At 43.6% G+C, this 127,851-nt stretch overlaps 5 protein-coding genes across 10 annotated transcripts; 2 read left to right on the top strand and 3 right to left on the bottom strand.

The window, feature by feature from the left end:
* Positions 1-6,410: 6,410 nt before the first annotated feature.
* Positions 6,411-11,744, bottom strand: LOC108921132 (protein artemis-like). 2 transcript variants are annotated; one of them, XM_018730445.2, is made up of 14 exons: positions 11,577-11,744; positions 11,351-11,402; positions 10,575-10,659; positions 10,419-10,478; positions 10,263-10,318; positions 10,050-10,151; positions 9,880-9,952; positions 9,662-9,802; positions 9,367-9,468; positions 9,109-9,245; positions 8,859-8,913; positions 8,500-8,588; positions 8,269-8,366; positions 6,411-8,152 (listed from the first exon to the last, which is right to left on the bottom strand). In XM_018730445.2, exons 1-14 carry the CDS (start codon positions 11,683-11,685, stop codon positions 7,560-7,562), a joined length of 1,752 nt encoding a protein of 583 aa, XP_018585961.1. In that variant the 5' UTR covers positions 11,686-11,744; the 3' UTR covers positions 6,411-7,559. The 2 variants fall into 2 exon arrangements, with proteins under 2 accessions (XP_018585961.1, XP_018585962.1); XM_018730446.2 differs by lacking the exon at positions 11,577-11,744 and having other exon boundaries at positions 10,575-10,622; positions 11,351-11,387.
* Positions 11,745-13,459: 1,715 nt separating this feature from the next.
* tmem243b (transmembrane protein 243, mitochondrial b) lies at positions 13,460-17,441 on the top strand. The gene is made up of 6 exons (XM_018730435.2): positions 13,460-13,770; positions 14,553-14,750; positions 15,622-15,895; positions 16,186-16,236; positions 16,386-16,490; positions 16,580-17,441. Exons 3-6 carry the CDS (start codon positions 15,818-15,820, stop codon positions 16,703-16,705), a joined length of 360 nt encoding a protein of 119 aa, XP_018585951.1. The 5' UTR covers positions 13,460-13,770; positions 14,553-14,750; positions 15,622-15,817; the 3' UTR covers positions 16,706-17,441.
* Positions 17,442-17,992: 551 nt separating this feature from the next.
* dmtf1 (cyclin D binding myb-like transcription factor 1) lies at positions 17,993-25,381 on the bottom strand. Of its 4 annotated transcripts, none has more exons than XM_018730436.2 (17): positions 25,326-25,381; positions 24,276-24,391; positions 23,785-23,907; positions 23,475-23,569; positions 23,169-23,277; positions 22,999-23,075; positions 22,707-22,864; positions 22,315-22,347; positions 21,798-21,907; positions 21,477-21,705; positions 21,217-21,368; positions 20,735-20,953; positions 20,456-20,565; positions 20,086-20,244; positions 19,559-19,900; positions 18,876-19,023; positions 17,993-18,505 (listed from the first exon to the last, which is right to left on the bottom strand). In XM_018730436.2, the coding sequence occupies exons 2-17, from the start codon at positions 24,382-24,384 to the stop codon at positions 18,468-18,470; spliced, it is 2,211 nt and encodes a 736-aa protein (XP_018585952.1). In that variant the 5' UTR covers positions 24,385-24,391; positions 25,326-25,381; the 3' UTR covers positions 17,993-18,467. The 4 variants fall into 4 exon arrangements, with proteins under 4 accessions (XP_018585952.1, XP_018585955.1, XP_018585954.1 ...); XM_018730439.2 differs by having other exon boundaries at positions 19,559-19,858; XM_018730438.2 differs by having other exon boundaries at positions 20,480-20,565.
* A 1,854-nt stretch (positions 25,382-27,235) lies between these two features.
* LOC108921152 (UPF0577 protein KIAA1324-like) lies at positions 27,236-58,645 on the top strand. Its single transcript, XM_018730483.2, has 22 exons — positions 27,236-27,600; positions 33,417-33,537; positions 36,835-37,024; positions 38,595-38,742; positions 38,855-38,944; positions 40,019-40,124; positions 40,244-40,396; positions 44,166-44,254; positions 45,464-45,644; positions 46,275-46,403; positions 47,983-48,073; positions 48,691-48,793; positions 49,210-49,347; positions 49,479-49,742; positions 50,824-50,997; positions 51,284-51,473; positions 52,146-52,242; positions 52,959-53,060; positions 54,008-54,134; positions 54,719-54,897; positions 55,254-55,416; positions 55,588-58,645. Exons 1-22 carry the CDS (start codon positions 27,406-27,408, stop codon positions 55,654-55,656), a joined length of 3,099 nt encoding a protein of 1,032 aa, XP_018585999.1. The 5' UTR covers positions 27,236-27,405; the 3' UTR covers positions 55,657-58,645.
* Positions 58,644-87,542, bottom strand: LOC108921125 (metabotropic glutamate receptor 3-like). Of its 2 annotated transcripts, XM_018730428.2 has the most exons (9): positions 86,536-86,605; positions 85,648-85,776; positions 78,784-78,847; positions 75,299-75,910; positions 72,105-72,957; positions 61,538-62,601; positions 60,705-60,879; positions 60,538-60,570; positions 58,644-60,130 (listed from the first exon to the last, which is right to left on the bottom strand). In XM_018730428.2, the coding sequence occupies exons 4-9, from the start codon at positions 75,797-75,799 to the stop codon at positions 60,054-60,056; spliced, it is 2,703 nt and encodes a 900-aa protein (XP_018585944.2). In that variant the 5' UTR covers positions 75,800-75,910; positions 78,784-78,847; positions 85,648-85,776; positions 86,536-86,605; the 3' UTR covers positions 58,644-60,053. The 2 variants fall into 2 exon arrangements, with proteins under 2 accessions (XP_018585944.2, XP_018585945.2); XM_018730429.2 differs by lacking the exons at positions 85,648-85,776; positions 86,536-86,605 and adding an exon at positions 87,346-87,542.
* Positions 87,543-127,851: the final 40,309 nt, after the last annotated feature.

The raw sequence follows: 127,851 nt of genomic DNA, 5'->3' as shown, positions 1-127,851 counted from the left end.
TTATTTATATTTCTGTCCTCTGTGTTCCTCTTTAATGTTAACATGGGGCTGGGCTACAAGGCTCAGTCCTGCAAGAATCCTGATGGTGGTGGTTTAACAGTTTAACTCATAATATTCTTATTCATTCAGCTGATGCCTTTGTGGAAAAGTGGCTGTAAATGTCAGCAGTGTTAAGATGCCTTAACCACACTCTCTCCTTGCACTTCTTCCTCCTGGACAACAGGGTCCCTTTCCCACACGCTGCACTGTCTGCTTCTGCTTTGGCTGCCACTAAGAATATGACTACTATTAATACATATTATTAATATGTAATGTATATCCTTGTCTCCATTGCACACAAAATCCAATAAACTTCCATAACGACTTGGAATTGATAAAAGAGTCATAAATCTATTATGGAAATCTGACATAACAGTGCATTAGTCATGCAAGCCTTAATGAGAAGCAGGCTGTGAAAGGCACCCGCTGCGATGGACAGGCTGGGAGGGAGGACACTCCACTGGTCATCCTTATCGATTTTATTTTACCGGGGTGTTTTACTTGTTCGGGAGGAGTAGAGGCGCTCAGTCTGGATGAATAAACTTGCATAAACAGAGTCAGTTAGGGAAGTGTATGGGAATGTTTAACTGTGTTCAACCACCCCTGCAGCTGAAGGTCTCCCCTTCCCTGGAGAAAAGGAGGGTCTTTAACTGCTGGAGTTTGAGAAACACAAACACACAGGCGCTGCTGCTGAGATGTTGCATCAATGCTTATCGATATCTGGTACCTGGGCTCCGCTTGGTTGTGCAACCGCTTGCTGCAGCTCTTTCATGCTGTATTTGACATTATTAATAGGTTAGCGCGCTATTTCTCAGAACGTAGCTGTCGGCCTCGGCTAGAGCTCCCTCTGACATCTGTAGTGAGGTGGCAAGATGCTCTTGTGATGAAATGCCTCAGCAGAGACCATCAAGGGCTGTTAAAAAAGTACCTGGCGCTGAGGGCCACTTGTGCGCTTGCACTGATTGCGCACGGCCTCTGTACAAGTGCTCGAACGTATGTCCCTTGTAGATAAACCATGCCTTTGCCTTTAAAGGATTAAAAACTGACATGAACACTCTGCCGAGTGAGACCTCGCCCGGCCAGATGTGGTTTGAAACTGAAGTAAATTATTATGGATTGTTCTGGTTATTATTATAGGTTATGGATTATTGTGTATGGTGTATAAAGTAATACTAGACACACCGCCAGGTCTCACACATACATACACACAAGGCTGCTGGAACTCCTTCCTGTCGCTGATGACACATAAAGATCTCATCAGGTCTCCTGCCAAGAAATGGATCAGATGTGGCCATAAACGTACACAACGGCTTTAGTTGTGGAATCTGAGCTTCAGACAATTTAGGGTGAAACTTCAACGCACAAAGCACCTAGGACTGTGCCCTCACTGGATTCTACGCACGCCTACTATGATATACAAGGGTAATCTGGTCAAGATCACCCAGGACAAGACCAGGGCTTGGTATATATATCATGTACTACTAACTTGACTTTTTAAATAATATATGGGATTTGTAATGCAAAAGCAGAACGTGCACCCACTTCCTTGGATGTAGCCTTTAAATGTAAGTAATTATTATCTTTTTTTCTACTCAATGCAGATAACATTTCAACTGATGGTTATATATTTCATAAGTGCATAGTTGCACAGGGGTCTGAAGTGGTATTGTAATATATTGATGCCTGTTTTTTTCATTTAGCTGATGATTTTCTCCAGAGAATCTTATAATCCTGAACTACCTACAGTGACAGTCACACAACTGGGCAGTTTTGTTACAGTGTCACTTCATGATAAGTACCGTGCTGAAGGGTACTACAGCAGGAGGTGGGATTCAAACCTAAAACCTGAGTCCAAAGGCAGCAGCTCTACTCAGTGTTCTAGCAGCTGCTAAAGGTGTTGCATCACAATCACTTTGGCAGTGTGATATATTGCCTATCTAGTATATAAACAGAAACTGGTTCTGCTTGTATAAACAGGCATTTGCTTGTGAAGAGTCAGATTTTGTTCGTTTTATCGTTTTTCCCACCAGACACTTCAAATGCGTAATTAATCCAAAAGGGGGAAAAAACAAAGGAAAAAACATCACTAAGCTTCAAACAATACGGGAGGGTTCAGCAAATTCAGGGCTTTGGTTGCGTGCAGCAGGACTCTGTATGTTTGCGTTGCTGCTTTCTAAGAGGCTTTCAGGATGTAATTGAGTAAACGTGACAAAAATCACAATATTTTTATGTTACATTAGTTCATTTTTCTTACAATTATTTACCCATTTATGCAGCTGGGTAATGTTGCTGGAGCAATTTAGGGTAAATACCTTGCTCAAGGGTACTAGAGCTGGAGGTGGGGTGCAAAAGTGCAACCTTTGGGGCCAAAGGCAGCAGCTCTAACCACTAGGGTACCAGCTCCTACTTATTATGGCTTATGAGCTGTGCAGTCCTCTGCTCGAGTTGCTTCCCATAGTCCTTCTGGATCAATGACTATACAGACCAATAGTTCATCCATAGAGTCATTGTACCTGTATCACCTATATTTTACTTAGATTGTGCAGCTTTTCCTCCTTTGGCCTCATGTTGTCCCAAAATCACTCATTCTCTAGCACACCAAAGCCCATGCTGATAACCCACATGCAGCCTCATAAGAAAAATGCTTTCATAAAGTTACCTTTTGCTGTCTGATGATAGAGGGCCGAGGTATGTGAGAATAGCTCCTCCTCAGATCTGGGCCGTCCGACTGTGGAACACTGTCCTGGATCCCAGAAACACTTTGACCGCCGCAGGAGTCCTCTGGGGTGGGTCCTCTGTTAGCGTGTGTGTCGTCATGGCAACCGGGACTCCAGCGGGTGCCGTTTGGATACTCGGCATGTTCCAGGTTGCAGGTGGTCACGCTCTGATGTGGGGATCCTAAGGCTTCTCCGGGTCCCGGCTGCACCGTGACGGCAGCCTCCACGCCCATCCTGGACTCTAAGGCTGCGCACGGGGTTGTCGAGTCGGCCGAAACGTCCGTGGCACTCCCGAAGCAGTGCTGTAGAAGGCCGCAGGGCAGCCCGTGCATTGCAGCAGACAGAACCCCAGGCACCCTGGTACAACTGAACAAAACCTGAGCCAATTTCAGAACATGCTGAGAGCCAACAGTGTCCAGTTTACATCAACTCTACATTAACACCACTTCCACACGAGGACTAAAGGAGGTGTAAAAATTACACCCCTCAGTGTGCCGATTCTGAGCGATCGTCCAGTTCAGATGCAACGTAACCGCATTCCTGGGTTCTTTGCCTTTGGTAGCCGCAGTGTGCAGAACGATTATGTTCAGGAACACATCCCAGAGCTGCTCCTTCCACCGTCGGCTGAACAAACTGGCAGGGATGGTCCTGCCGTGAACCTCAGTGGGGTGTCCAATTACTTCCACAGGTGTCCCCCTGCCAAGGTGTGGACATAATGCTCGGACGCTACTGGCGCATCAGTATGAACGCCGCTAAGCTTCAGGTTACCTGTACCGGTGTAAGGGATAGGGCCCAGGTGAAGCCCGATCGTACTGTCAATGAGGGAGTCGATGGCCATACAATTAGCACCCCGTCTCAGGGATGAAAAGAAAATAATAAATAAAATGGAAAATTGTTCTTCGGTTACTGATGTTGAAATATTCATATCCCAAAATAAAAGCATCCTTGAGCTGAGATCCATTCAACAGGTCGTGACACCTCTGTCCGAATTGGGGTTTCTCATGAATATTTAATTAAGGCTCAGACAAAAAGCAATTGTGGGTAAGTGGGTGGGCGGCCTTATTTCGGGATGTTGTGCTCAGAGTTGTTTTTTCGGTCAATCTGAAGCCATCCCAGATGGAGCTGCTACCCCGTCAAGGGCCAGTCCACACAAACATTAGTATAAACATAAGGTTTAATTGTCCACTAAGCAGAACATGGTGTGAAAGTCACTGTGATAAAAATATCAGTATGTTGTTATTTCACACACACACACACACACACAGTAGCGCACCCTGCTCAGCAAACTGATTGTGACCCAGACCTGCGTTCATAACAAAATACGTATGCCGAACAAGGCACAATTGATGAAACATTGATAGAGTCTTTTGTTCGAGAAAGTAAACAATCGTATAGAATTTCCACACCTATCGCAACGTGCTTTAAACGCCATATGCTGCTCACGCTGCTCTCCGTTGAATGGTGTAGAAAGACAAGCAAAGTGTGTGTGTCTGTACTTCGCGTAAACCTGACGACGACCCGGCAGCTACAGAAACACTTCAATAAATGTTAATAGAAACATACGGGCTCCGAAAAAGATTTAATATGTATTATTTTACTGAAGGGGGTGCAGTGGCGCAGTGGGTTGGACCGCAGTTCTGCTTTCCGGTGGGTCTGGGGTTCGAGTCCCACTTGGGGTGCCTTGCGATGGACTGGCGTCCCGTCCTGGGTGTGTCCCCTTCCCCTCCGGCCTTACGCCCTGTGTCACCGGGTAGGCTCCGGTTCCCCGTGACCCCGTATGGGACAAGCGGTTCTGAAAATGTGTGTGTGTGTGTGTGTGTGTGTGTATTTTACTGAAATTAGAACTATCATTCAAGAGATGTTATTATTACTGTTAAACAGGCAGACGGATTCATGGTAATTCCAAAACAACACTTCTTAGGCTTTTGATTTACCTGGCTCTAAAACATGCACATTTCATCACATAATAATGATAAATAAGAACAGGACACAGAAAAATGCATGTTATGGAACTACAACCCCATTTCCATTTTTCTTCAAACATGACAAATGTCATTTCTTCAGATCAGATTTCAAAACATAGATACAAACATACGCCCTTGAAGGTCGCTCAGTGATTCGTGGAACGGATCAAAACTTTCAAAGCAGCTCGAGCCCATTAGCAGGTGTAACGCTAAAACCGTGCAGGGGTTTCTCGCACAACCAGCAGTTTGAGGTTTCTTAACGAACATTTTGCCACCTCGCCCCATGAGGCTTTTGCTCCTGTGCTCACGAACTGATACATGTCAAAAACCGGTTGGAATACACCTCCGTCATTTTCCCCACATAACTTGTATGAAATTTACACTTCTGATCTCACTTTTTCTTTCTATTCAGCTCAGAGGAGTTCAGAAGGGTGAGACAGAGAAACACACACTCTATATAGCGCTGTGTGTGTGAAGGTGCTTATTTAATGAGAATCAGTGTTTCTCATGTGACGCAGTAGGTGTGTAATGGGCAATTCCATATGTTACTTTAGAAGGAATCATGTGTAGTAGAAACACGCAAGTAGTGCAGGTGTAAAAATAAGTGAAACTCAAGTTGCTCTGGTTACACAAAGCAGGAAAGTAGAATCAGGGGTGTAATTATGGACTCTAAACAAGATGAGATTTATTTCAGTAAAATTAGAACAGTCATTGAAATTATGTCCTACTGCTATATATATATATATATATTTATGTACAGTATATATACAGATAAAATGTTGATTGATTTCATGATGAAAGGTACAAACCAGTGTAACAGTAATATTCTAGTATTCCTGCAGGGGGCCTTTCTCTTCTTCCAGTCGAGCTGTAGTTCCCTTTAAAAATCAAATGCAACACACCATTTCGTAAAGCTTTTAAGAGTAGCCAAACCTTTAAACGGAGTTTTTTTGTCTGAGGTTCGTTCATTGCTTCTCATCGGAGGCAGCCGCGTACAAGGTAGAGCGCCCTGCCTCCTGTTCCCATGGCAACAAGCTGTGGGGGGGGGGGGGGGGGGGGTCCTGTGTGGTGGGGGGTTTGTCCTCTATCAGAGCTGCAGCTGCCCCTAGGGTAGGGGGGCCCCCTCTGGGTTTGTCTTATGGGTACCTCAGCACTGATTCTCACACACATCCCTCAGCGCTGCGTCTCACACACATCCCTCATGTTTGACTACGATTCTCGCTGCTAAGGTCACACTTTCCTGGTTGCTATTGCTCTGTCACTGGAAAAAAAAAAACAGATTTTATTGAACTATAAATAAGGGCCAGGGGGTGTGGTGGCGCAGTGGTGCGGTGGGTTGGACTGGGTCCTGCTATCTGGTGGGTCTGGGGTTCGAGTCCTGCTTTGGGGTACCTTGTGATGGACTGGTGTCCTGTCCTGGGCATGTCCCCTCCAGCCTTACGCCCTGTGCTGCTGGGTTAGGCTCTGCCCCCTGTGATCTCATATGGGGCAAGTGGTTCAGACTATGTATGTGTATAAATAATGCAAAGCAGCTAATAAAAGAAGAAATGCAAATGTTTTGTCCTGGGGAAATAAGTGACTTGTTCATTTGTTTTTATCATCTCTTCCTCTTGTACCATTTAAAACAGGCACCTGACTCAAATTTTTCATCCCAAACAGAAAGCAAAGAGTGTTAATAGAAGCACTGGATTTATTTTGTCTAGTTTAGAGTATCACATTGTTCATCAGTAAAGGTTCCAATAAAAGCCCTTCATTATTTTTCAAAACAACAATTAGTCACAAATATTTATCTTTTTTAATGTATTTGCACAAAAGAAGAACAGTGAGAAATACAATGAGAGAAGTACAGAGAGAATGTGCCGGGGAGGTCAGTAACCAGCAGGTTTGCAGTAGGAGCTCCCCTGAATACAAAAGAACGGTTGAAAGAGATAATGGAGGTGACACCAGAAATAACAGCAGCAATTCACAAAACCACAAAGCGACAGATAACAGTAGAGTGATCAAAAATATGTGCTGGAGAATAACCCAAAACATATGTCCATGGTAATGAATTATGCTGTAAGTTACAATAGTGGATTTTAAAATTATTTGTAACACAAGCAAAAAATTACACAAGACAACTGATGAAAATGTTAAAGTGAATATAGTGTATAAAGGCTTTGGATTTTTATAACCTATATAAAATGAAAAAAAATGCTGATGCAAAGCCGATGACATCCAATGGCATTAATAATACTCAATGCAGCCATAGAATGATTTGAACAAACAAGTATACACAGAAGGTTTAAAAATGCATACAGTTCCTGAGTGATTTTATGTGAGCAGTTGTCAAAAAGGAAATGGAACATTAAAGTGAGTGTCCAGGTTGAAATGACCTGGTTTTTTTCCCGCAGCTCCTGAGTTCACAAACACATGATCATCCGCCAGTTTTTGCAGACATTTCATTTCCTTCACCTGAGGTATATTCTTATCATTATTGGGTGCTTACATGATGCTTTTACCTTAAGCTACTTCCAATGATTTACCCTGTTATACAGCAGGGTATTATTGCAGTGTATAAGTTAAGTACCCTGATCAAGAGTACTACAGCAGCCACAGGTATGGTTGGTACCTACAACTTTTAAGTCCTTGTCCTGAAGCCCTATGCTACATGCTGAACCCGAAAAAAGGTTTATGAAAACCAGTAATCTGAATTATTACAATCAAAGCACAACGGAAAAATGAGGTTTCCACCATATACTGCAGTAACTGAAGCCAAACCACGTCCCCCATGTCCCAGTCTTTCATGATTCAATGCTCTCCTCTGCTGAGGACACACACCAGATCTACTCCCCGTTCCCTACTGGGACAGTGACAAGAGCAGGCCCTGGCTCCCACTTTCAGCACTCGGGTCCGAGATGTGGGTTGACTGGGAGGAGATGTGGGTGGAGTCGTCGTCCGAGTCCTCGGACAGACTGGGTGTGTGCGACTGCGCCCCCCCCGACGCTGCCGCCGACTGCACCACGCTGTTCTGGCTGTTCTCCACCTCTGAGCTCTCATCTGTCAGCACAGGTTCGGCTTTGAAGAAGGCGTCCCACCTTGGAGGTCCATGTGTGGCACTGGCATCGCTTGCTTCACCCTGGTCCACGCGGCAGCTGGCAGCGTTTCCCTCAGAGACGGACACTCGTTTGACCTCCAGAAAAGCCGAATACTCTTCCTCTTCCTCCTTCTCCTCCTCCTCCTCGTCATCATCATTGGATTCTGTGCAGTCCACATAGTTCATCATATGGTCAGGCTGCAGCTCCAGTTGAGTCTCCTGCTGGGAGCAGTTTGAGACAAGCCCCCTTTCTGGACTTGGGGCCTTCGGAGTTTTAAACTGCCTCCTCTCAGGACGCTTCCTTCTCTGAGGAGTGAGATCTTCATCGTCAAAGAGCTCACTGTCACTGGCAGAGTCTTTGCAGTGAAAATGACAAATTTTTTCATTACATATAGTTAACACTTGGACTCCAGGCACTATAAATGAACCTCATAAGGGCATATTTAAAGGGTGACTCTCTTCCTATACATACCACTCTCTGCATATTCAACTTTTGCTCTCTTAAGAGTCCCAAGGGGTTTATAGACGATGCCAGGTCTTCCGCAATATTCACGGCACATAGGTGTTAATCTACAAAAAAGCAACACAAAATACAATACAAATTCTCATTTACCTTAAGTACCTAAGCAAGTTACAAGTGTGACACTAACATTATATCAGGTACAATAACAGCCATTCATTTACCCAGATGGGACTTACTTACATTTCTCTGACTTCCTCTGCAGTTTTACCAACTGGAATAACATTAGGATATATGTTGATAGGACATATATACGAAAGGAAATCTTTGATCTGAAACAAAAAGAAAATTAAAACTGCTTATTACTGAAATAACTATTAATTTCATCAGCAACTTCACGTTAGTGAAATGTACTTTTGTTTACTCTAAGCTGAATGTCGCTTTGGAGAAAAGTGTCTGTTAAACGAATACATGTAAATAAAAAGCAAATTAATCAAACGCTCGACGATCTGATGTACCGATTGAAATGCAGCAAATCACTTTGTGGTGAAAAGTGACAACAATGTTTGGCCTGATTGGCTGATGAATGAAAGTCTAGTCACCTCGGAGTAAGATGAATGGAAGGAGAAACATGCTCTGTAAGAACTCGAACCTGTCCTGAAGAGAGAGCCCAGATCAGTAATGACAGCTGTCACATGCAGATTGAAACCACAGGGATTACATTGTGCACATGCGTGTCCTTACACACCACATCCAGCGAAACACTGACCCAGAAGAAACACAGAGACCTACAAACCCAAAGCTGCCACATGTCACTGAAGCTATTTACAACACACTTTGTTGCGTCCATACTTCACAACAACATTTGTTCTTCTGGACCTCTCCCCAAACCATATAGTGGATGGTTTGATGCTTATGATTTGAAGAGGTGTGCCATCAGGTGCTTTGGGTCCACATGGCAGCCTGCTGGCTCTGAAGAACTCCTCGTCCTTCGGACAATCCAAAACGAGAGGTTTCAAGGAGCAGTTATTTTTCACTGCAATTAAACAGCCCAAAGCTGATGGTTGATTCCAAAACCTTCACTTCTGAGCAAGGTAAACTGCACATTACCTTGGGATGCTTGCACGCATGGATCTGTGTTGCTTTGTTGGTGGTCACATGACAAAGGATATCGGGCATATTCTTGAACATGTCCAAGTTGTTCACGTGGATCTGAACATCGTTAGAAAATCATCAGGAAACCAATCAGTAAAAAATGTGTGGAATGGATGTTCAGCTTTCAAGGGTGGGGGGGTGTTCCATGCAAGAATAGGCTTTGAATGTGATTTGATGAAGAAGAACACATCGAGTCTGCGGAAACCATGACGTGGGTAACATGAAGGACGCTGGCGTGCGGCAGACTCACCTGAGAATTAAACTCTTCGCTGAGATTGGTGAAGAGATATTCATAGCCATACGCAGCCTTACAGTTCAGCCAAACTACATGGTAAGGGCTTTGGGTGATCCAGCTCCTCGCCAGCTCCCGAATCCCATTCAAACACGCTTCCTACGACAGGGTGCAGAATTACAACACTTGAAATCTACAACTACTCTACAGCGGTAATAACTGAGGAGGGTACCCACCCTGCTTGGTATCTGGTAGTACTTGGGAGCATAAAAAGTCGTATCCAGGTAAACACTCCGAATGTCCTTCACCCTAGAAACATGATGTTGGAAGATGTTAGGGGAGATCGCCGCTCTTGTTCACCGACAGAAGAGCATGGTGTCTATTTCCAGTAGGAATCTTTCTTCACCTGCCACCTGAGTGTAAGAACTCCATGCGAGAAGCCTCCCCTTTTGCGAGTCTGAAATCTCCCGTGTACAACACGGTTCCCTGGTTGCCCTCTATCAGGAACCTAGGGCATGCAATCGGACCCGTTACAGCGCAACAAACCATGTTCCCATTTCTTGCAGAACCATAAAAAGCACATTTTTCAAAGGAACATGGATATTTGTGCAGCACTTACATGACTGACCCTGGACAATGGCCAGCTGGCAGCAGTGTCACTACAATATCTTCTTTCTACAGATTCAAAGCATATATACAGGTTACAGCTGGTGGGAAATACACATGCGGTATACAGTATAATAACTGCAATAATGTCCATTCCCAAGATAATTACCTCTCCAGATGTTTCGTCAACTAATGAAATCTGAGTCGGACTTTCCAGTTCGAGGGCAACCTGGAATAAAGAGAAACAAGGACAGATAAATTTTCTTCTCCCACAGTGCAATACAAAATTACAACTGACACAAGTTAGAGACATAATCATACTTACAATATGTTTTTCCCAGAACCCATACTTGGGATTGCTCAGCAAAAGCTCCTTGGACACAGGTGAACAGTATAACTTTACTGTTAAACTAGAACATACTCAGGTCAGTTAGTTATATATACTGTAAATGTTATGAAGACATTGTCATGTGTATTGTTTGATACCACTACAAAAGGGACTTGCATGATTCATGTTTTCTAACATTTCAAAACTGAAATATTTCAGCTTTCCAAAACCGGTAAGCTGGGACTTTACAGGGTTCCAGCATTTAATAATTTTAACATTATTGTATTGCTTTGTGACACAGTAACATTTCAATGGTCCACCCCTGTAACACTGGAACATGTAAACACCGGAACACCCTGAAATTACAACAGTGTAAAACTGTAACATCTCAGCATTCCAACACAGTAATATCGCAACACTGTTAGAAACCCGTGTTCCATTATTTTAACATTGTATCATTTTAGTATCGCAGCACTGTAACGCTAGAGTATCTCCATGGACAGCAGGCAGCTCAGTAGTATAAGGCGTTCGCATGCAGTGGAAGGAGCCAGGTTTGAATCCCACCTCCTGCAGCAGTACCCTTGAGCAAGGTACTTACCCAGTAAAAATGACCCTGCTGTATAAGTTGGTAAATAACTGTAAACAGTGCATGGTCCAAACCTAACATTATTAGTCGCCTTGGAGAATAATGAATAAAATACTGCTTACAACATTACAAGTTGGCAACATTTTAACATCCCAACTTTCTGATGCAAGAGAGGAACACCACTTACCTGACCTTTAATTTCCTCTTGAGCAGAGGTCCCTTGAGACCCTTCATATGATCTGCAGGAAAAAAAACTATATTGTAATTTAAACGTCTCCATCTCAGACCACTAAGGCACATGATTCCGGAAGAAGAAGAATAATGGAGAAATACGATCAAAGATGATTTCAGATCACACTAAGCCAAGCTGCTCAGATGTCACCGTCCGTGGGGGGCGGAGTCAGTTCTCCTACCTTTATGACAATGGGACAGAAAGTAGGCTTTGGCGTGCAGGTTGTCCCGGTCGAAGCGGTCCACAGATATGGTGGGGTACTCCTTCATTCGCCCCCCGAACGAGCTCATGACGGACACCGAGACACACCTACCTGGAAGACGGAGCGGCGCGCGCCGCCACCTGTAAGTGAAACCGAAAGCCCCGCCCACGTGCGACAGGACACGCCCCCTGGCCGCGAGCCGAAAAGAAACAAACAAAAAAAAAACATCGCTTTTACGTCGCCTGGTGCTGAAAGCGGTGTGACATCTTGTGGTTGCAGCGTGAAAAACACAATTCATGCGGGCTGAGAGATATTTTGAAGGGACACAAGAGCAGCATTTGTGCAAAATTCTACGTGTAGAAAATAATAAGAAACGCGTCAGAATCGAACACACCGCTAATAAGTGAGCTGCTCACACCAGTCCATTTAATTCGTATATTTGAGGAACTGTACTCAGGATAAGAATGCCTTCAAACTTCGTAAAATCATGTAGGATTGGTCTCAAAGGAAAGGAGAAAGAAGGAAATGTAAACCGTTTATGCTGCAAAGTAAACGTGAATGAGACTGATGTGAAAATCCTGCGTCGTAACGCGTTAGAGGAGAAACACAGACACACGGTGAGGTGAAAAAAACCCCAAGCACTATTTATGGGAACAATGTAAACACAGTGAAATGTTATACACTGTACACTGATTGCTAAGATCATGTTGTAACAGGCCACAGGGTGTTATAAAATGAAAGGGAGCAGAGGACAAAACACACACAGTATTATTAAAGGCTTGTCACACATCTGTCATGTGATGCAGAAGGAGTTTCCCACAGCATGAGGTCGGGATTACAGTGAAACTTTGACCCATCCAGTGTAAATGAACACACACACACACACACACACACACACATACACGCACACACACACACACACACACACTGCTCATGTGGCTCTCCTTCTCACAGGCCTGTGTTTTGGTCCAAAGAAATCCCTTCCCTCAGCAGGTAAGTCATGTTTGTAAAGATCAACACTTTGTCCAAATATAGATTCTCATCATACAGTATTACTATTATAAATATCTTTATAAATATTATAATTTTAGGGGGTGCGGTGGCGCAGTGGGTTGGACTGCAGTCCTGCTGTCCAGTGGGTCTGGGGTTCAAGTCCCGCTTGGGGTACCTTGCGACGGACTGGCGTCCCGTCCTGGGTGTGTCCCCTTCCCCCTCCGGCCTTACGCCCTGTGTTGCCGGGTAGGCTCCGGTTCCCCGTGACCCTGTAAGGGACAAGCGGTTCTGATAATGTGTGTGTGTGTGTGTATTATAATTTTCTGTGCTGGGGTGACAATGTGGGGACCGGCATTGAGGTTAAAGGCCAGCAAAGGTCCCTAATTTAAAAATAACTGATTTTTACATTCGCCAGACAACTTGGAAATGCTTAATGAATTTTAAACGTTTGTTTTGATCGTGAAGATATTTGACAGTAAAAGAGATACTACTTTTGGGACAAACATGATTTGTTGTCTGCATGTTTTAACAAACGGTCTGAGAAATCAACATAAACTGTTACTTAGGCAGATACTGAAACGTGAAATATAAATATGATTATTGCTGGATAGTAAAGTTAAATAACACCCCGATGACTAGCGAGTATACAGCTAGTGCAGCATGATTCATTGTCCGTTTGAGTACAATTTCATGGGCTGCCTGATGTCGCCCTTGAAAATTAATTTGTAGCTTTACTTCTGTTAAAAATATAATAACTCAGCATCGATTTGTGATGTTGCTGCTCTTTTATTTTCAGTTAACAATTGCAGTTCTCCAGTCGTTTGGGTAATTCTTCAAATGACATATTTTTGTCGCCTAAAATAAAAACCCGGTGCCCGTTACCTTTAAGACGCCTTACCTTTAAGGCAAAGCCCGACCTCATTCTAAACGGAATCACCATTAGTTGTAATCATTTACTGTTAGTTCTCTTAATTTCTTCAGCGGTGGGCTTGTTTTTGTCGCCAAACCTAAAATCATGTACGCGGACACCTGCCCCTTTAAGAGGCGTCACCTTTAACACCCCGCTCGAGCTCGTTCGGCTGAGAGCAGGAAAAAAAAAAAAAAAAAAAAAAAAAGAGAGAAAGATCTCAACTTCATCTCAGTGTATTTCTAAATATTCGTTTCGTCTTCGTCTCGATAGGTGAGTTGCTGGTGGTTTATTCAAAAATATTCGGATCCCACACACGTGCGTGTTATTCTCTGAGAACTGGACGCAAACTGGCCCGTTTTTTTTCGAGTTTCCAGACTGGTTTATCATCATGAGATGAACGGGTAGTTACGATGGAGACCAGTAACATTTTATGCGTCCCACGAGCGCCTTATTGGAAGAAAAAAATATGTATAAACCTTCTTTACTTATATAATTCAGAGTATTTTACGCTCAATTTGAAGTGATAGGAATCGGACTAGTAGCTAGTCAGAAACCTGGTCGGGCCTAATCTAGACTAATGTTCACTAACAGTTAGTCTAACTAGTACTAGTTATCTACTACTAGTTCCACCTACTCAACACCACTTGTACACGTTGCTCTTGTGAAGACATAAAAAAATAAATATATGTATTATTTTTTAAGGCATGACTGAGTGAAGTACATATTTATTATTTGAGTGCAGAGTGTGTCCTGGAGGACTCGACCTCGTTCAGTCAGTGAGGTCTCGTTTTGGTCAAAATAACCTTATATTTCCTTCAGATGTTTTTCTTTTAATAAAAGTAGCTGGTTAAAGTTTGGAAATGAAGGAATTTAGGCTCGCCAGGTCAGGAGTGAGAGGAGAAATTCCGACTTGGATATTCATTGCCTGGACACGAGTCAGCCCATGTTTATTTTGCATAAATCCCCTTGATTTATCACTATTTTATTTTTCTTACATGTGCTTAGTGAATAAATGAAATGAAATGACACTAACGAGGGCATTTCACTTCCAGATTTAAAACAAGGCCCTGGTTTTAGTGGAGGGATGTTCTCCGGCATGGGATGGGAAGGTAAGACCGTGCTGTGTGCTGTATGTGATATTACATCCCCCTTTGGTGTCTCATCTATTCTGTTGTCATTGTCTTTTTCTTCCAACAACCAAGACATCCCTTAACTACCCACACAATTTGTGGTCAGTGCAGTCAAGCTTGGTAAGTAGCCTGCTCAGTATTATAAATATCTGACCGGGACGCTATACACTGGACTCAGCTGCCACTTATCCTCTTGTGGTCCTGGTGACATTGCTAATCCTGGCAGGAGTTGGAAATGTTCAGTGTTTGGCTTGCTTGGGTTTCGAGGGGGCGAAAAATGTCTCTTCTGCCTGCGTGCAACATTTTGTTTGGAACAAGCAGCATCCTCATGTTGCAGCTGCGTTCCTGGAGTTGCGGTCCCACTTCCCGTTATCTCTTGCTCTGCTGTGTCATCTCTCTTTTCAGGAATCGATCGCCTGCTTCAGCTCTGCTGAATCTTCTCCTCATCGCCGACATGCCAGACACTGATCCCAGCACAATTTAGTTTTTGTTGCAAAGTTGTTCATATGACTGATCACACTTATTTTTGTGTGTTAAACATTCTTTTGTGCTGTCACAAGGCCTTGCTGCTTGTTTTGCCTGTGGCTGTTTTATTAAAGTGGGTCTTGTTTTGCTGTGAAACGTAGGTTCTGGTTGTTGAAACGGGAATTCAACTGTAGAGTTGTCGAAATGCATAACAGAAGCCCAGGTGTCTTCTGCACCCCAAGAGGAAGTGGAAAGCTCCTGCAACAGAGGACTTTCGATACTGCACTTGACTCATGTTTTTGAACACGCTCTGACCTCTTGCACAAGTTTTCGAAACACCTCTTATCGTACTCCATCTATAATTGTAAAGTGGTGAAACCTTGTTTAACCTGTCAGGTTAAATTCTTTGTCTTGCTTCAATAGTGATGTAATGTTAATCTGCACTCGCCTAGAATGTTTATAGTTCTCAGATTTCTGGTTGTCATAAGTTATCTTTCTCTTTGTTACTATTAATGACTATTTTCAGGAAACCCACCTTGGAGGACACTGCACAGAAGCTGAGTTCACCGCTTTGCTTTATGAATGCCCTTGGCTTTTGGAGGAAAGGCCTTCACTGGGAGAGAAGAGAATGCACTGCGGACGTCTGCGTGAGAGAGCACTGCTGCTTACAGTTTGAAGGGGCCTTTTTCGCAGAACACTGTCTCGGATAAAATCTTTCAGCTATGGATGATTTTTCAACCCGGACATACGGCACCAGCGGACTGGATAACAGACCTCTGTTTGGGGAGACCTCTGCCAGGGTATGAATGCACGCCTGTGGGTGAAACCTTTCTGGTGTGGAGATTGTGGGGTGTCTTTCCACACAGAGGAAGTCGACACATGCTTGTCTTCCTCTTGAAGCATTTTCAGGACATTTTAAGAGGGATGGTACACCATGTGTTGTGAGCTACATTTAGTTCTGCAGGCAGTCAGCAATTTCCATGAGCCAGCTAGTTCTGTTGGAAACTGCCTTCCCCTGCTTGCTATGCATTAAAAATAGTGAATTCTAGGAGAAGTAACTTCCTGTTAATCTTGCTTTTTTCCTCTTTAGGATCGAATCATCAATTTAATAGTTGGTGGACTTACATCTCTACTAGTTTTAGTGAGTATGAAAGTGTGCATTTTTCTGACAACTGTTTGTAGTTCAGTAAAAAAGAATGGGGAAAGTCCTGCTTGTTGAGATGCGTATCAAAGCACTGAAAGTTGCCTTTACATGTTAATGCAATGATGTAATTTCTTATCTTTCCCCAGGTAACTGTCATTAGTTCATTTGTCATTCCTTCAGTACCACCAAAACCTCTGAATATCTTCTTTGCGGTCTGTATTATCATGATCTGCGCCTCAGCCATGGTACTTGTAAGTATCAAAAGTACATTTGGCACAAATACCGGAGTAAATTTACATTGCTCTCTTGACCATGTTCACAGCTTCACTTTCTCTCACAGATATTCTGGTACCGACAAGGAGACCTGGAACCTAAATTTCGAAACCTGATATATTACATGCTCTGTTCAATTGTGATGCTATGCATCTGTGCCAACTTGTACTTCCATGGTGTAGGAAGTAAGTGACAGCAAGTATGCCTTATTAAAAATGTACTGGACAACAAGAAGATGCTTCCACGGCAGCCTGTTGTACCTTATTCAAGCACATGGAATGTTATGGAAAAGATGCAACCAGATGTAATTTTCCCAAGTGATCTCTTAAATCTCAGTCCAAGTGATATTTTTCAAGCTTGAAGCCTATGGAAATCACAGGTTTTGTAAAGAGTGACAAGTATTTTACCTTATTCCAAGATTTGTATTTAGTGGGGTGTTTAAAAAAGAAAAAAAAAAAAAAAAAGCCACATTGGACATGGACAGGCTAGTCACCCCAGCTGTCAAGATGGAGTTGCCCGTGTTTTTCAGCTCTTATGGCTATGCAATGTCAGCCGGCACATCAGTGTTGCGTGGTGCAACTGTGGCCGTCACCTGCTGAGGGATATGCCTGCACACTTGTATACAAATGGTAACAGGTTAGTGGAATGGTGTGTGCTACTATTAAACTGTTGGTAAAAACTGAAAGAGTAACAGACGTGAGGTAAAGCTGTGTACATTCCCAAGTTCCACATTAATTTTTCAGTGGCATTTTAAATTTGTTTACATTTTTAAACATATCACTTGTATGATAAAAACTGACTTCTATAATCTGTATTTTTCCTTAATTATTGCACTTTTCATGTAAATAAAGCTTGGGAGTTGTTGGAGGCACAAATAAAACTGAGCAGCTGTTTCTCTGTGAGGAAATACCAATAAACAATCATACCTTGTCTTAGCTTTTGCATGATTTCTGTATTTACATACACATCAGTTCTGGTCAACCATTACTGTAGGTTAGCTTGATATTGGACACAGCTGTTGAACTGCTCTTTAAATGTCCACCCCAAACAACAGAGCTTATAGAACTACATCTTCTTGTGCCAATAAAAGACATTTCTCACTCCCCGTCTGTTTTCTATGACCAGTCAACAGTGCTCCTCCCATCAAATAATCACAGTGGTACAGGTGTATGTGTGAGAGACTGTTAACCTCTTTGTTAAATTCATGCCAAAACTTTGTTCTCTACAGCTGGTATAGGATCAGTTAGGGGTTGGAGGTGTTACTTTGCAGTAAAAATTTACACAGCTGTATAAATGTATAAATCATAAGTAGCTTAGTGTATAAACCCCACATTGTAAGTCACCTTCTCAGCTATAATTAATATACACATTGGTGTGTCAGTGTTAAAACGGCAAATGGTTCAACTGTATTTAAAATATTTTCCATGAAGCCAAAGATAGTGTTTGTCTCATTTCATTTAGAAAAGTTTGAGTATGCAAGGTGATGAGATAAATGTGTGTTAAAGTTTTATTTAATAAATTAAACAAAACATTGATAAATTAATGAGCTAGTCTAGTTGTACATTTGGAAGTAGCTGACAACATCCTGCAACTAAATAAAATACAGGACCAGTGCAAGATCTGAAACCCTGAAAAGTAATTTGAGGGACGACACTGAAAAAATGCTTTACAATACATGTTCTAAGCAGTCGATGACAATGAAGATATACCTGTAACAGGCCAGCACGTCACCACAAGGTCTTTACCAACAGCAGGAGAAAGAGGACCTTGTGAAGTATCCATTTTTGAAGAAAAACCAACATATGAAACTTTCATATCTTCTGGGTCATCCATGCCAAGCAACCCCCGTGAGTCACCTGTACACAATACTCCTGCATTGTTGTTGTTCCTTCTGATTTGATCGGCCTTTTGCGCTGTCCACGATCTCCGGGTCCGAGGTGGGGGTTGTCAACGTGTCAGTCAGAGCTTTCGCCCTGGTTTTCAAGTATAGGACCTGAGGGGGAGCAGAACACGTAGCTTTCCTCAACTTTAGATCAAAATCAGCTCTATGTGACAGCTGGTAGTGTAGTGGTTAGAGTTACTGCCTCTGGTCACAGGTTTGATTCCCACCTCTGGCTGTAGTACCCTTGAGCAAGGTGCTTACCCTAAATTGCTCCAGTAAAAGTACCCAACTGTGTAAATGGGTAAATTGTTAAGTAGCTTAACACTGTATGTCACTTTGGAAAAAAAACATCAGCTAAATGAATAAATGCAAACACAGAATGCAGATACAGGGAGCATAAAAAACACAAAAACCAACAAAGACTTTTTGAAACGTCATCTGAAGGATGTCGGGTAAAGTCCAAACCTGGCATTAAACCTACCTGTCAGAGTGGTTAAGGGGAGAACAGAGTCCCCAACAATGTCTCCTGTAGTTTGAATGAAGCTGTTGGGGGAGGGGACAATAAGGACAGTGCCACTTCCTATTGACCCCTCTACCACCTGTGGCTCCATACTGGAGGAGTCCAGAGCCTATGGGGGAGGAAACACAGCACAAGGCAGCCCTGCTCAGACATCTCACAACACAACATATTCTATAACTTACTCTAATAACTTGCATGTAGCCTTGCATTCGGCACCTACACCCATTTACAGCACTATTATGTTGTGGAAGATGGGACTATCAACATACCCACGTACATAAAGCAAAGACAAAGAAGCGCAATATAGCAAAAACACGACCAAGTACCACTGTCCAACAAGTCCTCTGCCAAAAAGATGTCTAGAGTTCATATGAATTTTCATAAAGATTAAATATTACTTTTTTCGTGGAGGAGAAAAATAATCACTGGCATCATCCAGGCACTGTTTTCACACAGGGAAAGTCATGTATGGAAAATACGAAGGGTTCGCAAACATTAAAGAGCGACCAAGAGAAGTTGTGGTCATTGTACTTTCGAAGCCCACAGAACATAAACCTTTCACTACTGACACCAACATTCCTACTAGGTTAGGAGTGTAAGAACCTGCTATGCAAAACAGCAGAGGACGGTGGCCCGGCACCTACCTCAGCACTGAAGCTCTCCGCCAGCTGCTCCTGCGCTCCTGTCTCTGCCAGGGGGGCTGTCTCGCTTACCACGGTAGCCTGGAGGTATTTCACGCCCTCAGAGACCTGGAGCTCCTCCGTCTTCGTAGCTTGAGTCGAGGGGCTCTCTGTGGCCCTGGCCTCTTTGTCCAGGCCTGTGTTCGGGCCCTCGGAACCCACCAGAGCTGGAGGTCCTGCTGCCAACTCTGACTGACCCAGAGGTGTGGAGGAGACCAGGTCTTCTGAAGACACTGTTTGGATGATGACGCCAGGATGGGACATCTGCATGGTGACGTTCTCCGTGGACGACAGCAAATTATCAGGCTGGGAGTTTTGGAAAACACATGCAAATAACTGACATAACTGGTAAAATGTATGATACAAGGTCAAAACTGCGGCTGCTGCTCTACTGCAACCTTACCTTGTTTCTTAGGGTTTTATCAGCTGCAACCTGAAAGGCCTAAATGTGAGAGGAAGTGCCTGACTCTGGATTTGAGGGCTGTACTCACAGAGAGCCCATGTACAATGATCTGCTCTGGAGATGATGGAGAGGCAGAGGCAGTGAGGGTGACTGTGGGACTGGCGGACACTGTGAGAGGCAGTCCCTGGTTTGAGCCCGTTTGAATGTAGTATGTTCCTGGGGTCCCAGTTGGCTGCAGGTGGAAGGACTACATGGAAGGAAAGATATCATGGTAAGACTCCAAATAACACAAGTATATAACCAGTTTTATATCAACTACAATAAAAAGCACAGCTTCCAAAAGAAAGAAAAAAAAAAAAAAAAGTTTAGACATGTTTCCAAAACACATTAAAGTAGAGAGTAAAACTGGTAGTTTTAAATCTGTGCCGGAGTTTTGTAGTGAAGAATTTATCACTGACCCAACTCTTTTCCGGTGAACTTACAGGTAGGATTTCAAATGTCTGCATGGCTCCTGTGTTTAGTGTTATGGTTTCTGAGTCATTAGCAGAGAACGAGGTATCTGTGGTAGCTTTAGTGAAAAAGGGAGAGAGAAAGAGAAAAATTAATGCGACATGAAAATGGCTGATCGCAAAAGCAAAGCAAAAAAAAAAATTATAATAATTACTGTAACACCTTAAAACGCAACAGCAAAAGTTTTTTGGTCTACGAGCACTGCATTCATATGGCCCAATACTCACAGACATGAGTGATCTGCACTGGGATCTGCACAGGAATCTGCAGGGCCCCCATGGGGTTGGAGGTTGCACTGCTGCCCTCCTCCAGGCGCGCCACCCTGATCTGGACTTGCTGGACCGGACCCGACGAGGGCGAGGCGCTGCTGGTCCGCGGTGACCCCACAACCACCTTGCTGTAGGGCATTTGGTTCTCGGCCAGTTCCTGCAAACCCTTCAAAAGCACTGGAGAGGGACAGGATGAACTGTGGCAATGTTGATGGATATTTAAAAACATCAAAATGTTTCTCTAGTCCTGAGCTAGAACTGGGTCCATAATGGAGAACCAGAGCTACAAAAGTCCATTTAACATCAAATTTTCAATGCTTAATTTGTCCCGGTATATTTACTCACCCTCACATGAACAATGCAAAACAAAACGTTTGACCAAACGGACCCATTTTAGCTGGAAAGAATGACGACCTCACATCTTTTTGCAGTTTCCTCACCTATAAAGGGCAGCTCCTTGTGGTTGGACACTTGTCTTTTAATTGTCCACCATTTGCTGCGTAGCCACTGTGGGGAGCGCACGCTGCTCCAGCCCCCAGCTAGGATGTCCCAGTTGATCTCATTCTCGTCGTTCGCTTCCAGCTCTGCAATCCTGGGGGGCGGAAATCATCACACCCTCTTCATACAGCCCAACAAACATCTACGACTTTGGCTCTACCTGCACACATGCTGGAGAGCAGTTTCTTGGCTGGAACGCTACCTGTTGATGAGGTTGATGTCGTCCTCCTTGGTCCACTCTGTCCCGCCACTCTGCTTCCAGTTGAGGTAGTTGAGCCACTTGGATCGGCACTGTTTTTCAGAGCGCGTGCCCACCAGCTCAGCCACAGAGGCCCACGAGACGCCCTGGGTGACGGCGTGACCCGGCTCTGTGCCCGTCAGCTCATGGACCACCTCGGCCAGGCGCCGTTCCTCCTCCTCTGTCCATTTCCCTGTAACAGACGGGCAGGTCCCCAAGTGAGCCCCTGCCAGAACCTTGTTGCTGCTGGGGGACAACGCAGCTGCAGGAGGGTCCAGCGGTCACCTGTATTGCAGGTGTCTTTCATCAGCCTGCATCTGTCCTTCACTGAGGACGCGCTTCTCCCCAGAGCCGCTCCGATGGTGGCCCAGTCGTTGCCGTGCTTCTCTCTCAGCCTGAGAAGTGTGTGGCGAGAGAAATGTGAGAAAGGAGAAACGGACTGCAAACAAAGGCTACGAGAACTACAAAACAATGCATGCTGGAATCACTTGACACTAAAGATGAAGACGCACATTTACACTTATTTATTTAGCACACACTTTTCTCCAAAGTGACTTCCAAGGAAATTTATGTAGTATTTTCAGCCCACACACCTTATTCACCAAGGTGACTTACACTGCTAAATACACTACTTACAACGGGTCACTCATCCGTACATCTGCGGAACACACTCTCTCTATCACTCACACACTATGGGTGAACCTGAACAGCACGTCTTTGGACTGGCACTGAACATCTGGCACTGGATCTACGCATACACACAAAGAGGAAAGCCAGACAAATGACCCGACGAGGAACTTACTCCTTCAGCTTGTCTATTTCCTCTGGAGTGTATCTGTGGGGGCAAGAAAACATATTTTGTGCCAGCGCATCTACATAGCTGGACACTGTCCTCAGTGGACAGACTAAACATTGATTTGAGGAAAGCAGCAAAGAAAAACCAAAGTTTTTGTACATTATTTAACATGGCAATTACAAACACTTAGTGGTTATTTACGAGGAACACATTACTGCCTGGAAAGAATGATGAAATTACAGCAAGTATGAAATAAATTATCAGATAACAGCATCTGAAGTCAGAACAATGGCCCTCTTTGTTTGTTTGGACCCAGGAGGAGCAGAGTTCTGAGGGTTCCTCCTCCCTGTAGCTTCGACTGCCCCTGCAGGCCGACTCGAGGAAGTGCGCGCACTCACTTGCCAACATGGTTCCTGTTGTCGTACATGCGCAGGACCCGCCTGTAGACAGCAAAGAGAGGCCGGTTCAAGCCCCACGCGATGCTCCTGTAAAAGTCCTTTCGTTCATCTTTGGACATTTCAAAGATGATCTCTGTGGGGTCTTGGATGCCTCGGCTCTGAGGAAATAGGAAAGAGAGGATGGACGAAACAGACGCGAGGAGATCTGCTGGCGCTGCGCTTCAAACACGTTATCGACATTCCACATTATGTAAACATGTCCCTCCACTTGAACTTAAACAATTATACTCACCTTTATATACTGATCAATATTGCTCATGAGAATGTCAATCTCTTCCTTTGACCACATACCCTGCTTCCACTTATGACCTACACAATAGAGAAAAAATAAAACAAGATTAAGACCATCCAAGACCGAGGTATTAATTCAGCAGATCATTATGAATTGTGACAAAACGTAACCTTTCTTGACAAGAGTGACTTTATCTTCTTTAGTCGTGAACCATGCCTGACTGACAGGGGAAACCTCGTCCGTCTTCTGAGGGGTGTGCGACTCATCATTTTGCAGTATCTGAACACCACAATTAAAGTAATTAAAATCTTAATTAGCTCCAGCAGAAAACTAGTGTCAAGTCACCAGTATCCTGTTGAGTCATTTTTCAGCCTTTTCTAGGAGATTTTTCGCTTATGGTCAAAAATGGGTACGAAGGACCAGGCCTAGTGTGTGGGACTTGAACAGACAGCAGTGAGAAAGTTGTGAATGGGCACCTGAATCTGGGCCACGGCTCCCTCGCTCATTTCGTTCTCCGTCAGCTCCGTCGTGGCAGTCATGGTCACCTCAAAACTTTCATCATTCTCTGAAACTGAAGGAGAATCAGACCCAGTCAGGCTCCTTTTGGTGTGGAGGAAAAAAAAAAAAAAAAAAAAAACTATTAATGTCGAATGTGACTTAATGCAAAATCTATATTGCAGAAAAAAGTTTTAAAAAAAAAAAAAATTATCCCAAATACACCTGCAGAAAGGCAACGGTGCAACATGGGAGCAAAGCGTTCGGCATTTCCAGGGCAAAGAGACTCACTGGGGAGAGTGACCACCGAGATGCGAGGGGCGGAATTGGACACGTGCAGCTCGTCCTCGCTGGACAGGCAGAGTCGCTTGTGCACCGGCTCCAAGTTCTCGTCAGACCCCAGCTCCTCACCGTCTGCAAGAGGGTCGGTCAAATCCGGCGGAGCCGTTTCCTACCACGGTTCCCCCACATCAAACAACTCTAGGGTTGAACATTCATTTCATTTCACGTAGAATTGGAAAAAGAAAAAAACAAACGCGTAAGATTTCTGTGATATTAATTTTGGGAGAGAAGGAAGCACAGATTGAACCTAGGTAGGTTCTCAGTTTGAATCCCACTGCTGCCACAGTACACATGATCACCTACTTACCATGAACTACACCAGTAGAGGACCATGCTGTACAAACGGGTGAACCGCTGTTAAGTACTATTTGCGCCAGACATAGAGGCTCAGAGGAGATCAGCTTTGACCCGAACCCTCTAAGTGCTCACAGGGATCTCACCGTTGTGAGGACAGTGCAAAATGAGGTTGCCATCGGTGTCCTGGGTCAACGTCACAGAGTTCACTGCTTCCAGAGTCACTGTTCCCGGCTCATCCTCAATTGTGTTCATGCTCAACCTGGGGAGTCAGAGTCGCGTCACTCGGTGAGACGGAAGGCGAGGAGCACTCGGGTCCTCTCGATCAACGCCAACGATCACACTCACATCCCACCGCCAGCATTCGACAACAACCACGTTATTATTACTATTTAACCTGTGGGGGAGGGGCAGCAGGTAGCATAGTAGAGCTGCTGCTTTTGGACCCAAAGGTTGCAAGTTTTAATCCCAACTCCAGCTGGAGTACCCTTGAGCAAAGTACTTACCATAAAACTGCACCAGTAAAATTACCCTGCTGTATAAATGGGAAATAACTGTGAGGTGAGGTGATTTGGATAAAAGAGAGTCAGATAAAAAATAAATGGGGGTGAGAAATCAAACAAGAAATGACAGTACAACACCAAACACTGGATATATATACACAGCTGGGTAGGACAAGCAAAACTTTTCTTTTTATTACTAAAAAATGCACAGAAAACAAAACAATAGTACAGCTGTCAGGCAGGTGGGTTGTTTATTCATCACACACACTTAAAGACGTACACAGCACAGCTCAGAGGCTGGATTATTTATTTTTATTTATTTATTTTTTAAGGGCTGTACAGTAACAGTCCGTGAGGCGTGTGCACATTTGTTGCTTTAATTGAGAAGAAAAACAAACGTCCAAACCCCCCCGGTCGCTTCACGACCACGTCCCGCTTCTTTGCCCCGCGAGCGGCAGCTGAGCATTACAACAACTGACAAGCTAACTTGCTAAGAAGAAAAAGCTGTTAAGACGCCATTTTCGTGTGCAAGTTGATCTGCAGGCAGTGAAGAGGCTACGGAGTAGCGTCGCTGCCACTGCAGCCGGTCGGACACAATTTCGAGCCATTAACTTTCGCTTTGTGCCGCCTCACCATTTCACACACGACGTCCCCCGAGGAGACGCTCAATTTTAGGTTTGATTTGATACTTACTTCCTGTTTTGGGTCCGGGCACTTCGAAGAGACCAGGATGAAGACAAATACCAGGATGGAGGAACAAAAAAAAAAAAAAAAAAAAAAAAAGAAAAAGAAAAAAAAAAACCTCTGCACGGACCGGAAATGAACCAGCCTGCTTTTGCGTCACTTCCGCAGTTAAATGCCGCGGCTTCGGCGCTGTTATTTGGAATTTGTTGTTTTTTTCTTGGGAACTGTGTGCAATACATGATAAAAAACAAACAAACCTATCAGGAAAGGTTAGCATACAGGTGCCACAAAGTCGCGTTTTTAAAAGCAACAGTCTTTCGTTCGTTTTTACTTTAGATTCCTTCATTGTAATTCTGTGGCTTTTTGGAAAGGACCAGAAGAAAACATTCTGCCTCATTGAGTTGACTTCCGAAGACGTGAACTGACTTTGTTTTGTATTATTTTTCTTTTTTTATTAATACATTAAGAGCTATTAATATTTATTAATATATTAGTAAATTGAGAAACAGGCAACATTTCCCAAGGTTTTACATTTCCTTGTAAAGATCTTCGATGTTTGACAGGTGACTCTGCTAATACTTCCAGCTTGGAATACAGTATAAGACACAGTTTTCACAAACAAGCCATGCATCAAAAGAGTAAATAGTCTTTTTCTTACACTTTTTGTTTAAGGGCAAAGAGTGACACATTTAAAATAACAGCGAAAAGTCAAAATGAAAATGAAAATACCTATTAAATGTCATGTTTGATATCTGTGTGCAGAACAGAAGCAAAACACAGTGCTGATGTGAATCTTTTGGCTGTGGCACAGTAATCCGCTGAAAGTTCTTTCCAGCGTTCTCAGCAGTGCAGAAAATGTCCTTCTTAATGACCCCTTTCAGTATTTCTTCTTTTCTGTGTCTCTACCAAGTAACTGCTATGTTCAGCACTGTCCAGTGAATCGGCTCACAGTTCACTTGTACTGGTTAGTCACCGGATTCATTTCAAATTAACAAAGGTATTAATGTAAGTGGGTGACCACAACATTATGTAATTGTCTTTACATTACATGCGGTTGTCGCTGTAGCCAAATTGAAAGTGACAGCCAGGTATAAGAAAGAGAAAATGAAGCTCTTTGCACACCTTCTTGACAGATCACCCTAAGTAGTATTCACAGAAAGATGCAGGAAACTACTCTACTGATAACTGATAAAAATAACTGCAGTTATTGTGACCACTGGAAACACATCGGGGCCAAACTAAGGTCATAGTCACAAAAAAGGTGTGCAGTGATCTTAATGTCATTAATGTTGAACCACCATTCATATTCATTAGATGAAGAATAAAAGAGTTCCGCTATTCTTACTTTAACATGTTATATACATTCTCAGTTTACCATGAAGTTCTCCATGAAATTATCCTTTTCAAACCCCATGTCTTCCAGTATAAGAGCGGTTTTTTTCTTTCGAATGTGTTATGCAGATGTAGATAAATGTGTCTCGTGTTATTGTTATTATGATGATGAAAATTCTTCTTGTTGTTGCTGTTATTTACAGTATATGAACACGTATATTTAGCGCAAACATGTGTCCAAGTCTTAAAAAATTCTATTAGCAGTTTTATACCGAGAAAACTTTGAAGAAATGAAAGCTGGTATCATGCATTTTTGTGCTTAACAAGAAAAACAACAACAACAACAACAACAACAACAATAATAATAATCATAATAACAATAATAATAATAATAATAATAATAATAACATTAGCTCAGTAGTAATTGAACTTCTCTTCATTACTGAGTGCTTTATGAACTCATGCAAAATTGAAATGAAATCACGGGCACCGAAGAGGACATCTTTACGCAGCGTGTCCAGCCGCTGTCCACCGTGACCGTGCCTGTCCTCACTGGACCGTGGTGACGTCACGGCCGCGCTGTCACGAGCCGGCGGATGGCAGTTAAAGACATAGGGCTTATAGCCGTGTGGGCTGGAGGGAGCGAGGGAGACGCTCGTGGCGCCCGCGAAACGACGGAGAGCAAAAAAAAAAAGAAAGAAAAAGAAAGAAAGAAGGGGTGAAAAAAGTGTGTCAAGATTTTGAATAAATAAATGCGATGGGAGGGAAGGACGAGCGGAGGCGGCTCCGTTTCCTCAACCCGCTCTCTGTCATGTCCTCGCGCGCCTGGATCTGCGGAGCTCTGCTGCTCTTGAGCGCGCAGCCGTGGGGGGCCGCGGCCGGGGACAGCGACAGGCAGGACGGCGACAGGGACAGGGACAGGGACAGCAGGGACCTGCCGCCCTGCTCAGAGGTAACGCTAGTGCACACACACACACACACATGACATATGTGATGTGTGAGTGATTTAGAATATCAGTATATTACATGATGATGCTGACTACCTTCTCATAATTTCCACATCGTGCGTTTTATGACAGTGCAGCATTTTATTTGATTTGTAGCGCTGATCGGCACTGGGACACTTTAATCATCATGTACCATGTGTTTAGAGTATTTACAGTGTTTATACACACAGCACAGGCTATTTTTTAGTATTAGCGGTAGAGCCGCACCTCTGGATTTCGGTGTGAGTCAGAGCACCTATTGTGTGTACAGTACAGTACAGTACGTGTGTGTGTGTGTGTGTGACACTGTGTGTCTACAGCCATGTGCTGACAGTGATATACACACGTTCCGGGCGTTTTTATTATAGGCGCGCCGTTTCTCTTCAACACATGATGTGTGCGTTATAAAACACCTGGATACTCTTCTTCTTCTTCTTCTTCTTCTTCTTCTTCTTCTAACTCTGGATAGACACACACACATTATTAGTTTTGGAACACTCATGTTCTGCCCGCTCTCACATGTTGTTTTTGGGCAACACCCCCTCTTAGATAATTTGTAGTAGGGCCTCTACAAATCAATACTACTGTGCGCTCTCAAAATACGCCATTATCAATGATCTTTAAAAAGCTCTTCTTATTAGTACCTGATTCAGCTATCGTCTCTGTAGGCTGTAGTGCACTGATTAGATACAGTATTGATAATAATGATTATTACACTGATACTGCAGTGTATACTATGCCCCCATTATATGTACTGTTTATATCCTGATTAAAATACTGTATTTTCAGTGTACTCTTATCAATATACTTTGCTCTTTAGAAAGGTCTTCTTGTTAATGCCTGATTAAACATGTTCACGCTGTTTCTTTAGAGCAATAACATAATAACTTGTCAGGTTTTCTGGGAGACTAATATATACAGAGATCCAGACTCGAGGGAGTCGTGTACAAATACTGTATGGGGGTTATGTCCTGTTAATATGTCCAAAGTGTAAAGGTACCATAGAGACAGAGTAAATGGTGTGGCTGGAGACAGAGGAGCTCTTCCCTGACTGGCCACAGCTGTGCATAACCTGTTAATCCGTCAGAAAAAGCTTTTCCCCCCACACTGTGTGTGTGTGTGTGTGTGTTGGACAGAATAATTGCCATCGTGAACAAAATACTGTTATGAACATACATAGATTGTCGGATCCATAGTGCTGTGCACTCTTTGTGTCACATATATGTCGATTCTGAGGACTGCGTGAATGATTTTTGGCTAGGGCTCATGTTTCGCTCTGCTGAGTCGGTGTTGCCTTCCTGGGTTGTCTACAAAGGAAAGATAAGGTAGAGTCGGGGAAAAAAATCCACATTAAAGTTAATGTGCGCACCGTAGCTGAATCACTGTGTTTATCATGCTAATTGAGCGTGACAAATGGCGCACGCATATGGCTCACATTCTGCGCTCGTGTCAACATTTACACATCACCCCTGGACACATGCAATACACACGCCTCGCTTTCGCACAAAGGCCTCTCGCTGTGGGGGGGGGGGAGAGCGCCTCCTCGCGTCAGTTCAGCCCTGCACCAGGTGCAGTTGCTATGGCGCACAGTAACACATCAAACCCTGCTGCTTAGTTCTCATTCCGACTTGTCCTAAAATCCAAGTTCCACTTTAGAAGCGTATTCGCCGCGGCTTTGTGGCACTTCAGAAAAAAGTTTTGCATCAGCCGTTGTGTTTTTTTCTTTTTTTAACTCTCCTAATAGGCGTCTCTGTATAAATTGTAAAATGTTACCTTGGAAACAACCAATGTCAACAACCACTTCTCCCGAGCGGGGTCGTGGCAAGCCAGAGCCTTACCTGGCAACACAGGATGCAGAGGACCCACCCAGGATGGGATGCCAGTCCATCACAAGGCACCCCAAGCAGAGCTTGAACCCCAGGCCCACCACACAGCAGGCACTGGCCAAATCCACCATGCCACTATGCTCCCTCACCTTGGAAACAGCACAGTGAAAAAAGTGTGGTCAAAGTGCATCTTTTTCCTTTTGCTTATAGCATCTCATTTCCATTAGGTACAATGTGATTTTACCGTAATTGCCCAGATGGAAGTTTTAGAGAGGTACAATGAAGCCGTGATGCAATATAAAAGAAATAAAGATTCCTTTCTCATCCCCACCCTTCAGCCCCCCTCCAGCAGACAGGCTTGGGCTCCATCACACACTTTGTAGGCACACTGTTAAGAAAAGAATGTGGCAAACAATGGCTGTGTGGGACTCCAAGTCCCTATCTTGGATTAGATGGACAAACACTGGCTGTATGTTATGAGATCCCACCCTTTTTTATATCTGGATAACCCAGACTTGCAAACATTAGAGCTCTGGGAGCTGCACGGCTGCACCACCTTACCGGGAACAAACCCAATATCTATATGAGAAAAAAATGAAAGTGCTAAAGAAGGCTCTGCCAGCAGGTTTATTTCGAGATCTCCGAAAACATCTTTAAAGGCATGTATTCCTTACCTGCTGCCGTTTGGACTTGGACTGTAATTAACATGACACAAGCTGGCAGACAGTGTGGCCCACATCTCCTCTTCTCTCCACACTGCACACTGTTTTTGGGAGTGGTTTCCAGAGTGCACCTTGTCATTCAAAGAACTCCTTTCATTTTCATAACCTCTTTTATTCCTCTTCATTTTGAAGGCTCACGCTGCCATCCCTCAAATTGTCACGCTTTGTTTTGTCATGGTCCTCATGTATTTGGGGAAGAGCTGGTAGCATAGTGGTTAGCGCAACTGCCTTTGGATCCAAAGGTTGCAGGTTCAAGCCTCACCTCTAGTGGTAGTACCCTTGAGCAAGGTACTTACCCTGAGTTACTCCAGTAAAATTAGCTAGCTGTCTGAATGGGTAAATAATTGTAACCTTAACATTTTAAGTTGCTGTGGTGAAAAGTATCAGGTGAACATTTTGCTCACCATGCTGGTTTTTCCTGCTGCATTGATTTCTCATGCGCACCCCTGTTCTTTTTCACTTACTGATTGATGTAGGCCTGAAAAGATCTGCTTCCCGATGAAAATGCAAATCTGCTAGTTCAAAGCATAAGTAATGACGGGTGATTAATTTGTGCGTCTTATTCGTTTTAACTTGCACGTGCAGCTCATTTGCATGGTGGTGTCTTTCCAAGTGCACATGAGAGTTCCTTTTGCACCTCCCTTTGAATTAGTGGCGACGCTTGAGGGCCGTTGAAAAAAAATCATACATTTATTTTCATTCACAGAATCTGAACTCAGGATTTCCCTGACATTTTCCTTCCCATGGTGTTGGGTTCCTCTTAAAAAGGGTGGACGGAAAGGAGTCCAGCAGGTTATAGGAAAGGTTGGAAAAGGAGAAGCCACGCTTATGTGCAGGGCAATGGCTCCTCGTCGGTTTGAGTCTCCGGTTGAAATATACTTATGATGCACCACCACCTCTGTTTGTAACCCCCAGTACCCCTACGTGCCCTCCTCCAAATAAATCTACATTTTATACAAAATTAGTTTGCACCATTAACTTTCATTGTCCTTTTTACTTATAAATCCAGTCAGGTGGCTTTAAATTTCATATAACAGTGGCTGCTGATTTCCTTTCTCGGTGCTCACTTTAATTGGTCTGTACTAAAAGTGAGATGCTCTAAGCTGACCTCAGTAAATTCAATGGACTGATAAGATGGTACCTTTATAACTAATAAATAAATGGTGGTCGGTGTGTTTAAGAAGCGTGAAACTGATGTGCGGTGTACAGTGTACAGAAAGCTGGTCGACTGGTGATCTCAGCCATGTGAAAACTGATAGAGAGAAATTATGCCTAAATCTAATATGGTTATGAAAATGACATGAGCGGGATGGGCTGGAGCATCTGAAAATTTCGTCTCTGAAAGGGAAATGAATTAACTTTGCTATACTTGTAACTGTTTTGCACAGCATTGTCCTGCAGCCATTTTTTGCCGTTAAAGTTAATCCTTCAGGTCCACTCATGCTATGATTTTCATTGGCACAACTGTAGCATTATCAGTTTCCTGCACTCCGTAGCTTTTCCTTCCTTCTCTCCGAGGGCATTCTCAAATCAGCGCAGAGCGACAAACACGTCGTTCCCTTCTTCCTGACTCCATTAAAGGCAAGAATGGACCGAAATGACGAACCACAACGGCTTGAGACCACCTTACATACTGTATCTGGCTCCTGTGTTAATCTGTATTATTGTCTTTGTAATACACTTATTTCTCATTTCCCTGGTAGTTTGGCAAGCAGTAAGATACTGATGATGTGAGTGGTGTTTCAAATGAATTGGTTTAATTGCAGAATTAATTATATGAAGGTGATGGTGATTTATTTGTATAATTCTCAATAGTTTGGTCTCTGTACTGTATCATGTTTATTACACATCATGAAAATAATACACTGCTTTTGTAAATGCCACAATGGAAGGGTGCTCTTTTTTTGGACACAATGGCCAAAAAACGCTGATTGTAACCGCTGCTTTTCCAAAGCCAGAAAGCTTTGTTTAGTGCCTCCTCTCTCCATTAATGTGCATGACTTTTAAGCAGAGTCCAGTAGACAATCTAAAGAGGAAATGTACCGTTGTTTAATGGTCCATCTGTGACAGTCATCACTTTTATTCCCATGTGGTCGTTACATCCCCAACAAAGCCTTTATTCCATGAAATGTGTGATGTGATAGAGTGGAGGAACCATTTCTGTTTACATTTGCAGAGCTGCTTGTTTGCAGAAAAACTCCAATGTTAGTGCTTTTTACACAGCTCCCAGGCGGTGTCATAGTGTTGGTGGCATGTAGCGGAAATATTTCCCTGTACTTTTCCACCACTGTATTGATGGCGACCGCTGGCTGAGCTAATTCCCTTGGTTTCAACTGCTGTGAATCTGTCAAGTAAGGGGGGGATGACCCAGCTGTCGTGTGTAAAACCTGAAACTCTTCAGCTGAATGTGGCCTGCTGACAGATTGCGGCTGCTTTCTAGGCTTCCTTTGTGGATTATTGCTGCAGCAGGCATGGGCCCTGTTTATCCGTAGGGATTTTTAATTGATCCCCCAAGGCGTAGCAACACAATGGCTGCATCCTGGCACTAAGCCCTGCAGTTTGTCTTTGTGGGTAGCTCACGGTCTGCTTAGGAAGCTTCTCTTCTCCTACAGCAAAGTGCCATAGTGGCCTGGAGACGTGCAGCTTTCGCTCATTCTGTCTTGTCACCTTGGCGATCTGTCCTGTTACGCCGTTGGACATCTTTGACATGTGTAAAGCAGAATAAGACACACTGAATAGGAGCTTGTGGGCATGACAAATTTTTTAATTTCACTTATTTTAAAATAATGTTGCCTCCTTTTAATAAAAGCTAATTTAACTGAACTGGTCTCCCATCCACATTGGCATCCTGTCTCATGCTCCATTTTTCCAATACAGAGGGACACTGAGGCGTTGCCTTGTATGAGCTGCTCATAAAATAAAGTCTTACAGAGAACGTTTACATCACTGTTTTTGTCAGCTGTCTGCCTGCAAACAAGTCAAGGGATTAAGCTGTATTGTTCAGTTTTTTTTGATAGTGAAGCAGTCGGTGGACTTACAGACAATTCCGAGTTACGAACAGACTCCCAGCTGTGTTTGTAAGTTGAGGTACATAGTAGATGTTGCACATTGCTTTGGAGAAATTGATAAAGGTAAATGTACTAAGAATCCAGCCCAAGAAGAATAGGACAAGTAAAAGCACATGGGACAGTTTTCAATGCCCCCTCATGAGTCAAACATGCTTCTGTATTGCAGATCGAGTACTACTTTGAGTACACGGAGTGCGATAGCACGGGCTCTCGCTGGAGGGTGGCCATCCCGCACAACCAGGGCATGTGCAGCGGCCTTCCGGACCCGGTCCGTGGCACCGACTGCAGTGAGTACGCTGATCGTGTGTCTGTCTTCAGTCCGCAAGTTCTCCTTGTCTTGGGAAGCCTGCGGTTTACGTGTGTATGTTTGCGTATGTTTGCGTGTTACTGTGACTATGGCAACGTGACATTGTTTCAAGGAATAACCTTGCTATTTAGTATCTTTTCTGAGCTCCTTTTGCTGTTACATGTGGATGTGCCATTGCGCTGCCTACCTCACCAGCCTCCTTGGTTGATTCCAGTTCCTTACTTCCTGCTGACGTGATTCCGGAGCGTCAGTGACAGGCAATGATGCCAGAAGCATGTTTCCATCTTAAGGTTACGTCTGCCCTGTGTTAATCTTATTTTTCATCGAAAGAGTAGCATCAGATTCCCTCCTTGTCATCCTTTCGCCGAGCACAATGGATCCTAAAAATAGATTTCCGACAAGAGCACTCTCCCTGATGGTGTTAGTGCTCGGCAGAATGTCCAGCGCACTTCGGCAAGCGCACACCGGCGCTCCGTGATGGATAGCTGAATTACAACTGGCTGGGACAAGACAGCTGTGTTCGACGTCCTTTCCGCTTGCAGATGTTCTGAAAAACTGCTGTACTGGTGCATGGTGTCCAGCTGTGGACCGCAATGGAGAGGGACCATTAGAGAGATCAATAGCCAAGGTCTGCATGTTGCATTTTCAAGACAGTTTTAAAACGTTGTTGAGCATGGTGTGTTGGACAGAGTCAAAAATTACCAAATAGGAGGAGACCACCTTCAAACTCAGTCCAGGGTGCTGACCTGTTAACAGCTTATCTGATCCAGCCTCTCGATTTGTTATAGATGCAGCCTGCGTGGCGTATGATGGCTACCTCTCATGCATCTGCAGACTCACTGTCCTGTGGTTTTTATTCAAGCTGGAAAAATTAAAAATTAGGCCCTGCGGTTAAGCAGTGAGTTAGCGACAGTAACATGGATTCCTTTGCCAGTAGGTCTCAGTTGTTCAGGTCTGTAAGTAGGTCTCAGTGCTGGGGTTGCTTTTAGGGTAGGCCCATGTGCTCAGGAGCTGTGCACAGTGGCACAGCGGGTAACACCGCCGATTCAGGTGTCCTGGGCTGTGGTTTCACATCCCGGTTTGAATCCATACCTGTATGTACAGCGAGTGCATGGTTTTCTTACCACAGTCCAAAGACATATGCAGAAGAAGATCGTGGTAAACCACTTCCGTATCCTCCTCTATGATAAAAACCATCTAAGCTGTTGCCAGGAATGGACTTTGACTTGATGACACCAAACCTTACCTTACTCTGTATACTTATGCTTGCTTGATCTATCTATAAGTTCATTAATGCAGTTGCATTAATTCAGACACTTTTCTCCAAAGCGACATACAAATCAGAGTAAACAATGGTAGATCCCACAGCAGACATGGATAGAGACACATGATTATTGAAAGACAGCCACTGTCATAGTGCACGTACCACCTATAGAAGTTACATACAAATAGGAAAATAGGTACATAAAAATATTAGATGCTGAGGGACTATCTTGCAAAGGTTTTAGGAATTTCGGAGGGAAATAAGACCCTTTTGAGACCCTTCGTGAATCCTGAAAAGGATTCAGAAGTTCTGAGGGACAGAAGGAATTTATTCCACTGATTAGGCCCCAGTGCTTTGGATTTCAGTGTTAATAAGCCTCAGTGGGGTTGATTCCTTCATGAGTTACCTTCTTTGCTGCAGATCCCTTAGGGAGTAGGTCTCTGCGCTACAGATCTCTGTGTAAGTAGCCCTTCCAGGTCATCCCCATGGAATCTGGAGTTAGTCAACACGTGTCATTGTAAAGTTGTTTATCGCAGTAGTATTTATTTATCCACCGTGTTCAAAAAAACATTTGTTTTTCGCTCTTTATTAGGCATGTCATTAGTGCCATAGCATGAAAATTTAATGCATAAAATGTGAGACATCTGCAATGCAAAAAAACACAATGTGCAGCATGAAGTATATGCAAAATACAGTTTTTCATGAGGTGAAATACCTTTACAAGTTCAGTATTACTGATATTGATGCATGAAGAAGCTTATAAATAAATAATATAAAGAAATGCAAATAAATAAATTGTTCAGTTGTACATATTTGACCTTTAATGTCCTTAGAGGTCTGAAATAAATTTATTTTAGATTTTTTAATAATGATAGTGTGGCTCTTGCTGTGGTTGACTAGCCACAGGAATGGCCATGGGAAAAAGACGGACTGCCCTCCCTGCAGTGAGCCCAGTTTTCTACCGTTGTACACCACACGAGGACTATGGTACAAGGCAAGAGACAACACGTTGATCAGCTTGGCACTCTCACAACTTGTGCTGCCCACGCGCTTCGCTGCTTTAGGCCATCACTGACATTAAGTCAGTTCATCTGATACCTAGATCTTCGCTGCTCTTCTCGTTCCTCTGGCACAAAAACGTCCCCTAAATTATTCACAGGTAACAGCTGTTTCTTTGTCAAGACGAAGCTTCTACATGAGCGCTCACATTCGAGAAGCAAGGCTGTGTGTGATGGCTAGAACACTTAATTCGTACATAATGGTTAGTAACAGTTGCATTAGTTGATGGTGTAAAAAGTTCAATGCAAAAATGATTGTTGCCAGTTATGAATATCATTCTACATTCTTTCATTTAACTGATGCTTTTCGCCACGGCGACTTACAGTGTTAAGCTACCAATAATTATTTACCTGTTTTTACGGCTGGGTAATTTTTACTGAAGTAACTCAGGGTCGGTTCCTTGCTCAAGAGTACTACACCAATTGAAGATTGAAGCCTGCAACTTCCAACCTTAGCTCAAAGCTTTAACACCACACTACCTGCCACCCACGAATGTCATATTAGTGTTGTCGCATATAAATCCCATGGAGCTCAAATTCCTGACTTTAGATTGTTCTTCTGTTCAAAACTGGATGTTTACTTTCCTTCTGTAGGAGTCCAGACTCTCCCTCAAGCAGCAAAATGGGATTATAATGGGAAACAGATGACTTGAGTGGTTAGTTTGTGTGGCTACAGATTGAATACAAATCACTCCATCAAGTCTAAAGAGGGCATTTGCATCCCACTTCTATTCCAAGGGTCATTAAGAGGCGATGAAGGAACGTTAATGAGATCTTCTTACAATTTGGTTTTGCCAGTGGCTTTCATACGTCTTCTTTCTTACCAGCTGTGCCCCTATGGTTCGACGTGCTGAAACCCATGCCTTTGAATGAGGTGGTTGTGTGATTTTTTTGGGGTGTGATGCTGATGAAATGGGTCGTGACCTCTCTCACCCTCTCCCTGATCCCATGCCAGCGTTCTCCTGTGAGGCCGGCGAGTTCCTGGAGATGTCAGCCCAGCAGTGCACGCAGTGTGCCGCTGGCACTTACTCACTAGGCAGTGGCATCCGCTTCGATGAGTGGGACGACATCCCTGCCGGCTTCACCAGTCTGGCCACCTACATGGACAACGGCCCCGGGGGCGATGAAGCCCTGACCTGCAGCAAGTGAGCGATTGTTATGACTTCATCTTGCTTTACCAGGCTGGGTGTGACCGCGTGGTCATTGTGGGCGTTCCCACTGCGTCCAAGTCGTCAACGTTTGTAATTGTCAAACTCAACGTTGGAATCAATCTTCTCACATCGACAATTCCAGGTTATTTGGAATATTCAATGAGAAGGAACAAATAAGCTTCCAGACATTTTCATAGCAGACAATCCAAAAAAGTAAGGGAAGTCATACAAGTAGAAGTATAATAGAGTAAAAGTAGAAGACATGCATGAATACCATAGAGGGTATGCTAATTTTACTCAAAAAGTAAATCATAATGGTACAATGGTACATTTTTTTGATCCCACAATTCAGGACAGCAAATATAGAACTATAGAAAAACATTACAAAGAAACTTAATAACAGTGATTAAGAGCATCAGAAGTACAACGCTGTAGACACAAAAGGTTTTATTATGTTATGCAATATTATAGTAATCTAGCATTTGACACTAGTACTGGTTTCTTTTTCACATTCAAGGAGAATAAGGCAGGACTTAGAAATTAGGTACAAAGAGACACACCGAGTTCTGCATATTACTGCTTAGAGCTGCATGTCTATTTTTTTCTTGCGACACATTTCCGCTTTTAGCCTCACTTGGCTAAGAGAAGGTAAAGCAATGATTGATTAACTGTTAAAAAATCCCCAGATACCGTGATGGTACGAGCAGGCTAAACAGAATACATATTTTTCCACCCTGCCTCCTCTTTTATGTTTACATTTATTCATTTAGTACATGCTTTTCTGCAACGCGACATACCTCTCAGACAATACAGTGCAAAAAGTCCAAGGACAGATTTGGATGCCGACACGTGATTCTTGAATGCAGTCGGTTTGTCGCCATATGAATCAGTGTACAATTGCACCAGTAGCTGCATATAGGTTTTTCCATAATTACACTAAATTTTATTAAAAGTTATTTCGTTACTTCATGTAGCAGAAGCTTTTCTCCAAAGCGACTTCCAATGAACACTATTTACAATGGGTCACTCATCCATATGCCAGTGCAACACACTTTCTCCCTGTTACACACACTATGGGTGACAAGAGTCACCAATCCACCTGAACAGCATGTCTGTGGACTGTGTGAGGAAACCAGAGCACCTGGAGGAAATCCACACAGACTCCGTACAGACTGAGGCGGGCTCTAACCCATGCCTTCTCACATCTCCCAGGCACTGTGAGGCAGCTGTGCTGCTTGCTGTGCCACCATGCTGCCCGTGTATTAAAAATAAGTGCGTTGCTTTGGAGAGAAGTGTGCATAAAAACACACACACACACACACACACACACACACACAAACACACACACACACACACACACACACACACACACACACACACACACAGATAGATCTGTTTTGCAGGGATCCGTTCACAATCGTCTCCATTAGTGAGATTCCCGGTCAGTGTATCTTACTGGGGTTTCTAGTGCAAGTGGTGTCTGTTCACTTGGATGCTGCACCAAACATGGGGTCCAGGATGCTCTGTCCTCATCACAGTTGTTGTCCCTCCCTTGTCCACCCAGCTCCACTTGGACGCCCCAGGGAAACTACATGGAATCGAACCGAGACGAGTGTACCGTGTCCCTCATCTACGCTGTGCACTTGAAGAAACAGGGCTCCGTCTCCTTTGAGTACCAGTATGTGGACAACAACGTCTTCTTCGAATTCTTTGTGAGTCTCCGTCTAGCCGCCCGATTTGTTTCTCCAAAGAGTTTTAACCAGTAACTGTGAAACTGCTGACTGACGAGACATTTCCATAACGTGTTCATTTGTCACTGCTCAGATTCAGAATGACCAGTGCCAGGAAATGGACCAGTCGTCCGACCAGAAGTGGATCAAGCTGACCAGCAATGGAGAGTGGGGCACCCACACGGTAAATTTTTCCCGTGTTGCACCTGTGCCCTCAGAGATATAGCACCCTCCAGGGTCTCTTGACTGCCGTTCTTGGGTTTTGTGGCAGTGTGAGATGTTGCGAAGCGACACATGTAAAATGTCACATTTACCTGGGCACGTTTCTCTAAAGTGACTGACAATCTACAGCTGGGACAATTTTCAGGGAAGAATGTTCAAGTTTTGATCTTCTGTATTTTTGCTTCCTCAATATTTTTCATGTCCTTTTTGACTACTTTCAACTGTTCAGGTGTTTTCTTTTTTAATGATTTTCCCTTCCTTGCTGTTCCATTATTCTGACTATTGTGCCCAAAATCCTCATATTATTTGCGTTACCTTTTTGTTGCGAAAACTATTTTATTATGACTGAATGGACTCGATGAAGATGTGAACTTGCACAGTTTTTTTTGTACTCCAGTTCATAATCAATTGTTTTCTTAACCTGATTTTTATCTCATGGATTTTCTATATTTTTCAGTTCCTCATCAATATTTTTGATGCCCTTTTCGCCTGCTTTGTATTTTTCAATTATTGCCTTTTTTGTCATTGCCTCGCCTTGTTGTTCTATGACTTTAATCATTGTCAATACTTAACTTGCAGTCCTTACAGTACTTGTGTTGCGTTTGAATTACAGTCTCCATTTTATTCTTGCTCTCAGCTGTTGGTCCAAGAATGATGATGTCATAACCCGTCACATGCTCTCCGCATTCTGATACTGTATGTCACTCCTTACGAAATGTACACGCACACTGATGAAGGCATCTTGCTGAAACACATCTGTATTGTTTAAATCAAAGTACTAAACTCGCTAAGCTTGAGTGCACTATCCCACCTTTACTCTAGCGGTTGAGGGTTAGTACTTTACTTAAGGGCCCTACAGCAGTAGGTGGGATTCAGACCTGCAACCTTGAGATCTAAAGCTGACAGTGCCAAACACTACTCTGCCCACCGTCTTCCTCATTGTTGTTGCATGAAAAATGCATATTTTATGTTATGCGGGGACATGAGAGCCATGACTGTACATGACTGTACCTTTCGTTTCTTTGCTGGGCTGCAGGTGAGCTTGAAATCTGGCACAAACATTTTGTACTGGAGGACAACTGGAATTTTGGTCGGGGCTAAAATAGTGAAACCGGTGCTGCTACGAAACATTCAGATCGAAGGTAAAGAGAAAAACGACGGACCGATTGTCCCACACACGTGCGCATTGTGGATCTTTGGCCTCGAGTGGCGTGTTCCAGGGTTCAAGAGGCTGGTGTAATGACCTGCTGTCGCTTTCCAGGGGTGGCTTACACATCAGAGTGCTTCCAATGCAAGCCAGGCACGTTCAGCCGCACGCCGGGCTCCTCGACCTGCGAGCCTTGCCCCAGAAACACCTACTCCAGCAAGGGGGCCAGCTCCTGCACGCCCTGCGACAAGGACAAGGAGTACGCGCGTACGTCTGTGAAACGGACTGTCCGTCGCTCAACTGCACCGCTGGAGAAACCAAGCACACCAGCTGCAGCTTTCCAGTCACGTGTCTAGTAGTGCTTCACTATTCGCTCTTCAAATCCAATCTCCCATTTGCTTCAGTATCTTTAAACACACCTGATCTTTCGCAAACAAGCGGCTAGTTTAATACTGATTTTGAAACTCGCATAAACGTGAAATTTCTGGAAAAAGATGGTAGGTTTTGCCCTTCTATACACAAACCATTGCTATGGCCGGTGATATTACCAAGCATTTACATTTCCATTTCCATTTACGTCTATTCATTTATCAGACACTTTTCTCCAAAGTGACATACTGTCGCAAAGAGTGGACTGGAGACCCTGGTGTGGACCCAATTGCGGGATCGTCGGGGAAAAGCGTGGTTCAAACTGAGGTGCAAACGTGGTCCTGGAGAGGAGAATCTGAAGACGTGGTCGATGAAGCGAAGTGAGGGTTCATATCGTAAGAGACAGGAACAGGGACAAGGAGATAGGTGAGGGAACAAGGAGGGAGATACACGGAGAAGGACAAGCTGTGGAAGTGTCGTGAACGCAGATGGTATGGTTGTTTTAAAAAGATTCCGCAACCAGGGAACAGTGGTTATACCCGGCTGCGCTGATTGTGACCAGGTGCTTGTGGTTGCGCTGCATGCGTGGGCGTGACAGTACCCCCCTCCTCACGGGCGGCTCTTGTCGCCCTGCGACCCCTAGATGGGGGGCACTCCTGGGGATGTGGAGCTGGCGGGTCTGGATACTTCCTGTGAAAGTTATCAATCAGAAAAGGGTTGAAGGTGTCACGAGCAGGGACCCAGCACCTCTCCTCAGGCCCATACCCTTCCCAGTCTGCCAGGTAGTGTAGACCATTGCATCAGCGCTTGGAATCCAGGAGTACACACACTGTGTAAGCCGGGGCCCCATCGACCTGCAACAGGGGAGGCGGTGCAGCCTCTGTGAAACCTGCATAAGGGAGGTACAGTAGGGCTTGAGAAGAGACACATGACCCGTAGGGCAAATGTGCATGTTTGGGGGCAGCTGCAACCTGTAGGTTACTGGAGTGATATGCTGGAGGATCTTGAAGGGACCTCTAAACCGGGGCCTGAGTTTCTTGGAAGGGAGCTGGAGCTTTATGTCCTTGGTGGGCAACCATACCCACTGCCCAGGCTGGAACAGGGTGGTGCGACGGTGTCGGTCCGCTTGTTGTCTGTACTGAAGGGTGCTCTGGTGGAGATGGTCATGCACCGTCCACCACACCTCTTTGCTGTTCTGGAACCACTCGTCTAAAATCGGCTAAAATCCTGGATAAACCGGCTATAGAAATTGGAAAACCCCAAAAAGCATTGCAGAGCCTTCACCGTGATTGGCCGGGACCAATCCAAGATGGCCTGAATCTTTTTAGGGTCCATGGCAACCCCTTTTTGGCTCAGGATGAACCCGAGGAAGGATACCTGTGCCTGGTGAAAAAGACATTTCTCCCCTTTCATGAACATGTTGTTCATCAACAACCGCTGCAGCACCTGCTGGACCTGCTGAACGCGCTACACCCTTATGTTTGAATAGATCAGAATATCGTCAAGATAAACCAGAATGCATTTGTTTACCAAATCCCCCAATACGTGATTTACAAATGCCTGAAAAACTGAGGGTGCGTTAGCAAGACTGAAAGGCATGACCGTGTACTCATAGTGGCCCACAGAAGTACTAAATGCTGTCTTTCACTCGTCCCCTTCCCGTATTCGGATAAGATTGCAGGTCCAGTTTGGTGAATATCTGCATGCCATGGACATGCTCTAGTGTCGCCGTGATGAAAGGCAAGGGGTGTGGATATTTGATAGTGATATCATTGAGACCACGATAATCAATGCAAGGGTGCGAGCCTCCATTCTTTTTACCAATAAAAAGAACTCGGCCGAGGCCGGTGAGGTCGAGGGTCAGATAATGCCAGAGGCCAGGGCCTTTGCTACATAGTTTTCCATAGCCCTCTGTTCAGGAAGAGATAAAGGATAGACTTTGCCCTGGGGAGGAGAGATTCCAGGTAGGAGATCTCTCGCACAATCCCATGGCCGGTGTGGGAGCAGGGTGGATGCCCTACTTTTACTAAAAACTTCATCGAGGTCATGGCACTCGCCTGGTACCTCAGGGGGCTTGGCTGCTTCTGGGCTCTCTATGGAAGTGGCTCTACACGGAAGGGATAAACAGTTCATGGGGCATCGAAGTCCCCAAGCTACAAGCTCCCCGGTGCTCTATGAAAAGATTGGGTTGTGCCGGGCCAGCCAGGTGTATCCCAAAATAATAAGGTGGTCAGGAAAATCATACACACTTGCTGAAACCGCTTGTCTTAAGTGGCAATTCAGAGCAAGATGGGACACTCCCAGGACAGGACACGACACAAGTCCATTGCCAGGCACCCCAGGCAGGACTTGAATCCCAGAGCTGCCCGAGAGCAGGACGTGGCCAAACCTGCTGCACCACTGCACCACTTTGCCCCCACCCCCTCCCTGAGAGGTCAGTAAGGAAATAAGTGATGTCCTCCTGGTGACATACCCCTTACTTGTAACCAGTGCGGCTTTGTCTCTGATTTCACCACCCCCGACCCCAACGGTTGCTTGCCGAGTGCGCTGACACGTAACGTGATGTCACACCTCCAGCTGGGAATGCCATGAGCTTTAGCAAAGGCGAAATCCATAAAGCTATTAGCAGTCCCGGAATCCACAAAGGTTCATCCCCCAAGTCAAAGCTACTGGTAGAACAGCTGCGCGGCGGGCCAAGGGAGGTCACTCGTGTCATCCGGGGTGCAGGTCTTTAGGAGGCAGTCGAATGGGACAGGTGGCTTGGAGGTGACATTGTAGTATAAGTGCTGTTATAGCATGTTTTTGCTGTGATAATAAAAACGGAGAACACCGAAGACTGACCATTCATCTGTAAAATGACAATCTTGTAATATCATTGGCCAGTTATGTTTATCGAAATTCCTGTACGGCTGCCATCCTGTGCTTGTTCAGCCCATTCGTGGCTATTTAATACTGTATGCTTAACAAACACAAACAAAAAAACACCCAGTGCCCAAATTTTAATTCGATGTTTCGTACAAAAAACCCAAAACAGAACAGCTGGGGCTGCTGGTGCTGCAATGGTTAGAGCTGTTCTTGTATTTGGAGCCAAAGGTTGTAGGTTTGAGTCCCATCCCCAGCTGTCGTACGCTTCAACAAGGTACTTACCCTAAATTACTCCAGTAAAATTACCCAGCTGTGTAAATAGCTGTAAGTTGCTTTGGAGAAAAGTGTCAGATAAATGAAGTGATGTAAATGTAGAAGAGTAACGACAAAAAAGATCAATGAAAACAGTGCAATGAATTCACAGTAACCAGTCGAGCTGATGTGGTTCGGTCCAGCGTGGCCCATGATCCTAACAGGTTAAACAAGGGCTAACGGTGGCTGGGAAGTCCATGCAGCACAAGCCAAACATTAACTGGGAAGAAGATGGCATAGTGGTTCTGGTGTCACACCACCCAGCTTTTGGGAGGCATACAAAATCCAAACTCAATCACCGTAAACGCAAATACGCGAAAAACTCCGTGTAAAGTTGGAGTCTCCAAACAAAACTAGGGGCTTACTAGGGTATGGCAGTAAATATAAATATATGTGACAGGTACATTGCAGTAGGACTAAGCTGAAAAGTACAGTAGTAATGATTTGCAATCCATTATAATACTTGTTATATAATAATCTGAATTGGCAGCTGAGGGGTCGGCGATGTGCAGGGAGAAACCCGCGTGCAGCGAGAAGGACTACTTCCAGATCCATACGGCGTGCGACAGCGAAGGCAAGGTAAGCATCCGCCGGTTTGGCGCTCATTCAGCTGCAGTCAGGCACATTGGCCACATTGCTGTTTATGTGGAACGTGTGCTGGCGGACCTGCGGAAGGACACACACCTGGTGGGCATGGGTCAGTAAAGGCTGAGCCGCATGTCGGGCAGCACTGACACACAGGCCACCCCTCCAGCCAGTCAGGGAGCCACTTGGCAGAGTGTGTGCTGCAGTGTACAGCTCACTGACCGCATGACAATGACTAGAACCAAGGTGAGTGTTGGACTGAGCAAACAAAGTACCCTTCTTCTCACAGCAGAGACTGCACTAGTAATCAGTGGCACAGCGACAAGGTGGCACAGCAAGTTGCGGTGCTGTCTGATAGCGCTTGGGTGGTGTGAGAGGACGTAGGCTCGGTCCCAGCTCAGGCTGTGGGGAGTTTGCACGTTCTCCCCGTGTCTGGGTGGTTTCCTGTGGGTGCTCTGGTTTCCTCCCACAGTCCAAAGACATGCTGTTCAGGTTCACCCATAGTGTGTGAGTGTCACAGAGAGAGTGTGTTCACTGAAGTATGTATGGATGAGTGACCCAGTGTAAGTAGTGTATCTAGCAGTGTAAGTCACCACGGTGAATAAGGTGTGTGGGCTGGTAACACTACATAGAGTTCATTGGAAGTCGCTTTAGAGAAAAGTATGTCTGCTAAATAAATAAATGCAATCATTGGAACCAGTTTGGACTTTTCCTGGGGGGGTGCTTTTGGTTTTATTGTTATTTCATATTAGGCATCAGGAATATATACTACTACACTGTATTTAAAACCGAGCAACATCCATATTTATTAGCGAGCAGGGACATGCCTGGGGACAGCTGGTAGTGTCGTGGTTGGAACTTTTTGACCCAAAGGTAACAGGTTTGAATCCCACCTCCAGTTGCAGTACTCGTGAGCAAGGTACTTACCCTAAATGACCTCAGTAAAATTACCCAGCTATATAAATGGGTAAATAATTGTCAGTGTCTCAACATCATGTATCACTTTGGAGAAAAGTGTCAGCTAAGTGAGTAAATGTACTGTAAATGTACCCTTGTGGGCACAGGGCCTTGTTGCGTCAAATAGTTTCAGTTGGCTAAAAGTGGGCCCTTCGACAGGCCATTGGAAGAAAGACTTCCTAGTTTCGTTCAGGTCTTTCCAAATGTCTCAGGTGAGCATCCCCTGAGTCTTTCTGTCCCCTCCAGACCCAGATCATATACAAGTGGATCGAGCCGAAGATCTGCGTGGAGAATGTGACCGGCGCCATGACGCTACCCCCTTCTGGCGAGCGGAAGAAGTGCCCACCCTGCAATCCGGGTTTTTACAACAACGACACGGCCACCTGCTCCCCCTGTCCCCCCGGCACCTTCTCAGACGGCGTCAAAGGTGATGTGTATATGTACGACGTACACACACACATACAGATGGATGCCGAGCAACTCTTAACGTCAACTTCACGTTGCTCTTTTTGAGAGATGTGTACCTTTACCTGTTATATGGAAGAAAAAAAATTCTTTAACCATTTGTGTCATCCCTCCATTACTTGTAGGATGTAAAAAAGCTGTAACCTGATCACAATGCAGTCATAAACTATATGCCTCGCTATTTAAGAATGGTCAAACAATTCTCACATTATTGCCTGTTACTGGGCAGCAAGGTAAACAAGGCATTTGACCACTTGTGCCAGGAATTGTGGGAATTCAGTGAATCGTGCATCCAGTTACGGCGGAACACACACAGTCTTTTTGGAATTCAGTCTTCAGCTCTCCTTACTTGACCCCAAATGTGGTTTTGAGTACATTTGCTGTCAATTACGGTACAGTAAAGGACCTTTTCCTATATGCTTTATTTCAACTGTCTGTTACTGGTCTGAATCCCACTCCTGCTGCAGTACCTTTTTCAAGGTGCTTACATCAATTGATGCAGTAACAACACCCTGCTCTATAAATGGCTAAAACAATGTTAATGGGTAATCAGCATAAATAACAAATAATGATAATATTTCTTCAATGGAAGAATGCCAGAAATGTCCAGCAGGCACAGAACCGGCCCTGGGATACGAGTACAAATGGTGGAACGTGCTGCCCGCCAACATGAAGACGTCCTGTTTCAACGTGGGCAACTCCAAATGCGACGGCATGAATGGTGAGCGGAGTTCAGTGGCGCTTTGCAGGGGCTAGGTGGCGCTGTGGCATCATCACAGACGATGAAGAGCCGCAGTTAGAAATTCTGCCCTTTACTTACATCACATTAATGTGGCCTTTTAAAAAAGGGGTGTTTATGTTTTTTCGCAGCATTAAAAGCGGCTTGGTTTTGCTGTGCTGTCAGCTGTTGGGGGAGTAGTGGAAGGAGTGATTGGTTTAGCCAGATAAAGGGGGGGGTGAATCCCAACGAACGTATTGCATGCTGGGGATCGCGAGGCATCCTTTGTGACACCACGGCATGTAGCCAGTGCTGTCTCTTTACTTGGCTGGCGGAACTGCAGCCGCAGTGGGGGGGATCAATTTGAATGATTCACCTCTAGCACATGGATCGACTGTCCGAGTGTCAGCTGGAGCGGTCGACAGGTTCAATGTGCTGCGCTCTTACCACCACTGGGCTGGAAAAAAACGCACCGTGGATCTACAGTGGTGTGACAAAGCACCTGGGTTAGTCCCAGCACCGCATGACCACATTGTCTCCTATGGTAAGGAGGATCCTAGGCATTTTCACTCACAGTGGTAGCACCCGTGATGAACATCAATCATCTCAGGCCCTTTAATGCTTTACAATACAATTAATCGTTTTCACTTCAACGAGATCCTGTGACGGTCATCAGAACCCCCGGTGTGGTTGAGGTTACAGAGAAAACAGTGACTTTTTAAGGTATAAAAAACAAAAGGTCATGATGTCTTCTATTTTCATCTGAACTTCTGCATGAGACATCATGGAAGAATCAAATTTTGACTAACTCTTGTCATTAGCTACAGACAACCACTTGAATGAATGTAACAGGACCCATAAAATTTAGTTTCTCAAAACGGTGTTGAAGGCCAGTAGCTTTTGTTTAGACTTGTTTGTTTTGTTTATTCAAAATCGCCAAAATCACGACTGACATCTTCCGTCATTGGTTCATCAGATTGACTCTTTTGCCTCTTTCCACTTTTTTCCCCTGTATGAATCGAGCCCAAGAGAGGAAAACTTGTTTTAAGGTCATTTCCTTGGTCTGGCAGATAGTGTAATAGGTGTGAAAAAAGAACTGCCCCGAACCTTAATCAACCTAATTAGGGGGGGTATTTGGAAACAGAGGTTTGAATACAGTGAGGCTCGATTTGGACCATCCAGTACAATACAGCTTTCAGCTACTTGAAGCCTTAGAACAAAGGTCAAGGTGGTGAAACAGGTTTATAGAGGCATATGAATGAATGACTGATCCATGAATTCATTCATTTGTTTGTTCATTCATTATATGCCCTGTAGTAGACCTGCAAAAACATCTGGTCAATTTTGATGTCAAAAATGTGCAAATAAGTGGAAGTTAGAAAGAGGAACACAAATAGTGTTCCGTAGTACTGAAATTCTTCACGATGCCAAAAGCGCTACCACCACGGTAAGGCTGTACTCTTTTCAAAGGCACAAGGCCTACAGCTTTAAGGCTTTCTTTACTTTCCCTCATAATGACGGTGCATGGTTCGATTCTGAGTGATGTCAGAGACTCTGACTCAACACCCGTCTGTGTCCCCAGGTTGGGAAGTGGCTGGGGACCACATCCGGAGTGGAGCGGGCAGCTCAGACAACGATTACCTTATTCTAAATCTCCGCATCCCAGGCTTCAAGTGAGTTTACCCACACACATGGATAGAAACACAATTTTACATGCATACACAGAGGTGGTGCAGCGGGGTACTTCACCTCACATCACCTGGGTTGTGCAGTAGAATGTAGCTTCCCTCCAGTTTGTCTGCTGTTTGCATGTTCTCTTCATGTTTGTGTGGGTTTCTGTTGGGTGCTCTGGTTTCCTCCCACAGTCCAAACATGGTGTAGGTGGATAGGAGTCTCTAGATTGCCCACAGTCTTTGTGTGTGTGTGTGTGTGTGTGTGTGTGTGTGTGTGTGTGTGAGAGAGAGTGAGTGTGTTACAGTGGTGTGTTAAATAAATGGGTAAATGAAATCCATTCCAAGTCACCTTGAATAAGGTGTCAGCTGTATACTGGTGAATAATAATACACAAACGCTCAATCGCAGAGGCTCAAGTAAAGAATTTACTCCCAAAATAGCTGAAAGCGGTGTTGTATCCTGTTTGAGACTTGCTGAAAATGTAAATCGATGTTGAAATATTAGAATTGCTGCTAATTCACTGTTAAATTGCTTTTTCATTTGTGGATTTATCCTCAAAGTCAGTGATTCATCGCTCTTGATGAGCATCAGAATGAGCTGTGCGATTGCATTTCTAGGCTCCCGACGTCCGTCACGGGGACCACAGGCACGGAGTTTGGCCGCATTACCTTCATCTTTGAGACCATCTGCTCCGCGGACTGCGAACTCTACTTCATGATGGTACGTGACTCTGAGCCGCCCCCCCCGTCTCGGGAGTCAGCATTCATGCAATGAAATGCTGGCTGGGCTGTTGGTGCCACTTTTTAGGGTGGGGTGAGCTGCAGATGTGGTGGACTGTAATGGCACCCCAGCGGCTCACAGTCAGTTTTGACTCAGAAGCAGATTAGATACCTCCTGGAATGCCCTCGAATCTGCAGAGTGCCACCTCACCGTGTGTCCATCCCAATGACATGTGGCTTCAGAACAATTTTGAAAGTGTTGCAGTGTGTTATGCACACTTGAGAATAGCATGGCATGCTGGCTTCATGAAAATGTATAGGAACATGAGGGTATGGTGTGAAAATTACCAGGTGCTCTGGCGATGCTGAGGTGCGGCTATATCAAACATGAGGCAGACAAGATTTTGTACGTTGCAGGATGTGAACAGGAAGAGCACCAATGTGGTCGAGTCGTGGGAGGGCAGCAAGGAGAAGCAGTCTTACACCCACATCATGACCCAGAATGCATCTGTGTCTTATACATGGGCCTTCCAGAGAACCAACCAAGCTCTGGATGTAAGAGTGGAAGCCCTTGGTCTTCTTCTGCTGAATACTTTAATTTCTGATGTGCTAAAGGTTTTCCTTTAAAGTGGACCCCTCAGGGACACTGTATTAATCAGACTCCATTCTCCTCACCTCCTCCTCAGACCAGGCAGTTTGTCAATGACATTGTGAAGATCTACTCCATCACGGTGACCAATGCCCTGGGTGGGGTGGCCTCCACGTGCCATGCTTGTGCCCTGGTGTCACAGCAGTCGGGCTCCTCCTGCGTACCCTGCCCTGCTGGACACTACATCGACAAGGACACCAACCGGTGCAAGGAGTGCCCACCAAACACCTACCTTTCGGGACACCAGATCTATGGCAAGGAGTCTTGTCTTCCCTGTGGCCCAGGCAGCAAGAGCAACAAGGTAGTTGTAGTTTCACCTCACATACTTGTTCAGGTGCTCAAACATATTTGACCAAAGAGGCTGACCCACTGACAATATTCTGTTATTTTTAAGTGACAGCATTTTGTCATCATGTCTCCGTCAGCGTTTGGGATCTAGTAGCCATCGCATTTCGTTTCGAAAACTTTTAGTTTGTGATGCCCTCCAAGTTATTTTTTCTTTAAAATATCTAACAGGCGGAAAAATGAGTGTTCTGATGATGCTGGAAAAAAGAGGACAGATTTAGATTTAGAAATGAAAGTGAAAACAACTGTGCAGCATGAAAATATAATACTGTACTGGTAGTATTATTTTAACATGAATATTAAATTATTGAAAAATAGAACAATATAACAAATAAGAAAGTTATATTATACAATGTAACACTCATGCATGTTAATTGTTCATAGATCCTTATGAATCATAATATAAGGGGATTTTCAACTTTGGGCCGAGGTGTTGGACTGGAACCCCATCAAGAGTTGAGGACCCCCTTTTGTTTTTTACCACATTGCCATAGCAGTCCAATGGTGTGTCCTTAGGAAGGGCCGCTGTATGAGAGACTTTATGCTTTATGAGAACACCGTTGTCCTGTCTCCCGTTCACTTCACTGATACGTGTCAGGTATCTGGCTTTGCAGACATCTCCTCTCCGAACTGCTGAACGAACTCTTTTGCCCTATGACAGGCAGACGGCACGTATGTCTCTGCAGAACTCACTCCCCCAACTGCAGCACGAGAGTCTGCGTTTTCTCCGCCCGTCTGTTTGGACTCGCGTGTTTTTCATGTGGGAGGGCCGTGGGCTGACTGTTAGACAAACACGGGGTTTATCTGAGCACTGGGGGTGGTTATGTTAAGTTGCTCTGGAGACACATCAGAGATGAGCTATTTTGTGTGTGTGTGTGTGTGTGTGTGTGAGGGGGGCTTTACAATGCCTCCTTTGTTGGCCCTTAATGACATAATGGTCCAGGCCGCTCTCCATGGTCCTGAACCACCGCACAGCGCTCCAACGCATATTGCTCATTAATGGCGTCTTTTGTTGCATCTCTTCCCGTCCTGCAAAGGAGCACTCCGTGTGCTTCAGTGACTGTAGCTTCTCACACATGGAGGCAAACCAGACCCTGACCTACGACTTCACTCAACTGAGTCCTGTAGCAAGCATCACGAATGGGCCGAGCTTCACTTCCAAGGGGACCAAGTACTTCCATGTCTTCAATGTAAGCCTGTGCGGACATGAGGTGAGGTTCAGTGGCGCACGGTCCGTCCATCACACACGCACCTGTTACCGTGTGTTACCGAGACTTACCGAAGCCTCAACCCCTAGAGGCTTTGGTCAACGAGTGCTGCAGCTTAGCGTCTCGCTGCGGAAGCCGTTAAGGCTTTTAACACAAAAGACAAGACAGTTGTGAAACAGCTTTAAAGAAGGTATTTACAACCTAATCCCTTCAGCTGTCTGAACGAGGATTATAAAGGTGATGGAGTATATTTTTATTTAGTCTCACTATACAGGCTTTTTTGGTCCAGGGCAAAAAGGCGGCTGTGTGCATGGACAATGTGACGGACCTAGCCAGCAAGGACGTGCAGCGCGAATCCAGAGAGCTCGTCAACTATGTGGAGACGTTCATCTGCCAGTCGACCATCATCCCCTCGGATGGGCGGGGCTTCAGGACAGCCCTGTCCTCCCAGTCCATTAGTCTGGCAGACATCTTCTTGGGTGAGATTCAAAAGCAACTGTGGGACAGGAGAGAGTGGTGGGACATGCAAAAGACAGAAAAAAGTAGTAGTGTGATGAGGACGTCTATTGGTTCTCCTCTCTCAACTCTTTTTGCCTGTGACGGGAAGCTCGTTCTGAGTCACCTGTATGACTCATCCCCTGCATTGCTGAAACAATGCCAGTGACAGGGACTTTGCGGAATAAAAGGGTCCCGGTTCCTCTGGGGCACAAATGGAGTTGTGACAAAGCATATGCAAATGAAGCTCGGAGCAGAGCCGCAGAGAGCCCCTTCTAGAACGCTGCCATAGGCAGTCTTTCTGGGCTGCACCGAGAGCATCCCGCCGTGAAATTGCTTTGTCGTTATCGTCTGCCTCCCCATGAGGTTTATTACTCTTCCTACAAGGAAAAATTTGCTGGGCAAAGGGGCCAGTCATTCATGATGGGAGTGTGATTATTCGATAGAAGGGGGTTGTTAAAACTCAACTCAAGTGGTAAATATTTTGTATTACATAACATCCTTTGGATTCTTTAAAGGCCCATTTTATACTTTTTCCGAGAAACTCTGCTTTTGTTAGCAGTTTTCTGTTTATTGTTCCTGTGCTTTTATGAATACCGCTCTGTTTTTTTCCTTAAAAAATGCATGGCTGGCTTTTTGTCCAACGGGGTCCTAAGGAGTGACAGTGGAAAGCACACTCGGTGATGTCACCATCAAACCAGGCCTGTTCCCCGAGTCTTCAAAGAAGATTCCAGACGTCAACTTCTTTTACTGGTAGGTACAGAGCATGGCATCAATTTCTAGTTTTCCAAAAGAGGTTTGTGTCAAACAGATCAAGAGGAAAAATTAATCACATTGCTAAAATTGGGTGTGTGACAGTTGCCTGGTTCTTCTCACTAGAAGACACATGGTTTCTGTTTTCAATAGGCTTTTATTCTCAAACCCTTTAGGCTGAAATGAGGGTTTCGAGGAGAGAAGGGAATCAGAACAAGCAGCAGACAGAGACTCGAACTTCTGAACTCTGCTCTCTGGTCCCTCTCTGTCTCTCGCTTCAGGGCGTCTGTGTTACACTATGGACAAAGGGCTTTTTCATAACAGGTCATGTCTCAGCGGTGGTCAAGTCGAGGGAATGTGTACAATAGGGGTTGAGCGTTACAATCATATGTCACCAGAGTAGCAAGGCATATACGTCTCTGAGGACACATGTGTGCCTTTTGTGCATATACACACAACCTTACAGGTGTGCATGGGCCTTCATGATTGGTGTTTGTATATGCATACATGGAATATGTGTGAGAATGTGTATTATATGTACCCTTTGGTGTTAATCCCCACTGCATGCCATGGGGGAAAACGATTTTACATGTCAGCAGTTATTGGAACATTGCAGTTTCTTTCCAGGAGATATAAATCTATGTATTTCAGAACACCCTGTTATGGCACTCCTTGTCTTGGTGCTGTTTTCAAAAAAAGGTGTATTACTGTTCTAGGTCACCCCAGGCCACATCGTCATGTGACCGAGGGCGGAACACAGTTATTAAACTGCGCTGTAACCCGGAGAAAAGTGCCCGTGGAGAGCTGACCTTACCCAGGTACCGCTCCTTGTCTGCATACTGCCGGAACAAGACTTCTGAGCGCTGTTCCCTCAGCTGCCAGTACAAAAAATGCAGGTCATTTAATCGCACAGTCCATTGTCAGTGTACTTGAGCAGTCGCTACTTTGCTAAGATCCCTGTCTGCGAGACAGTAAACTGTGTGTGTTTTCCATGGGACAATGCAGGAGGGCAAAGTCCTGGGGATTAGGGTGGTCATTAGCGAAATGTGCAGAGACGCAAGGGGATTGAACTTCTGTTGCTTAAGAGCTTGGTAAATCATCAGATCTCAAGCACCAATCCTCTCTGTGTGTCAGTTCCTCTGTGAATGAGTGTGACAGCAATGTCACCAGAGTCACGAGTTCCGGAAGAGAAGGCCCCTGCCCTGTAGGTAGACAGTCGCATAGAGCATTTAGAGGCAACATGACATCTTCAGAAACTTGGCTCTGTGCGATCTTTTGGTTTTTTCGCCTTCTGATGTCTTGTGAGGACATTCTGGTGAAGAGGTTGCGCTCGAGCCAGGGGTTACAGATGAGCATACAAAAGAGTTGTAGTGTTATTCGTGCTGCAGCTCAAGCTAATTATAGTATCAATTATCAGCTCTTTGAAAAGGGAGTACTTGAAAGCAATAATGACTTGAATCATTCGAAGAGCTGAATTTGCAGAATCTCAGGTCTCTTGTGGCTCTTCACTTCGAGTAGAAACTGTTTTTTCTTTATGGTTCAATGAAAGTAACATCACACGCCTCTAGGTTATCTTTGATGTCAAGTCCATGGGTGTTGTTTCCAAAAGCTTGGTGAGAGTTTAAGCCATTGATCTGGGATCTCGGAGAAGGTGTGCGTTTAGGTGTCGAACCTCTGTAACGAGTCAGAGAAATTTTTACCGCTTCTGGACTGAATGACTTGCTGCTCTCCCAGTTGCAGTCTGACCTCCATTTCATTCCTCCAGGAAATGTCCAGCAGGCACCTGTGATGGATGTACTTTTTATTTCCTGTGGGAGAGTGCCAACGCCTGCCCACGTTGCACAGAAGCTGACTTCCATGAGATTGAGGGTGCTTGTCGGGACGGCATCCAGGTAGCCTTGCCATTTTGAAGCTCACTGCCATAGACATGTGAACCCATTCTATGCTGGCCTCAACCATCTATCATCGGTCCATTTTTCCAGTAATTTTTCTCTGAACTATTATTACAATTGCCAATATGAAAGAAATTTCCTTTCTTTTCTGGAACCGATCAGCCGCAGGAGATCCACACAAAACACTCAGACACCTAGAGACTTTTCACAACAGTATTGGCCGATGGGAGAGCCTCAGACAGCTGGATGTCTCCCTGATCGGTTTGCATTGCCTCTTTGTATTTGCAAGCTCATGCATACATCATAAGGCATGGCAACACTTTCACAACTTCTCTTGCGTCTGACGCGGAAATGATTTCCTCTAGACAAAAGTGATGGCAATGGTCAACAACAAACTTTCTTTGCATTTTGTTTCTCTGTCAACAATTTTTCCATTGCATTAAACAGACAGCATGCACTTTCTGGACATCTCAACTTTTGCATCACACTAGAACATATTAATCACTTGAAAATATTAACTTATTGAACATATTTTCACACCACATCAACCAATGGAAAAGTGACACATCTCTCTGTACCTCCAGGATAAGCACTATGTCTGGAATGAACCAAAGCTCTGCACCAAAGGGGTACCATTGCCGGCGAAGAAGACCACGCCCTGCGAGTCTATCGACTTCTGGCTGAAAGTCGGGGCCGGTATTGGGGCCTTCATGGCCGTGCTTCTCATTGCTCTCACCTGCTACTTTTGGAAGAAGAACAAGAAGTATGCAGACTTGGTTGAGTTTTTAACAGCATTCTGCTCTCTTAGATGCCCTGTTTATTCCTGTTGTACCCACAATATATTTGAGAAACATTCGCAGACATGTATTTTTCATAAAATGTTGGAAAAGACAACATAGTGGTATTGCAGTGACGATACCATGAGTAGTTTGAAGGCATTTTGGTTGGGACCATTGCGCATTTGTGCAGCTGCAGGAATTGTTTCCAGCACTCAGCACTTTATTTACATGAAAATGTTAATAAAAGTAGAGTTTCCCATGCCACCAGTCTCCTTTGCATTTTAACCAGTAAGTCGATGGAGCGAGACTGAAGTGCTGTTCTGCTCTTCTGCACTGACAGGTTGGAGTACAAGTACTCACGCCTGGTGATGACGGCCAACAAAGAGTGCGAGCTCCCTGCTGCTGACAGCTGTGCCATCATGGAAGGCGAGGACAACGATGATGAGGTGGTCTACTCCAACAAACCGTCACTGCTGGGAAAGCTGAAGTCCATAGCCACAAAGGTATGTCTCTTCACGAAAGTGGGCTGTATGTTTGACATATTAGTCACTTTGGAAATTGATAGAAGCTATAGTCCACTGCCCAATATGGCTCCTTAATAAAACCACCAGTTTCAGCAAGGTTTTAGGGAAGGGTGTCGGGTGTCACTGTGTGCGATCTGTTCCTCTTCGCAGGGCAACGGTGAGAGCTGTGAGTCTGTTCAGCTGAAGCCTTCCTCTGCAGAGCGATGGGTGTGTGGGTAAGGGAGAGAGCTGACACAAAGTTCCGGGGACACAGAGAACCAGCAGCATCAGGACCTCAGAAAACCCGTTGACAACGAGCTTCGGAATGACCTGATCTCAACCGGCGATGTCTAATTCTGGTGGCCTTATAACATGGAGGGAAGGGATACTCTTGCCAGAAGGGAGTTGTGAGGCAAGGAGGGTTGTGTAGGTTTTCGCTTCTGCTCAGGTAGAGATGCACTTCTGACACATTGCTGAAAATTATTTTGCAAACCTGCACACTGGTTGCTCTCCGTGGGGCTTTTGACAGCAGGGTCTTACCATTCTCTTTAGATGCTTGTTATCACAGTTTCTTACAATGGTACCAGTGGAATATTTCCCTTTAAATTTTTTGGTTGAATTCAAACATGACATTTTATCTGTCCTGTGTGTGAGAGAGCTCTTATGATGTGTGGACCATGTTCAATTCAATATGGTAAGAGAACAGAATTCTGGGAAAGCTTTAAAACCACTTGTTCATTTTTGTGTAATTAAAAAGCCATAGTTGTGTTGTGAGGCCTCTTAAACCCTTTCTTGTTCAATCTGGAAATATGGTGTAAGATATCGTTGATATGCTGTGATGTTGGCAGGTTTCATCATCTGTCTGTGTACATGTTGATTTTGAAAACTCATGTCTCTTGTCTATGTTTTAATCATGTGTTGTCTTTACCGCTGGATGTACGTGAATCAGTTTTGCACGCCCAACGATAATTTCCCTCACATAGTTTTCTAGTCTTCGCTTATACAGGTGAGCCCGGATTGTTCTGTGACATTGTTTAAGGTTGTCCATTGTGTTTCGACAAATTACTCCAGTGGTACATATCTAACAGGTACCAGGTGAAAAGATTTGTGATTCTATTTACTCTCTGATTTGCATGAGAAAGTGGAGCCTTGATTTGTACAGACCTGTATTTTTGGAAAAGTAAATTGTACTTTGAAATGAATGAACCCCATTTATTTTTTTTGCAGTATTTTTTTCAATACACAGTTGTATAACACACAGCTCATACATATGAACTATATATTGCAAGTAATTTAGACTAAAACTGAGAAGCCCAATAAACAGAATGAAAGTGGTTGTCACAGAAATAAGTCTAGTGCTTTTGTTAGCTTTATTATTATTTCAAGGAACATACAAATCCAAGATTTCATTGATTTTTCTGCTGAAACAGATGCATTTTGGCGCCATAAGTAAAAACTGGTGCTGTGATTATAAGATTAATCAAAGCTGGCTTTTAACACTGTTTTCAGCTGCACACCCAGGAAAGGCAGCAGAACACGGTAAATAAATAAGGGAGGAGTTAAAGTCTCTGTAGCAGTGAACTTCCCTTGTTCTTCAGCCTAGATGGCTGAGAAAAACAGGATCATCTGTCAGACTGTCTCTATATTCCTCATGAATGTGGTGAGGACAGCGAAAGAGAGGCGCCAAATGTGTGACATCAGATTCACTGTCTTTTGAAATCCGGTAAAGTTGTGCTTTTTTCACACCATTGAAGAGCAAAGAAATTATAACTAATAAACCATTAATTACTCTGTTTTTACCTGTGAGATGTTTCTTCATAAGGCCAATGAATATTCTTTGGCTCTGGAGTAGCAGTTTTTAAATCCGACATTATTTTTCATGTAAGCGGAAGGGTTTGTCTCATTTTAGGTTATGGAAAAACATGCGAACATCGTATCCGTCCGTGATAGATCTGAAGTTCAATGTATAATGAGTTACATTTGTCCCGAGTGTTTACAGAACAGATTTCTGTTAATGCTCTTGCTAGCAGTGTAGCTAATTCATGCAACTGCAGCGTAAGTCATTCTGTCACTAGTGCTGCAGCTCATTCAAACAGCTGCAGTGTAAGTCATGCCCATGCTAGCAGTGTAGTATCCAACATACTATCACGTGTCTGTAAGGAGTTTCATCTCCGTAGGCTACGACTTTTATGGTCGTCATAATTAACTCTTTTTCGTTTTATGTTTAAAATGGGAACCGTAGGTAGAGGAGCACCTGCCTTTATGCTCTTTCCATCCCAGCACTGCAAGCAATTGCCAAAACAAAGACGCAAAGACAGACAGAGAATGGTTACTGATTTATTGAGATGCCATCCCGCCCTTGTTATTGCTCATTTCAGGAGCACCCTTCTATTGCTTTATACGTACTAAGTTTGGCCTGGCCCGGTTGGGCCCAACATAGCAACAGATTCCTCTTTGTCCCATTAGTCAGTCTGTATTTGAGCTCATGAAAAGTTGAATTTACAAACTGTCATCTAGTTTTTCAAGTTTTCCTTTTCTAGAACATTGGTATTCCAGCGAGACGTGGGAAATGCATGCCTCCCCTCCTGCTCTCCCCACAGAGCCGCAGCTCCGTGTCTGTCTGTAAACGTGTTTGGCGGCAGTTTTGGAGATGTGTCTGCTCGCCTCGGGGCTGCCCCGGCGCCGCTGGGTGAGAGCGGGCAGGAATCGGAGCCGTACGCTCCAGTCCCCTACGGTCTTGTCCTCTGTGTGGTCGGAGGATGGGACAGAAACAGTCCCAGAAACTCGGTGAGGAAGGCAGAGAATGGGTCCCGCGGCGGTCGTCCACAGCGGCCTGTCGCTCGGTGTGTATCTCCCTACTGCAGGCCCAGCAGTGAGCAGATAAGCCCAACAACAAAGAGCTGGAATCTCTTATATGTCGCAGCAAAAGTTAAAAAAAGACTCTGGGCATGACACTGCTTTATATAATCCACTGCTTCCAATTCTTTCTCCCAGCAAACACATCTTTCTGTGTCTTAGTTTGTTCAACTGCAAGAACTGGGGGACTATTCAGATCTTTTTTTTCCATTTTTTCCCACACATGTATAAGCTTCCATTGACATTGGGAAACTTAAACAATAACACCACAAAAACACTAGACCACAATTTTTCATTGTTAAAGTATGTTCAATGCAGTTAAGAGCAGCAATACATATACAATATACAGTATATATATAGATAGATACGTATATACACTACCGGTATATACTGTATATATATATAGATATATATATTTTTTTTAAAGTATGGGCATTCAAGTCTTTGTGTCTGAGTTAATATTTAATCTCTCATATCTGTTTACTGCCAGTAGAACTCTCCATTCCTTGAAGAAAGGCCAATTAGGTTAGATTAAATGTGTTTTTCTTTAAAGGTGTAGGTCTTGTGGAAAAACAAATCCCTGCTTTAAAATGTACACAAACTGGAAGACCAAACAATACCAATGTTCTCCAGATGTTATTTGCAAGCTCCATTGTTCACCCTTTTATATATTTTTGTATAGTGATGTACATTAAAGCTGAGTTGTAAAAAGTCACCATAAATTTATACCTGTTCTTAATTGTGATCCTGATGATTTAATAAATATGAATGGCTTTGGGAATACTCACGTTCTTAGTTACTGCACTATCGGTCTGCTCTCAGTTTCTCCTCTTTGTTGTTTTGCGTGTTCTGTCTTTCTCTTTGTTATTTCACAGGTTTACTTGGAAGTGCTTCACAACGACATAAACACAAATCACAAAGACTTTCACACTCCCTCCAGAAAACTCTCATCCCTTATTACTGCTCCATGTCACCACTCAGTGTTGGTCAGCTGGGATAGTTTTATCGCTATGGAAACAACAGCTTATAAACTGAAGGTAAAAACACAGCACACACACTTATGAAACTGTAAACAGTCCACATAAAGGCAGCTGCCTGCTCTGTCTACATGCACACAGCCTGACAAGAAAGCCTCTGAAAAACTACCAAGACGCAATTTAAGGCACAAAAAGCCGTTGTTAAACATTACATTTCACTAACCGTTCGCTAATCATTAACAATACCAGTACCAGGATCCTTGAAAACTTTCCTATGAATGTCCCAAAAGAGTTTTATAGGTATCACAGATTTTATTAACACTGATCAGTAGTTGGATTTTTTTTCTTTGAATATGAACTGTGCTTCATTTTCTTTTTGTTTGCCTTTTTAGTTTGTGCTGTTAAAACCATCAGTTAAATTTAATGTACACATTATATTTACAGTACAACATAGAAATGCATACTGAATTAATTATAACAATGAGGCCTACAAAATAACAAGACAAAGAAAGTTTGTCCCATATTGCCAGACAGTCCTGTTACTGTCTGTTACGGTTGAAAACTGACCGCATAACAATGGAGGTCATGGTTATTTACAAAGCATAGTAAAACTATCAAAAACAAAGTCCCAAAAACAGCCTAAAAAGTTTTTCCTTTTCTTTTCTCTACAACGTCAGTTAATATGTACAGCCCTTAAAAATAATTTAATACATACTTTCTACATACATGACACTAGATCACAGGAGGGTGCACAACATGTGCAAATTTGCTAACAGTCTAAGCTGGGGTTAGGTGGTTACATGGTCACAGAGAGGACGTGGTGGAGTCGACGATCTCTCTCCCGTTGCAAACGGTGGGAACGTAGCGAGCATTCACAGATGCTGTAAAGAGAGGAACGGATGAGCACGAATCTTTCGTTTTCCGTTTTCCTCTTTATTCCAGTGCAAACCCCTCGACTGTATAAAATTCTCAGGCACCTTAGATGCATGCCCACCTTTGTCCATCTGGAATTATAACTGATACCAGTTTGCCTTTGTCGGATTTATACTTACAAATTAATGCTGAATAAGTTTAAGTTACGGCTGCTTTTGATATTCGTGAAATGTTAAGAACCTCAATTTTTCTGTATCGCTGCAGTATTAGGCTCTCATTGCTTCTATGCACTTTCTCTGTGAATTTTCTCTTTTCTGTCCCCCACGGGCATAGTAACAAGACACAGAAATGAAGCTGGTGAAAGACCACAAAGCTGCCAAGTGGCTCTGAGATTTCTTAAAGAACATCTACGAACCTGTCACCCTGCCCACGTCTGCCATCGCGGATGCTGAGGTGAGAAACAGGACAGAAGATAAGTTGAGTGCCTGGGAAGAACGTCACAAAGCCACCTGCCTGCTCCAAGAAGCCAGAGTGTGTGGAACATGTAGGACGTGCCAGCAGTTGAGGAGCAGGGCGGCTTACCGTGCGAATACCCTGTCCCCGTGCCAGCAACGCTGAAGCGGTTCATGTTGAGCCGATGGCTGGTCACGTTCTTCTGTGGCTGGAACATGATGATGTGCACCTTGGGGGCAAACATGCACCCCAGGACCACAAAGCCACTCAAGCTCACCGATATGCACATGGTGGTGGTCTGCACCTGCAGGGGTTAAAGGTCAGCGTCAAGCTCATGAATAATCACGGAAGCGACGCAAGATTTAGTGAATAAAGCATTTTAACAAAGAAAAGCTTGTGTGTTACACGATGGAGAGTAATAAATTGCCATCAGTTCCCAACTGCTGAATGACAGGCTACATGTTGAAGCCATGGAGTGGGAAAGCTCCTCGGCCGACTCAGTGGCCATAATAAATCCGATTTCCATTCAGAAGCTATGCCTACTCCAGCACTCTCACCAGCATTCCCTGAAGACTATAGTAAAATGCAAATATTTTTTACGTAATTGAGCGTGCATTTGAAGATCACGCCATTGTCAGCTTTTGAGTATGTCAGCAATCTCTGCATGCTCTCTGGAGTGGTTTGTCAAGCAGTAATGTGGAAATAAGTGCACGCTGATATTAAGGCCTATACACACTCAGATAGAGAGCGCAGCTGAAGATGAATGAAAGGTGTCATTCATTTCAGCATCTTAAAATTGAGCTGGGGTGGTCAGTCCTTTGATCGACATAGACATGTCTTATTGCAAGAGCTAGAGCTTTGAACATTGCCATGAGAGCGATGAGATGTTCTCTCGTGGCTTTTGGTAACTAAGTACCTGCTACATTTTGGTACCTGCTAAATTCCAAGACTGCTCTACTTACCCTGTAGTCACTGGATGTGACATAAAAAATGGGCAGGAAAGCCAGCCAGATGATGCAGGTAGTGTACATGGTGAAGCCGATGAACTTGGCCTCGTTGAAGTTCTCCGGGCACTTCCTGGTCTTGAAGGCGTAAACGGTGCAGAGGATGACCAGCACTACATCGTAGGACAGGGAGAGCAGCATGCTGGAGTCACGCACGTTGCACTTGAGGATGACCGTCTCCCGCTTCTCGGGCAGTGTGAAGCGGCGTGTGCCAGGAACCTCCAGCAGCAACCAGATGGACACCATGACCAGCTGCACCGAGATGAGGCTTAGGCAGATGAAGACCTGGGAGCTGGGGCTGATGAACCGTGGCCGTTGCGTGCCCTCCTTCACGCCGCCGAAGATGCGTGCAATCCGGTTGGTCTTGGTGAGCAAAGCTGAGTAGCAGACGGCAAAGGAGGTGCCCAGGCCCAGGCGACGGATTGCGCAGATGGCAGGTGATGGCTTCGCGATGAAGAAGAAAGTCATGCCATAGGACATGAGGACACCCAGCAGGAGAATGTAGCAGAGCTCACGGCCAGAGGCTTTCACCAACGGTGTGTTGTTGTGGCGGATGAAGACACCGGCCACCAGCAAGGTGCAGACAAAGCCCACACAGGCAATGGCCACAGGTCCGATGGCCCAGGCATCCTCCCACATGATGTAGTCCTCTGGCAAGTCATAGCATCCTGTAAGATCCTCACCTGGCCACTGGCCGGGCCCACAGGGCACGCAGGTGAACTCATCGGCCAGGTACTCATAGGGCTCACAGGGAGTGCAGATCCAGCAGCAAAACTCTCCAGCCTGCATCTTCTTCATCTCATTGCGGGCACAAGGGTCACTGCACTGGGAGGTGGGCACGGAGAGGCGTGGCCATTGGATCAGGTCATTGTTGAGAGTCAGGATCTCTGCCCACTCACCCACATGGACGTAGGAGTACTTGTCTGCTCTCTTCTGGTAGTTGAAGATGTTGTAGCGACCCATGCCGTCACCATACGCATCGAACTTCACAACACTTTCAACCCCAGGGGGAGTAAAGGGAGCTGGAAAGTGAAGACAAACAGTTCAGAAAGAGAGGAAAACAACAAAGGTTCTGTAACGTAGAGAAAACGTCCGGATTACAGATGGAGCTATAGATTATTCCATCCTCCCTACATTATTACCTTCAAAGAAGAACCATTCGCTCCTCGGTATTTGCGTTTATGAAACTGTCATAAAGATTCTGTCAAACTGATGGAGGGATATGCAGTACATGCTCAGTCCCAACGTATTTATGAAAGCCACCAAAAAATTCACACCACGACTAAAGAAATGAACACTTGGAACCAGAAGTACCTGAACATTATCCGTGCTTCCAGTGTGAGCACATTACGCAAGACAACAGCAGCTTTACTCATAACAGACTTACCAATGATAGAAATTATCTTCAAAAGGACCTTAAAAGGACCATACTAATGTCAGAAGCTCGAACGCTTAGCAACGCTCAGTTGTACAGTAATGTGGAAGCTGGGCAAACTGGCACCGAAAGATTCACTTTGCTGTATATGGAATATCTCTGAAAATAGAGCAGTACGAAAAGCACAGTACGTGCACAATGCTGGTAAATATCCTTGCCTGACTCATCAGCACACATGTTCTGAACAATGTAGTCACAGCATTTCATTTTAAACTCTTCTGATTAACCTCATTTTTTTATAGTACGCTGCAGAATGTTTACCGTACAAGGCCATGCAGTTATCTTAGACATTGCTCTTACAAAAGCTCACAGTACGTATAAATTACTAACAAATTATAAATATATTAATAAATATATAATATAAATTCAATAAATTATAACTGCATTTCTTATTTACGTTTAAGCATCTGGCTTTTCTTCAAGGTGACTTGCATTGTTATGATACCTGCAATTATCCACCCATTTGTACATCTGGGTAAGTTTTACTGGAGCAGTTCAGGGTAAGTACTTCTCCCAGAGGTGTTGCAGCAGGTGGTGGGTTTCGAACCGACAACCTCCAAGACCAAAGGCAGCAGGTCTATCTAACACAGTACCTGCTGCTACAGTCAATAAATACAGTATAATTATAATGATAATTATATGGGGGAGAGGCATAGAGATTCTAGAACAGGGATGTCCAATGTGCTGCCCGAGGACTATCTATGGTCCACAGCTTCACTTAATGTGGCTTACAAGAATATTTGTGAGATTATGAATATTTAGCACACCCACCATAAATCGGATGAATTCTACTGTATCACATGATAACACATAGTTAGACATGTAATCTTGAAGACACAAACCACACCTAGAATTTTTCGCACATTTAAGATTCTGAACATCACTTTCTGCGATTTCCACTTCTGCGGCCCTCGGACCAGAACGGTAATGTTTGCGGCCCTTGGTGAAAAAATGCTAAGTGTAGTGACGAATAAAGCCGAGGTAACCCTAGGTGGCAGTGTTACATTTCCGAACCTCTCGAATCACGAGCGGATTGAGGGCCCTCACACAATCGAAAAAGGCATAAAGCTGCATCTGCGACAGCAAGGATGTAAGTGCAGTCTCTCCTCAATGAGGGTCCTAGTGGCTGGTAGCGACACCAAAGAGAAATACTTCAAATTAGAATGGAAGGAGCACATCTGGAACCCTAAAGGTGTAGCTACTGCGAATGGGATGCCTCAAGTAGACATAATGCCTCTTAATTAATAAACACACGGCTGTACATTATAATGCTGTTTCAATTTCGCATTTCTCTTCCCCGCAAACTTTTTCAACGGTTATGCCAAAGTTTCCCGCTGATCCAGACTAATGGGTGTATTCAGGGGCAAACCTGTGGTGACGTTTCGCCAGTAAGTGCAACTGTTATGGACGAGATGGCCGTGACCTGAAGGTTTTCAGAACGAGCAAAACCACATGTGTAAGTGTATGAATGAAGATCCTTGGGACCTGGCAGCACTAACAGTATGATGAAAAGTGGTGTGATGTGTTGCGGTGGAAAAAAAAAACCCACTGGATTCACAACTTGTGGCGGCTTAGTGCTTGCTTGGCACTGACACACATTCCTCAGTGTGTCTCCGCCTGGGAATCGAACAGACTCCCCACGCAAAAGTGTGCCGGTCCACCTTCTCCCAAACCTTTCTTATTCAGTACTTATCGAACCCGATGCCTGGTTTAAAAGCAAATGTTGCTCCACCGAGGATGCCTTCCATGAGCAATCTGAGTTTCGACAGACCGGAAGATCCCAGCTTACATCGAGTGTAGAAGAACATGGTGTTAGAAACCCAAATCTACCAGTGAAAAGAATATTAAGTGACACAATATGAAAGACAGTAAAAATAACAATAAAACAACTATTATATATTAAGTGCAGAGAAAATGACAACACACCTCTATTTGGACGCCGAGAAATTGCCTTTGCAAACGTCTGCTTACCAAAACTAATGTGAAATACACTCAAATGTGTTAATTTTGATTAAAAAGGGAAAAATACAGCATCAAATACAAATTCGATCCAGAATTAAAGTAGGAGTAAAATAAATAAAGTACAGTATATGAGCACATTCTTCTCAAGCTTATCCTCCCGAGCTCGGGAAGAATTATGGCCAGGGAAATCAGCAAAAAGCTGCTGCACTTTTGATATTACCCAACAGCTACAAGAAAGGGAATTTTTCATCTGAAGCCGACGTAGTATCAGCGGGAAGAGTGGAGAGCAGCGCAAATGGAGACGGAAGAAGGCGACGCTCGACCGCTCTCTACGGCCTGGACGATGGAGCCACTTGAGTTCATTGTATGAAACGGACGTTGGACGCGCTAGCTAGCGTGGACCCTCCGCTGATCCACGTCGCGCAAACCCCTGCCAACACGGAAAGGCCTCTGTACAGGCGATGACATGGCATGATGGCCTCACGGAGGCAGGCGTTCTTCTACGGCGCGTTCATTGACACTTGCCAGCATGTCTCCCGCTCCTTGTGCGATTTTATTTAGGGACGTTCTGCCTCCACGCTTTAGTCGTGCTCTCTTCTCCTAAGCTACGCAAGGCTCTTCATGGTTCGGCTGTCTCTGGGTCGCTTGTGGCTATTCGTGTAACCTGTGATAAGCAGAGGAGACAAAGCGCTGCTGACGGAACGCTGCAGCTTACATAACCGTTGGGTACGAAGCCAATCATCTGTGGTTTTGAAACGCCACGTATCGGAGCCAGATCCCCCCCATCTATTCAGTATTCAAATAAAACATTATGTCACTTGCAGCGAAAGCCGCTTATGTTCAATACATTCTTTCCCCGTCTGCCTTCGAGGCGCGCCCACACAATGCAGAGCGCTGATTGGCTGCGTAACAATGTCCGTGTACACGATTTAGCCATGCTGTTTATTTTTGTTTTACGATGTAAAGAGATCAACTTGCAAGGTTTTGTGAAACTGTCATTAAGTGGACCAAATTCGAGAGCGCAAATCCCTGAAATCTTCAACCGCAGCCGTTGAAAGGCGCTTGTCAGTTTCCAGTTATCATAGCTGATGAACAGCTCATGGCGTCAACAAGTTGTGTTCAGGCCTGAGCCGAAAAGTAGATTCACTACCACAAACATTTTAATCGTCCCAGTTTTGTAATCTTGAAGGACTGCGACGGTTCCGTATCTGCAATCTGCAGATGTGGGATCCATGAAACAACTGTAACTAAAATGCCAACATGGCCACGGGTCTCCAACGGGTATGTGAGGGTAAGTCAAAAAGTATCCGCAATATTAGACAATCTGGTCAGACACAAAGTACTGTGGATACCTTCTATCTTACCCCTACCGTTTATACAGACTTAATTAGTGTCCATGTTTTCCAGAACCCTACACCCACGGCTGCCAACATCCATAAGACATCATAGCTTCCCATTAAAGACACAAAAACCAGAGGTATGAATGCAACTGCGAAATGGGAAAACTTACTCGTTTTACAAAGCAGCAGCAACACATGACTAACAAGAAAAAAGTTCACAGTGTCACAATGACTCAACACTTAAATGGGTAATAATGAAAATGATGCCCTGGACACTCAATACAACCACTCGAGGCCTTGTGTTGACATCCTGTATCTTAAGGGTCCTTTCTGGGACTGGGCTTTAGACTAGTGTGTGCTGGGAGCCGCCCGGGTCTCCCGACTTCTGTCAGTAATTGCTTAGCAGGACAATTCAAGGGGAGATGCACAGTTTTGACATCGCCCAAGGTTGCCACTCAGCCAAACGGGTCTCCGCATTGCACCACCCAGTAGACATTGCCAGAGGCTGCTCTGCCTTCAGATGAAGGTTGCTTGTTCCGCCCACCGATTCTGAAACGATTACGTGTACTTTCCGTTTTGCATTTTTGTGGCAGATGACATCATTCAGGGTGACCTCCATACATTAGATTTCCCTTTTCTGAGCTATACAACTAGACATTTTCCAGAGAATTTGTGGATGAGTTCTTCACTCAAGGGCTGCACTGCAGTACCCTGTGAAAAGTAATGTTCATCAGAACAGTTCCTTAACCACTCCCCATGTCCCACAGGTACTGCACCAGCACACTGAGCTTGTTTACTTTCATTGAGCAGATGGTATTCTCCAAAGCAACTTCCAATGAACACTATGTAGTGTTATGAGCCCACACACCTTATTGACCAAGGTGACTTACACTGCTAGATACACTACTTACACTGGGTCACTCATCCATACATCAGTGGAACACACTATCTCTGTCACTCACACACTATAGGTGAACCTCAACAACAGGTCTTCAGGGTGTGGGAGGAAATCAGAGCACCCAAAGGAAACCAACAGAGACACGGGGAGAACATGCAAACTCTACACAGACTGAGCAGGGATCGAACCCCTGTTCTATCACCTTCCCAGGCACTGTAAGACAGCAGCACTACTCGCTGTACCACCGTGTCTACATTTCGCTTGTTTGGATCTGAAACAACAATGTTGATTATCCTGAAAAAGGTGCTTTTTTCATACTGTTTTTGACCTTGAGAGGTTCCAGTTTTCTGTAAAATAATCAACGAGAACATACCACTCCAACCCCGGTGAAGCTGTATTTATTTACATTTATAATTAGCAGACGCTTTTCTCTAAAGCGACTTACGATGTTAAGGTACTTAGAATTACTTACCCATTTATACAGCTGGGTAATTTATTCAGCACAGATCGCCTTCAGCTCAGCCGCGTGTCGGCCGTGTGGCCCTCAGCCCCCAGAAAACAGCGATAATGCTGTACGAAGTAAACTCCGCCGCCCACTAAAGCAGCATGTGTTCAGCAGGGTGTACACTTTCTATTCAAGGCCACTGCTCAACGTGCAGTTGGCAAAAATATCACTGCTGCACGAGGCGCTGCATATTTAATGGTTCTCCCAGAGCAGTATCATGCGCTCTTGGACTCATGCAGACTTAAACGTTTAGTCTGTTTATCCGTTTCCGATTCTAAATAACAGACCTGTATCTTTTCACTACTTTAATGCAACCTCAATGGCCAACCTTGGACTCACTTTAATCCCTCGGATACCAGTTAGGCATCCCCAGAGCGTAAATAAGATCAGATTAAATTAAAATGCATGTGCACATTTATGAAGAAAGTCTACGCGCCACTGGAGCATGTACATTCAGATCATGTTTAACATATTTGTCCGCATTAAGCTTGCAGTAAATGTGACAATTAATCAAAGTAAACCAGCAAGGGTCCTGGAAAACACCATCTAGTCCCACTGCACCTTAACATTTTAAAGCTGTTTGGCTGCGTAACAATATACTTCATGTGGTTTATGTGAAGCTTTGAACAAACGGGCATGAACTGAAAATACTGTAATATTCATACATATATTTTCATGTACATGGACCACCAAGCTACATTTACAAATACGACATTTATATATGCTCACAACCAACCAATTCTCTTATCATATTAAAAATTACGTGCCAGGGCCCATTACCTACTGTATCTCTGCTGAACTTTTCTTGGCAGAATTTTAATAATTTAAAACTGCTCAATTAAACCTGTCTTTTAGAAAGTGTAATAACCTCTCAAATGGACCTAGGAGTGATAGAAAAATAAAAACAAGAGGCGAGCGATAAAAAGGGAGAAAAATACGGTTCAGTTAAAAAAGAAGAGATAATAAATAAGGATATATAATGTGGATGAAGGGTTGCCACCCAGAATTCTGAACTGTAAATGGGTCAAGGCTCAGCGTGCTATGAGAAGTAGCTCTGAGAAGAAAAAAGTAAATGTGGAATAAATACATGGTTTGAATATAATCGGAAATGAATATGAGGTAAATAAATAGAGGTGATATCAAGAGCGCTGTAATAACACAATTCATTGTGCGCACTCTTGTCTGTCTTTCCCCATCCCCGTATCAGATATCAGGTACCCAACAGAAATGAGAGGTAATCAGATAAAATGCATCAGATTTCTGCCAAATAAACAGAGGCCCCTGGGTAGCCTGGGTGCTTCCTCATTTGTCAATGCTTCACGCCCACTCACACATCCCAGAGCAAGGAGACCTGAGCCACCCTGGGGCTCCACCGCATGGTTCGCAACACCCTCCTCCCCCAATGCATTGCAAGCGCTCGCACTCTTTAAAGAACATAGTCAAGCAGATAGGGCATCGCAGCGTTCCAGTAGTATGCAGTATGCAAACACCCCCCCCGCCGCACTGGGAAACACTTGGAGATGCACACAAAAGCCACACACAATCACATACAGAGGCACCGACACCCGCACGCACCCAGAGATGGACAGAAACACGCGGACACTTACGCGCCGCACACTGCGGCGCTCTCACCACCTTCCTCAAGTTATTCACTGTTCTCACATCATTACTGAGATGTACTGTATCTCTCATGGACAGCCGAGTTGAAATTGTATTTTTTTCTAAGACAGTTGTAAATGTTACTCTCTTGCTACCATCTCGATTGAACGAAACGGCCTGCTTTGGCACCGGTTATCGCGTGTCATTGCGCCGCAGCCGCTCGCTCACAACTTGAGCTCTGCTTGGAAGGCAAATAAATAAATAAACGAAATGAAAGGAAAACAAGAAGACTTGCAAAGACTTTGAGCAGTGTTTTCGAGTGCGGGGCGAGGGAAGGTTGCACGCTGGCAGCGTACCATTGAGCTCACGGCTCGATGCTGGCCTGCGGGCGCTTCGCTGCAGCTCTCAACAGCAAGGCGGCGAGGCAGAGAGATATTACACATACAAACAATAAAAGGCGCAGGGAGAATAAATCACATTTATTGGAGCCGTCTTCCCTGCTGCCTCAGATGAGCGAAGGTTCGGGGACTGTGTGGGATCACAGCTCCTGATTTGTCGCAGGGGGGCGGGGTTGGGGATGGGGTGCACAATCTCTAAGACTCTCTCAGAGTGAATATGAACAGGTTTAAAACAACAGAATACAGCACCGATTTCTGTTTCATTCTCTGTGTTACACTCCTGCATCAAGTGTTTTCCTGCCCTACTCCCGCAGCTCAAAGTGTATGAATGCTGTTGCTCAACACCGGGCTTTGACTTTGACATCTACGCTACGTCTCTCTTACTCCAGGAAGGCTTAATTAAAATATTATCTTGCGTGCTGGGAGAATGTTCCCTATTCTGAAGAGAAGGAGAGCAAGACTCAGATTTGTATAGTGCAGCTAGCAGACATTTAGGAGGGAAAAATTTTCCACAAGCACCAAATATGCCACGTGTGCCAAAAAATGGAACAGGAGGCTCGTCTGGGATGCGTCAGCCTGCCATGACCTCCATTTGCCACCCTGTCATGTTTTTATCCAGCGGGACACATAATTTCAAGCAGTTCACCTGTTCAGGGCAGTTAGTAGCATAGCAGTTAGACAATTAGTGGTTAGCGGTTACAGCTGCTCCTTGTTTACCCAAAGATTGCAGGTTCAAATCCTACCTCGAGCAAGGTACTTAGCCTAAAATTGCTCCAGTAAAATTTCACAGCTGTATAAAACGGTAAACGATTGTAAGCTGTTACGAAGAAAAGCATCAGCTAAATGAATAACTGCAAATATAGTTAATAGTGCCAGAAATGTTGTTGGAACAAGTCAACTTATAGACCATACTGTAGGGTAAAACAGCACAAGAACCCCAACTGCGACATGAACTGTTAACCTTCCATAACCACCACACGACCTTCACAGTGCAGCTCTCTTTTCTATTACATTTACATGTACATGTATTCATTTAGCAGACACTTTTCCCCAAAGCGACATACATCTCAGAGAAAATTCAATTAGTGCATTACATCTATGATTACATTCTATTATTTCCTATAATTCTGTTTGCACCATCTCTTGGTCATCTATTTCTACCAAAAGCTACTGCAATAAGTGCATCCGTATTGTCCTACGTAGTTTCATTACACGTCGATTTTGCAGCTCATCTCCTGTATACAAAGTGCCATAACACACTGAGCATTTAAAAGGAGGCCCATGAAATACGAGCAAGACTGTTTCCTTCTCTTTTGTAATCCTCTGCTGCTTCAAACGTATGGAAGTCGTTCAAATATTTATGCATTAGTTCTAAAGGTCATTTTTGCAAAGGAAGGGAGGGTGAACATGAACTTTTCCCATCAGAGATGAAAGCCAGTCAGTAGGACAGAACTTTAACACACACTGCTCTGTAAAGTTTCATGAGCACAGGCACAGCCCTGTGGGCAGAAGGCAGTTGCATCTTCTTCATTGCCGGCATCACCCTCATCATGTTCTTCGCAGAGGGGGAGTTTTGAAACACTGCTGGTGAAATGATGCAAAAGCTGAATGGTTTAATGCATCTATACCTTAAAGCCAAGTTTGGAGTGCTTTCTAAAGTGCTCACCTACACCGCACACGCAGATGATCAGTATGACTGAGAACTGAGAAAGGCTGGAACAGGTAACTGGGACCAAATGTGGGGGCGGGAGGGAAAAAGGGGGGCGAAGCATGTGGCCCACATCTCTGAGGCCCAGTGGGCCCGTCTACGCGGAGAAACCGATATCGTTTGTGAGAACTGCAGGCTGCCAGGCGCTATCATCCTAGACGGCACCCCCACACCCTTTTGATTTGCTGCTTGAAATCCGAAGATGGGGGATTTCAAAGGGAATCGTGCTGACGCATGCCATCCCACTCCCCCACCGCCCTCTCTCTCTCTCTCTCTCTCTCTCTCTCTCTCTCTCTCTCTTCCTCTCGTTCTGCAATACAGCAACTCTTCTCCCGCCCAACTGCAAGGCTGAGACCGCATTCCCACAAGCATGTGTGTCTCAGAGTGTGTGTGGTGAGGAGTTTATTGCAAGTTTGGGTTTCCAGTAGTCACCTGCCGTGAAGTGCGAAGCATGTGCGACCCTGAACTTTAAACCTTTTGCACAAACGTGAACTTTTCAAACACATTTGCATGTTAATAAAATGATTTGTGAATTTTTTATCAGGAAACTTCTGATGCATATCATTGGTTTTTCAATTTTATTTCCTGCAAGCTGTTCTCCTACCGTTCCTACCGGGTGTCTTAATGTTAAAGACTCAGAAGAATCCCCCAACCCTTGGGATACTCCAACGAGAACATACCCCGGAAGTTGATGTTGAGCAGGTAGTCCCTGTAGAGCTTCCGTCCATCCAGTGGCTTCATGGCATCGCAGAGCTGCGTGGTGTTGGTGCACAAGGTCCGCTGCATGCGGTGTAGAGCGTGGGCTAAGGCATAGACTGCATTCACTACAAACATGATTTTAGATTCTGGCTCAAAATTGGAGCTGTCGATGGCCAGGTGTTTCCCACAAGGCTTGCGTCCACCATCCCCTCCCAGGGAGCACTGGAACTTCTGCTCCCAGAAGTCTTTATACCAGGGGTTGCGCCTATTGTTGACTGGGTTCAGGTATTGGAAGTAGCGGTTAAACTCCTCCACAGGGTGGGCCGCCAACTCTAATGTGATGGCACCGTTAGCCACTGTCTCTTGGCCCTTGACAATGCTCTCTTGAGCCCCCCAACCATCACTAGCAACCCAAGTAAAGGAAGCATTGAGGCGGCTGGCAGCGGCCAGTAGCTCACGGGCATCGTCACTGCGCATGAAGAGCACGGCCACCCGGGCGTTGGGTTTCTGCTGCAGCTGCCGAATGACAGCATCGTATGACTTCTTGGAATTGGAGCGGCCCACCTTTTCAGAGGTGGCAATGCAGATGTTCCGCAGCCGGGCCTCCTGCTCAAAAGCCTCGATGCCTGTTTCTCCATAGTCTCCCTCAGATGCCACTGTGGATACGTAGGTCCAGTTGAAAAAGCGAAGGATCTCTGCCATGGCCTTAGCTTGGTAGAAGTCGGGAGGGACTGTCCGGGCAAAGTAGTCATATCGGGACTTGTCACTCAGCTTGGCACTAGTGGAGGCGTAGCTAATCTGGGGGATCTGGAACAGCCTCAGCAAGTTGGCAACCTAGAGACAAAGTGCATAATCAATAAATCATTTCATTGTGAATTAGGGATGGCTGTTCTTCTAATGCAGTGTTTAACTGATCTAATATTCTCCATGACCATTTTTTAAACCAGATAACAGTAGTTTCATATAATCAAAGCTGTGCCTCTCACAACTATGAAACAAGTTTTTACAAGCTAGAAAATAATACAATGGATTTACATGAACTTGTAAGACTTATTATGCTTTACAGAGAGCATTCCATACTCTGTGAAGAACAGGGTTAGGGCCTTTGCAGGGTAATATGACTAAATCATATAAGCACTTTGAAATTGGACCATAGATGTTTTTTTGCTTGGTATTTCTTCAATTAGTTCACTTTTTTACAGAGCTCTTACGGTATGAGCACACGCACTACCCAGTGGTACCGAAGCCCTGTGGGTTATCACATGACTGAGTCCTGACAATTATTATAAGGAAGGACTCAAAAAAGGTTGATAGTGAAAGTAAAGGAAATCAAAACCTATGAATTAAAAACCTAAGGCCAGTCCTGTAATGAACTGGCACCCTGTTCATATTGTGCCCTGCATCACACCTTGTGCTTCCGGGCCAGACTCTGGACCACTGTGGCCCTAACTGGATGTGCAGTTAGAGAAACTGGAAAATGGAAAATGGTAATCTACAAGTGTAATCTTTATGTTTAAACCATAAAATGTTATGCAAACTATCGTCATCCATGAGCATTTTACTATGCCCGATTCAGCACCAAATAATTAAAGCATGCTCTACACTCTGAAGAAAGGTCTTCTCGGAAGTACAACAATAAAGTCGGCCCACTCTTGCACCCACAGCTGCCTGCGGAGAGCAGGGGAAAACAACAGTAAACATCATCTGAGGAGAATAATGGCTAATTGTTCGTGATGAAAGATGCGTGAGGGACAACAAGGGCTATTTAACAGAAGAGTCTGCTCAGGTCAGGATTAACTTGACGCACCACCAGCAATGGGGTTTCCATGTCTTGAATAGTGAAAAGATTAGGGATCCAAAAGGAGATAAAATGTGGAGGGGGGGTCCTTTGTGCTGGTACAGCGATGGGAATGTGGGGATTTTATGCAAAACTATGCAAATTCCACCCTCCCCCATACAACTGCACTCATTACCCCCTCCCTGCTGTGCTGCTGCAAGAGATACTAGAAAGCAGCAGCATGTAGCACAGTAATGATGGAGGTAAGAAAGAGCCAGTTTTGGAGAACAGGACTGGGACGTGGGAGTGGTGGGGCTACGTGGGGGAAACGGACGGACGGTGGTGAGTAAACACTTGCCTATGCAGCGCTAGTGAATAATGCACCAGTCAGTTTGTAGTTTGTGGAGTAAAGGTCCCATGTCGTCGCACAACTGAGCTGAGCTCTTAGGAGGCCTGGGCAAGAAGTAAGTAGGTCACTGTCATTACTGTCCGCTAACCGGTAATGAGATTCAGATCTTATTACCAGGCATTTTTACAATTTCAAAACAATTCCCAGAGGATACCAAACCTGTTTGGATTAATGTCACAGTACAAGGGGAGAAAGCTGAACTTTAACGCACAACCTGAGTTAAACATGGGTAGTCCTTGAATGACAAAATACGCAACTCGTGATCACTCGGACTTGCCTTTAATTTTACTGTACCATTTTCGAGTACCAACGTTTTCTCGTTGAATAATGTCTAACAACGACCGTTCCATCTACCATACAATAAATTCAACGCACCACATTTCTTATCGACTCAGTCAGTATGTCTATCAGCAATTACATTTTGTTCAAAATTTTTTTCTTCTGATTCACTTCAAGTTTCAATTTTATTTAAAATGGCTAATAAGCAAAAACAGTGAGTATTCTGGTGCTGCTGAAGAGAAAATGTGTAAAAAAAAACATTTAGAAATGAAAGTGAAAATAATAGCACAGCATGAAATATAGTTATAATTCTGTTCTACCATTACTCTATATTATTATTATTATTATTATTATTATTATTATTATTATTATTATTATTATTATTATTATATGCTGGCAGTATTTTAGCACAAATAGTGTGTGAAATTTGTGAAAAAAATATAGCAAATAGCTTTATGGAGCTTCCATGCATGCTAATTGCTCATATATCCGTATGGTTCATATAAGGGGAATTTCGACATGACAGAATTGACTCGACTTGCCACGGGGCTCTTAGAAAGGAGTCCCATTGTAAGCTGGGGACCATAAGTATAAGATATAATGATGACACTGCTCAGATGATCTGCAATGATTTTATATAGCATTATTTTGTATCATTTTTAAAGCACAGTTATATGGATGTTGTGAGCGTCACAGTGCTGTGCCATTACCTGTATGGAGACACTGCTGTAGGAGCCCCCGATGACTCCGGCTATGGCCAGCGGGCTGTTGTCCTGCAGGGCATATGACCCGTCAGGGCAGATGAACTCGGTGTCATCCACCTTGGTGAGCGAGGCCCTGACGAACTCCAGCGCCTGTTCCAGGGCATAGGTGTCACGTGAGCAGGTGTCCAGAATATGCACACCTAGCACCACGCCGGGCAGCAGTGCTGGGTCTCGGTTGATCTCATCGATGGCAAACAACATGGCTTCCAAGCGCTGGATCCCACGACCCTCGTTGATGCGGCCGCACTCGTCCATGCCGGCACCCTTCTCGTGGACCGGGAACAGCCCACCTAAGACCAGGTCGCCATCGATCTTGATCTCCTTCCTGGCAAAACTGGAGTCACCATGTGATAGAAGGGGCCCACTGGACAGTGCTACCAGGAGCAGCGTCTGAAGGTGTGGTGGCATTGCTGAGAGAAGGGAAGAGGCTTGTGGGATGTTAGGCATTAAAGGGCATCAGGGCAGGGTCAACTTCCGCATAGCCTTCGTGGAAGAGCTACTGAGTGTCCTGTCCGGGAAAACATGGAGGATGGAGATGCATGGGCTTCCACTGGAGACCTACAAGACAGTGAATCAACATCAGTCAAGGGTGACACTAAAGAGAAGAGGAGAGGAAAGGAACTACTTTCAATTCCACATTAGTTATTGCACCAGATTAAACGGTAAAACTGTTAACCCCCAAAGTTAAAGCACTATTGAGTGAGACTGGAGAGTGAGGTGGAGCTATGCAAGCTACTTCTGTGGAGTCTAAATCCAACATCCAGTACTGTAGTTTGGTTTTGCTACAATAGCAAAATCTTTGTGGCATGAAAGCCTACCAGGCAAACCTTTGTTTAAACCTATAAGCAGCATTAATGTTGTTTCGCTCTTAAAATGATGACTGCCCTTACATCGGATTGTACAGCTGCGTAAGCACCAAGTAGGTATCCGAACCAAACGCGTGTTGTTGTTACCAGGGTAAAACTCCAGCCCAGCCATAGCAGTCTGATAACATCTGGGTTGCATACACTGCTTTGAGATCTCTTCCATTCCTAAAATAAATATTTCGACTTTCTCTGTCGCATTTTACATAAGGCCCGCGGTAGCCAGTGGCGATGCAGGGATAAATGGGCTGAGATCAAAGGCTGTAGTATGCTTTGTGTTTTCATCTGGAAACCTGGCAAAGCTGCCTTAATCCCACTTCTTTTCATAGATCGTCTGATTGGGGATGCATTGGTGCGCCGCAACATCTCTTCCGTCTTCATCGTGTCTGTTTTGCTAGACTGGTGATTCTGTACTGAGGATAAACAAAACTTTATTGAGAAAGATGCATGATATATATTTACAGGGAATGAATGGAACATTGGGTTTATATTGCAACCGAGGGGTAACACTGTACTCTACTGTGATTCCACACTGAGACCCAAGGCTATGCCGCCCAGAGGGCACTCAGGGATAAACTGCATTAGGCATAAAAGAAGGAACTTTTCCTGCATTAAATATAAACCCAAACGGACACTAACACATCCAATTAGACCGACATCTTGTACAGGACTGCATAAGATACAAAAGCAGAGAAAAATGTTGTGTCGCTAGCCGTTGCTCAGAAGCGCCTCTGGGAAAGTTCTGATTTTACAAGAAGCTGTGGGAACATAAACTGTAGGCACTGCGGACACTGCAAAGTACTCTTGCATTAGCTCAGCTTTTGTATGAACTCGGATTGTGCCGCGTTACTAACTTGAAAGCTTTTTAAAGCCCAGTCCTGACTTGATTCACTTGAGAAAACCACAGACAACAGAGATCGGTGACAACATCAAATCATTAAAATGTTTTGATCATCTTGACAAGTCATTGTCCCGAACCACTTGATATTTTATATAGGATCATATAGTGTAAGTCATTTTGCTTTAAAGCATCAAACCACTGTTTTCATCATTAACACCCAAAAAAGTCAAGGTATCTGACCCATGAATTCATGCTGAGTGCCTTTATTTAATTTAATATCAAGATACAAAAGTATTCCAGGCTACACAACACATAATTCAGCTTTGCTCTTCTTGAAAAATAATTATTTATTTTGGCATGCGGAACCTTGCATCAGCTTGATTGGAATTAAATACCCTCTGCGCCCCAGGGTTAAAAAAATGTGTTGCGTTTCTGCTCTCGGTGCTGGCCTGCATTGCATGTTAATGAACATGCTTTCTGTTTTCAGAGAAGTCTTCTGTCATTGTTCTGTCGCCCATCGCCCGTTTCTCATTTGCCAACAAGCACACTTGTGGTATGCATGTACATGTTGCTGCTAATGGAGCAGCGTATCCACAGCAACATATACATATCACGGGGGCATCTGCCGTTGTTAAAAAAAGTGATGGGGCATTATATTTTAATGACATCAAACCCTTCAATCCGCATGTTTAAAACAACATATGTGAAGGCAGACCCCGAATGAGACAAAGCACACTTTCGTTTGGGTGGGCTTCCCCTTCCCTTGATGTAAGTTTCCCCTTGGATGAGCACTGGGAGGTCTCAGAGGAGCAAAACTGTAATATATACCAAAGGACACATGAAATAAGATATTACAAAACTAATTCATTGCCCATGCATTGTTTAAAATGACATCTTGAGGGACGCTGGACTTGGCTCTCTGGGGTATTGCAGTCAAGGAGCTTTTATAATGAATGCGGAACCTCTGTTCCATATTCTGAGAACACTTCATACACACTGTACATCCTGTTCAACGAGCTGGGTAAGCAGCTCCGTTCTGCTGCGCTGTAGCACATTTCACGTATGGTTAACCATGCAGTTCAGACACAAGATCTTGAATTTTCAGATCATTCTGACATATGCCAACTATATAAACAAGATCTATTTCCACCCTTGGACGTAATTGTAGAAGACGTGTTCTTCGTGCCCTGCTAAGCCTTCTTGACCACAGCCTGTTCTCATTGCAGTGGTTTTCTTTTGAAAATAGTTTCCTATCATAGTTCTGTGTCCTTTTCAAGAGAAGCTGGCATCTAATGAACGAAACAACTCTCAGCGGATGTGATTATATAATTAAAAATTTTGAACAAACTTCATTCCAAGACCGCAAGGTTAATTATTGCCTCAAATACATTAGTGGTCATGGTTGTGTAAACCAGAAATAAAGCAGCTGTAAGAAAGTTTAGAAGGCTGTTAAGATTAATATTTTGTTGCTCAAACAGATCAAATACTATTTATTTCATTTTATTTAATAGTGAGACAGATGGGATGAAGCCTATCACATATACAGTATATTAGACAATTTCAGATGTTCATGCCTATAAAACAAGAAAAAGTACTGCTGTGTTAGGAGAGAAAGAAAACTCATTATATGCCTAGTGAGCATAGAAATAAAACCAATTGATCCAAACAATAATAAGGCAATAATATCATAGAACAATCTGAAATGTGGAGCTGTATACATAATTTACCTGACCAAACAGTTGAATTGTCAAGTTAGCACGTCCTGCTGCATGTCATGATCACCAGAGAAACCTGGAAGAACAGGAAAGAGTCAGCATACATGTTTAAATAGTACATTTTTACCACAAGAGCTTTATTTCCTATTATTTATTTAATACATTGATTATTTATTTTCTTTGCTTCCTATGATACATCCTACATACATGAAATGCCTGACAGCCCCATAAAAAAGCAACAATGAAACAAATGAGAGCAACTTATCCAGGAGTGCTAGGAGGACAGTTTAATTTGATTCTTAGCGGGCACTCTGGAAGATCTTCAGAAGTGTATTGAGCTACCTTGGGGCAGGACATTGGTACGGCACCCTTAAAACTGAGAAGCTTCCGGAATTCCACTGAAAGCACCTGCACGAATGGGTCAAAGCATGCTGGCCTTGTAAAGTTATTTCAGTCTTGGAAGCACTCTGGACACAAATGTTTTTTAAGTAAAATAATAAAAATATACGTACAATATTGCCTGAAGCATCTCCAAGATCAAAATCTGCCCCCTGCTTAGTCTGAGTTCAGATAAAGGTCACTTTGGTAAGATATGTAGTCCACAAAAAATGAATTATGGACACCAAACCTTCCTTTGCACGGTTTTTCCTTTTTGTTTTTTAAATCACACTTATAAGTGGAATTGAACAGATTCATTATAAAAAAAATAAAACATTTAACCAAGACAATGAATTTACTTTTCACTGGAGATGAAATCTATTCTTCATCATGCGTTAATGGGAGCCACTATGAATCCTAATGCACCAATCTACATTAATTAGAATTACATGTGTAAGCTTTAGAATATATTAAAAAAATTAAGTGGTAATTAGAAGAATGTCTAATAAAAATGCCTTGCATTTAGTGACTCGCAATACACTGAGTGCAGAACACTTGCTCATTAATACTTCTTTTTTAGACATCCTGAGATTCCTTGACTTTCTTTGATGATTTTTAGTGTAACTTGTCAAGTACATCCAAAAAATGTGCCAAGTATATTTCCTTTGTCTCCCATATTTCTATTCTGTTGCTGGATTCACTAATGAAGTGCCAAAAGACAGAACACTGATGCATTAGTGTGGTACTTCAGCATATCATCTGAAGGCTTGTTGGTTCAAATCCCACAAGGGAACTTGCTATTATTCCCTTGCTGAAAGGAGCCTTACTTGCACTGATGCTGTAAAACAGTTGATAAAGGCAAGAAATTGCAATGAGAAGCTGATCCAGCATAAAAGCCACAAAAGTGCTAAAAGTCTGTCTGTATACATGTTTATGTTTGAACATCGCTTTGTACACTTGGCCACTTTGACAGTGTGAAGAGCAGGGACATGAACCATCCTTTGAGCCACTCTGCTGTTTCCTTGCCTTTTTGCAGGGTTCAGGCTGTGACTGAACTGACACAGCCAGGCCTTACACGGCTCCGTCACTCGTCTCACACACACACAGAGCGGACACTTTTCAGTGGAACACGCAAATGGATGGATGCCCTGGTAGTGTGAATGTTACAATTTCCGTGATACAATGCGCTCACTTAACACAGCCTTTTAGGACAGTTACATGAAAAAGAATAAAGAAATCCTGAGGCTCTCTGAAATTGAATGCACTATAGAAGAAGGCTCTTCATTTAGGCAAAAGAAAATTGCCATTTGCGATAGTGATTACAGAGGGCTTTTTTGGCAGCCAAGATGCTTATTTGACAGTGGGAGATAAGTCAGTTCCTTTCACGGGACAGTGCTAGATATTATTTCATACAAAAAATATGCAAAAAAATCCAGTGACAAAGTGGTTGAGGCTCTGATATGGAGGTGCAGTTATTTCACACAGGTAAATGTACAATCTGAAACTGCACTTTTCAAACTGCTATGCAGTGGATTTCTAGCAGCTTTGGAAAAACCTATGGGTAATAAACTCGCAATATATTTATACATGTAGTCTACCAAGTTGAAGCCATTCTCTAATCGTGATAAAAACCACATATTTTAAATGTGAACCCTTATTTTCAACTTATCACCTGTCTGCCTATGTTCTGTGAGCAGAATTTTAAAAAATTTAAAATTGCTTATTTAAACCAGTCTATCAGTTCTTATTTAAATATGCCGCCTGAAAGATTACATAGCACGTCTAGGACAGAGATTCTGAGCAAATAAAAAATAAATAAATAAGCAAAAACTTATCTGATGCTCCCGGATCTCGGCACTGGAACTCACAAATGGAGAGCTACTATTAAATATTCATAAATCAGTTCTTACAGCAGTTTTGAAATGCCATTGGTTTGTAAATAGGGTGCGACGGGAGAGGGAACTAAAATGCTTGTTTTGTGCTTTAGAATAGGTGTCAAAACTGGTGTCGGTGCAGCGCTTCGGAGTACGAAACGATGAGGCCTGCGACAGTTTCTTCCTGCATGGTAAGGGGCAAATCGCAAAGCCTCTTTTAAAGTGAAGCCGAGCTAGTGAGGGTATCTCAGCCCGCGACCAAAGGGAGCGAAATCAGCGGTTCCTTAAGCACTCCCAAATTTGGCAAACGCACACATAACCCGCTCACCAAGTGCATTGTGGGCTAATTAGGGATTTGTTTGCCAGACATTTAAAGGTTAGCTGCTCTGACGTCAGGAAAGAAGCTATTGATCAAATGTCCATCAGTAAATACAATGGATAATGTAAAAATTAATTTATACTTGTTAGTTGAAATAATATAGGATCTAGTAAGAATGAATTAGACCTGTAGAAACATTATTTGGGGATAACGGTCTAGATTTGCTTTTTATGCGGATGTGGTGATTAAAGCAGCAGGAGGTCGACACTAAAACAAAGAAACACCCAAAGGACAACGATGTGATGTTCTCACAGTTCGGACCTCTACGGAGCGAAGCCCTGAAAATGTTCCACATCTCTCGCGAACTGGAGATGTGTTTCAATTAGGATTTGTAAGCAAACTTCTAAATGGGCCCAAGGGAGCTGTCCTGGCCCTCTAAGAGATGCTGAAAGTGCAAGGATGGGAAAAGAGATTAGCCTGGGACCTTCTAACTAGATAACAGCTCTAAGGCGTAACAAGCCAAATTGAGGAACCTTATTTTGAACTTCTTGACTGTGCAGTTACTTGCAAATAGGCCATTAAACTGCATGGTTACAAAAGCACCAAAAGCCTCATGGGAAATGCTATCACTATCCGATGTATTATGGTTTTCCTGCATGCAATAATCATGCAGATAAACAATTTCGATACAACGGTAACTGATATATACCGTGCTGAAGTGTTTTGAACATAGTACACATTTCCATGATAGAAAAAACAATTTATGGGGAGGGTGAAAGGATGGATGAGCTTGACTGGCAGATGGAGATGATCAAGCACACAACTGCTGGAAGAAGAATGAAGCTTGCCAATGATGGAGCAGCAGGGGGGCTAGAAGATACAGCTTCTGCCTTGCACTTCAAGGATTCAGGTTCGAATCCCTCCTCCTACTCTATTGTCCTTGAGCAAGTACTTACTCCAAATTACTCCAGTAAAAATTACCCAGCTGTCAAAATGGATAAATCATTGAAAGTAGGTTAACACTATGACTCATTTTGGAGGAAAGAGTTGTATAAATAAGCAAATAAATAAATGTAGAACGCCAGTATATTACAGTGCAAAAGCCAGTTTTCAAATAGCGTCCCCTTATGGAATGCAGGATGTTCTAGAATGCTATCCCATTCTGGAACCCTATGCCAGACTGATATAATGACAGAAAATGATGACAGTAACATTTAAAATGCTGAATTTGATTATTCTAGCAATGCATTTTGAGCTCTGACTAGTACGTGATTTTGTGTCTGGCTCAAAGGGCTGGAATTTGTTCAATTGCTGGCTGGACTGGCGTGAAGAACCAAGGCGCAGAGACAAAAGACAACCTCATTTCCTACTTCTTTCTTGAGCTCAGAAAAGCCACAGGTGGGGCAACCTTCGAGGACAGAAAACGAATGAAACGCTTCACTGTGTTTTTATGTGTTCTCTGCAACTGCCCTGTTAAGTTGCAGTTGATTAAGAAATACTAATCCTAAATAGTTTTTTTGCTTCTCTTGCCCTCAGCTGATAGACCTTTTAATTGCAACACCAGACCTTGCAACCCTTTTCAATGTAAGACTGGCATGCAGAGTGAAAGAGAACTATAGACAAAATGTCACACATTGAATCTCAGCAAGATAAGATGGGGATTAACTCACTGACATGCACTGTTTGGGTGTAAAGAATTCCATCATCTCAGCAGGACCCTACTGTAGTATGCAATGTGATTGCGCCACTAAATCTTGTTATATATATTACATTTGTAAGACACTTTGTTGAAGTCCAACCTACAATGGATAAACAACAAAATGACAAAAAAGGCTTTGGATCCAGTCCTACTTCTCTTTAGTATGAAGCCGTATTCAATTCCTCATTAACTTATTTTCATGCTGATGTGTACTATACTGGTGACTGGTGTTTTGCCTTTGACCGACACTACAGAACCCCACTCAGTGGGGCACAGGTGCTCCCGCATTGGAGACGAACCCTCCAAGTGGTCATGCTGTGTGCTTCTCCGATGGGCTCTACATGGTCTCTGTACGTGGTGATAGGTGCCGCTCCATAATTTATCAAGCAGCTCCCTTTCCACAGAGGAAACAGTCACTGCTGAGTCTCTGTTCTGCCATTTAAAAGCATCTGGCTTAAGGAAGCTACAGTGCGATTTGAGCGCTACGCTCACTGACCAAGTCCTCTGCGAGGTATCCACAGAATTTGTCGACATGGCCTTGTGACTTGGAAGTTGCAGCTTTCAATTGCAGTCGCTCTTCCGCTTCTTGTCTGGGACCTATGAGGAAGGTGCTCACCCTGAACTACTCATTCGAAAACATCAATGGGCAAAAAACTGTAATTTTTTCACCGAGGATGTATGGCAGGAGATAAGAATCCAGTTACCCATCTGTTTACAGATTTTACCATTAGTGTCTACTTGTACTGATGAGTGAAAAAAAACAAACATAGAATTGTACTTTCTGACTTTCAGTAAATATGAGGGCAGGTTTAGTCTTAGTATATCCCATAAGTTTTATGTGGTGACAGGGTTCGACACGGTTTTTGGCTTTATCCATGGCGTCAGCAGAGCGACTGCTTTGCTGTGCTGCTTTATGTTATCTATTGAAATAAACATGTCTGTTTTTATGTGATTTGGTGACAATTTTGCATTAATGGTTGACACTTCAGGGGATCAGGAACACGTAAAACACGTGTTGAGTTACACGTATTGAGACTAACTGTGATTGTGTCGATGAGTTATGGAATTCACCTTAGAAAGGGTTTTTCAGAAACAGATTACCTTTCTAAAGTATGAGAAGGCTGTATAATTAAAAAAACAGCTTATATGGTGATTGCTGCTTTGTAGCTCACTGTCTGTCCCCAGTCTGGCCAAACGTACCCAAAAACTGTCATTCTTGTTCCAAAAAAGTGCTGGTCTTTAATAGGAAACATCAGTAAAGCAGGTGAGCGGCTGCCTGCTGCTATGCGGGCAGACGTGAGTGAAGATCTTCAAGGGGACAAAAGGCTCATAGTGTCCCTGGTATGCATCCCTCATGTGGAAGTGATATTCATGACCATAATCTCTTATCCTGACCACCTTCTATGCCTTAAAATTCAACTATTGTATCCTTTCATGTCTCCATCCACAGGCGTCCATCCAATTTCAGTCATCGCTCATCCAGTTAAGGCTGCAGCGTATCTATTTATACGGCAGTTCTGTAACAGGCACCGTTCCCAAGGCCGCACAGCGGTTTCCCTCCTGGGAAGGAACCTGCAACGATGAGCTTCTGAAAAGTGTGATTCCACTAGAGAAAGCTCTACACCAGTGACCCCAGATGCACAATCAGGCAAAACCAGGGAGGCAAGGCACTGATGCAAAATACCTGTAGCTAAATGCACACAAGGATCATTTGTCAAGTAGCTGGTGCCTGGACGATTATGGAAAGCTCGCCTGGGGCCAGAACACCATGTTTAAACTGCACGGTGCGGATACATCTAAAAGACAGCAGCTCTCGAATGGCGAGCAGCTGTACTGCAGCTCTGCTCCACATGCCGTTGTCAGGGTGGAGATGGCCGGTGCAGGAGCCCGACCTGTTTATCTCTCCGAAGGCCACCCCACACACATCATTTCTGACAGATAAGCCGTCCGGGACGAGATGGGATGCGTGGCACGAGTTCCCATAACAAGGGCCCATTAGTAGCGGCGATTCTGATTCATGTGTGAGGCTCGTTTCAATGACATGCCACCTTGAGTCCTGCTTCATTTGCTGGATGCAATCTCTCCGATGGGCCGTTGAACTTGGAGCACGCAAGGTGTTTGGCAGCATTGCGCCCGTGAACGTTTCTATGGCCCGGAGTGCAAGAGAAATGATTCTCCTTTTAGATACACAGCGCGGTGGCAAACAGGGCTGCATCAGAATTAATACAGTATTTGCAGCTGATAACATAGCTCTGCAGATGTGTTCAGCACCCACATGATGTCATGAGACTCTCTGAAACATTCAAACAGTGTCTCAAAAATTAAGTCAAGGAAAAGAGTTTGAATATTAAGCACAAATGAGACGTGTTTAATATTACAATGAAAACTGTTAAAAAAAAAAAAAGATCCCTGTGCTCATTCAAAGAATCACTGCAGAGCGTACAGTTTAGATATCTCACCTCACATTTTGCCACAAAAGAGCCGTCAGTCTTCCCGGCATTAAAGCAAAACACTTTTAATGGAAACCGTGTTTGCCCTGTTTTACTGTGAACGATGAGCAACAGCCTATGTTTTCAACATACAGACACGTTATGCTTTACACTTACTGCGTGCCAAACTGTCTCTTCACATCTTTTGGTATTTCTCCGTAAGAAATGTTCACACCTTTTTCTCTTCTTGTAGAAACGTGAGGAATACAGGATGAGATGGAAATGCCTGTTCTCTTGATCTGGCTCCTTTAAGATAAAGAAAATCCTAATAAGAGGCAAGAAGAATGTCCTGCTTTAATCCACTTCTAGTTTATCACCCTCACTGAGATTTGAAACCTCATGATGTAAAGCGATGGTGTAAAGACTTAACACGTAAATATCACCACCTCCAAACGGCATGAGAAATCAGCATTATAATTCTTGGCAGATACTGTGCCGGCATAAATAATGTATCATTATCATACACTGAGGAAACACTCAGGTGCTTCTGCATCTCAAATACATCTGAAAATGTGACACTGCGAGTGTCTAACAAAGAGTAATATTTCTGATAAGTTACCCAAAAAATGAGAAATGCTCGACTCTTTGTTTTTTTTTTTGCTCTTGTCAATATAAAGCAGCAGTCAAATTTGAACTTTGAAGATGGGCAAAAAGATGAATTGCTGGGATATGGATGATAAAGTGAACTTGCTCTTAAAGGCTTTGCACCACGGTGCCTCCAAATTCTCGGTTGTGTTTTCAGTGTCTGTTCACTCTTTGGAGATACACTACAGACAATAATCAATATCAGTCAATATCAATCATCAGTCATGATCGCCCTCTGACTCCTCACTTATCATGGTAAATCATACAATTTTACAATGATTTATCCATCAGTGCAGCACGATATTCTTACTGTATCACTTCAGGGTAAGTACCGTGACCAAAGGTGCTGCAACAGGAGTGGGATCTGAACCAGGAACCTTCAGATGCAAGACAAGAGTCGCACCGAAACGCAGCCCTTACCTCGAGCACTACACCAGCACCTGCTCATTGAGGGGTCTCACAGAAGACTTTTGCTGTCAGAGAGACGTTTGCCGATGGGTTATGACGAACGAGAGCAGAACCGATGGCCACATTCACGGCGCGAAACCCGGTACCAGGCTCCCGCTCATGGGCTTCAATGAACCCAATGTGAGGCGTGTCAAAGGGTCAGCGCCCTTGGCGTCCGAGAGCAAGCGTACAACATCCGAGGGAACACGCGAGCGACAGAGCAATCTGCTCTTTGACATCCCAGCTTGCGAAGCCAGCTGAGGAACCTGCTGGAGCAGCCAGGTCCTGCTACATGACAATTTTAGTGAAAGAGTAGAAACACGAGTAATTCTAGGAGTGGAGTTACTCTGCTCCTCTCTTCCTCGCAGCTTATGTAACACCCAAATAATCTTCCCCCTGTTTCGCGCCCAACAACAACTACACCGGCAGCAGCTCCTGAAAGCTGTGCGCCACACAGACGAGCATCACCTTCCTTCAGGTAGGTAAGACGTGCACGCGAGGCGCCTCCTGGCTGCACGTGCAGCGCGCGCCTTTCCCTTGGCATCGTCGCGCGACGTTTGGGCGCGTTGGTTTGCCGGAGTCGGATGGATAAAGTAAAGTGACGATAGGAGATGCGCGAAAACACGAGGAGCGACCGCGTCCCTCTCGTTCCCTCAACTTGTACCATCGTCACTCAGCTCGCGCTCGATCGATTCCCGCACAATTGATTCTCCTCCTCCTATGCTATGCGAGTTTAACTCCTTAAAAAAAACTCTCGACGATTGTTTGAAAGATCTCACTCACACTTGACTTGCCTCGAATGGACGTTAATCCTCAGGAGAAGTCTTCCATCCAATGCCCAAGGTTTTTTTTAATTTTTAATTTTTTAAAAAATTTAAACTCTTGTGCTAGATGATAGATGCTGCTCAGTTTTGCAGTCCTTGCTTTTCTCCAAGCCCTCACTCCACGATGCACACACACACACACACACACACATACACACGGACGCCGCGCGCTCACACTCCGCTGACGGCTGCGATGAAAACAGTCCCGAGCGGACGGCGGCGCGCGCCGAAGGATGCTTCTGTCTCCTAGCAACAGTCGTCCGTCCTGCAGGGATGCCGCATTTTCATTGGCTCACGGCGAACACATCTTCGCCTCCCAGCCCTAAAACGCGCTTCGGTGTGTTTTTTACCATCTTGCACGTTTTCACCATTAACTTAAACCTCGTATGAAAGAAAAGATCACGACACTCCACGGAACTTCATTTCTTCTTCTTCTTCTTCCAAATTTTTGTTGTTTGGTGGACGCACTTAGTGAAGCTATTTTAAATATATTTTGAAATAAATATTTACACGTAGTTTCTGCACTTTTCCACCGGGTGGGCACAAGTCAGCCTTCTCTCAGCACTGTCTTTGGATCTTATAGCTCTGTTTGCATTTATTACTTGTCCTTTATGTGTTCAGAGCCACTTTGCTTGCGGTGTCACGTGCTTCACTGTTACCTGTGCAGGTGCCTTCACACTTTTCTTTTATTTCTATGTGCTTTAAGTTCAAAACGTGCACCTCAATGAATGATTATGATGCATAAAATCTTCTGTGTTGCATAAAGTACCGGTGGATAGGTTTTTGTGGCACAGGTTTATTAAACCATCCGACGGTATCACTGCTTCATTTCCCCCAAATGACAGGGAATGTTGTCGTGTTTAGGGCTGTTATTCTCTAATCTGCAGGTTCTTGGTTGGAATCCCTCTCCTGCTTTAGTGTCATTTATCAAGACGGTCACCTTAAACAGATGCAGTAAGACTAAGAGTACCTGGCTGCATAAATACCTGAATCATGGTAAAGCTGATTGTCTAACGGTGTAAGTCGCCTTGTGCAGCGGCGTCGGCTAAATCGTAATAAAATATGTGCTTTGTGTTGTCTAATCCTGACCCAATGTCACCCCTGTGATAAAGCACCAATAACATAAATGCATTCATCCCCTGGATTACAACGTGCCACCCTTACCTATTAATCTATCAGATAAACAGCTGAATGTAGCACAAAAAATAAGAAATTCTGCAGTTCAAAAGATGTCTGAATGCCCTCGTTCCCTGAAGAGTTTAGGTTAGCTGGACAGCCAGTAATGTCGTGTCTGTTCTCTGAAAAGCCGCATTAGCATGGAGGCATATTCAGTCCTATTCCCCTATGAATAGCCTATGTGATTGAAATGAGCAAGAGGCATGCTTGAATCAATGGAAGAATTCAATTCATTTCTTTGCAGTTAACCAAAGAGAAAAAAGTCCCCACCAAAAAAAAAAAAACAACAAAGTAAAATCAACAATATCAAGTTTTTTTTTTTTTTTTTTAATTTTACTTTACCTTGTTGGGGTGCTTATTTGAGTTTATTCAGCAGGGATGCTTCTATAAAGGGAGATAGGTCTGCTTTGCAAGTGTAGAATGTTGAGGGGGCCTGATGCTGTCTGCCGGAGCATGGAAAGCCCAAGACATATAAATGTGGGCTCTACCATAAGTTTTATGATTTATCCAGGATACAGGGTTCTGGGGAGCTCTTGATGTAACATGGGGAAATCTGCAAACATCATAATGCATTTGAAGATGCCCTTTGGTAACACGCGTCTAAATCGACTCTGAAAGAGTGTAAAAAGCTGTTTGTGGCGTTGACACAATCGGCCTGGAATTTTAAAGGAAAATATTTTTCTTGACACCAGACAAGCAGCGTTGAAAGGAGGCCATTCTTGTGACGGGCCCCAGGAAGTGACCACACAGGGGCCGCACTCTTTGTCCTCCAGCAAAGGCGCTTTGCCAGCCAGGCTCCAAATAGCTGGGGCCTCCCATCCCAATAATGAGCTGGTAATTAAACTCTGTTCACGGAGTATGCGACAGACCCAAAAGTAGAACCAAAGTCATCAGAAGTTGGTTGTCCTGGGTTTTACATTCTTTCATGCCATACATTACACACCATGGCAATTGTGTCTTATGTGTTCCATTCTGTGCACCTGCATAGCAATGTTCATCTTTTTTAGAAATCAGATGTCAGTGTACACCAGGTTTTTTTTCCAGCAGTCTTTACTGTTACGTGTAATTGTATGTCACACAACAGTGTCTGTATGTTTGTTATTTATTTACACATTTTACCAGTGTGTACAAACACTGATGAAGGCCTGCGGCCCAGATGCACTCATGCTGAAATTTCACACTGTAATAGACAAATAGAGCAATAACTATGGTTGTTCTTTAAGACATAGTCTATTTCACTCTTTCTTTCTGAGTCCATTCTGTAAGGTTAATATGCTTTTTATGCTGCTCAAACGTGTGCGCTACATCTCTTTATTTTGTGTGGAGTTTGCATGTTCTCCCTGTGTCTGCGTGGGTTTCCTGTGGGTCCTCTGGTTTCCTCCCACAATCCAAAGACATGCTGTTCAGGTTCACCCATAGTGTGTGAGTGACAGAGAGAGTGTGTTCCACTGATGTATGGATGAGCGACCAATTGTAAGTAGTGTATCTAGCATTGTAAATGACCTTGGTAAATATGGTGTGTGGGCTGATAACACTACACAGTGTTCATTGGAAGTCGCTTTGGAGAAAAGTGTCTGCTAAATAAATGTAAATGTAAATGTAAAAAAAATGTTTCTACATTCTCGTGTTGAACATGTGGCCACTTCTTGGAGGCAAGAGGCCTCTCTTGCTGTAGGCTCCTGAAACCTCGGGCTGGCCGGATAATGAGGCCTTTGTCCCGAGGCTGATGTTTGAGCGAGAAAGACGCCCTTTGTCCCGTCCACATCGGTGACAGTTGGAACAATTCCCTTTGTGCTCCCGCGGCCTCTCAGGCGGACCTGCCGCAAAGTGCCAGCGTTTCCCCATTAGCCTGGTCACAAGGGGCGGACGGAATGGAGCCGAGTCACACCCCCAGAGTGCAGCCGCTTTGCAAGCGTGCAAACCCCCCCCTCCCCCCCGCCGGCTCCTCTGTTCGAGAAGTTAGCGTGTGTCGGCCACCGACTTCCCCCTCATGCTGCGAGCCCATCTGTTCCCGCTGCAGTCACATTATCCCGGTGGGACTGTGTGCCCCTTCCAAACAGAGCTATTTTTTAATGTTAAACAGAGCAGTTGTGTTGCGACATTAACAGAATTATGAATGAGTCGTTTATCAAGCCTCGTTTCAACTTTGCCCTAATGGTGGATAATGGGCTGACGTCTGGCGCTCGACACGCCACCCTGGAAGTGTGTCTGCGGCCGGCTGAGATGCTCCCGCCAGAGTTATGCAGCTCCAAACAAAATCTTCGGATGTATTTTTTAAAGATGTACTTAACTCAGGATGAAGATGAACAGGGATTAAATGTTATTTGCCATGGGTGGGAATCTTGCCAGCGTGTCCGCGAAACTCCTTCCTTGTGTGCTCACCGAACTCTACCCGCATCCCTTGGGGAGATCCCATTAGCTCTGCTCAGAAGTGTACGTACGGCCCGGATGCACCGCTCTCAGCCTGCCCCCAAGTGATGCCAAGAGGAGGTGTGTGCTCCTGGTGGCAGAAGTCAGGGCTTTGGCCCGCGTGGTGTCCTGGTGTCAAGGATACTCTGGACAGCCTTGGAGAATGGCAATGCTTTGGGTATTCCCATTTCGAGAGTCATACCAATGCCTTCGTGTGGGAAGTATAAGCAGGGGATGGGATTACGCCGCACAAACAAAACGTTCGGAGCTCTGAGGGAGGCCTGTCATCCCTATTTCACCAGCGCAGAGTGGGAGGATTATTGATCTGAGTGCAGCATCGCAATTTGCTACGGTGGGACAATTTTTCTTACTCAAATATTATTATTTATGCTGCTGGCTATTTCACAGGAGCAGCTCAGGTTAAGTACCGGACCTTTCTGAAGGGTGTAGCAGCAAGGCCTCTCAGGGGACTCGAATGAGCAACCTTCTGGATAACAAGCCTGTGTTCTGAAAGACTGCAGTGCCGCCTTGTCACCTATGGGCTCCAAAGTCTATTTCCGTCTAGCCTCTTCTACCAGCTTTTATTCACCATATTTCTCGATAATGCCTCTAGTCATCTGGACGTGAGGAGGCTCGGGTGGGACGACGAGGCCCGTGTGCCTCCCTGTTTCCAGCAGACAGTTCAAAGAGTTCAGGACCGTTGTCAGCAGGGGGCGCCTGCTAATTGTAATGAGTCGAGCCAAGCACCCTGCGCAGCGTGTTAAAACCTCGGCAGAGCACCTTGGTCCGCCGTGTCGTGTTCCCTGACCCGTGTCTGTCCCCCATTCATGGAGGTCAGCTGTAACCCAGCCATTATGAACACAAAGAGCTGAGGGCAGCGACGACGGCGGAGGCAAAAACGGTGTAAATTGTGCTGGCAGCCGGCCTACGTGCTGTAAAATGATCAGCGTTCGGGAAACGGCCGCGATGGGGGTAAAGTCGTTGGTCGTACGAGGAGAGTAGGCAGTTGCTCAACAAATTATTTCCCTAATGAAGGCGGATCCGGAGCTCTTCATCGGTGCGAAGCGAACCGTGAAGGGCCTCATTGACGAAGGAGCGCTGGCTGCTCTCTGATGCACATTAATGTCGTCATTCTCTCAGTGCCCTCTTGGTCACTTCGAACCTCGAAACAAGGTGCTGTCCTTTTGTTTATGCGCAGCGGGGAGTCGAACCTCAGGATTATCACTGGTGTCCAATCTTGATGGGTCCCAAATGACAGCACGCATCGACTGGTGAGTTGAAATGAGTCGACCTCTTATGTGCCAGCAACTGCAGTCTCATTACGCGCAGAGAACGTCACATGCGTCTGTGTTCGAATCCCACCTCCTGCTTTAATACCCTTGAGCACAGTACTTACCCAGCTGTATAAATGGGTAAATAAATGTAGGTACCTAGTATTGTACGTCCGTCTGGAGAGAAGCACCAGCTAAGTGGACAGAAGTAAACGTGCGGGCAAAGAATTTAATGTCACAATACAGTCATTGAAGTAACATCACAATTAATTTTTCATCAGCAGTGGAAAATCCACAGTCAGCTGTGGCCCGCAGTTGACGGCCAGTAAACAGTGTGATTCCGTCCTGTTCCGAAGAGCAGTGAGCGAAGCGAAGCGGTTAGAGACAAAAACCTGCCATGCGGTGAGAGGCAAAGACCCGGTAATGACTACTTTGAGTGCCGCAAAGGTGCCCGCTATTCCTGATGTTGTGAATAATCCGTGAGGCACGCTGCGAGCACTGAAATACACATCGATCCGCGGACCGTCTGGTGGACAACCTGACCGCGCTATAGTCATTCTCGGATATTAAGACCACATGTGTTTCCTGCGCTTAGAGGGAGAACCCTTTTAAAATGTTGGATTCTCATTTTCATCAAGCAGCGAATTTCTACTCATTAGCAACTGGCCGCATCAGCTTCGGTTATAAAACATTCAACGTATCCTTATGAATAACTGATTAACGGTACTGCTGGGATACTGCAGTTTCCAGGAAACCTAACAATACAACTGACACTTCATTCCGTGCGGTCTGGTTTTGTGACTTTAAACGATGTCTCTTCAATTAAGTCTCCCCAACAGTATTAAAAAATAACAGCTGTGTGAAGGGTTGGCTGTACCTTTCAGTGCATTTTATTAAAAAAAAAAAAAAAAAAAACAGAAAAAAAACTGGTGAGATGCTCTTTTTATCTATAGGCACCATCTGTTTCATCACTTAGTTTAAAACCAAATACTTTAAGCAACAAACACGAGCCACAGTGATTACATCTCGTGAGCTCTGCCCTTTTCTCTTTTGCCTTCGCTCACCTTAGGAGGCTGTTAGTGCAACTCAAAGTATCCACCACCAATATAAGCAAAATGTTAATGAAAAATGTATTTATTTTGTGTATAGGTTACGCAATCAGGGGGGTGTGGTGGCGCGGTGGATTTGGTCAGGTCCTGGTCTCCGGTGGGTCTGGGGTTTGTGTCCTGCTTGGGGTGTCTTGCGGCGGACTGGCGTCCCGTCCTGGGTGTGTCCCCTCCCCCTCCAGCCTTACGTCCTGTGTTGCCGGGTTGGGCTCCGGCTCCCCGCGACCCCGCATGGGACAAGCGGTTTCAGAAAATGTGTGTGTGTGGGTTGCGCAATCATAATCAGAGTGAGCATGGGCCGAAGGTGGCGCCGCAGTTAGAGAGACCACCTTTGGACTTGAAGGACTGAGATTTGGATTCTACCTTCTTTCTGTAGGGAAAAATCACACAAACATGTTTGTAACTGATACTGTACATACCGCGCTAAAGTGTTTGAACCATTGTGTGCATTTTCATAGTAAAAAAAAAGAATTTATAGGGATGATGAACGGATGGAGGCCAGAAAGAATTAATCAAACACACAATTGCTGGACCAGAAATGAAGACTAGCAGCAACAGGCAGCAGGTGGCGCAGTAGTTAGAGCTGCCACCTTGCACTTGAAGGAGTCAGGATTGAATGTTTCCTTTACCATGGTATCCTTGTTTCAGGTTCTTCCATGAACTGCTTCAGTGAAAATTCCCAGCCTTGTAACTGGGTAAAACAATTAAATTCCATTCATTTTTATAGAAGCGCTCTTGTCACGCAGTGACACAGATGTTACATCTAAAACACAAAAATGTAAAACACAGTATCTTAACATTGTAAAGTGATCTGAAGAAATGTTCGCAACATTAACAAACGCAAATGTAAGAAGAGGTCCTATGAAGTGCGAAGTGTAAAGGCAGATACACCTTGGACAGGATGCCAGTCTATCATAGGGCAACTCACAGGTACACACAGTCATGTTCACAGCCACCGACTACCTGAACAGGGTGTCTTTGGCATGTGGGCGGGAACTGGAGTAGTGGCAGGAAACTGGTACAGTTACGCAAGGAATATTCAAATGACAACCGAACAGAGGTGAGACTCAAACCCGTCGCCCCAGATCCGGAGGTGCTGTTCTGCCCATTCCTCAGCTGTTCATTATGCAAAGGCACCGGGGTCTTCGGAAGTGTGCCACCGCACGTTCGGGGCGCTGCCCCACTGTTTGACCTTGCCTCACGAAGGCAGCGAGGCAGGGAGCCCCCAGTGGCAGCCCCCCAGGGAACGTTACGTCTAGCAAACCTGCACGTTGGGGGGGGGGGGGGGGGGGGGCACCGTTCAGCTGGGCTCGCTCTGCTCCACTTTACCGGTGTGATCCCTGCGGAGAAGTCATCTGCCCATTCCCAGCTCTGCAGGCCCCGGGGACCTCATCTCCCCCTGCTTCCAACAGCTTGGCCTGGGCCCTGGATTGAGCCTGAAGGCTTGGCAGCAAGGGAGCTTGGGTAGGAAAACGTCCTGCATGCCGGCGAAACACATCTCAACTGTTTCTCAGTTAACAGTAGCACCGACCAACATATTTAAAGTTTTTCTCTTGCCGCAGAATCGAAACTGGTGTTTTTTGTAAACTAAATCACATACCGTGAATGCAAAAATGAAACTTACGATGCTATACCATCCATCCATCCATCCATCCATCCATCCATCCATCCATCCATCCATCCATCCATTTTCAATAACTGCTTGTTTTGAAGAGGTCCAGGGCCTAATGTTATATCACCTACTGTGTTTTTTTCTGAAAATTGATATTTTTTCAGAAAACTTACTAACAATCATCACATTCAGTACACTGTATCCAATAAACACATGTAAACACATCCTTTTATTAATTCTAACATGCTGAAGAAAGATATGACATTAAAAATGCTCCGTCTTGTAAAATAAATTTAACCATGTGATTACAAGTAAGAAAATGGTTATCATTACTGATATTTTGAAAAACATTTGTGGGAGCCTTTTGTTTGTAACTGGATGCTGGGAATTCTCTAATGAGATTCCAGCAACAGTCTGCTGCCATGGTTGGTGACTATCTCCTCGTACATCTTTTTTCTCCATGGCAGAAATATCCGGAATCTGTCTCCGTGTTCCTCACTCCCGGCACCCAAGTTATGCGGAATGAAAAAATGCCTCCTAAATGACATATCAGAGCCCACAGTTTTATACTGTGTGTTTCCAGCATGTTACCGCAAGATGCACCGCAATTTGCACCTAACAAAAACTGCACGCGACAACAAAAAATAAGTAATAAGCGCATCCTATTCCATAAGAATCGCATATTTTTACGCCGCAGCAAAACCAGGTGTCGATAACACAGTGTGGTAATAATGCACAGGACCAACAGTGAACGGAGTCAGCTTCAGAAGTTCATCTCGGACTCTGATCACTTCAGGTGAGGATAATGAAAAAACAAGAGCAACGCCGGCAGTGTTATTGCCCCCCGAACTCCACTTACTGGATTTATGGATTTTCTCTATGCCTACGAGAGATTAAACAAGTGCTGGCTACAGGGCTGGGGAGCAGCTCAGAACACACATCACACTTATTTTCCTCATGAATGTTAAGCTGCAACAAAATCATGACTCGAAAATCGGGGTCGCAAATCAAACCGGGAGTCTCTGGTGAAGCTTTCTATAATTTGTCTTTATGCCGATGGAGTGTACTTACATTGTAATATTTATTATTTACCCATTTTATGGCCTCTATTATATTTTTCATGTGTATCTTTGGTATCCTTTTCATCTCTACTTACCTTGCTGTGAAAGTGCATTCAGGGAGTTCTGGAACACAAAGCACCTCTGTATCTGCCAGTTTCCACACAGATCCAGGGATGTGATGCTGGGGGGCTTTGGGTGGTTCTTGTTTGGGGAACAAGTAGGTATTTACATACGTTTTGGGGCGTATCAGAGATAGAAAAGAGACGTGCTGGTGCACGAGCACTTTGGACACAACACAAGACACACGGGCACATTAAGATCGGCGAGTGTCCTTTCACAGTGTGTGCATATCGATGATGATATGACGGAGAACACCTGGCAAAGTTGTGTAGAAAAGTAGTGATACCTTCCTTTAAGCTTTATTGTGCCTCATCACTGAGACTCCAAAGAACCTTGAATTGTCTGAAGAAGAATACTAACACACTAACTCAGCAGTGTACTGTGTGCTGCAACGTGTCTTCTTCACACCATTGTTACATGTTTCAGCTATGCTATTAAAGGGGATATAAATGGTGCAGTAAAAAAGGATTGCTAGATTTCCATTTCTAGAAAATGGCTTATATTAAAGTCTGACTAAGACGGAAAGCCCTTAGGAGGACCAGTAAGAGTCAATACCCACCAGGACTGTGGTCTTACGGGTTGGGACCACAAGATGTTTTGTAGGAAGGTGCTGCATTTTTTGTGAGTCGATTCTTAAACTCAATGGCAAAGAGTGTAATTTACGAATGAATGAATGAATGAATGAATGAATGAATGAAACTGTTAATCCTACAGAAAAATTCCAGTGGGTTACAGTATCATACAATGTACAACATACATACATACATACATGAATAAAGTGATAACAGAAATAAACAGATACGTTAATAAATAAATAAAGAATGAAGCGAATTTATACACAAGAGAGGTGTCACCAGGAGCAAACTCTGGATGAGTGAGGCTACTACCCTCCAGCATTTACACCGCTGTATACAGTGTATAAATAAAATTTTTCTTACCGACAAAAAACTGACTCAAGCAATAATGACAATTTGTCTCCCAGTAATAAAAACTCCTAGATTTGACTTTGGTAGATCGTTGTGTGGAAGCTTTTTCATTTCTCCTGTGTGGGCTTTGCTTATACTTACTTTTCTTACCCTCTAAAAAAAGAGCAACTCTGTCATGAGATTTCTAATCGAGATACATTGTAAAGGGTCTTCAGCAGGCGCTCAATGATGGGGCCGATGTGGGGCTAGAGAAACTCTAGGAGTAGTTCTTTATGCTGCTGCTGCTGCTGTTGTCTTCACTGCAGTCTTTTATTTGAAACAAGAAACACCAGTTCTGTCAGTCAGGGTCATTTCTGTTTCCTTCTCAGGGAGGTTATAGGACTTGAAACTTCTGCACAATGTTTATATATGGATGTAATGCATTAGATATACAAAATAATGGTGTGTTTTACACACATGGAAAACACACACATCATCTGAAACTGCTTGTCCCATACTGGCTCGCGGGGAGCCGGAGCCTAGCCCGGCGGTGCAGGGCAGGGGGAGGGAGGGAGGGGACACACCCAGGGTGGGATGCCAGTCTGTCACAGTGGGACTCGAGCCCCAGATCCACTGGAGAGCAGGGCGTAGTCCAACCCACTGCACCACTGCACCCCCCCACATGGAAAACACTTTATTTTATTGAAGTGCCAGTGCAGCAGGTCCTCACCCACTCCCACTCCCTGTCCGGACTCATACTGCAGCTGCACCCGTCGTGGGATTGTTAGGAGGAAAAAAGCACCAGGTGCGGCCAATTCATAGGATGAGTCCTTGAAAAAAAGAGACTGGAGTATTTTTTTTTTTTTTTTTTGGGGGAAAAAAGCTGAAAGGACACCACTTTCATGAGTAGAAGAGCTAATCTTGGAATATTCTCAATAACTTCTACTTTAAATTCAGTTCTTGGAAGCTTTCTGCTGAAGTTTTTCTCAAGCTGTGTTTGCTTGGGATCTTTGATTTTTATAGTTATTAATACCCTAATAGAGCTTGGTTATGATGGAAAAAATAATTTGAGTTTTGTTACTATTATTTATGAATTATTTATGAATTATTTATTCACCCACCACCACTCTCCACCAGGTCATTGTTGGTTCTTTCTTTTATGGAGAAGAGGCCTGCAAAATGGCAAATTAATAAAGAATTAATTATTTGATAAATTACAATTAAAAGTTATCCTATTTTACAGAGCCTTCAGAATGTCTTTCCTCCATAGGCCTGCTTTTGGCTTTTTGGGAAATGATTGGTATAATCAACACTGCCAGCACAGTCCATTTTTATTACATTTTGTTCAAGCAATTTACCACAAATTACTCTTTTAAAAGTTGGGTGAACATTTTTTATTTTGTTCTATATTTTACCTTGGAATTATTACACTTTCAAGACAGGTATAGGTGTTATGAATGTTGCTTTTCCTCACTGCGCTCCATGAATCTTCAAGATGGAAGGTAAAAAAGGCCGAGAGCAGATTTTATTCAGTTATTGTCTGCTGTTTTAATTAGCGTTGCTGAAGGAGCGACGTGAGACGACTGTGTCTCTTTTTGTGTTGCTCAGATGTCCACTCAGCAGTCCGCCGGGGAGGGGGGCCACGATCAATTTAACTCAAACTATTTTACACAGCCGGCTAATTAATGGGGCTAATTGCAAACCTTTCTGGCTGGCTGTCCTTTACACGCAAGCCGACCACTGCTTACTTTCTGCGTTGCTTCGGCAGGTCAGTGTCCCTAGCTGCTTGCGGGGCACTTTCTCTCAACTTTGACCTTTGTAGACCCTGATGAATGAAGGAAGTAAGGATGCAAGAGAAAATGAGGGCAAACTTTGATGGACAAAGCTGCTTCAGAAAGACTCTGAGCACATGGTAAGAGGTCAGTCAGACACCCATCCTATAAAAGGGTGTGCATCATTGTGGCTGTTTTCCGATATTCACTTTCACTCGTCCTGTTCTCCTTACCATATGCAGTGATGGTATTAACTGAAAATTCATATTTCACTGCATGTGTCCAAAGGCAGCAGCTTTGCTGCAGGAAAATACAAGGGGAAGCTGGTAGTGCAGCAAATGAAGCTGCTGCCTTTGGACCCCAAGGTCACAGGTTTGATTCCTACCTCCAGCTGTAGTACCCTTGAGCAAGGGGCTTAATATGAATTGTTCCTGTCCATTTACCCAGCTGTATCAAAGGGTAAATAAGTGTCTGTGTCCTAACACTGTACCACTGTTTGGGGGAAAGTGGCAGCCATATGAATAAATGTAAATCTGCAATGGGCATTTTTTATTGGCTAAAGGTAAATGTATGCAAATGAATGCCTTTTAATTAAGAATTCCTAGTAGAGAGATGGAAGCTCAGCTCAGCTCCCAGTGTGAATGGATTTGTCTTGTTCTAGTGTAGTTGAACCTCATCCATTACAACTGGCCACCTTGTTTAAATCCAGGATCTCTCATCCCAGTGGCCGTTCTTGCCATGGCAACAGCAAAACAACTGCATTGAGAGCTCCTTCTGTTCTCTGTAGCACCACTGCTGCAAAAGTGGCCTCGTTTCTTCCTCCGTGTCCTAAGATTACAAATGTTTGTTTACAAAGGGCAATTGCTCACAAGATAGACCTCATGTCACTTTGAATCAAACAAATACAGGCTGCAAGTAAACACAAGGATTTTTTTTTGAAAAGCAAACTGTAAACAGCCCACATGACAAGCCTGTAATGGTGCATTTGTACTTCCCTAACGAAGTCTCGTCTCGGTTTATTCTCCTGCCTTTTCTGCAGATGGCTGTCAGAATCTCTGTACATCTCTTCTAGCTGGAATCTGATTCACTACACCATTTAGCCCCACTTTTCACTTTTTATTTTCAGTGATTAATTGATGTGTAGCTTTTCTCTCCGCGGTTCAAACAAATACTTGAACCATCTGTTTCAACTCTACAATAATGTCTATATGGAAAGGCCTCTTTCTTAAACACCCATAGATATGCAGTAAAGTTTAACTGGTACAAAAATGTGTCACTGATATGTCTCACACTAAAAAGAAGACCATCGTATTGACCCTTTAGCTCCAGTACCACTGTGCCTAAAAGTAACATAAACAAACCTAGTGCTAAACCACAGTCCAAATTTCTGTTTTTGAGGAACATAAAGAATCCAGGCCCCTCATCCTTAACTGAACACTTAACAAAAAAGCATATTTAGTTGTAGCCTACACCTCAAGTTCCCTCTTTAAAGCCAGTATATGGATGACTGAAGTGTTAATTTTTCTATTGGAATAAAGTTTAGCATTTTCTATGCATTTAAACTTTTACATTTTTCTTTGGGTTCTGACCTCTTGTATAATGGTACTTGGTCACACCTTTGAAATATTGGGCCTTGTCTTACGTATTTAGATGTGTGTGCAGTCTGTAACCACATTACTGCGATCAGTGCTGTTTTTATAAAATAAATCTGTGGTAAAGTGTGAGAACTGATTTGATTTGTTCTCTCTGGGCAGATGACCCCCCTCGTGGTCTTGGGCCTCTCCCAGTTCCCTTTCTTGGGTAGGGAGGTCGGATACGAGCCCTGCTCTTGGTGTGATCCACCTGAAAGCAGCGCTGCCCCTAAACCTGTTAAAGTGCCATTTGTATTGTTCTCGGCATCAACAAGCAGTGACACTCGCAGGACACCCCTTAACAGGCCATCGGCAAAGTGCATTGGCACACTGATATGTGGTGACATGAGAAGTGTGAGCAGGGGTATTGAAGAAAGAAGCTATTTTATAGGTTTTGGGGAGATAAATATTGAAGCTGTGAAGTAATGTTATTTGATCCCTTTGGGAAATATTACTAGAACAGTGGCAATGTTAAAGAATCTTGAGAAATGGCCGTCCTCATAGCCTTTGTGCTGCAGATAACCATGTGTCTAGTAAGGACTGCTCTCTTCCACATCTATGTGATTGTAGACCTTTCTTTTATCAAAGCGATGGTTTTATTGGCATGGAACTTGTTTAGTTTTGTGTTGTCAGGTTGCCGTACCTATTTGAATTAATGCTCTGGCACAACCGCTGCCTTTAGACCCAAATATTCCATATTCAAATCTCACCTCCAGCTGTAGTCCCCTTGAGCAAGGTGCTTACCCTAAATTACTCCAGTAAAAATTACCCAGCTATATAAATGAATAAATAATTTTAAGTTGCTTCGGAGAAAAATATCTGAGAAATGAGTAAATAACACACTCATTCAATGCGAGTTCCTTGTCCAGAATTCCCTGGTCCAATACGTAGTAGTGCTGGAAAGTGAAGAATTTATTTTACATGGGTGTATTATCTCTTTTCCTTATTGTTTTTGGAGGTTACTGGTACTGATAATATGAAGAAACAAGATGGGTATATTAGGAATGGACAGGCAGAGGGCTGATGAAAGACCTTGAGTGGTGTGAAAGGGCCCAGCTGCAGCTCAGGACTGGAGAAACCAAACCGTGGATTTCTGGGGGTCACTACCCAGTGATGAGAGACAGTAGAGGTGGGGGTGTACAAGCATGTGGAGGTGCTAGACCACTCGAACCTGTTGTCCAAGTGCAACACAGAGGTTCTGTACCAGAAAGACCAGTCACCTTTACTTTCTAAGGATGCTGAGGTCTTCTGGAGTATGTAATCTACTGCTGGAGATGTTCTAGGAGGCTTTGATATGATTGGTCATTGGTATTTCTACAGGGGATTCCAACAGACTGAAAAACTAATAAGGAAGGCTGGGTAGAAACAAGGGCTCTAAATGAATTCCTGTCAATCATGCACCTTCTCCAATAGACTGGTCTAGTTGTGCTACTCCAAGGACCTACCAGAGGTAATTTCTGCAAACATCTGTTAGGCTCTTTAATGAGTCCTCTTGCTGTCTGAACTACTACTTATTTGCATCTACTGTATTTTCACACTACAGTATTTATTCCTGTGTTGTCAAAGTGTTCCCGTGTATCTCCCCTCCTCATCTTTCTCCACTGGCATCCTGTGTCAAGGCTAAGACCATTGCCACCCTGACCACCTCCAGCTGTTTGGTGGTCTCACACACATGAGATCACAGACCCTTCTCTCTGGATTGCCCATCTATTATATAAATTTCTATTATTGTATATTTCCTATCAATTCTATATGCAGCCACCTGTGTAATGGGTGTCATTTTAAAGAGTTGCATCAGACAAACTACTTCATTCATTCATCTGGGACAAGCGGTTCAGAAAGTGTGTGTGTGTGTGTGTGTGTGTGTGTACACACCACCTTTAGAGAAAAGAATCTGCTAAATGAATAAAAAGTTGTGTCTGCTGTCACTGCTTGCTGCTGTACCCTTTGTTCTGCATCAGTTTTTTTGAATCTTTTCTAGTTTTTTAAATCTATTGGTATATGATCCTGAATAAGATCTCTGAACATGCTCTTAAAAAGATGTCATAGGGTTTTACTGAAAGTTTTTCTGTTGGGTTTACTTTGTTTTGTAACTTTCCTGATTTTCTTGTATGCTTGCCATAGCTCTGGATCTTTCTAGAAATCATTCGTGGCAAATGATGAGGCTGCTGGCTGCTATGAGATTGTAGACAAATGATTAGTGCAAATGTAAACAGAGTACAACTTTTTCCCCTGACTTTTTAGTGAAATTGCATATATTTTTAAATAATTTTAACCTCCGAGTTTGAAAGTGCATTGTTTTGTTCAGGGTGAGAAATACAGTACGTTATGTGTTACCTTTGATGAAATAATTACTTGTTTGTGATGGTTAACATGCTGTCTTTTATTTTAGCTGTTAGGGTTAGAAATGGATTTCTAGAATGCAATCTCATGAGCACTGGCTTAATATGTTGAGTCTGTATAGGAAGTTTTATGAACATGTTCCTCTGTTCTGCTGCCTTTGGTATGAAAGCAAACTTTTTAAGTTGCTGACTGGCAGGAAGGAAGAGTGAGGAGAAAATGGTGTTATAATGAACGTTGGTTTGGATGGGTTCAATAGCCTCTCCCTGTTTACCATTTTGTGGATCGGCTGCCAGAAAACATCCAAAGCGCGGCAGGAGTGGGGGGGGGGGGGGGGGGGGGGGGGTTCGGATTCCATTTGGAAGTTCTCTGTAATCGGCCCAACTGGAGACGATTGACGAGGAACAGGAAGGAGGGTTAGTAGTGGGGGGTCGAAGACCAAAAGGCCACTCAAACACTGGCGCAGTGCAGTCAGGAAGGGAGCTCATCCAAATGTCGAATTTAGGATGAGGCTCATAATTGGGAAAGATGGATTACTGTGTTTTTAGCTGGGTTGCATACTGCGCTGTTGGCCTACAAGGCTTATTTCTGTGAAGGTTATGTAATAAAATGCTGCAAAGAAATGTGAAAATGTTACTATGCATTGGCTATGAATTTTCCTTTGCTGTACAAAGTTGGGCACTGCGTACTTGTAGTTGGGGTCAATGCAAAGTGTCCGCTGCTATCGCTGCAATGCTAATTTAGACCTCGCTTTGTGCGCAGTTGCCCTCAGGAGGCCGAGCGCGCTTTTATTCCGATAAGGCAGTGAATAGGAGCAGAGTGTCTGCTCTGCGGGAGGCTAATGTGCTCAGAAGGTGACAGAAGCACGTTGACTGTCACAGTCGGATGGTGTCCCGGCGGAAACGCTGGGCCTGCGTGTGGCACTGAACCGAAATATAAAGTCATAATCTAAGAAGTTATAATACTTTGTAATTTTCAACCTTTCCCCTGTATTTTGCACAGTTGGAATTCCTTGCTTTCTCTTTCGGACAGCTTATGATTAAAATAAACAATACAAAAAAGTATTTTGTCTGTGTCCGAAGCCCTGTTCTACCTGCTGAACATGTTAAGGACAGAAGGGCAGTGTTCTTTAAACCACTGCTTTAAACGATGAGCTACCACCTGGGAAAGTTTATGAATTAACTGTAGACCTTTTTAAATTTAAAATCTTGTGTTTTCCACCTGCTCCTTATTTTTGTGCTCAAACTGTGACTCATTCCTGCAGACTCTACTTGTTTTGCCAATTTGTGTTAAATCTGTCACTTACTGCAGTTGTGTCGCTATTTTAGGCCATATAGACATTAATTATTTGCTACCTAACAGCGTTCTTTTCACTGTATGGTTTCATGTGGCTCTCTGTCGGACATCAGCACTTTCTCACAATCTTCTGAGTTGTGCTGTGCTCATAGCATGTCTTATGTGTCCATCTTCCAACACTGGTGTAACTTTTAGTGTAGTGCTTAGAGCTGTTGCCTTTGGACTCAAGGGTTGCAGGTTCGAATTGCGTCTCTAGCTGTAATCCCCTTGAGCAAGGTACTAACCCTGAATTGTGCCAGTAAAATTACCCAGATGTATAAATGGGTGAATAATTGTAAGTAGCTGAACACTGTAAGTCAGTTTTGAGAAAATCATCACATAAATGAATGAAACTTGGTCACAATGACATGCAAACAAAGCATCCAATTCATGGAAGATGAGACTTCAAAGAAGCAAAGTTTTGAGTGAATGAGCTATGAGCTGGTCTTTTTCTTACTCGTAGTCGGAAAATAGACTGAAAGATCAATGTAAATTCCTCTAAAGGTAGCAAAGTTGGTCCTCCCTAAAAGCAAGATATCCTGTAGAATTTTATTTCTGAATACTGGAACAATGATTGATTTGAAACTAATGAACTAGATTGTTTTTGTGAAAAATCACAGGAAAAAGTATTTAATTCAACGTTTGCACAGAAATGAGCCTTTTTTGCCTTCATCTGGATCATTACCTCTATGTTTAATTTGGATTTGCATGTGTATATTAAAGGGTAAATGTTCCTTCACAGTAGGTTATGCACTACTGCTGTTTTTAAAAATACCGTTTGTACTGCTTGTTTCAGAACTGTTTCTCTTTTTATTGCTGCATTATTCACAGGGGGCTTCAGATGTGCAGTGCAGTTCAAAGATGCACAAGTACGACTGTCAAATTAGGTCTCAGAAAAATCTAAAAATTCTCTTCTGCTTCTCTGAAAAAGTTTATGAAGCATTGCTGCAGGCCATGCATTTTTTTTTTCCCGCTTTTCTCTGAGAAACATAATTGGATGCCAGTGGCGCACTGTGTCCACTTGCCCTGCAGCAAATATTACACACAGACTGTTTAAAATTCTTTAATTACATAATCATGACTGGGTTCCACCTTTGCTCAAAGATCTTTTTTTTTTTTTTTTGGTTCCTATGTGAGCTGTGTGGAAAGTTACTGATATTTTTTTAAAGTCATGCCAGAAGTAATTCATTTTTGATGTATTTATTCACAACCAGATATAATAACTGCAGTATGACAACAAATGTTGTACTCCAACATATTACAGTAAGATACTAAAAAGGTTTAATTTGCTTTCGGTGAAAATTACATAAATACACAAACTCAAATTGACTTTTACGTGTGAAATGCAGGACATTTAAAATTTTAAGCAGTGCACTTTTAACTTTTCAGAAAAATACAGTTCTTTGTTGCTGAATCGTATTGTAATGAATGATGCACTGATATAATTTCCACTAAACAATGCAGGCTTGTGCAGAGGCTAAAACTGAACACTGTTTCTGCAAGGTAATAATGTTCCAAGTTATTTCAAATTCATTCCATGTTCTCCATGTAAATCAGGTTTCATGGTCACCTACATTATTAAGTTGATGATATGAAGCAGAATGATACTTGTGTTCTCATTACCCCTCAAGTAAAGCACTGAATTAAATAATGACTTGACTTGCATCAGTGCTTCACTATATTGAATACAGCTTGAAATTCATTATTAAATATTCAGCAACAGTTTGTCCATTTTATTTCTGGAATTATCATGTGCAGTAACACTGAGGTTAGTATTTTTTTTTGTTTTTGTTTGTGTCATCTTTCACTGAATTACCCCAGAACTGGTTTTTGTAAACAAGCTTAACAAGAACCACTTACAATGTTATTTAAATAATTGATATTCAGCAACAGCACAGTTTAGATTCACATACAAAACAAGAATAGTGAATACACACACGCACACACACATTTTCTGAACCGCTTGTCCCATACAGGGTCGCGGGGAACCGGAGCCTACCCGGCAACACAGGGCGTAAGACCGGAGGGGGAGGGGACACACCCAGGACAGGATGCCAGTCCGTCGCAAGGCACCCCAAGCAGGACTCGAACCCCAGACCCACTGGAGAGCAGGACCTGGTCCAACCCGCTGCGCCCCCCACGGATAGTGAATAGGTTTAGATTTTCCTACATGCCAAATAAAATACATTACTACTTTAGTAACTTATTCTCTAGAATGTTAATATATTCCATAAAATCATTCTTTCTAACTTTGGTTTTATTTTTTGCATCATGAAAACTTTATTTTTAAAAAGACTTACATATTTTTGTCTTTGGTGTTTTAATTCTGAGGGGGCGCGGTGGTGCAGCAGGTTGGACCGGATCCTGCTTTCCGGTAGGTCTGGCCCAAGTCCCACTTGGGGTGCCTTGCAATGGACTGGCATCTTGTCCTGGGTGTGTCCCCTCCCCCTCCAGCCCTTGTGTGTGTGTGTGTGTGTGTGTGTGTGTGTGTGTGTGTGTGTGTGTGTGTGTGTGTTTTAATTCTTCATGAATTTTTTTTCTTGTACCCCCCGCATGGAACTCATCTACAGGGGAGGAAGACAAATGACTGACTTTCAGGTCATTGACCTTCTCGCTATAAAGACTTGGATACGCTTTTTATAAGGCGAGTTCATGCACATGGGCAAAGGGTCTCAGGTTTATTTTGCGTTATGGCCGATCGATACCAAGCGGAATTACACACACACAAAGATGCCATTGTGTTTGCTGAAGGATTGTTCCTGTGTGCCGCTCGTAGCTTTTGCGGGTGGAGGCAGTATGTAACGGCTCAGGACAATGGGGCCCTTCAGTGATCAATAGTGGTGCCTCTCGCTCGTCTTCCTTGCCACAAAATCCACATGAATCCTTTTAAAGCAGGTTTTCTTCAACTGCCTTAGTTTACTAATTTTGCAGGCATTTCTAGAGAATATACTGCTTTGTAAGTTAACATTTATCCTCTTTGCCTGTAACTAGGAGTAATACATGTGCAGTCAGTTCCAAACCCTTCTAGATTCACAGCCAAAACAATATTCTTCCAAAAAACTAGGCTAAACAGTCCAAAGGTTTCCAAGTCAACCTGGCATCACTAATGTCAAAGAGGCTACCGTAAAGAGTGACTGTGCTTGGGATCTCTCTGTTCTGATTCTGCACTTTGCTGAGTTGATGGCCTCTTGTTCTGATCTTCCACAACGTTCGTTGGATGAGGTATCGGACGCAGGAGTCCAAGTCTGCTATGCATTTTTGCTGTGTGCAGTGTCAGTGTTTTTTTTTTTTTTTTTTTTGTCAAATGCATATTGTGGCAAAGAACAAATTGCACCTCTTGAAGAGCATTGCCTTCCACAGCCTGACGTACTCAGAAATTCCTGATGGGGCTTCACAGAAGCTTCCTCCTGGCTCACAGATGAACGTTGCATAACAGCCCCAAGGGACATTTAACTGAGGTTTAAATACATTGCGATGGAGTGTCAGAAGCATCTCTGACATATATCTATGTCCCCATGGTGACTGCTGCATGTTCACTTGTGTGAATACATTAGCGTATGACAGGTAGAATGGGATGTTCACATATCTGTGGTGCTCAGTAATTGAACAACATTAAAGCACAATGCAGCGGTCCTTTACCATAGATTGTCTTTTACAGTTCTTCCACTTGTTTACCTGGCATCAAGTGAGTGAGGTTCAGTCACTTTTATTCCAAAAAAAAACAAAAAAAAGTTATAACACATAAGAAGGCAATGAGTACATACTGTATATACAGAATACATGAGAATCCCACTGTGGATTGTAATATGTTACCATATATGGAAAATCATGCATACACGCTATACCTGTTTATGACGCTGGTCACCATGCCACCCGAAAACGTATGTTAAGTTACTGTTAACCACCTAGTTGCCATAACTCCCTCACTGAAGCCCCTGCTTGACAATATGAAGGGTCTTATCCTGGAGTGAGAGATGGAGAAGGACCTCAGGAAAAAGATTTTCCCGATTCCTTCCAACACTTCATCCAGCCTAAGAGTTCCAGAATAAATACTGTAGAATCTAGACACCCTGATTTGGTGTCCTTGTCTGGCGATCTGTCACAAGTATGTTAAAATTGCCTTTTTAATGTAATTGTTCTTGGTGATAAGGAACAGTAATAACAGTGCATATCAGTAATTTGAGTAATCGAGCTTGCAGTAAAGATCCAATAAAAATTTGACTTACAGGGCAGTTTTCCAAAATACTCAAAAACACTAATAGCGGAATTGCTAATATGGGAAAACTTGTGTGACCTCCATGGAGATGATCTCCAGGGGATGCGTATGCTGCTGTATCACCTGCCTCTTCACCTGATCACACAGTGAATGACATTGTATGAACTTCAGAGAAGACGCCAGCCTGCAGCTGGCATTGAGATAAACTCTGGAAGGATGCTGTTATGGGGGGGTTGGGGGGGACGTTTTCTTGAGCGAGCGGTTTCTCGAGCTCAAGCAGCAATTGGGATCAGTCGTCTCTTTCGTCTTGTCACAGCACTTAGCCATCTGTTCCTTGTGCTGCAGCAGATAGCATGAGCAGCATTGGGATTCTGCAGACAAATGCAGGTTACACTCTCAAATGTACCTGATTTTAAGGTGCTTTCATTCAGAGCCTCCAGATCCGTGTAGAGAAGTGGAAAGAGAAGAGCTATACTATACATAGGATTCATCTGTAGCTATTCTCGGATACTGAGCAGGACAAGCTGCTGTGGAGTCTAAAAACACAGCAGCAACTGGTATGATCTGTCTTATTTCCATTCTGTTTGACGCTTTTATGAATTCCTTTGTTTCTATTGCAAGAATAATTTCAGCCTTCGCTGAATTCCAAATAATGAATTGCGAGCACACAAAAAAAGAGTCCCCTTGTTTTATTGTGAGAAATGTTAATTGTTCATCTCTAAAAACCAGTAACACAATTGCCCCCTCGAATATGAAAATTTAAATGATATCAAGTGTGGTTACTATAGAAACAGAATTACCTCTGTGAGCCCTTCAGTAGCCACTGGATTTTTTATTTTTTTTTAAATGTCTATCTTCTCTGTCTAGTCAAACACCCTGTTCTCCACACATTTGTGCACCTCCATGGGAACATAAGGACACACTCCCTCATTATCATAAGCCAGCAAAGGGTGCAGCAGGTTGTGACAAGGCTGAACTCTAACTTGTCAGAACACATGGGGGCATAGGTGGCGTATTTTTATAACTCGACGATGCAGAAACAGTCTACAGCACTTACAACAAATGATGTTTTTCCACCGCTGAAGAGCGTTTACTTGGCTTTATGTGCAAATAAAACTGATAGATTAGGCAGATGCGATCAGTGTGAGATGTATGCAAAATAATTTTAAGATGAAAACATTGGTGTTTTCTTCAAAAGGCTTGTCAGCTGTATGTAGCGTGAAAGAAATGCTGCAGCAAAAACCCCCTCTCCTTCAGTGTCTGCTGTTCCTCGTTGTGCTGTTTCAACAGTTTTAAAACTTTTTTTTTTTTTTTTTTTTTTTTACATTTACTGACAGGAGTGCATCTTGGTGAGGCAGACTGCTGCTGAATCCCATCCAGACAAGATCTGACCACCTGTATATTCTGATATGTGCCTTTTAGCACCATGTTGTACTGCACTGTCAGTCGAGTGACACAACACATTTGTTGCTCTGATCCACTCGTATCAGCCTGCATAAACCTCCAAGCCTGTTTCCAGCTATAGGATAGTTGGTGGCTGGGTTTTAAAAATGGCCCCTTATTAATTGCACTTTGTATGTACATGTATGACACTGAAACATGACTTTCCATGCATAGATCATTGTCCACATGGACCCTAGACCTCCAAGTGAACCTAAAGGAAAGGGAATTGCATCAACACCCTCTCTGTAAAAGATACAGAAGACTGAAAACATGTCAAATACATTCCCACCCCACCCACATGGCATTTCTCACTATAACAAGAGCAACCGAGAGCCTTTGGCAAGGAAAGGATTACTTGTAATCCTAATGTTAATGTGGCAACTGATTCTCCATACACAATAGTATTATGATAATTACTACTAATGTTTGTACAGTTTGTTGGCAACTTACAAACTTCTGTGGGACCAAGAATTGGTTCATTACTGGAAAAGTTCAGTAGTTGAATAGGATATGGAGCAGGCCAGGGCTCACCAGTTGTACATGGAACTCCTTATGTAATGTACAAAGGTGGACTAATACACTTTATTTTCAGAATTGCATATCTACATCAGTTTATTTGTCCAATGAACTTCTTACTGTGTAGCTTTGGAGAAAAACTTTTTCTAAAAGCTCTGTGTGGTGGGATGCAGTAGTGGGGCTTTTTGGACATAAACAGAGCAGCACAGCAGACTGCAATGGGGCGGACAGCCCTTCCCTTGGTGATCCGGCAATCCTTGTGGGCATGCCTCTACGTTCTGACACTCCTGGTATGAATATTTACAACTCGTGGCAAATTAACCCAGTAAAGATCTACACTGCTGTATTGGTGCTCACTTGTGGCTCTTCAGTCCCCTCTGTTACTCAACACACCACATGGAATTCACCAATTCCAAGCGTAATAAAAGTCTTATAGGAAACATACATTGTATACCGTTCACTGTGAGCCGCCCGGGCTGAGCATCATGTGGAGGTGCAGGATGACGGACAGGCAGCACTTTATTCACAGCTCAAAACAGAAAGATGTGGAAGACAGAGGATCATTCACAGCTTGTTCATGTGGTTTACTTCTGGTCCACCTTCTCCACTCTTGTGGGGAAAAACTAAAAGTAGTACTTACTGTCAGCAATCAGGCGACACTTCTGCAAGCAATTTGAAATGGTGTACTACCTCTTTTTAAGTGGCTAAAAGACTAAATATGCATAAAGGGCAACATTTTCATTGCTGATTTACCTATGGGCTAACCCATAAGCCATAGTGCAGTTTAGCACATAACTGAACTGGGTCCTTCTCCATAGCTGTAAAGGTGTATGATTGGGATGACCTTATTATCATCAATAAACATTGAAGGACATTTGATGACACATATCTGTGGAAGCTTAATCTTTAATAGTTCCCAAAAATTGGTTAGCAGTGGGACTGATTATTTTAAGGTCATCATGCAGAGAGAACTTGCTGCTTAAATTCATAGCGGCTTAACTCAGCATGACTTGGGATCTTAAATCCTATATTTAAATAAGTGCTATATTTAAATAAATCTGTCAAAATCTTTGTACTACGTCGGAAAAAGCACAGATGCACACTGATTTATATATTTATCGCATTCTATTTCAAGTGTTCGCCAACAAAATTATTAGTTATTATTGTTAGAAGCAGGGAAATAAGGCCGCCCACTGTAAATTACAAGCCCAAAATAGGAAGAACTATTCAAAAGTATGTTACCATTTAGCAGGAAAAATAAATGTCTTCAGATAAAGCCATCTTTTAAATAAATAATACAATTAGTGTTTTTCAATGCCTGGTTTGCAGCCAAACATGCACTTCCTATTCACTTTTAGGAAAGCGCAGAGGCATTTAGAAACACTTCCAGGGTTAAAATAATTCAGGAATCTTTAAACAGTGAGAATAAAAAACGACAGTGAGCTTAACTTCAGGTTTCATACAGTTTATCCCATGCACTTACACATACTTGCGTGTGTATTTAACAGCACCTTTCCAGAGTTTACACACACACACACACACACACACACACACACACACACACACACACACACACACACACACAAAACATTAAAACTTTTCACTGTATATTCTGCTAATTTGGTCTTGGCTTTTGGCAAAAAGGAATGTGGAATTTGTAAAATATAGAGAATGATTGGACAAAGTAATCAAGGAAAATGATTTGTGTGAAAGCTGGCATGTACAACATCCCCCCCCTTTATGCAATAACAAACCCAAAGAGGCTCTAATGAGTGTGTCTTCTCTCTACAGCAGCAGCGTAACAACGTGTCAGTCAGTGACAGAATAAAAAATATTATCCTTCCAGTTTGGTGTAGTTATACACTAATAATCTGGGAATGGATTGATGTTGCTTAAAAAATGGGAGGAGATGCCTCTTCCATCCCCTCCTTGTTTACATGTAGTCTATGGGTATTAAGCTGTGCTGGATCCCATGGATAAATGTATCAGAGGTTCCAAGTTAAGAATCTCTTTGCCTGAAACTTTATTTCAGATACGTATAAGTGACAGCAAGGTTCTTGGAACGGGATGTGCCTCCTCTTTTATTTTCTTTTCATCATGAAGAATTACAGTGGGATCAGGTACAAGCACCTTCCTGTTCTCACACCCCTGGTGCTTTCTTTATAACACCTGAGACCCAGCGATGCTCGTGTTGAGATGTGATTATATTGCCATATGCCACTCATTTAAAAAAGAAAAAAAAAAAAAAACTAATGTTCCACACACTTTGAAGTTTCTGAGGTATGGAAATCTTTCTTGGCAACCCTTAAACATTATCAGCGTGTTTTAACACAGTATGATATATCAGACTCATGTTGACTCAATTTGTGGATGTAGCCAGTGGATTATAGGGAGTGCAGGTGTTTTCCTTTTTATATTTCTTAGTATGTTACACACAAAGGCACAGTTGGTTTTACAACAAGATCTTAATGATGCGCTTTGCCAAGATACAATCTGATTAGCAATTAGTCTTTATATTACTGTTGGATATTGTCATTCATTAGTGGATAGCTAATGAAGATCAAATGTGAAAAATTACTTGCTAAATTGCCTCACTTGGTTTGGGGGGGGGGGGGGGGGGGGGGCGTAGGAGTATAATTAAACACATGTATTGAAACCCAAATAGACATGATGTAAAAAATGAGAGACTGAGCTGAGTTCAGTTAAATTTGCATGGGATGATTTTGATGATACTTTGTTTTGGCAGTCTGTGAAATGTAATAAAGTCACGTTCTTATTGTTAACAGCATTTTAATGTTTGTCATCATAAATACTCAAGTGCTACAGGTAAGTTAGGGTAATGATTGCCACTCAATGTCAAAACAACAGCATATGTTGGGATGATTTCATCTTCTCCTTAACGGTGTTTGTTAAAAATGACTTTGTCAAAACACAGGGATGTTTTTTCACCTCCGCTTCAGATGAAGATATCATGACTGTGTTTTGTTTCTCTGCAAGTGAACGCAGTTGTGGTTTCACGCACGTGCGCGCATTTTTTGGATCAGATTTTGGTTTTCATATTCTGTACATGACGGCATCTGCAAAGTGTGCCATCAAATCACGTTCTCCGTGGAAGGAGCTGCAAGGAAAACAGTGTGAAACTTGAGAAGGTGACACAGCCACACGAAAGCAGCACCTGGTCTTCTTCCCCATGTCACGAGACGCCCACGAACCAGCAGCCCCAACCCCACTACTCTTAGCATTTCGTCGTCTTGCTGTCCCGATCTTCACATTTTATCTGAGGGGAAGCAAACACTCAAAGCTTTGGGTAGCTGTGGAGGAAGACTGTGATGACGTCCTTCCTGGTGCTAGAGGTGTAGTGAGGGTCACATTTCAAAAAGTGTGTTGTATTCAGAAACCTCAAAGCAGAGCTTCATCCCAGACACACACCTGTTCAGAATTTGGTGCGTTTGTTGTCTGCAAAGTAAAATTTGAACGATTCCCTCAAGCCCCAAAGATCAGTGCAGAAAGAACCACCTTTTTCACTTGGTATTCATAGAGAGATTTTTTAATGGACATACACTATGAGGGGGGTGTTTTTTAGGTTGATGAACTGAACTAGAGATGAACTGGAGCTATTTTAATGACAGATATTAAGTCAGACCGTCCAAAATCCCTTTTTGTCAAGAGATGGTAATTGGAAACAAGAGAAAAGCATGCATAATTGAACTGATTCGGATGACACTGGGACCTGTGCTACACTGATACATCACAACTTTGAGTGAAAGTTATCCTCTTTATGAAATAAGAAATATGTGTCCTTGTCTTACAAAATTGCCCAGAGTGGCTGAGCTGAGAATTTTAAGGTTTTGGGAGTTGGAGAGAAAAAACCTATTGCTGAATGGGTATTAAAATTAGTTTTGATGTGACAAATGACCATGATGGACTGGTGTCCTGTCCAGGGTGTACCCTCTTCAGCCTTGTGCCCTGTGCTTTCTTGGTAGGGAGGTGAGTGGTACTGTAGTGGTCAGAGCTGCTGCCCTTAGATGTAAAGGTCATGGGTTCAGTCCTCACCTTGGGGTATAGTATTCTTAAGCAAGGTACTTACTCTGGATGGTTCTAATAAAGTTACCCACCTGTATGAATGGGTGAAAAATTGTAATCTTAATATTATAGGTCACTTTGGGGAGAAGTGTCAGCTATATAAGAAATTTAATGTAGGGCCTAACCTTCTATATATATATATATATATGTATATATGTATATATACGTATATTAGAAGTGCATCAAGATATTTCAATGGGTTTATATTACTTTTGCTTTTCTATGGTGCTCTGTTATAAAATACAATGATTCATTCAAATTAATCCTCAACAATATGATTTCCCCATTTAGAGCCACTGAAACAGGCAGTTTATAAGGCCATCTAAAAGCTTTGTCTTATACCAGACCGCAAAACTTAACAGCGGAAGGGGGTAAGTAATCATCCACAATTAATATTCAAACGTGACACGTTATGTGTAGCTGAGGAGCAGTTTTGTGTGTGTGTGTGTGTGTGTGTGTGTGTGACATGTAAAAGTAGCCACCCACTGAGTTAGCTTATCTGTTTGGGAGGAATAGGTGGGTTTCCTATAAACACTAAGTGCTGCAGAACAGAGCTGTCAAAGTAATAGTTGTACATCGTTGGAAAGAAAAGAAGAAATGTAAATGGAAGAAATCGAGTTATTGGAATTTTTTTTCATGATTCTGGTTTAATACAGAGAAATGAAAGAATGAAACACTTTGTGTAACAATAGAATAAGCCCTATCCTATTGTATTCCAAGCAGGGCTCTGAGGATTTCACTGATGTATGTAATCCTTTAAACGTTCAGATGCAGGTCTTTTAGCCCTTTTCACTTACAACGCATAGTTTGCTTCGTACGCCTCACTGATCATTGGGGAAAATGAGATGGGTAGTGGGGATGGATCCCCAAATCTTTCGAACAGCTCCTCACTATACACTTGGACTCTCTTCTCAAGGAATGTGGCCCAGAAGCAACTGTTTCTGGCCGAGCCCTAGAACCATGAGTGCCGTGGGTCAGAAGGTAGTTGTGTTCACCGAACCCTCAAATTAGAGCTCACAGTTTGTCTGCTCGAGATAAACTAGATTAACAAAATGCCTCTTCTGCAGTATTCTCTCTGCTGTCTTGCACTTTTTTGCTGCTCCTCAAAAGCAACTTTTTCAGTTAGTGGAGAATCGATGGTGATAGTGGCCATAAATTCCAGGTGGAAACAAAAGGAAAGTGTAGGGATTAATGTAGGAACCAATTCACCTCTGTCTTATTTACTATTTTGGGCTTTGTGTTTTGTAAGTTCAGTTGTGCGTATGAAGATGTACTCTAATATGCCATGAAACTTTGAGATGTGATTCATGTGCTGTTTCATTTCTTGAGCAGATTTTTCCCCCAAACTTTATATTTCTTCCATAATTTAAAGGACTCCTGATTTTCCCTATTTTTGTTGTGAAGCCAAGACACATCTGAATGGACAGTTGTAAATTTGTTTGTGAAAAATCTAATTTAACCGAAAGTCACATGGTTACACAAATGCACGGAGTCATGAGTGCCGAAGTCTGTGTTCACCCATCCCTCTTATTAAAGCTCACGGTTTGGACAGCAGAATTAAACAAGTTCACTTATGTGGACTTTCAGTGTGGAGGCTCCACTAGAACTGTACATTCTTTGCTTTGGGGTCTTTATTCTGAAGTTGGACTTCTACTACAGTTACATGAATTCATTGAGCTGGTGCTTTTCATCAAAGCAGCTCACTCTTAAATTACTTCCAATTATTTACTTATTTATACAGATAGATAATTTTTACTTGTGCAGTTTCACAGTAATTACCTTGCTCAGAGTATTACTACAGGGGGTCAGACTCAAACCTACAATCTTTGGGCCCAAAGGCAGCAGCTCTAATGACTATGCTACCAATTGTCTGTAAATACAATACCCTCGTGGAGTACTTTCACCATGCTGGTGTGCCAGTCACAATGACTCCTACTTCTGGCACCCTCTACATGGCGAGCAACTATCTCATTTCAACTTGTTGCTATTTTGAGATGTTTTATTAAGTCCCAGTGGAGAAGGAGGTTTGTTTTGTTTATTCACTAGTCAGTCCATGTGTCAGCAGTGTGACGACAAAATAGTGAATGAAAAAGTAAAATGCTGAATATTGATTGAAAGACACACAGACCTGCTGGGCAGTCTCACACCACTTACCATTACAATGTGTTTTGAAATTTCACTGTTTCATTGTACTTGGCTGACAATGTCTTTAGTAATGGTTTTTTTTTTTTTCATTCTATAATCACTGTCCTGACGTATTTCTCAGCCAGAGGGATGGACTCCACTGGGCTCCACAGGCCCAGGTCCCCTGAGCTTGAGGAGAGACAATGAAGAAGGAGCCTTCATCAGTTCCACAGTCTGCAAATGAGTCACGGGTAAACAGACAGGCTCTTGCAACGGACAGACAGCTGAAGATAAGAGTGTCAGGTCATTTGTCAGACAGCGGCTTTGGGTCCAAGGTCAGCTGCAGTGGACCCCACCTCACCCTACCCCACACACAGTGGGAATTAAAAACGAATCGCCATGGTGCCCTTTAAACAAACCTGACTTGGAGCACAAAGAGAATGGCGACTGGCGGGTTCTTAGACACAGGAGCCAAAGTGCAGAGTGTGAGTCGTGGCCGGGATGAGCTCAAGTGTGGGAGGCGGTGGCCTGGGGGTGTCTGGCAGCTCTTATGAATTTAATCACTCTCTCAGGTCAGAAGAGACGGGCTACAGAAAATGGCTTTAGTTCTGGTTCGGCACCCACAGTAAAATTAAGAATTTAAACATGGACTCAACATTAATCTAACTACTTATATAAGTCAAATATTTATTAGGCCTGATGAGGAAATTCATATTTCAGATCTAATTGCTTTTTCCCCCCCAATTCTCTGAGGATTCTTCCATGTTCAGAATGTCTTGCTGACACAAGTGAAGTAAACACCTTTCTGAAATGAGAAGAATCACCTCACAGCAAGAATACATTTTTTTCCTACAAAATCTATACAAGAATTTATTAAGCACATGTCTTCATTCCAAAGATACTTACAGTACAGGTGCTGAGGATGTATTGCTCAAAGGTCAGAACAAGACTGGAAATGTTTAGATCTGAATAGCACAATAAATCAGTTGAATTTTGGACTATTTTCTTATTCTCTAGGAATGTATCAGTTTTATATGAACACCACAACTAGATATTTTAACCTATTGTATTATGTATGTCTGTATATTTCCAGTTTCTTGGTTTACTGTTTATGCAAATCTCTTTTCTCTGTGAGAATTTGGTCAACTAAATCTTGTATAACACAAGGCCACCACATTCCTTCACTAATTAATAAGCACTGGTTTTAATGAAATTATTTTAATAAGTAATCTCATTATAGCACATTAAATGTGATGTAAATCAACAAATAACTGAGGGGTAAAAAGACATTTTTAAAATATGAAACATCTAAATTCCTATCCAAATATAAAATTACTGAAAATAGTCCGATGAGAATCTTAATCTAAGAACAACTGCATTTTAAATATTAAGCAGCTCTCAAGTATATAATTACACTGCTCTTCAACCTCAAGATTTCAGTTCCAAAATTTTGCTCTTATTTTCTTGGCCTTTATGAAACGCAGAACTATGAATGAAGGAAGTTTTAATAGAATGAACCTGTATTGTCCCTTTCATACACAAATAATTTTTTCAATGATGAAACTTCAAAATTATACACATTTTAATGTATTGATGTCCCTTCCTGTATGTGTTACAAAATGGCATGTTTGGAAAGAACAAAATGGAGACAAGTTGTCTGGATGACAGTATGAAAATTTTTATCTGCTGTTATTTGTCATCCAGAAATGGTAATACTTTTATGCTTCTGAGATGTTGCTTCACCGTGGGAGAAGTTTCTAGCTGTCAATTATGCAGCGCTTGGTCCTTCTAAAGAGTTCAAATACTCTACAGCACAGGGAAAAGGAAACTGCTTTTCAAAATCCTGCACATTCCTTCCACAGCAAAAAACTGGATGAGTAAAAAGAAAACTGGCTTAATCCATTCGAATTCACTATCGGTCTCTTTTTATGTGTTGCTTGATTTTATTCACTGGAATGATCCTATTTCCGGTGTCATGGAAATCAAAGAGAATGAGCTGATTTGTGATTTGTCACCTTCTTATCTGATACCCAAAGCCTGTTATGTGTTGTAGTGAACGTCAGCAAACCCTGCCAGTGAAGAATGATTCTTCCTCACCTTATTGGTATGTTTTTACTGTGAGCAGATGGCCATTGTCCTGAGAAGTTTAAGAATCAGCAGGAGAATGGGTGTTGGGGCTTCTCATCGGCTTCTTTATCCCTGGCTGTCCTTGTTTAAAAGAAATGCTGTGATTTGCAGCACAGATCAGTGTTGAGTTACTGAATGGGACACACTTTCTTGGACGCAGTGCTGTGCAAAAATCCAGACGATGGCTTGAGATGACTGAGAGACACAGAGAGACTGTATACAGCGTAATCGCAAACAAGAGAGAGTTAGTTGGTTTATCAATCTTCACACCATATTAGACACAGAACAATTCCAGAGCATCATTTAAAGCTGAAGGGAAGTACTTTGGCTAGTTAACTTTTGAACTGTGCTTGAGACAGCCTTGAATTTTTGGTGTTCCCACCAAAAGTTAGACAGGTCATTATAATTGTATTTATAAAAGCCATATTATCACCTAATTTTATGTTACACTTTTTAATCAGTTTTATTCCTGGTCATTATAAATTGGGAAAAGGAGTGTGGAAGTTATCATCTATGTCACTATATCCACTTCCCTGATGGTGCAGTGCCAGCAGAGATGACCTGGTCCTCTACAGCACTGTACAGCACTGTACAGCACTGGTACTCCACCCTTTACCGTTGAACCAAAGTGCAGCCTGCGGGGATCCATTGGGGGCAGCTTTCTTTTGGCCTATTTTAGATGGAAGTCTGGGTCCGGATGGCTAAGGGTTCTATTTGTGGGAAAGATAATGATGTCATATTTTGACTATTAGTCACTGGAAGATAGCAGGAGACCCAAGAGCCCAAATGGAAGGGTAACAAACTGATGCAAACCAAATGGTTGACAAAACTGACATCTTCCTGGATTTCGGGGACAGGGGAGTTTGGGAATGGCCTTTTGTTGGATCCAGTGTCAAGTAAATATGAGTTGTATTAGAAGTTTCAGAAGTTTATTCACCAAAAAATTGGATCGGCATCAAATTGGGTGACATTTACATTTATTCATTTAGCAGATGCTTTTCTCCAAGGCGATGCACATCTCAGAGAATACAATTTGTGCATTAAATTAGGAGAAAGAGAGAGATATGATTAAGTAGATCATTTCTCTTTACTATATGCAGCAATGTTCATCACACGAGTTTTGACATTGACACGACATTTGATGACACTTTCTGTAAATGATACAGAATCATTGAGTAGCCTGCATTTGGTATGTGTAGTATTTGGCTGAAAGAGAAAGAGAGAGAACACTGTTGAATTTTACCATTTCCTACATCTGTTCAGATTTGACTGGGCACACCACAGATGTAAAAAATTGGAATAAAACTCATTCAACAAAAAGAATAATGATTAGTTTTGTGTGTTCAGATGCCCAGTGTAGAAGATAACATAAAGCCTTATGGAAATTAAATTTTGGGGGGATACTGTAAAAGGCTGAATACTGACATGAAGTAAAACAGTATTCTGCTCACAACTCATGCAGTGGTTTAAGGGTTCAGGTAAGGTTAGAGGAGTTTTCTGCCCACTATCTGTCCCTGTCATTGTGGTGCTGCTTGATGATATGGATCACTGGTTCTTGTGATGGAGTAATAGTCAGCAGCTGGAAGCCTGGAGAGTTTGTCACCCATCTCATTCACAAACCTGTTCAGCCCCTTTGGCCAAGGTGACAAATGAGCCCTGGCCAGTGAAACATTGTTCTGTAATTGCGATTACTGCCGGGGGCTACAGTACAACTCTTCCCCCCTAATCAGCCAGGAGGTCTAATGCCATTACTTACTTGACTCTTAGGTGTCCATGCAGGGGAACTGCGGTTATCTTCTAGTTCATCACACATCACCAAACATTGCTGCTTAGCAATTTTTCAACCTTCTTCTACTGTTTCAGCCTTGTAAAAGTTTTCTCTGTGTATCTATATGTTGATGGTGATACACATGCTACTGAGTTGACTCCATGTAGCATTTGCATTACCATCAACATTTAGAGGTTAGTGTGGTTTGCACAGCAAGGGAGTAACAGAAGTGGTTTGTCACTGCCTCCTCCTGTGTAAACATGGAGAGAAGCATCCAAACTCTATACCCTGAGCAGGGCTTGAGTCATAATTGATGGAACCATAAATTCTGCGCTCTACCAGAAAATCCTGAAGGAGAATGTCCGGCCATCAGTTTGTGACCTCGAGCTCAAGTGCACTTGGGTTATGCAGCAGGACAATGATCTGAAACACACCAGCAAGTCCACCTCTGACTGGCTCAAAAAAACAAAATTAAGGTTTTGGAGTGGCCTAGTAAAAGTCCGGACTTAAATCCGACTGAGATGTTTTGGCATGACCTTAAACAGGCCGTTCATGCTCAAAAACCCTCCAATGTGGCTGAGTTAAAACAATTCTGCAAAGAAGAGTGTGCCAAAATTCCTCCACAGCGATGTGAAAGACTCATTGCCAGTTATCGCAAACGCTTGATTGAGGTTGTTGCTGCCAAGGGTGGCACAACCAGTTATTAGGTTTAGGGGGCAATTACTTTTTCACATGGGGCCAGGTAGGTTTGGACAGCTTTTTTCCCTTAATAAATGAAATCATCATTTGAAAACTGCATTTTGTATTTACTCGGGTTATCTTTGTGTAATATTAAAATTTGTTTGATGATCTCAATCATTTAACTGTGACAAATATGCAAAAAAAAAAAAAAAATCAGGAAGGGGCAAATACTTTTTCACGGCACTGTACTTATTTCAGAAGGTGGCGCGGACCGGGTCCTGCTCTCCAGTGGGTCTGGGGTTCGAGTCCCGCTTGGGGTGCCTTGTGACAGACTGGCGTCCCGTCCTGGGTGTGTCCCCTCCACCTCCGGCCTTACGCCCTCAGTTGCTGGGTTAGGCTCCAGTTCCCCGTGACCCCATATGGGACAAGCGGTTCAGAAAATGTGTGTGTGTGTGTGTGTGTGTGTGTGTGTGTGTGTGTGTGTGTGTGTGTGTGTGTGTGTGTGTACTTATTTCACAGAACCAGAATGGATGGATTACTTAACATTTATTAAACACAACACAAATTGAGCAAAAGACAAGTGAAAAGGTAAATCAATTATTAACACTGAGCTAACTTTATCTGACTAAATGGATGCCACCAGTCCATCAAACAATATGCAGATGAGAGCATTTGTTTGGAAAGATGTACTGGAATTTTCCATTACTGCTCCTCTGACTTTCTGAGGTCAGTGAGCCATGAATCCTAATACCATGTCACAATGTCTATGGCTTTTAAAAAGCAGAAATTCAGTATGAAACTTATAAAAGTGGATGAGAAGACCATCTCCTGTGCATAACAGGAGATTAGAGTGGGTCCATTTGGATGTTCAATAAGATCACTGGACAGCTGTGTACCATGCGTTAGTTTGCACACATTGTCTTCAGAGGTCCTTGTTTTGAATCCCACTCAATTATAGTACCTTTGAGCAAGATGTTTAGTATCCTGAAATGATACAATAAAAATGTGTGCTGCCTTGGAGAAAGGTTTCAGCAAAATGGATAAATATTTTTTGGTTGTTTCCATCTACAGCTCTTTGGTTTACTGCAAATTTAAGGATGGTTTATGTAAGAGCTGTGTAAATCATTATCGCGAAAAAAGTAGTACCAACATCATTCATAAGAAACTGATAGTCTTCCATTTTCACAAGCTGCTTCTTCAACAGGAGAATGCGAATAATCCATGCATAACATGAAAAGCTCCTTTGTTTTGAGTGTAATTTTTTGACGTAGTTCTGTTTTCACACTTAGTATGCTGCCCCCACTTTATTAAACACGAAAAGTCTTATGATCCCTAAACTTGTGGTGATGATGAAAATGATTTCGATTTTCATGAAAAAATCCACTTGGAAGACATGTCTGGGGGAGAAAATGCTGATTTAGAAAGTAAAGTCCCTAAATCAAATCTTGCATAATCTGAACTGAAATATGCCCATACTAGGAAGAACATCAGTTTGACAAAGCTGTATTCAGTTTTGTGATGTTGTCATGTCCACAATATAGTTCATTCCCATGATCCCCCATACCTACATCATAGTCCTTCCCCAGTATAGTATAATAAAAACACTTCAGTGTCCACTTTCTACCACTGATATTGCTCTGTGTCACTATCAGTACTAGTCCACCACCTGTGCTGCCACATACGGTATAGTAATTAGTGTGCAATGGTTGCTGTGTCACATCCTCTCCCAGTCACTACTGTATTTTTTAACTTGGACATGTTTTCTGCTCATTTTAGCACTTGGGCTTTCATGGGAGCTGAAATTAAAAGGTGGTATTTCTTGCCAAGCAGTTAAGTCCAAGCCAAGTGAAATTTAGGAAAAAAGAAAACAAAAATAGACTTAGTTTTCTTCTCCAGTCTGTGTGTGTTTTTTTTTTTTTTCTTATTTTCTTGGCTATTTTCTGATTTTTGCACATTCCAAATGGTTTTGAACTCACTAATGACTCGAATCCTTTTTAAAGATGCCAGATGAGAAGTGTTTGATGAGAACAGACTTTGTCCTACCCTGTTTCTCCCCTCCACATAGTTGATCTCATTGTCTTCAGTCCATGTTGTCTGAAAAAAAGAATGGCTTCCTGTGATATACTGGCAAGACGTGCAGGTTCAAATGTGTATTGCATAATGTGGACTTATCAGCAATGGCCATCTGTCATCCCTTAATTTAGCTAGTTCTCTTTTTCAGCTGAGCCCACAGAACAGGAAATTAAATAAATTGCACCATGGACTAAGCATTTAGCATTTTCCCAATGCAGACTTGTTAGAAGGACACAAGGACATAGTTACATATTTCTAGAAACATCATATTAATAAATATAATCGCTGTACATCATCGTTACCTGCAGATTCTGTGATTTATAAATTATAAAGATGATACTCAATATTTTTTACACAAAAAATTAAAAATGTCTTCTACAACAGATCAAAAGTTTTAGATACAGACATGATTATCAAAGCACATCTTTTTTTAGCGTTATTTTGCTTGCAGACATTATTCAAGTAGCTGTCACACCCACGACCTCGCTCTAAACGCCCACACCTGTCCCAAATCAGAGCAGCAGGGCATAAAGAAGCCATTCCTGCATCCCTCATTGTGGAATCTCATCCAGGAAACCCACATCTCCTGTTCTCTGAGAGAACCAATGCCTAGCCATCTGTCCTTCCCAGACCCTCGTCCTCCTCTGTCATTCGTTCTCTGTTCCCGACCTCCATGGCTCCTGACGCCGACATTGCTTCTTTGACCACTAAAGAAAAGCAATGCTGGTTCCAAGGATGGTTGTTCCTGTACTGCGGTGTCCCTGGACATTTCCATACCACCTGTCCTGTCCGACCACCTCCAAGATCCCTTCCAGGAGCCAAAGCTGAGCTACCTTCACCGACCGGAAAACCAGTTGTCAGTACCCATAGTGTTGTTCTACGCGTACGTTAGTGGACTCTGGGACGGCCTGCTGTTTTGTGAGTCTAGCCTTTGCCAGGGTACAGGGCATTCCAACACATTAAGGGTCAGTGCACTTGATGAGCAACCACTGGGTTCAGGGGTGGTGGAGTCCTGAACCGAGACTCTGAGGTTACAAGTTGGGGCATACCACATGGAGGACCTCTTGTTTTTTTTTTTTTTTTATTAAATTCCCCGATACTCCCATCATCTTGAGTTACGCCTGGCTCACCCAACATGACCTGGTGTTCTTGTGGAGCACCGCTGAACTTGCCGCGTGGGGTCCACAATGTGCGAAGGGTGTCACTCCCATGTCAGGCCACCTTCATAGAGAGCCCTCAAGTAGCTCAGCCCTTGGTGATTTCAAAGGAGTACCAGGACCTTGTGGAGGTCTTCAGCAAAAGCAGGGCCTCTGCCCTGCCCCCACACCGTCCGTGGGATTTTGCAATTGACCTCCTCCAAGGCACCTCTCCCTTTCGGGGCAGAGTGTACCCCTTGTCTCTGCCCGAGCAGAAGGCCATGGAAAAATACGTGGCTAAGGCATTGGCCTCCAGGATAATTCGGCACTTGACCTTACTAACCTTAGCAGGATTTTTCTTCATTGAAAAGAAGGGCGGAGGGCTACGTCCGTGCCTTGACTATCAGGGCCTCAATGGCATACCCTGAAATACCCTCATCCCCTGCCCCTCAACCCCGCGGCCTTGGAGCAGGTCCGCGAAGCACGGGTGTTTACCAAGCTAGACTTGCGTATAACCTTATCTGGATCAGGGAAGGTGTTGAGTGGACGACCACATTTAGCACCTCCCTAGGCCACTATGAGTATGCCATGATGCATTCTGGGGTTTTAAATGCGCCCTCGGTCTTCCAGACCTTTGTGAATCACATGTTGGGGGATCTAGTGAACAAGTGTGTGCTTGTTTATCTGGACAATATCTTAATTTACTCCGAATCGATGGGACAGCACATCTGGCAGTGGTTATTGGTGAACAACCTTTTTGTAAAAGGGGAGATGTGCCTCTTCCACCAGCAACAGGTGTCCTTCCTTGGGTTCATTCTAGTTGCATAGGAGGCGGCCATGGACCCCAAGAAAGTCCAGGCAGTTTTGGAGTGGCTCAGGCCTATATCCGTGAAAGTCCCACAGCAGTTGATGGGCTTTTCCAATTTTTATCGTCAGTTCCTTTGGGGTTTCAGCTCAGTGGCCGACCCCCTCGCATCTCTGTTATGAGGAAAATGAACTTGCCTCATGTGGTCTGCGGGGTGCTGGAAGCCTTCAGGGTGCTAAGGGAATGGTTCACAACTGTGCCAATCTTCAAAGACCCAGATCCCACGCTACCCTTCGTAGAAGAGGTAGACATGTCAGTTGTCGGAGTTGGAGCAGTACTGCCCCAATTACTGGGAACTCTACTGAAACTCCATCCCTGTGCATACTTCTTGCACAAACTGTCTCCCACAGAATGTAATTACAACATAAGCAGTAGGAAATTGTTGGCCTTGGAAAAGTGGTGACATTAGCTGGAAGGGGCTGCCCACCCGTTCCTCATTCTCGCTGGAGTCTGGAGTACCTGTGAACCGTTCATCGCCTGAACCCACTCCAAGCACGATGGAGTTTGTTCTTCACCCGCTTCCAGTTTACCGTGTTGTACTGGCCAGGCACGAAGAATACCAAGGCAGATGCCTTGTCCCATGTGCATGACAAAGACCCGATTCCTGCCTCACCTGAGTTCATCTTCCTTGAAACATGTGTTGTTGTTTCCATCTGATGGAAGTTCTTACAAGACCTCCAGACGACTGGAAAGGAGTATGTCCCAGTAAGTCTGCAGCCTCCTCTACTCCAGTGTGCACACGACTCCCTGGCCACCGATGGACTGTCTCCCTACTGCAAGGGAGATTTTGGTGGCCCTCCATCCGAGAGGGCATCCAGGAGTACGTGAAGGCCTGCGAGGTCTGTGCGCAGGCCAAGACCCCAAGTCTGAAACCTGTGGGATTGTTAGAAACTCCGCCAGTACCTTCCTGGCCCTGATCCCACGTGGCAGTCGATTTTCTGGTAGACCTGCCACCATCAGAAGGCAACACTGCAGTTCTGGTAATCACTGACCGCTTTTCAAAGGCATGTTGCCTGATTTCCGTGCTTCGACTCCCCACTGCCCTTGAAACAGCAGAGGAGCTATTCAATCATGTCCTTCATCTTTATGGCCTACCGGCCAAAGTCATGTGGAGGGCGTTCTGGCACAAGTTGGGGGTGTCTGTAAGTCTGACATCAAGGTACCATCCCAGGCAAACGTCCTGGTGAAAATGCTTCAATAAGACATTGGTTAATTCCTCCACAGTTACTGTGGCTAGAAGCAACAACTGTGGTTGTGTTTTCTGCCTTGAGCAGAATATGCTCATAACTGTCTTTCTCATATGTCCACTGGACCATCCAGAGTGGGGGCGCCCCCCTTCCAGAGGTCAGACGGTGGTGAGAGTTACCCGTGGGGGGGTACTGTCATGCTCACGACCTCACTCCAAATGCCTGAACCTGCCCCAAATCAGAGCAGCAGGGTATAAGGAAGCTGTTCCTGCACCCTTCATTGTGAAATCTCATCCAGGAAATCCACATGTCCTGTGCTGTTAGAGAACCATTGTCTACCTACCTGTCCTTTCCAGACCCTTATCCTCCTCCATGTCTTGTTTCCTGCACTTGACTCGGCATCACTTCTTTGACCTCAACTCAGATTCACCCCAGGATCAACGTTTGCTCATCGACCAACCCGTGCCTGTCCCTGACCACAACTCTTGCCTGCTCCTTTGTATGTCTACAATAAAGATCCTGCAATTGGGTCCACACAGACTCCTCAGTATCCTGCCCTCTTCATTGACAGTAGCTGATAATAGAAATGAGACATTAATGAACATGTGGTGTGATACAAATTCATGCAGCTTTCAAGAGATCATGACAAAAGTGGTTCTGAAAGATATACATTTTGAGATCGTTCTTGAAATAGAGGACCCAAGCTTGAAGGAATAAGACCGCCCGCAAAACGGGGCGAGTGGGGAAATTTATATACAGATATATATACTTACACTTATATATATAACACATTACACATAACACATATATAGCACATAACAGCAGGGTGTAAGATGCTAGCAGGCAAGGCACACATGGAACGCATAACCAAGTGGCTGGCATAGTGTACAGGAACATCTGTGCTGAGTATGGGCTGGAAGTCCCAAGGTCAAAGTGGGATACACCCCCAAGGGTGGTCGAGAATGATCAAGCTACGATCCTGTGGGACTTCCAGATTCAGACTGACAAACTAATAATGGCTAACCAACCGGACATAGTAGTGGTGGACAAACAGAGGAAGAAAGCCGTAGTGATAGATGTCACCATCCCAAGCGATGGCAACATCAGAAAGAAAGAACATGAGAAGCTTGAGAAATACCAAGGACTGATAGAAGAGCTAGAAAAGATGTGGAAGATGAAGGCAACAGTGGTCCCTGTGGTAATCGGAACACTTGAGGCTGTGACCCCTAAGCTGGGAGAGTGGCTCCAGCAGATCCCGGGAACAACATCCGAGATCTCTGTCCAGAAGAGCGCGGTCCTAGGAACAGCTAAGATACTGCGCAGAACCCTCAAGCTCCCAGGCCTCTGGTAGAGGACCCGAGCTTGAAGGAGTAAGACCGCCCACAAAAGGGGGCGAGTGGGGAATTTTTATATATATATATGGCAAGGCTTCTCTGAAAAGTACAGGTTTTCAAGAAATTTGCTAAAGTACAAGTAACTTATTGCACACGTTTACTTGTGAGTGGGGC

Source organism: Scleropages formosus, chromosome 5 (assembly GCF_900964775.1).
Source record: "Scleropages formosus chromosome 5, fSclFor1.1, whole genome shotgun sequence".
NCBI lineage: Eukaryota > Metazoa > Chordata > Actinopteri > Osteoglossiformes > Osteoglossidae > Scleropages > Scleropages formosus.
This window is presented reverse-complemented; position numbering and strand designations above follow the sequence as displayed.

Bases quoted from the DNA above. Each gene is read 5' to 3' on its own strand.
- LOC108921132 (XM_018730445.2), bottom strand. From the start codon at position 11,685: ATGAGCTCGTTCGGGGGGCGAATGAAGGAGTACCCCACCATATCTGTG. The intron at 10,319-10,418 runs GTAATTATCTTG...TTGAATCTGTAG, and splicing joins TTGACGAAACATCTGGAGAG to AAAGAAGATATTGTAGTGAC. The intron at 9,953-10,049 runs GTGAAGAAAGAT...TCATGTTTCTAG, and splicing joins TTCTTACACTCAGGTGGCAG to GGTGAAGGACATTCGGAGTG.
- LOC108921152 (XM_018730483.2), top strand. From the start codon at position 27,406: ATGGGAGGGAAGGACGAGCGGAGGCGGCTCCGTTTCCTCAACCCGCTC. The intron at 40,125-40,243 runs GTAAAGAGAAAA...GTCGCTTTCCAG, and splicing joins ACGAAACATTCAGATCGAAG to GGGTGGCTTACACATCAGAG. The intron at 48,074-48,690 runs GTGAGTTTACCC...TTGCATTTCTAG, and splicing joins CTCCGCATCCCAGGCTTCAA to GCTCCCGACGTCCGTCACGG.
- LOC108921125 (XM_018730429.2), bottom strand. From the start codon at position 75,799: ATGCCTAACATCCCACAAGCCTCTTCCCTTCTCTCAGCAATGCCACCA. The intron at 60,880-61,537 runs GTAAGTAGAGCA...TAACCCCTGCAG, and splicing joins TCACATCCAGTGACTACAGG to GTGCAGACCACCACCATGTG. The intron at 60,571-60,704 runs GTAAGCCGCCCT...TTCTCACCTCAG, and splicing joins GGGGACAGGGTATTCGCACG to CATCCGCGATGGCAGACGTG.
- dmtf1 (XM_018730436.2), bottom strand. From the start codon at position 24,384: ATGAACACAATTGAGGATGAGCCGGGAACAGTGACTCTGGAAGCAGTG. The intron at 20,566-20,734 runs GTGAGTATTGGG...TTTTCACTAAAG, and splicing joins AGTGCAGATCACTCATGTCT to CTACCACAGATACCTCGTTC. The intron at 19,901-20,085 runs GTGAGTACAGCC...CAAAACTCCCAG, and splicing joins TCATTGTACATGGGCTCTCT to CCTGATAATTTGCTGTCGTC.
- tmem243b (XM_018730435.2), top strand. From the start codon at position 15,818: ATGGATGATTTTTCAACCCGGACATACGGCACCAGCGGACTGGATAAC. The intron at 16,237-16,385 runs GTGAGTATGAAA...ATCTTTCCCCAG, and splicing joins TTACATCTCTACTAGTTTTA to GTAACTGTCATTAGTTCATT. The intron at 16,491-16,579 runs GTAAGTATCAAA...TTTCTCTCACAG, and splicing joins GCGCCTCAGCCATGGTACTT to ATATTCTGGTACCGACAAGG.